The 142,404-nt window shown below is 50.8% G+C and overlaps 3 protein-coding genes across 5 annotated transcripts; all 3 read right to left on the bottom strand.

Annotated features, from left to right (window-relative positions):
- Positions 1 to 16,551: 16,551 nt before the first annotated feature.
- Positions 16,552 to 36,069, bottom strand: STRIP1 (striatin interacting protein 1). The gene is made up of 21 exons (XM_074935997.1): positions 35,936 to 36,069; positions 34,210 to 34,279; positions 32,526 to 32,600; positions 31,715 to 31,849; positions 30,482 to 30,602; positions 29,151 to 29,219; positions 27,929 to 28,035; positions 27,147 to 27,274; positions 24,978 to 25,160; positions 24,531 to 24,748; positions 23,928 to 23,993; positions 23,620 to 23,683; positions 23,030 to 23,101; positions 22,450 to 22,524; positions 21,877 to 21,974; positions 20,835 to 20,961; positions 20,631 to 20,731; positions 19,933 to 19,999; positions 19,385 to 19,489; positions 18,936 to 19,140; positions 16,552 to 18,136 (listed from the first exon to the last, which is right to left on the bottom strand). The coding sequence occupies exons 1-21, from the start codon at positions 36,053 to 36,055 to the stop codon at positions 17,889 to 17,891; spliced, it is 2,454 nt and encodes an 817-aa protein (XP_074792098.1). The 5' UTR covers positions 36,056 to 36,069; the 3' UTR covers positions 16,552 to 17,888.
- Positions 36,070 to 39,993: 3,924 nt separating this feature from the next.
- On the bottom strand, positions 39,994 to 85,727 carry AHCYL1 (adenosylhomocysteinase like 1). 3 transcript variants are annotated; one of them, XM_074936375.1, is made up of 17 exons: positions 85,590 to 85,727; positions 56,986 to 57,097; positions 55,850 to 55,993; positions 54,731 to 54,831; positions 54,218 to 54,320; positions 53,482 to 53,576; positions 52,383 to 52,489; positions 51,736 to 51,852; positions 51,446 to 51,509; positions 49,889 to 49,977; positions 49,239 to 49,309; positions 48,294 to 48,388; positions 48,027 to 48,125; positions 47,126 to 47,194; positions 45,843 to 45,921; positions 42,791 to 42,911; positions 39,994 to 42,403 (listed from the first exon to the last, which is right to left on the bottom strand). In XM_074936375.1, the coding sequence occupies exons 1-17, from the start codon at positions 85,695 to 85,697 to the stop codon at positions 42,397 to 42,399; spliced, it is 1,581 nt and encodes a 526-aa protein (XP_074792476.1). In that variant the 5' UTR covers positions 85,698 to 85,727; the 3' UTR covers positions 39,994 to 42,396. The 3 variants fall into 3 exon arrangements, with proteins under 3 accessions (XP_074792476.1, XP_074792478.1, XP_074792477.1); XM_074936377.1 differs by lacking the exon at positions 85,590 to 85,727 and adding an exon at positions 82,326 to 82,563 and having other exon boundaries at positions 39,995 to 42,403; XM_074936376.1 differs by lacking the exon at positions 39,994 to 42,403 and having other exon boundaries at positions 42,787 to 42,911.
- Positions 85,728 to 117,231: 31,504 nt separating this feature from the next.
- CSF1 (colony stimulating factor 1) lies at positions 117,232 to 138,068 on the bottom strand. The gene is made up of 9 exons (XM_074935878.1): positions 137,941 to 138,068; positions 132,128 to 132,256; positions 127,656 to 127,718; positions 126,886 to 127,065; positions 125,549 to 125,726; positions 122,648 to 123,825; positions 121,884 to 121,939; positions 121,528 to 121,583; positions 117,232 to 120,324 (listed from the first exon to the last, which is right to left on the bottom strand). The coding sequence occupies exons 1-8, from the start codon at positions 138,004 to 138,006 to the stop codon at positions 121,529 to 121,531; spliced, it is 1,905 nt and encodes a 634-aa protein (XP_074791979.1). The 5' UTR covers positions 138,007 to 138,068; the 3' UTR covers positions 117,232 to 120,324; position 121,528.
- Positions 138,069 to 142,404: the final 4,336 nt, after the last annotated feature.

Raw genomic sequence — 142,404 nt, forward strand, 5'->3', positions numbered from 1 at the left:
CCTGGGAGCATCTCATTGCAAGACTGGAGTCTCGGTCTGGGAATCTCCTCAGAGGAGGCATCCTTATGCCATTTTTAGTGCTTCCTCTGCTTCCGGTCAGGTCAGGAATCACAGCACAAACAGCCTTTGTGGCCACAGTCCAGCCCCGCTCTTCCAGGCTGCATGAAACTGACAAAAAGCAGTGGAGGAGATAGTCAGTCAAACTCTTTGGAACTTCTGGAGAGGTTTGGTTTGGATTTGGGGCAAAGGTTCTGGCAGATCTTCGGCGGGAAAGCGCAGACCAGCATTCAGGAATGGGAATCAGGACTCCTGGGTTCTGCCGCTGTCTTGTTGTGTGGCCTGGTCACTGCTCTGTGCCTCGTTTTCCCCACTTGGCCAGGGGGATCGTGACAATGTCCTACCTCCACTGGGGGGCTGGGAGGGTTATTTTGCCAATAAGTGTCTAATATTATCATTGCATCCAAATCAGTTTGCCAGCCCCTCTGTTCCTCAGTGTAACCTGAATCATGCTGAGCTTGGGAACCTTCTGAGCCCATTCTTGCTTTGAAAAAAACCCTTGGTCTTCTGGATTTATTGATTTCCCATTCCCTGCTGGTTCTCTGATCCAGAAATTGAGAAGGATCCAGGCCATGACACATGGCCCTGGATTCCAGCTCCCAATTTCCAACCCCAGAAGTTTGGGCATGCTCAGGCCCAGATGTTTGGTGGGAGTTCACCTCTACCTGGGAGCACCAGGGTACTGACCAAAGAGAGACCCTTCCAGCTCGACAGAGCGGTCTCTGTGAGATTATATCAAATGTGGGCGTGCCATGCCGGAAGTATGTCGACACTAGAAATGCTACAGCAGTGTTGCGGGAGTGCAGACACTACAGGAATGGGAGAGGTCTCCTGCCGCTGTAGTAAATCCACCTCTCTGAGAGGCAGGCGCCGGATTCTTCCATTCACCTAGCGCAGTCTGAGTGGGGGCGTACATTGGCTTAACTGCATCTCTCAGGATGTGTGTGAATTTTTCACACCCCTGAGCAATGTAGTTAGGTCAACTTAAGTTTTAGGTGTAGACCAGGCCTCCGAGGAATCTCAGGAAACAAGCCAGAAGGAGAGCTCTCAACGACACAGAGTCCTCCTATATACTGGTCTATAGAATGCTCCTTACAGAAGGCAGCAAAATTCTCTAAACAGGAGCCCTCTTATAGAGACTGTACATGTCCTATATTGGGGGATAGCTCAGTGGTTTGAGCATTGGCCTGCTAAACCCAAGGTTGTGAGTTCAATCCTTGAGGAGGCCATTTAGGGATGGGGGGAAAAATTGGGGATTGATCCTGCTTTGAGCAGAGGGTGGGACTAGATGACCTCCTGAGGTCCCTTCCAACCCTGATATTCTATGACAGTTCTAGTTTCTATAGGGGAGGCCAATACAGGAGCCCCCCAACTATGGATAGGCATACTGTCTGTGCTGGAAATCCATATAGGAGAGCCCACATAAGAAAGACTATGCTGGAGATGGTCATATTCTGCAAAGAAGACAGCCAAAAATCTCAATACTGGAGATTCAATTTGGTAGATACAACAGATCCCATAAAGGAAACCTCAGATGGGAGCTGCTGGCTTTACTGTCTATACAGGTCTGTGTCTTTTACTCTTCAGACAACAAACATAATACGAAGACAGAGCACAAGCCCAGCTGGGTCCCAAATAACCATGTTTCCTAATTGTACACACATAGGCAAGGCCTGCCTCCGGCCACACCACTGCTCTGGCTGGCTTCTGCAGGCTTCTCAACACAAAACATGGTGAGCACCACTAAACAGGCATACAAATTATTCCGAAACATGCTGCCCTATTCCTGCGCCCTACAAGAGGAGACCTCCCCCATAGGGCACCCCAGCGTGGCTACAGACACGCTTTGTATGAGGGAGACTGCCATGCACTCTAGACACTCTCCCATATCGGAGACCCAAACTGGAGATGGCTGTGTTCTCCTTACAGGAGATCCCCTACTTTGCAAACTGGAAGTCTCTCACCATGGAAACAGGCCTAGCAGCACCAAAGCAAGCAGAGAAATCCCCTCTCCCCACAGCAAGGGTATTAAAACCCTCTGGTAACCTCAAGGCTGGTGCATCCTAGCACTTGCCCAAAGTTTTAGACAATAGATGGCAGCAACCCCACCCCCCCAGAGGTGGGGCCTGGAATCCAAATCCCCCCCCGGCACTGGCTCGTCCGCTGCACGCCCGTTTTGGACTGATACATCTGCAAAGATTTTGCGATTCATTTGTAAACGATAAAACACATTTCCAATGAGATCTTTATGGCTCCTGCGGTGCTATAAAGGCAGCCAGCAGCGCTCGATCGCCCCACAGCTGGGGAACGTTTCTGAGCGAGACGGAGATCAGGGCGCAGGGTTTCCAGGGCGTGATGAAGTGCTCGGCTTCTCCTGACACCTCATCTAGAGGAGGCCTCTGCGTTCACACTCAGCCGCTCCCGGCGCCCGGCTCCCTTTGCGGGCGCACGCTCAGCCAGGCCGGCCTTGTCGTCGCCGGTGAAAAACGGGCCCCGCGAGTCTCCAGCCGTGCAGCTCCGCAGACGGCGGCGGAGGTGTCGACGGGGCAGGCGTTTGTAGAGGACGTGGGGTTTCTGCCACAGCCCTGTCTGCCTAGACGCAGCTTGAGAGTGTCTGTCCCACTGCGTCTAGCCCTTCGCGGATCACCCCGTCATAGCGTTGAAGGCCAAAGGGCCCACCAGATCTCCTAGTCTGATCGCCTGTAAATCGCAGCCGCCACCACCGCCCAGTGCCCACACACTAACCCCAACGGCCGAAACTAGACCAGAAAGCATCACAGCCCTCAGGAGACTAACCTCTTCCGTGCCGCAGGGAGAGCATAGGAGGGACCGAGGTGCACCAGTGGCCCCCCCTCCCCCACAATGGCAGGGAATTGATGAAGTGAGAGAGACCCAGATAATCCCGGCGTGTGACACACGCTGCAGAGGAAGGCGAGACCTCGCCCCAACCCAAGGTCACCGCCAATCTGAAAATTCCTTCCCCGCCCTGCATACGGCTCCAATTTATGTCGCCCGCCCCCCAGCGTCTCCTGGGTCCACCCTGCACTCTGAGCACAATGAGGAAGAGGCATGTCCTGGCTTGGCTTGGGGCGGGGTCACACTGCGGAGGGATGGTGCCGGGGCCTCATACCGCGGGAGCCCGTTACCGACACGGCATGAAGGTGGAGGGGAAAACACAGCCTCAGAGAGGGCGTCCCAACTAGAGTGGGATGAACCCCTCCTTTGGGGCTGGTGAATTGCCCGGCCTGCTGATGCTGATCTCTGCAATGTGCTTGCTGTTCCCTGGATCAGGCAAGTAACACTCCTCCTGCCACAGGGGTTTGGAAGCCGTGCTGTACAGCGGGGCACCCGCATTCCCTGCTGGTGTGTCTGTTCCCTGATCGCACGGCGCCTGAAGAGCTGTCAAGCTGCCGGTGGAAATACTCCTGCTGGTACGTCCCTCGTGAATTCTAGTGCCAACGCTTCCTTTGTGGAAACCGGCAGGCGCATGCCTGCCAGCTCTCACAAGCACTTTCCATGCACTTTCTCAGAGGGCCTGGGACAGCCATCTGTGGACACACGCACGGAAAATAAAGCAAAGGAACTGACGCAAACAAGGCTGTTTTATCTGAGGGAATGTTCCTGGGGGCTGCTCTGCGCCACTCACCCAGCTCTGATCCTGGCTGACTTGTTTCACAGCATTGTGTGTTCCACACAAATGCTGGATCCGCTTTGGATCTAGAAGAGACTGTGGAGCAGAGATGGGGAGAGGGGCACTGTCTCATGAAACCCACGGGGCTACAGTGGGGCTCCACTGAGTCCCACCAGCTGAGGGTCTGGCCTTCAGTCCCTTTCCCTGCTTTAGGGTCCCTATCTATGGCAGCCCAGCTCGTCAGGGGTCCTCTGACCACATCCCACAGGGCAGCCTGACCCTTAGCTAGAGAGAGGAGCGCAGGTTGTGTTGAATGGAGTCACCACGCAAAGCACCAGGGGGATCAGTTACAGCGGAGAGGAACTGGTGAACTCTGATCTAGCTCCCAGAATATTATTTGGAAGGCGGATAACACCTCACGCTGCACCAGGCTCCCCCATCACCCTGCCCCCCAGGACACACACCAGAGGAGCCTTTCCCTTTAAACTTCATGCTTGCTAGAGTGTCCCTGTTCCCATCCAGCACCTCTTCACAGAACCAAATCCCACCGTAAAACAGCTCCGCCCCGTCCCTGCCCAGTGGGGCACATCAAACCCTTTCAATCCATGGCAACCCCGATAAAATACAGCTCCATCCCCTGCTGCTTTTTACCCAGCCATTACCTGTATTACGGTAGCACCTAGAGTACTCGGCTGCAATCAGGGCTCCATTGCGCTAGGCGCTGTACATACATATGCTCTCATAGCACACACAGTGACAGTCCCTGTCCCTGCTTGCAATCTAAACAGATAAAGGCACTGCTGCTATCCACATACAGATGAGGAATTGAGGCTCTCAAAGCACTTAGCAAATATTAATTAATGACTCACAGCCCCTTAGGAGGTAGGATAGTATCATTGTCCCCATTTTATTGACAGGGAAACTGACTCAGAGAGGGGGAACGTGACTTGCTCAGCGTCACACACCAAAATCTGCAACCACCTTAGGAATAGACTGGAATAGCTGCCAGGAGTCCTGACTGTGGTCCAGGGGTCAGCGCTGGGTTGAGGACTGCTGGCTTCTGTGGAGTCCAGGAATCTGAGCTCCCAGCCCCCTGCTCTAACCCTAGGACTCCTGGGAGCTATTTCAGGACCTGGAAAGCAGTGGACAGAACAGAGGCCTGGGAGCCAGGCCAGCGAGGCGAGAGGCATACAGGCACCGCTTCCATTTTGCTCGCCTCTCCAAAGGACCTCGGGGTCCAGAGTCAGCAGAGCCAGGCCAGGAGTTCGACTGACAAAGGAAATTTGGCGGGAGCCGGACGGGAAAGGGGAGGAGACGGGGAAGGACCCGGCCCACTGACTGAAATGCTGCAAGGAGGTGCAGTGGGCCCGGGCTGGGGTTGGCCGTCTGCAGCTGCAGTTCCCAAGCACATAGCCCCCTGACGGATGTGGGTGTCAGAAATGCTCCCAGTAGCCTGTCTGCTTCCCTTTGCCGCTACCTGAGCCTCTGGGCTGAGATGAAAGCCAGAGCTCTTTCTTGTGGTTTCTGCAGCATTAACTACTCAATCCTACCTTATCTCGCCAGGACCCCGGCAAGCTTTACAAGGGGAATAAATTCAAGCTGCACAGGGCTCCGGTTCCCAATAAACACAACCACATTTCTCCAAGACCAGCAGCCCCCCCACCCCGCAAACTCTCCCTTTTGGGGGAAATACAAGATCACTAAAGAAACTGAAACTCTTCCGGCACCACTAGCCAAGGCCTGGCCAATCACTTTGTGTGGCAAGGAGAAACACAGGCCGTAAATCCCTAACCTCTGCCCATCTGTAGCACGGAGATGGGGGAAACTGAGGCACAAAGAGAAGGCAGCAACACACCCGAAACAACAACAACTTTATCAGTGGGGACCGAGGCCCAGAGAGATTCAGTGATTTGCCCATGGTCACACAGTGAGTCTGTGGCTGAACTGGGAATTATACTCAGATCCCCTGAGTCCCAGGCCAGACCCTTAACCCCAAATCCACCCTCCTACCCCAAAATGTTCTGCTTCACTCTGTAGACTGGTCTGGGCTTCCAGGCCAGGAGAACAGAGCCCAGGTCAAGAAGATTCTGTTCCACACCTTGGCTTGGTGAGAGGGCCGTCATTTCAGAGCAGGGACCTTGGCTGGATTAGGAGAGATTAAAAGCTAAAGATAAATTCAGAAAGAAAAACGGCACCCAGAGACAGAAGCACCCACTCGTGGGGAACTCCAGTCCTGCGGAGCCCAGAGTACCATGAAGTCAAGTGAAAGTCCTTGCATTTCAATGGGACTGTCACTCCACTTCTGGACTGTTTTTCTGAGACGACCATCCCCTTGCACAGCAGAGGGATTAAACTGGGGCCTTTTAAGAAATTAAGGACCAGAGCCTCTCCAGCTGGAGCTAACGGACCAGAAGCTGTTGATGGCAGCAGTAAACCGACTCACTTCCTTTATGGATCAGGTAATACACACTATCATACATCTGCACTAGGGAAATTCAGATGCGTAATTCACTCCTGGTGCAGCTCCATGGGTGGCAGCGTAATCCACATCCACTCAGTGCGGCGCTCTGTCCCCGGCAGAGGCGGCTGGGGCCACACAGGTTACGTCTACACTGCACACTAAGTCCAGACTCGGGTTTGAGCCCAAGCCTCCAGCTTCCCTCCACACAGCAATCAGTCTGACTTGGGTCAGCAAGCACTCAAGACGAGGGCTTGAGGACCCTGCTAGTGGGGTGGGTCAGATCTCGAGTCCAGCTGTGCCTTGGGTCCAAGCCCTGTCCTTTTGCAATGTGGGCACAGGCCAAGCCATAGACCCAAGTCAGACGGTCTGTGTAACACAGTACGGACACATTAGCATGGCTGCGAGACCTGGGTGCACAACGGTACACCCAGGTTTACAATGCAGTGTGGATGCTCAAGGGCCGACTTGGAAACACAGAGTCCACAAGCCCAGGTCCCACACACCCAGGTTTACAATGCAGTGTGAACATGCCCACCTAGACCCCATGAATAGGGCTGGGCAATATTTTTCAGCTAAAATGTTTTTCATAAAAAAAAAAAATCCAGATTGAGGTCGACTGAAATGTTCCGTGAATTTGTGCTGGTTTTTCCTGGTTGAAAACACACAAACACACACACACACACACTCACACACTTTTTGGTTCAAAACGCCCCGTCATTTCAAATTTTCCTTCAGCTTTATTCGATTATTTTAAAAGGTTTAAAATAACCATTAAATGCAGCAAGACATTTGTTCCTCCAAACATGGTTTCAACATTTGCTGTTCAGCTAGTGAAGAGAGAAACCAGCTCTTCTCCCAGCTTGGCTGCCACAGCATTGGTTGACGGAGGGGAGCGTTTTCGTGCCGGCAGTAGGCGCTCGTAGCTTTAGATCCGGAGGGCGCAGGTTCAATCCCCTCTGCCAACAACTCAGCCAGCGGCCTGGCATATTAGCCATGGTGCAAATGCTGGTGTCGAGGGGCCTTTTAAGCTCCAGGGACAGACAAGATGGTGGTAAAACCCCAGGTGACAATCTATGAGGGGGCTTTGGATGAGGCCTTTGATGCACACGGTGGTCACAGGTGGAGCCTCTCCAGTGTGCTAACCCTGGCACTTGGTGTCACGTATGGGCAGCGCTGGTTCTCAAACTTTATTGCACCGTGACCCTCTTCTGACAACAAAAGTAACTACACAACCCCAGGAGGAGGGACTGAAGCCTGAGCCTGGCCGAGCCCTGCTGCCAGGGCTGGAGGGGCCAAAGCCCAAGGATTACAGCCCCGGGCTGGGGCCCTGTAACCTGGGCTCTGTGGCCCGGGGCTGAAGCCGAAGCCCGAGCCCCGCTGCCCAGAGCTGAAGCCCTCAGGCTTTGATTTCAGCCCCAGGAAGTGTAACGCCAGCCCTGGCGACCCCATTAAAATATCGTGACCCACTCTGAGGTCCCGACCCACAGTTTGAGAACCGCTGGGTTAAACACTCCCTGGGATCCCGGTTGCACATCCCGCGGAAGACAAAGGGGCCCTCTCCCTCCCCATTACCGGAGGCCCGGATGGATTCATGATCTGTACCAGATGGACAGCACCTAACCTTCCCTGACCAGCCGAGAGCTGGATAATTTGGAGAGCGGGGCTATTTCATCTCGGCCGGGCTAGGGAATTCAGCAGGGAGAAGCGGGCCGAGTGCCTTAGGCCCGACTCCAAGAATTAATAACTGGCTGAATCATCTCCAATCTCCCTGAAAGCCGTTTATACATCCCAGCCGCCAGCACACACAAGCTCTGACTGGAACGCTGCAGAAACTCAAAGCAGCTGTGGACAGGCGGCACCAACAGCTTAGCTCCAACCCGGGGGGGCGGATGGGGGGGGAAGAGAAGCCGCAGCTTCCAGGCCCATGGGCTAAGCCAGCCCTCGGGGTGGGGGTGTCTCTAACAGAGTTGGGGGACTCTCACTCCAAGGAGAAAATCTCCTTCTGCACTTCAGCTTAACACATCTCATCACAAGCTCGTGGTGGGAGATCAGACCCCGTCCGGAGCCACGCAAGAGCTGGCAGCCCCTTTGGGCAGAGCTGCTTGTGGAGTTTGGCCTCCTGTTTTAGGCAGAGCAGCGACCCATCGGCCCCTAGCCATCGTTGGAGGGGAGTTTTTCCCCTCGCACGCGCGCCCATCCTGACCCAGCCACGCACAGGGCGTAGAAGAGCGGCCCCCTCAGGGCTCCCCCCCGCCGGGCAGCAGCACAGAACCGGGCGAGCCCACCTACGTGCAAATGCTATCGGGCCCGGTGGGAATCGCACGCGGCCGCCCCGTCGGGAAGGTGCGAGCGCAGCGAACAGGAGTGCAAATGTCCGTGAAAAGTCATCCACCTCCTCCCCTCCCCCTCTCATCAGGCAGCCGGGTGCCACCCTGGGCCCATCGGTGACCGCAGCCTCAGCACAGGGAATCGTCCGGGAGCTGCCGGAAAGCGAGGGTGTCATTGTGTTGGGCGGGCAGCAGAGATGAACTCAGGCCACGGATCTAGGCGGAGAAGGAGGGTAGCCTCATGGTTAAGGCAAGGGCTCAGGAAACCGGGGTTCAGTTCCCAGCTCTCCCAGACTCCCTCTGGGACCTCGGGCAACTCACCGAATCACTCTGTGCCTCGGTTTCCCCCTTTGGAAGAGGGGGATGACGACGCAGCCTGGTCTATTTCGACTAAGCTCTTGGGAGCAGGGGTGCGCTCTCACTGCGTGCACGTACAGTAGCCGAGACGTGACGGCTGTTAACCTGGACCAGCACACCGTGGGGGCGGTGGGGTGACTCTGGAGGCCGGGCCCTGTCTCTAGTGAGCAGAGATGACAAGACAGCGAAGAAGAAATCGAGGCAGCTCGCGTGTCTCCAGCTAAGCAGAATCTCCATGGCACCGGCTCCTTGATGGAAGGGAGGAGAGGGGCCAGGCCTTGCTCCTGGCCAAGCTCCAGCCAGGCTCTGGAACAGCTCATATTTCTCTGCGCAGTGACAGCTAAATGAACAGAGAGCTCACTTTACAACCGCCCGGTTCACACTTAATGAATATTAATGGTAATCTCAGAACCTGCTTCTCGGCCTTATCTGGAACCTGACAGGACGCCCCCGCGTCAGGGCATCCCCATCACTTGGAACTGTCCCCCACTGACCAGCCTAGGAGGGGCTGGCTAGCTGCACAGACTCCACCTGCTTCCCATTAGCCTTCCTCCCAGCCCGCCCCCCGCACAGCTCACCCCAAGACTGCAGCACTCCACCCAGACTGAAAGGAGAGGGGCTGTGTACCCCCAAACTCCAGAGACCCCCATCCCACACAAAGGGGACAGGCTGTGTACCCCCAAACTCTAGAGACCCCCAACCCACACAAAGGTGTCTCCTACCCACGGCACTGTGCGTCCTGGAGGCAGACATCCCTCAGTACTTCACAGACCGCATTGTCTTTCATGGCGCCCCTGGAAGCGGCAGGATACCTGCCGAAGCAGCTGTGAAGCTGAAGATGGGGATGGAATTGGGCGCACTTGCTTTTCCCTCCAAGGCCCAGGGGAGGGGAAAGGGAGGGTGTGGGGTCTGTGGCTGGGGAGGTTCATCTGTGCAGACCCTTTCGGAGGCAGCTCAAAATCCTACTCCCAGATCAGCTGCTGAACCTGACCGGTCCTCAAACCTTCAGCTAGGCCATCCTACAGTCGGGGGGCTGGAAACAGCTCCAGGAAGGCATTGCCCCAGGGGATTTGCCTGGAGCCAGGGAATCAGGCTGCTCAGGTTTCAAGAGACCAACAGAGCTCGCCTGGCTTCCCACAGCTCTGGTTGCTGGGAAACTGGAGTTGGCCCCAAACCCGGAATCCCCAGAGCGTTGATGTAACAAGACCTGGATCCAAAGCACTTCACAACCACAACCCAGCCTCTTTGGGACCCAAATCCATTGGGAACCTGCTTCCGACCCTATCCTGAGCATCCATGCCTAGTCCTAAGGTCCCTGGCCCAGCTGACCTAGGAGCATCCCTTGGGGAAAACAAAGCAGCCCTGATCTTCCCCTAGGAGCCTCCTCTGACTCCCTGGCCTAGCCCTGCTTAATGCTCAGCTCAGATGTTTCTTCCAGGCATTCTGGGCCCCACTTCCCTCCAGCGCAGGGATAGTCACGTCCCCAGCATCCCAGGAGCCATGGCACGCTCTGGCCAGTCGCATTCGGCGTCACCAGGCAGCCAACTGCTGCTTGTCAGAGAACTGGAGCCCTCGTCGAATTACCATTACAACTCCTCGGCCTCCTCTGGAGCCTGCCCTGGCGCACGCCCGGCCGACGGGCGAGCGTAGCCGGGGATTCACAAGGCTCTGTCATGGCATCTAAGGTGCATACCCCGGGGCTGGCAGCAGCTCCCAGATGGGGGTCTGGGTTGGCACGGCCTGGGGCAGAACCCAGCGAAAGGATCTTTCCTGTCCCGGCAGCTGGAGGAAGACGAGCCAAGCCAGCCAGGAACGTAAACAGAGGAAGCGCGTGGGGCCTATGCCGGCGACAGGGCTTGTTGCACCCACACCCCCGGTCCCCTATCGAGTCTCTCTGAGTGCACTCCTCGTGCTGGGGCTTTCCCTGGGGTGGAACCCCAGAGTCACCCACTCGCAGCCTGGGCCACAGCACCCTGCTTACCCAGCTGCAATAAACCCCCTGACGGCGTCTGTGGCCAGTGGTGAGCAGCGTCCGCACCCCCAGCTTGTGAAAGCAACAGTCTCGGCTATTTTATCACTAGGAACGGGACATTTAGAGAAAACGACAGACAGTCCACAAACATCTGTCTTCTCCAAGGCGTAACCATCCCACAGTGGTGTCCTAGGCAGGCGTAGCTTCTTCAGACACCCCCGCAGATACCTGTGTCACAGCCAGATTCCTCCTCCAACAGGTCCTCACCAATTCCACCCCCCTTTATACATGGCTAGCATCCTTCTGAGCTCTGGGTCCCAGGCCTCTCCTGCCCTGGCGTGGTCTCAGAAAAATGCAATGGGGGGCAAAGTTATGTCAGCACACAGAACATTACATGGGATTAGATTATATCCTGCAAAATTGGGTGAAAACCGGGGGAAGGGGCAAACAAGGGGGGCAGTTGCCCTCGGACCTTTGTCCCTTGGCAATCGATGTCCCTGCCTTCAACCTTCAAGCATTTGTTTCGGGGTGGGCCTGTCTTGAGCCGTTCTTTACTCCTCCAGCTAATTTCCTTTACAGGAACTGCTGAACGAAACCAACATTTACAGAGTCCCAATCCCGAGAAACTGGTCACCATCCATCATTGTGCAGCAGCTCCACAGCCAGGGCAGGGCCCTTCACTAGTGCACACGGGACGTGGCACTGATGGGGACACAACGAGCACGGCGTGGGGGTACCATGCCGGGAGCCCCACCTTGCAGCAGACAGCATCACGGTGACGGGTCCGGAGGGAGTGGGTGGAAATGCTGGCCCTGAAGGTGCAGCTCCCTGGGGCGCCGGTGAGGGCTGGGGTGCACCAAGGAGAAGGGGGAGAGCATGATCCTGGCAGCAGGTCCAGACAAGAAGGAGATCAAAGCAAGATGTGGTACAGGCAGGAGTGACAGCCACTGACCAGGCAAGATGCACCTGGGACGGGGATACACTCCTGCAGGGTACTGCAGGCTAGGACAGTGGTAATGCCATGCATGAGACGGACACACCCCATAGGGCATGTGGAGCCTGGAGCAGCTTCCCTCCTGCTGCATCAGATTAAGCTGAATGGAAAGAAGAGAAAAACAAGCATCTCCGGGTATCGCTTTGGCAGGGAGTGAGGGAAATTCCATTCCAGCAGTCCCAAAATGCCAATTTCTCCCCAGCAAGCCTGCCCGTGGCTCCCCGTCCAGCCACTCCCATTTCTTCCATCGCCCGGCTGGATAAGAGCTCGAGCGATCGCAGAGCTGGAAAATACCCAGTCCAGAGAGTTGCAAAGACCATCGATCCTTCTGTTCAGTTTATGAAGTGCCAGTCTCCACGTTCTGCCAGCAGTTTGAAAGAGGCAGCAAGGGGGTGCAGAGATCTTGTTAGACACATGTGGATCTTGGCAACTAACAGAGTGGAGCCAGCTGCTGGAAGAGCGTCAGTGAGAAACAAATCCCAGCCCTGAGAGCCAGACACTGCGCTCATAGCCCTGCCTTGGGCCATGGAGCACGATCCCAAGAGACAAAAGTCCCCCGCTGGGCACTTGCCCAAACCCGAGTTTGGCACCACTGGTGATCTCAGGAGAATAAAGCCGCGGCGGGAATTGCGGAGAGCTGGAGGCCAGGTGTGTAGCCCCTCGCCAGGGTGCTGTGGCGGGCGTGGAATGGGCCCTCAGTGCAGACTTCAGGTGCATTGGCAAAGCACGAGTGGGGCGGGAAGGATCAGCGCAAGGTGCTGCACGTGTGAGTGAGGCATATGAGCAGAGCAAGAGGAGGGAGCAGTCCTGGAACAGAAGTGGAGGAGCTGCAGGTTATGACTGAGGAGCATCCACAGCAGCCTGCGAGGAGCCCGGCACTGGGCCTGCCGCTTGGGCCTGAGGGGCGCTGGCAGAGCTGGGGGTCAGGATTGAGGGGCATTGTGGGAAGAACCTGCTCACACAACCCTTATCCTAGGCACCGCTGCATCCCGCTCTTCTGAGCCCTGAACTCCACAAGAAAAACAGGTGCGTGTCTGCAGCGTGCATGCAGCCGCTCCTGGAAGCCAGCCCCAGAGAGTCAGGCTGGGAGCTGCTGGCCCACGGGGAAAGCTCCCAAACTAACCCCCACGCTGACCCAGCAGCACTGGAGTGTGAGGAGCTCATGCCAGCCTGGCCTAGCCTTGCTTTTAACACAGCCACGAGCTGCAGATTTAAGGGCTCGTTTTCCTAATCCCTCCCTCACCTGCCAAGGCAGGGGTGGCCCATCCGAGCTGGAGAAGGAGCCAGAATTTACCAATGTTCATTGCCAAAGAGCCACAGGAATACGTCAGCAGCCCCCCATCTGCTCCCCCTCCTCCAGCTCCCAGCGCCTCCCACCCACCGGCAGCCCCACCCCCTCCCTCCCTGCACCTCCCGATCGATCAGCTGTTTCGTGGCATGCAGGAGACTCTGGGGGGAGGAGCGAGGGCACGGCAGGCTCAGGGGAGGGGCGGGAAGGGGTGGAGTGGGGGGGCAGTGAGCAGTGAGCCCCCCCGCACATGGGGAAGTTGGTGCCTGTAGCTCCAGCCCCGGAGTCGGTGCCTAGACAAGGAGCCGCATCTTAACTGCTGAAGAACCGTATGTGACTCCGGAGCCACCGGTTGGACACCCCTGTGCTAAGGGGACAGAGTGCATCCCTGCCCCTGCCCGAGCCAGCCCACTGATTTATTCCGGAGAGCCGTTGCCAAGGCCTGGCCATGCCCCTCTGCTCTGCCAGCCTGCGCCATTGAGGTGGGCTGAGGACTGGGAGAGAGAGAGTTAGAGGGGACAGGAGATGCAGGGGCATGGGGAGGGAGAGGCTGGAACTAGAAGTTTGATCAGAGTTGGGGGGCAAAGGGGCGGGGTTGCAAAGGGCCCCAGCTTGGCAGCACCATACCAAGACTGCAAACTATAAGATCGATGGGGTGGAAAAGGAGGGGACCTGATCTGGTTGTTAGATTCCTAGCAGGGGAGCCAGATCTCACTGTGTATCTAATGCACTTAGCATTCACGTGTCTACAACTGGGCTTTCTTCCTAGCTGTGCCAAAGACTGTCACCTGGGGTCACAGCCCCCTGCTGTCTCTGCCCCCCCCCCACTTTGTAATATGGGGATAATGTTTGAGGGCTGCGGCAGGAATCAAGCTTTGCTTGAAGGCCCAGTAGCAGGGCTGAGTGGTAGGTAAAAGATCACTTGGTGAACCAGCATATCCCACGAGAAGGTGTAGCGGGAGGTTATCACACAGCATTGTATGGGACGGGCCAAGAGGACTAGCACCGTCTGTACAGATAGGAAGGGCTAGCAGGGCACAGGAGTCAGAGTCATAGAGTTCAAGGCCCGAAGCGACCATGAGCTCCTCCAATCTGGCCCCCTGTACATCAAAGGCCACCAGCATCCGCACACCAGCCCCACCAACCAGCTGGAGACCACAGGCTGTGTCACAGGGACAGAACAGGAGAAACCGAGATGCACCAGTGCCCCAGTCCCCTGCAATGGCAAGGAATTGAGTGAGACAGACCCAGATGATCTCAGCAAGCGACCCGCACCCCAAGCAGCAGAGCAAGGCAAAAACCTCCACGGTCCCTGCCATTCTGACCTGGGCGATCGGCTAGACACCGAGCCTGTGGACGAGAAGCAGCCAGCCAAGCACCTGGGAGAGTGACCGCTCAGTGCCACCACAGAGCCCTGGCCCACCCCACCCAATGTCCCTTCTCCAGCCGTGGCCAAGGAAGGATTAAAAAAAGCCCTCCCACAATGCATGGGGGGGGGGAAATTCCCTTGCTGGTGGCCAGCTGAAACCCTGAACCATGAGATCTCCTGCTCCCAGGAGATCTGGGTTCAAACTGTACCCGTGTCTGACTCCCCCGGTGACTTTGGGCAAGTCCCTTCATCTTTCTGTTCCCATCTGTCAAGGACAGGAACCTCTCCCTTTGTCTGCACAGACCATCAGCTGCTTGGGGCACGGGCCAGCTCTTGGCACATGTACGTGCATCACTTAGCACACGGGGGGCTCTGATCTCAGGAGGTGCCGCGGTACCACATGGGACATGCAGGCTGAGCATGGGAGGAGCTGTGGGGTCTGCAGTGATTTCTCTGGCCGGGGGGTGTAGAAGATACCCGATATGGTCCATCATGCCGTACAGAGACTACCCACCTGCTTTAAAACCCTACCTTTCCACATCCATTCCTCCCTCCCATCAAGAGGGCTCTGGCCCGAGGGCAAAGCAGAATTCCATTTTCGCTGGCAGCTCAAGCCGGGCTGCGAAACTGATTCTGTCCGTTTCGCCAACAGCAAAACATTCAGGAAGCCTGCGCTGGCCAACACCTCCCCGGCCGCTGCCCGAGCCAGAAACGACGTCTCCCCGCACGGCCCCCAACCGCAGCAGAGATAGTGGGAGCAGGAAGGGGCTGGTCCGTGACTGCAGCAGCCATATGCTGGAAGATCCAGGAAAGGGAGTGGGACTGCATCAGAGGGGCTCTGAAGACAGAGCCTGGTTCAGGTATAACCAAAACCTCAAAGCACCAGCAGCCACATTCACGAGCACCGCGGCTTCCCTCCTCCCCATCTTTTTAACCCCTGTTTAGTTCCTTGCTCTAGCCTGCCTCAGTCATGCGGCTGGTACAGGAAGCAGGCCAAGGAGGCAGAGGCAGGCAATTGGCAGCCCTGCGAGCCCCCATAGCACTGACAGCAGGAGACGAGTTTCACACCGTAAACTGCTGGCTAACAGTGAACTTGCGTCAATGGCAGCCACAGCACCACAGGACTACAAGGGGAGCTAGCCCATGGGTCCTGACAAGGTGGGAGAGTGCCCCGCAGTCTAGCCACTCTCAGGGCCTCATGCCCACAAATGGCCCACACAAGCCTTCCCCTGCTTCCCTTAGGAGGCCCCTCCACGGGCTTATAGGTTTCCCATGTAAGCAGATTTCCCACACTTGCTTTCACCCTATTCCTCTTCGTTGTCAGATGTGGGCGGTCATGCCTACTGGCTGGAGTGAGAGTCACACCTAGTGGTTAGTACAGGAGTTGGGAGCCAGGAATAGGAGCCCAGGGTCAGAACTGGATAAGGCAAAGCAGGAGCAGGGCTGGGTCCAAGGCAGGAGCAGGGCTGGGCACAAGTGCGCCCAGAAGCTATCACAGCTGTGGGCGAATGCTTTGAGAAGCAACCAAACAGCTGCTGGGTTTAAGAGCTGGTCTGCTGACTCTTGCCACCAGTCAGGCAGGGTAGTCAATGAGGCAGCCCACTGCAGGCCAGCTGTGTTCGGCAGGTTCCCCAGAGCTGGCTCTACTGCAGGCCCTGATCCTTGACATTAGCTAAGCACCTTTAAGACACCAGCCCACTGGCCACCTAACCCTCCTCATCACTGGGGATACGTAGTCCCCACCCCAGCTTCAGTGGTCACTTAGCCCAGCGATGCTCCTTGCCTCCCTTGTCTGTCAATCTCTCCAGCCCCCTGATCACCCACGCTGGTCAGAACTACCATTTTATCCAGCCATGGACCCAGCAAGACAGGGCACATCCCACCAGAGCCATGTAGAGAGGGATCAATAACTCATCCCCACCCTTTGTGACCCAAACCGTCTAATGTCTGCCCTTGTCCCCACCTCACCCGCTCTGCTAGTACCTGGCTGTGGCCGTGGCTGGCGTGCATGGGGATCGGCTGTATGAACAGACCCAGTGGCGAGCCGAGTACACTGGAAACTCTGCCTGGCTCAGGGTAATTGGCAAAGGAGAAAAACCTTGTGTGTCTAAGAGGGGCTAAGGGTGGAGCAGCCACAGCTGCAAGCTAGGAAGGAGCAGGTTGGTCCAGCTGGCTGAACAGCCAGACATCCATTGCGGGCACAGCTACCAAGATAGGCTGGCCAACAGAGCCTTGGGCCCAAGGCCCGATGGAAGAAGGGGAGACTGGGCCTCAAGAGAAGAAAAGGCCCAATTGGGGAAGGTGGATCGGGACCTGCTGGATATCTACAGGGAGGAGCCCCAAACCTAGCTCAAGTCAAGTCCAAGCGCGACAGATTGTTTAATGCAGAGTCACAAAGACATTAAAAACCTGGCATTTGGAGTTACACAGGAGGAATGGTTACAGGGCTATTTATAGATATGTACAGCTCCCCTGCGCCACCCAGCGGGGTGAGGCGGGAGAGCAGCCCAGCTCCACTTCCACCATGTCCCCTGCGTCCTAGCATCAGCCGCCTCGCTGCTAGGGGTCTTTTCTGCTATGCCCAGCCCTGGCATTGGCGAGAGCACACGCTGCTGCTACCCCTCTCTCCACCTACCTCTTCCACACACTAGGTGGCGGCACCAAGCCTGCTGCTCCCCACACCCTCTTCCCGAGCCCCTATGCCCCCCACACCTCTGCCTTAACTGGGGCTGCTTTCCCCTCCTCTGTCCAGGGAAGGAGGGTAGGAAATGGCAGTGAGAAAAGGCAGGTGGCTAGAGTGATGCCATGCCCCTGGGTGAATCATCCTCGGTGGGGACTGAACCCGGGACTTGTGGTTCTAAAAGCAGGAGCTTCTGCAGCCAGAGCAGAGACCCCCGGTCAGTTGGCCAAAGCTGTTGCAGGCTCAGCCACCACTAGAGGGGGGATAGAGCACCACACTGCGTGGGCAGGAGTGACTGGTTTGGGACCATAACCGGCAGCCACATCCAACCCCCGGCACTGAGACAGAGCATAGAGCCCAGAGCCCTGTCTGAGCCAAGCAGAGGGGCCAAGGAACATGCTTCCCTCGGATGGGATTGGACTCTAGTGTCTTGGGGATGATGGAGGGGCTCTGTCCTCCCCCCAGACCCCTCACTGAACAGCCTGGAAGCCAAGCGACCCAGGAACGGCAGCGGCTGTCGGGTCCCCGCAAAGGCCCGTGGCTGGTGCTGCTGTGTCCTTGGGCAGGTGGGATGAAGCCAGGTGGCCACCTGGAGGAGGAGGGAGGAACACCTGTTCCAGGCAGCCTAAGCCACACCTGGAACATGCCTTCAGCAGATGAGGAAGAGGAGCTCGGCCATTCCCGGCACCGCCCCTTTGGCAACTTAGCCCCAGCTCTGAGTCTCTGCCGGGCCCCCTAGTGTCACACAGGCATTATTGCAGCAGTTCTTCCCAAGAGATAGGTCTGGAGAAGACTTCCCTTTCTAGCCACAGGTCATAGTTCATCTGGAAATCCTCCGGCAGCTCTACCCTCTGGCCCAGCACGCTCTGTAAACAGTTATCCACGGGCAGGAAGTCGGGGTTGCTGTGCGCCCGGTCGTAGCGCCGGGAGTTGAAGCGCTCGATGCTGGCTCGCAGGGCGCACTCCTCCGCCTGGAAGTCCCAGGGGCGTGCATCCAGATCTAGGGCAGAAGGGAGAGGACATTAGGCCTAGATAGCCAGGGAAAGGTGGCCTCCTGGTCTGACCTTGCCTACCCTCTCCTCCCTTGGACAGGCAGATGCCCCTGCCCAGTCCATACCCGTGAGTCAGGAGTGTCAAAAGAGGAAAAGCCCCTTTCATTGGGAACCCCACGATCAGGGCTCCCAATGCCCAGGCTTCAGCCGTCACCAGTGGGAGTCAGGGAGGGAACTGGGCAGTTAGGTGTTTTATGGCTTTTGCCAAGAGGGGATACTGGGCTAAGCGCACCACTGAGCTGCTCCCATATTGCAGTTGGGATGGCACCTCCCCATAAGGGGCGGTTGGTACAGCTGCCCTGGGGAGCGAGTTCCTACAGCTGCCGGTTCCTGATAGCTGCCGGATAGAAACAGCAGCGGCTCAACCACAGCTGCTAGGTCCAATGCCCCTGCCCACATCTTCAGGGTGGAGATGAAGCCTGCAGTGCTCCACCTTCACCCACCCATGCCATTCTCCCAGCATACAATGCTCCATCTTTGTCCAGGCAGCTGCCCTCATCTGTAATATGGAGGGACAGCCGCCTGGAGACTGCAGGTCCCAGCATGCAATGTTTCGCCTCCCCCTGGAGTATTAAAGACCTGTTCTGTTTTATGCCAATTAGCGATGCCCTTTGGGCTCCTGGCCAGGTGCCAGCCTGGCCTGCTATTGGGCAAAGTGAGCAGATGCCCCCTGGGATAAGCACTCCCACTGGGCTCGACCCAACCCTGAGGCAGCAGGCACATGAGAGGCCCCGGGGCGGGAGGTACCATTTCCATAGGCCCAGTCATCGTTGAGCCGGTGCCGCACTTTCTGGTAGATCGCGGACATGGTCTTCATGTTGCTTTTCCTCCACTGCCGTCCCAGGTACTTGGTCTGCACCTTGAGCAGCTTTAGGACGTAGAGCTGCATCATGGCTTGCTTCACCTTCAGGGCTCGTTTCAGGATGGGAGCCGACTTGAACACCACCAGCATCTAGGAGGCACACCGGTCACACCACGCCGGGGGGCACCTGCTCCCTCAGCACGCACGTGGCTAACGCTGTGCCAGGCACATGTCCACTGAGCCCATCCACACACATCCCTGGCACCGGGACAAGGCCTGGATCAAAGACTCACCCCACACTCCACTTATAGAGATTTTTAAGAGCCTTACACAGCCCCCACCCACACAGGTCTCTGCACCTTGTGGTCCCCACACCCAGTGGACTCCCACTCACCATGGTCCTGGAGTGCTTCCACTTTGTCAGCTTGTTCAATATCCTCAGGAGGTTTATACAGGAGAACAGGTTCCGCCAGCAAAACTGATTGTTGTCCCCGGCTTCCTACAGGGAGAGGAGAGCCGGGTGGGAGGGTGAGCAGCCAGCTTGGGGGTGTGCCACGCAGGGATGGGCAGGGCTCCCTGTGGGAGGAGGCTCATGCTGAACAGGGCCAACCTGAAGGACAGGATTCCCTTCCCACCCAACGCTCCCCTAGCGCTAACTGGAGCCCAGTCACATGTGCAGGGAGCTGATCTCCAGAAAGCCTGGGTTGTCACAGCAAGGCAAGGAGCCCAGCACTGCCCCAGTCCTCTGAGCAGCAGCCTGCCCTGGGGGAGGAGCGGATCCTGCTGGGTGCTTACAGGCCTGCTCCCATCTGCTAGGCCTCCCAGTGCTGCAGAGAACTCTCCTGGTTTGCCCTACAGCCCCCCTCTGCTCTGGCCCCAGCAAGGAAAGGACTTGACAACCAGGAGGGAGGCAGGCCCATGGGTATCCTGCAGGGCACTCACCAGACTCTCTGCCGTCAGCTCCGGCAGCTCGTGCACCACGCAGTAAGGGTAATCCAAGACCGAGATGCTAGAAGGAGAAGAGAGGGCCTCAGCCTCTCCTACTTGCTGATGCACAGCCCCAGCCTTGCGTGGGGAGATATCTGTCGAGACCCCTGCAACGCTTGGGGCAGCTTCCTGAAGGATCCCATGCTGGGGACAGCTGACAACATCCATTTACTGAGAATGGGTCCCGCTGCCTGGGCCACAACCGAGGGGGGATGTTGCTGGGGATTCAGGCAGCATGGAAGGGAGCCTGACAGGAGAGATTAGAGAACAGCTCCCTTCCTGTGGGCCCCACGGCAGGAGCAGCGCTTGGGGAGGGAGAGCAGGTGCTGGGTACCCCATTGTGGGTGCAGTGTTGGGAGTCCGCAAAGCACCCCACAACCCACTCAGTACCTCATGCTGGGCTGCTGATTGGGGGGGACGGGACACCAGGTACCGCATGGCAGTAATGGTGAGGGACCCCATCAGGTACCCCACAAGGTACTTGGGTACCCCACTGCAGGGCCAGGGATGGGGGCCCTCAAGGTGCCCCACAACCCACTCGAGTAGCTCGCTGCAGGGTTAGTGATGCTAGGGGGCACCCCACTGTGCAGCGATCCCACCCCATGACAGCTGCAGGGTCAGCGAAGGGCCCTGGGCCCCGGGCCCCCCGTTACCTGTTCTTGGCAGTGATGTAGGACATGATGTTCTGATTGAAGAATTTCAGGATGAGTGGGATGCAGTTGGCAAACACCAGGTGCTGGGCCATGTACTCAAACTAAGAGCAAAGATAAGGGAGGCAGGTAAGTGAGCAGATCTGAGCTCCCCTCCCCCCCGGTGCTGCATGCTCCCCCAGTGTGCGGGGGGTCCCCCAGGTTTACCTGATAAACGTGATTCAGCTTGAAGTGTTTGAGCAGCAGGAGCAGCACAGCAGAAATGGCTTTGACGATGATCTCTTTGTGCCGGTTCACGTCCACGCCCAGCTTCATGCTCTGCAGCACCGTGGTCCTGGAGGACAAAGCCCCAACCTCAGCCCCCTGTCTCAGGGAGGGGGTAACCGATCCCCAGGAGAGGGGATGGCCAGAGACAGCCAGACCATAACCCCGCCAAGGGAATACAGCCCACAGCCAATTCCCCCTGCTCTCCCTCTCCACAGCCACCACTCCGTTGTCCCCTGAAGGCCTTTCCTGCATCTCCAACTCTCATGCTACCTTTAATTAATGAATAAGGTTTCCATGGTACGTTTTACCCCAAAGATCCCAAGGTGCCCAGCCAACAAACTCATTTCTGTGCCTAGTTTGGAGCCACTCCAGCCCACCGCTGAAATGCAGCCATCTCCGGGGCGGATGGCAGCAGCGGCTAACAGAACATGGGAATGTTCCACAACAGTTCAGGTGAGGACAAATCCCGTCTCGGATTGAAACCACAATTCAGACTGACACACCAGTTGGAATCAGGCCAGGACGCTGGGCTAACCCGCCCTGGAATCTGTACCAACATCTCAGCAGAAAGACAGCACCTCTGCGAGCACAATGCGCCCAGTGCTGCAAGTCATGACTCAGAGGGAAGGTGCCTCCTACAGTCACCAGCACCGCAACCTACACCATCTTGGGCATGAGCCAAAGATCTCCCCCTCCAAGCAAGGGTCAGGCCTAACCCTGCTTAGCGTGAGAGATCTGACAGGATCTAGGGAGTCTAGCTCCAGGCCATGACTTGCCCTCAGCACAGGAAACTGAGTCACCAGCCACAGTTCAGGTGCTGGCTTAGACTCCCCAGCTCCAGTACAACCAGCCAGGCCTTAAAGCGCTGCCATGCAAAGCCAGGAGGCGCCTTCTACCTACCGGAGACCTAGTCACCCCCATTATCTCACCCCCCATTCACCCCGTTGTGGGCTTCTCCAGGCCACCAGAGAAGGACACTCACGGCATCTCCTCCGGCAAGACGTCTGCGAGGATGTTAATGGAATCCGTCTTGGCTTTGGAAGTGGGGGCTGCGGCCAGCAGGATCTTCAGCAAGGCAATCTGTGGAGGGCATCCAAGAGCTGGGTGAGGGCAGGAAGGGCCTCTGAGGGCAGAGAACAGGGCTGGGGGTGCTGATGCAAAGGTGCTTAATGGCCCTCAATTCAGCACGTGGTGGGGAAAGGCGAGAAGATGCCACCAGGCGTCTGCCAATGAACACAGAGGGGGCACATACCAACGGGCAGGGGTGGGCTGAAGTCATGTGACTGGGGACATACGCACAAGCAGGGGCAATCAGGCACTTGTCAGGAGACAGTTCTAAAGCAGCAGAGGGCACAATCAAGCACACGCCAACGGACAGGGAAAGGAAGAGTGATCCGGTATGACTTGGCACCTACCAGTGGAAAGGGGATGAGATCATGGGATCGGGCCCACCCCAGTGTAAGTTTGGTGAGGAGAGCCCAGCTGTACTGGTCAAGGCGGGAGAGCGGGAAGGGATGGGGCTCGGCCTAGGATCAGTAGTGTGGCCACAACTCACCATGTACTGGGGCAGGCTGGGAAGGAGGCCCTGGTACAGGGTTTCCGTAGGAACTTGCTCCACTTCCTCTTCCCCCTAGTACAGAGATATGAGAACCTCACCCTGAGAACGTCTCCAGCCCTCGGCAGGTGGCCGATTTGGACTGGGGTGCAGGGGCCTGCCTGGCTCGTGGCTCTGCAGAACCAGACATGAGCACAACACGGCCTCCCAGGACAAGGGCCCAGCCCTCCCCTCCCCAAAGGACAGCCTAGCAGTCACACAGCAGGCTGCCACAAAGGGATCAGAGCTCGTGAGGGGGGAGGAACCTCCCCCCGGAGGTTACCCTTGAGCAAACCTCTCTGGCTAACTGAAGATGCAGCAGTGACAGGCTCCTGCATGCAGTCACCTCCTCAGGGGATACAGGATTGGCAGGGTCCCCGAGGACATCCACCCACCCAAAGGAACCCCAATCAGCAGCTCTGCAGGCCCCACAAGCAGCCCCCTGGCCTACTCCTCACCCTCCCCAAAGAGCCACTTTACGGATCTGCCTCCCTGCAACATGCGGACTCTCCAGAGAGGGGAGCACCCCTCTGGCACTCACCCCGGAGAGCGGGGAGCGCAGGTACTCCTCTTCCATCTGAACCTGAACCTCCGCAATCGACGTGTACTTGTGCTGTGCAGAGACAGAGCAGGGGAGGTTAATGCCACCGGCGCGGGGAGACTCCCGCAGTCCCTTCACTGACAGCACACACGCCACCAGCTGCAGCCCGCCCAGAAGGGAAGCCACAGACATGCTTGTGAAGGCAGGTGCCTGTAACATTTTATGACTATTACATGTTCTGTCCACCTGACTGTTATGTTGTTTGCTACCTGCTCTCAAGGGGTTCATTCCAACAGGAAAGCGAATGGACCTTTCTGGTAACCCTCCACTGACCACCACTGGATGGTCGTCACAGCAGGGGAAGGGGCTGACCTGGCTCAGGAGACCCAGGGCGGACAAGGGAACTTTGCAGGGGAGAAGAGAGCAGTCCTGGGAGAACAGGAGAGAGGGCAGGCTGGAGGCCTGGCACCTGGACGGGTTGCACAGTCTGGGAGGATCAAAGGTACAGCTGGCCCTCAACTGGCAGGAGGGGTTAGAGGCACCCGCACACACAGGCAGCGTCGAGGGGAGCCCGTGAGGGGGGCACTCACCAGTTTCAGGGTTCGGATGCTCTCGTGAATGGGCCTGGGCAGCCCCACCACCGTGTTCGTGTCACTAGAGAGAGGAAAGAGCCAGACTGACACGGAGGCTGAAAACACCCCCTCCTCCTGGTCAGAAAGGAGAGGATCCATTTCTCCTAGAGGGCAGAGAGCAGCCACCGAGCTGGGGAAAGAGCTTGTCCATCAAGCTGTCGCCTTGCCAGCGCATCATCACGAGGCCAAAGTCGGACGACCCACAAACTGGCTCTGCCCAGGACCCAGAGTTTGTACCTCCACGGCCTGGCTCTACTTTAACTCACCTCCCCAGCGTGTAGCCGATGAACTTGCTGCGGCTGGATTCCAGGAACATCTCGATGTCCTTCTCTCTGCGGGAAGGAGGAGACCACTTACCATGCAGTAAGGCCCAGGCCTTCCACCACTACCGTGGTGGAGAGCTCCCATGTAATTACAACTAGGAAGAACGAATCAGCCCAACAGAGCTCTCCTGGGTCAAGTGAGATTCAGAGACAGCAGACCTCCCGCCTCCACTCCAAAGTCCCACCCCAGGAGGGTCCCCACCCCTAGGTGAGCTCCAGAGAACAGCACTGCAGCCCATCTTGTCTCTAAGAAAACAGCCAGGCTGGGCTCCGTGTGGAACACGATAACCCATTGTTGCTCCAAGACAATGCCACCACCCTGGAGGCTCATAACACTGGGGTGGTTGATCTCAACAGCCTCACTGCTGGACAGTTCTGCGAGGGTCCTGTCTGTATCCTGAAGGATAGTGGTCTCCATCTGGGGAGCGGAAACCTGTCTCGCACTTTAACCATCACCCCTCAATGTTCATTAGACAAGCCGATGGCAGAACACTGCCAGGGGCCTGACACAAGGTCAGTCCTAGTGGTCCTGAGGTGACAACTCACCTGACCTTGGGAGCCCAGGGCAGCCCCTTTGGGCAGGCAAATCGGTCAGTGGGAGGGTGCTGGATGGGTGGAGGCATCACCTCGTCTCGTTCCAGGGGGAATGTCTCCCCCTCGAGGCTGCTGTCATCATCATTCTCCTCCTCTTCCTCACGGGAGTCATCAGCTTTGTAAGGGTCCCGCTCGTTGAAGGCATCGAGGTTGTCTTGCTTAATCAGAGCCTGGAACCAAGGGAGAAGGCAGCTGAGTGAGGAGCGGGTGAACGTCAGATCGAGAGACATGGGGAGACAATAACTCTGGGGTGCAAGTCACCCCAAGATCACACCTGACTCCCCAGCATGCCAAGGGCAAGAAGCTGGCTGCCCTGTGTTACCCTTGTTAATTTCACTGTCCCCTTGAGGGCAAGGTGACATTCCCTCCACGACTGATCTCGCCCAGATTCAGCCTCACCTTGTGTTCCCGCCGGCCCCGTTTCTGCTGCTGTTCGATCAGGTCGGAGGCGGACGCCGGTGGGGACGCAGCCCTCATGTTGCGGATCACTTTGATGCTGTCCTCTGGAAGCGACGGTAGGCCCAGTATCTCCCGTTTCTCGGCTTTCATGGCTTGGAGCTCCTCGAAGCCTCCCAGAGTGCACTGCAACACAGACGCCCCCCACACACCCGGGATTGTGACTGAGGCGACCGCATGGACAAGCACCCGCCGGACACACAGCATACAGGGTTCGCTCACTCGTCAGAGGTCCAAGCACCCAACGCCGCCTGGCAGAAAGTCCACGTGAACAGATCCCCGAGACAAAGAGCTCTGCCCATAAACCTTACGTATGGGGTCTGTTATTTAGGGTCTATCTAGGCTAGATCCTAGAACATCAGACACTGGACTGCTCAGTCTGAAGACAGCCGAAAAGCCAATGGACAGAAGGCACCGCTGGGGTTCTAGCTACAGGACAGCACAGATCTAGTGAAGTGAAGGGCGCACTTTCCTTTGGTCAAGAGGCCATTCAGGAAAGAGGAGTATGGTCTAGAGGTGGGAGCACAGCGCTGATAATCAGAAGCTCTAATCCCACTTCTCACACCATCTTCCCTCTATGACCATGAGCATCCAAAACACTTGGCACCTCAGGTCTCCCATCTGTAACGTGGGGATAACACTGGCGACAGGCCTCACCACACCGTGAGAGGATCTCTATGGTGCGCTCTGACTGTGAAAAGCGCAATGGGATTCTGCCCCAGGGGCCCTACCATTCTACCTTCTCTGAAGGAATGGAGGATCTGCTACAGGAACCCAGCAGTATTCAGCACAAGGGCAGCTGGGAGTTAAAGGCTCCAGGAAGTCAGCATAACCCTTGTTATTCATACACGGAAGGAGCTTTCAGCTTTGACAGCTGGCAATGTGTTTAGCAACACAGGGAGGGGGAATTTAACAGAAAATCGACCCTGTCAATAGCTCCCTGTAAACAGATTATGGAATTTCACCTGCTCCAAGCCACAACTTACACTGGGGACTGTCTACATTACAGACTGACACTGTGTTGATCTCACATACTGTTTGTGTCTAGCCAGTTATCAAGCAGTTACTCATTGCCAGGATGGTACAGGGACATGACCCTGACTGTGAGCAGAGCTGTCACACACTTGTTCCAATGGTTAATTACTCTCACTGTTAAAAATGTATGCCTTATTTTCAGTCTGAATTTGTCTAGCTTCAATTTCCAGCCATTGGATCCTATTAGACCTTTCTCTGGTAGATCAAAGACCCCATTATTAAATATTTGTTCCCCGGGGTTCTTACGGACTGTCATTAGGTCACCAATTAACCCTCTCTTTGTTAAGCTAAATAGATTGAGGTCCTTGAGTCTATCACTAGAAGACAGGTTTTCTAATGCTTTCATCATTCTCGTGGTTCTTCTCTGCACCCTCTGCAATTTATCCACATCCTGACTGAATTATGGGCACCACAACTGGACGCAGTATTTCAGCAGCGGTCGCTGAAATACCCAGATCCCAGAGATCATAAAGAGAGGTAAAATAACTTCTCTGCTCCCAGTCTGTTTATGCATCCAATGCTGCGTTAGCCCTTTGGGCCACAGCATTGCATGTTTACCTCATTGTCTATCTCAACCCCCAATCTTTCTCAGGGTCATTGCTTCCCGGGTCAGAGTCCCCCATACTGTCAGTATAACCTACGTTCTTTGTTTCTAGAGGAATACAGTTACATTTAACTGTATTAAAACACATATCTAGATCGCTCTGAATCAGGTGACCCGTTCTCTTCACTCTTTACCACTCCCCCAATTTGTGTGTCACTTGCAAACTTTATCAGTGATGATTTTATGTTTGCTTCCTGGCCAGGGATAGAAGTGTGAAATAGTATAGGGCCAGAACCAACCCCTGCAGGACCCCACTGGAAACACATCCACTCCACAACGATCCCCTGTTTACAATTACTCAGCTGCATCTCAGGGCGGATGTACCAAGTTTATCACAGGACAAGACAGTCAGGGCCCCTATCACTTGCTTCCAGCCAAGTCGGCCCCAGATGAGATGCCAAGGAACGAATCACTTGGATGATGGCTTTAGAAACCTTGTCCCAACTCCCCGGCTTAGGCCAGGGGATTCTTACCAGCGCCGTTTTCCAGAGCAGTAACAGCACCTTCTTCATAGGGAAGTGCGGGGCATGGCCGCTGCAGAATTTGGTCACCATTCCGAAGAGCATGACGGAAAACGGCTCGTTGTTATACAGCGGGGCCCCTGGAAGCAAACACACCCATGACAGCCCGGCTCGCCTGAAGAGCGCCCACCCTCCCATCACCACCTCACTCTCAGGGCAGAGCTCCAGCATGTTCCTAACCTCACCATTAAATCCCCTACATGCTCACCCCCGCCCTCATCCTCTCTCCAGCCAGCTCGTCTCCTCCCTTCTGAAGCCCAGGACCTACCCTATCTGCTTATAAATAATTCTGATGTTGGGCAAGGATGGCCCCAGAGACCAGACTCCACAGCAGAGGTACAGCACGGGCAATGAGAATGCTGGCTTCCTTTGCTTTGCCACCTCCGGTGTGGCTTAGCCGTGCCCCAGAGGAATCCTCCAATAACAGCAAAAGAATCCTGTCTCCATGGCCCATTCAGGCTTTGGCTGATTTGCCAAGACAGACAAGAAGAGCATTGGGATTGGATTCTGCAGAGTGGGCCCATGTTGCCTGGGAATTGGAATGGGACCCAGTAATTTGCTTCACACAGGCCACTGAACTGCTGTAAGAGGAGGACTGCTGGTCACTACCAAACGGGCCAGATTCGAACCACTACAGAGATTCCAGGCCCTGGCTCATCACCTTGCAGGGAACATTGCTGTAGTCTACCCACCCCACCATTACACACCCGGGACATTGCAGGGGAGGATCCTACCTAGCTCTGCTCGGAAAGTCTGCCTAATGGTCTTCCACTCAACCTTGTCTCCCTCAGCCTCCTGCCGGACAGTCTCTACGATCAGGTACATGATGTTCAGCAACACCCTGCAAACCACAGAGAGTCAGACAGTACCATGGGATGACTAAGGGGGGAGCAGGTCTCAGAGGAGCTGCCTATGACCTGCTGGCTCCAACAACACTTAGAAAGGCAGTCATGTTCTGCTCCCATTTGTCAACATCCCGCAGGAGGAACAGATCAGACTCAAGGGGACTAGAGCTAGATATCGGAGTTGGGGGTAAGAAACCCTCTGGAGGAGTGTTACCCAACTCGGGAGGTGGGGGTGGGGGGGGAGGGGGAAATCACGAGATGTTGAACATCTTATTACAATCTAAAGCAAAGAAACCCTCCCCCCCACCTCCCCCAACCCAGGTCCTTCAAGGTCATAGAGTTTAAGGCCAGAAGGGTCGCCATGATGATCAGTCTGACCAACTGTATATTACAGGCCACGGAACATCCCCCAGTCAGCCCCGCATCAAGCCAACAACCAGATTTAGACCAAAGCGTTACAGCCCTCAGAAGGCGAAACTATCGTGTGGCACGGGCAGAGAACAGGTCAAGGATCCCCTCTCTGGTGACACACAAACTAACCAATTATCTAGGCTCCACATCGGCATCACTGATACACTTTTTACTCTTCGTAAATAAAAGTGGGTCGTGAACATTTTTAACTTCAGATAACGGGTCACCAACCTGAAAAGACTGAGAAAGTGTGCTCCACTCCTCACCCCTTTGCCCCCCGTCTTTTGACCCCGTAGTAGTAATTCACTGTGTACATGGATTAGGAGATAGTCTGACCCTGTATGGCAAGCCCTACTGGTCCATCAGTCCAGTATCCAGCCTCCAGCAGCAGCCTGTGCTTGATCCTGCAGAGATGCTAACGAGCTTAGCATGTCTACAGTGCTTTTCGAGCCCAGAGCTCAACACACTTTAACAAAGGTGGGTGTCATTAGACCCATTTTATAGGTGGGGTAAATGAGGCACAAAGAGACCACAGGGAGTCAACACTCTGGAAATTGCGCCCGATCTCTAGCCCTCTCTGCGGGACTGCACACCTCTCAAAGAAGGAAACAAATCCCATAATGCACCTGCCAAAGCTCCTTTCTGAACCTCCAGGCCTTCAGCTTAGACCCTCACCAGCCTGTCCCCATCATTTACTCACCTCAAATCTGTGCTGTCGGCCAGGGAGATGGCGGGCTTCCTCACGGCACTGCTGCAGGCGGCGCTGTTACTGAGGGAGGAAAGAGACTCAGACCCTCAGATCAGGCTGCCCACATCTTCCCCTGGGAAAACGCAGCTTGGATGGTTTAACACCACCGTAAACAACCCATTAAACCACACAGGATCGCTGCTGCTGGACTCTCACACATGACTAGCATCTACGGATGCCAAACACTGGAAGCCTCCAAATCAAACTGGCGACGCAGGGAGCAAGCTCAGAGTCCCTGGGAAAGAATACGACTCTCTCCTAGGGGAAAACTAAATCACATTTAGTACTTGCTGCAGCTGCGTTTCTTAAACATCTCACTAAACCTCCCCCAGAACTTAGCCCCATTTCTCAGATGGGAAAACAGACACAGCAATGCAGTGATTTGCCCTAGGCCTCAAAGGGAGTCAGCATCAGAGCCAGGACTGGCATTCAGGAATTCCTGGCTCCCAGGCCTGCTCTCAGAAACCCCTCCCTCAAGTGCAAAGCTCTCCACTCCAGAGCCTGCTGCTGACGTGAAAGGGCTTCGTCCTTAGCGGATTCTCCCCCACAGGTGCCCATCAACAGTGGACTCGCAGTCTATGCTCAGGGCAGACCTAAGGCTGCACCAAACCTAACATGCTCGCTGGGTAAATGGACTAACCCCCGGGAAGAACCCTTCTCTCCAGAACGGGTGTCTGACCATGCATATACCTCCCTGCCCCTCTTCCCATTGCAGAATAAAAGTGTTCTGGAGAGCATGCAGGAAGAGATGACTCTTTGCAAACATAACTTTCATCATTGCGTGAGCACGCTTCCTTAGGATGGCAAGGGAAGTACAGCTCAAGGGACTGGAAATGGGACAAAGAGCCTTTCCACTACAGATCTCCAGTTCAAATCCAGCCCAGCTGCCACCAACTAACCACTGGTTGGAAGCGGGCGGGAATTCAGTTCCTAGTAGCCAAAACCCACCCCCACCGTTGGCAGCCTGAATACAGAGACCGAGGATTGACCGGACTGAGCTAGAGGCAGTATCTTCAGGACACGCGTGAAGCACCCTGGAACTTGCAAAACTCACTACTGCCTACATCGCCCCGGTCCTTGGAGCCAGAGCGCAATCCGACTCCCGCTGACGTCAACAGGAGCCTTCCCGCTGACTCCGACAGAAACTGGATTGGGAACAGAGAGCTGCTGGGAAGTGCACATCTTTCATACACTGGAAAAAGATCCAGGTGGAGCAGTTCACGCTCATGTTATCAAAACTCCTTTGGCAGAGCTTTTCATATCCCCGGCCCCATGGTACTTACTCAATCTCCATGTTCAGAAGCTCCACCAAAGCGTTGAAGGTCCCAACTTCCAGTAGCAAGAAAATGTTATATCGCATCCAGGCTTGAACTTCAGCCTCGGAGCCGCACTCTCCAAAGGTGCCTGTAAGAACGGTATTATTGGGTCACCTTTCCACCAAGAATCTCAGCGCACTTCACAGACATCGAAGCAAGCCTCAGAGAGCCCAGGTGAATCTGATCCACGGATTACAGACAGGAAGACAGGCACTGAGAGGGGAAGAGACTTGCTCCAGGTCTCAGGATAAAAAAAAAAATTAGTGGCTGAGCTGGGCGAAGAATCTAGATCACCCAACTCCCGTTCCAGTGCCCCATCTGCTGGGTTAGAAGTTGGACAAAAGCATTTAAGAGAAATATTTTTCCGTTGAAATGATCCACTTGGATTTAAAGATTTCCCCTGAAGCATTTGCAACCCAAACGTTGCCACACTGAGCTACTGCAGGGGAAGCAGGGGCCAGATTCTGGCCCCGGCCCATACGCGCTGATCTGATATAGGGACTGTAAAATGGACACAACCGCCAGAGGGAGGATTCCCCTTGCTGTGGCAGCTCTGTAAGGCTCAGGTGCATGGCCCCATGCTGCCCACAGCATAGGGGACAGGCCTGGGGGTAGGAGAGGGAGTAGGGATAGTGCTCAGCACCATGGCCATTCTGGCCTGTGGAGCATTCCACTGGCAGACAAAGGGAGACTGCTCCAGGCCCCCTAGCTGCTGTTAATTTGACTGGGGCCACATCAGCCCTTAGTGCAGGAAGAACGTGGGTATTGCAAAGGCGGTTTAAACAACATAATAATAATAATAATAAATAATAATAATAAATAAAAAATTATTAAGGCACCTTTGGAAAATACAACTCCGCAGCTTAAATCAACCTTCGCCCCAGACCCTCCTGGGCTACCCCTTATGTGCTGTACTTAAGAATCGAGCCCCTAAACAGGAACCCAACTAGAAATAAAGGTGAAAATGACTCATCGATTTCGCTGCCTGAGCCGAGTGAAACGCACAACAGGTAAGATGGCAGCAATCGTACCAAGTTAATTCAGATCTAACAGCTGCAGGTGTGACCAAGGACATGAGGAGGGAAGCTGGTATTAAACAGATGGTTTCTAACCTGCGTGCCCATGTAATAAAAATTCTACATAGAAAAGTTAACAGGGATTTCAGAACAGGACCAATTTTCTGCCGACATTGCAACGTACCTTGTGCAACGTAGAGGATGGCTCGGGCCACCTTGAGCCTCTTCTCCCTGGCAGTGACCTCCAGCCCATCGAGGAGCCGCATGGCATGGGTTCGATGCTGGTTGCTGTCCAGCTCGGTCCATTTTTTATCCAGCACTGAAAAGCCAAACACAGCTAGTTTTGTCAGAGATTGCTCCCCACAGCTGGAAGGGGATGTATATTTCTTCCCCTCTCCAAAAGCCAGGAAACTATGAACCAGTTACAGCTGCAATTCTTTCATAGGATGTAAAACAAATAGAGGAAAATTCAGAGCATTCAGCCTAAATGGAGCATCAATTTGGACGGGGTGTTCATCACAGCTGTGGGACAAGGCATAGGTATGTCTGATCATCAAGGGGCTAGGCGGAGGGAACTGTCTGCCTTCTAGTACAGCACAGAATTAATCAGACTCATCGGTCTGATTCCACATCAGCCGTGATCAGAAGCCAGTACTGTCAACGACCTTCATAAAACGAGATGGTTGTTCTTAATGGACAGACTTCCACATCTTACAGCACAGCAACATCTAGCACCAATTAACCACCTAGCACATTTTGATAGACTAAGTGCTGATTGGGCCATGGACACTAATCTACTCTTTCCCCTTCAGTTCACAGTGAGACACATTAGAAGGTGTCCTGTGAACACTGACAACATCTGTTAGCAAACACTACCTAAGGTAAACAAGGAATCAATGTACATGGCTGGTTCCTTCCTTCTGACACAGGGATAGGCGCACATCAATACTTCTGTCTCCTATTGTCTATGTTCTAAAGGTGACAACATCTCTTACCGTGGACCCTAAAATCTTCCTCAAAGCATTTTCGATTCAGCTGGAACTCCGGACCCTCCGTGTAGCTGTATAGTTCTGCCAAGAGAGCATCACTGGTGTCTGCTGGTTGCCAATTTCATTTCTGCATCCAACCAGAAAACACCTACCAAAAACTAAACAGTTCTCAGCTGTGAAACCAAGGAGCCCACGGACTTCATTTCAGTCATATCACACTTAATGTTTATTGGAATCTGTGGTCATTAGAATCTGTATGGTTTTACTTGTCACCTGGGAATTGCTACTATGGGTTATTTCTACACATACTAATTATATTAATTTTTAATTTTTTTAAAAAAGATTTCTCATCACTGAAGTTTTCTACACTTAGGGCCCATTGTTTTCAGTTTTTATTTTATTTAATTTTTCCAGGCAATTTATCAGTGTTTATTACCACAGCAACAAAAACAGGTGAAAAATCAGTGCAAAAAATATTAGTAATTTTTCTGGGTAAATATCAGGGTTTATTTTGGCGGACAGAAAGACGGGGGGAAAACTATTCAGTAGATTAATGCTTTGAATTCCGTTCATCAATGTGGTTTGCTGTAAAACTAAAACAGAACTCAAAACACAGTGCCACCGCTGAGGAAAAAAACAATACACCTCTAATCCCGAAATAAAACTTTTCATTTGAATAAACAGTTTACTGTTGTAGACTTAGAACTATTCGCCTATAAATATTTACATTTAATAATTGGGCCACACTATTTGCAGCGCATACACTCAACTCCATCCTTTCTCCTGTTTTTTTTCTTTTTTTTTTTAAACTTTCGAATTCTTCCTTCTGTCCTGAAACGTATTCTGATACAGATTTTCGTTTTCTTCCTATTTTAGTGTGTCAAAACTTTAAACTGCTATCTGCTAACAACTTGAAATGTGTACGTGGTGGGCGTGAGATTCAACAGTACATACCGATGCGCATACACTTCAGAGTTTGCATGCGTGCCTGCCTGTTTGTTTATTGTGTGCATCTTCTAGACTAATACATAGTCTTACTTCAACAGGCAGCTTTGCATATACACACAAATTATTATATTATCATAATACATACATCTCACGCAATGTATTGTATTTGCCTAATAAAACAAGTTATTTTTTATATATGTGAATGATACAAAAGTAGGGTGAAAATCAGAAAAAAAATGAATACTTTTTGTAAAAACTGGACATTTTTCAGTAAAAATCGGTTTAAACTGAAAACAAAGTGGCTTATGTATTCTCAAACGCTCAAAACATAAAAGATCTCAGAACAATGTTTTATATAAGTGAAATTAAATAGAAATTATTTTTGGTATTTAAAATATTATTTCTAGTGAAAAAAGTTTATCTGGATGTAAATTTCTCAAGTATTTGGGATCCAAACACTACATCCACTAGCATGAGAACTGAAGTCTGAAACTGACAAGCAAGTCAAGTGAAACTGATTAGCCTGGTTGTCCAACATGGGAAATACAAAAAAAAAAAAAAAAAAAAGCAGGGTATATGGCAAAAATTAGTTAATTAAAACTAACAGAATTGTAACAAAGCGTTATTAAGCTAAAAACAGGCATATGAAAAATACATTATTTTTGAGTTGATAGTGTTCTTTTACTGACCAGTGAGCAAAAAAACAATACGTTTAAACCTAATGGTTAAATTATTTCCTTACCCGACAGCTCTGCAGACCATCTATCTGTGTCTGCATATTCAAACTCCAAGTCTGGGGATTCGGAATAGCCCTGATGGCAGAAGGAAAACAGTTTTAATGAGTCACTATTCAGTAATAAGAAAAGGAGTACTTGTGGCACCTTAGAGACTAACAAATTTATTTGAGCATAAGCTTTCGTGAACTACAGCTCACTTCATCGGATGCATCCGATGAAGTGAGCTGTAGTTCACGAAAGCTTACGCTCAAATAAATTGGTTAGTCTCTAAGGTGCCACAAGTACTCCTTTTCTTTTTGCGAATACAGACTAACATGGCTGCTACTCTGAAACCTATTCAGAAAAACAAATTCACTCTCCACAGCTTTCAAAATTCATCCAGTTGCAAGTTTGGTACAGTATTTTCAGTCTAACAGATATGAAATTTACCAGCACATCAACAGTATCAAGGTAACCCACTAAAATGCCTTCTGTATTTTGAATGGGTGTAATATTCAACATTTCTTATTCCTACCCAATTGTGTAATGTTGCTCTGTGCTGTTGAAAAATCATGTTCCATTGAGTTGTATTTCAGCGGTGAGTGACCCCTGTTTGTATACAGCCTATAAAGCATTCTGGGATCCTTTGAAGGGAAAGGCACTATGTAAAATTTTATATATCCACATGCTTATTTAATCCTAAAATTGGAGCAGACTAGTCTGGACCAGGGAGCTCTCAGATCTAGTCAATTTAGAATAAATGTGAACCACTCTGAAGTCTGGGATGCTACCACAGTCCAAATCCTCACCCTCACCTTTAAGTACTCACAGAATACAAAAAATAACTAAGTAAGTAAGTAAATACAGAGTAGAAGCAATATTACTGACGCTGGAAAAAGATCAAGACTGCAACAAGATGCAGTAGCTTTAAAAGAAATGAACATAAGTCATCAACATGCTCTCTTCGCTAAGCTTTATATGAATCTTGTGCCATCTGCTATCAGAGGATAGGATGCACCACCTTTGGAAAAGCAACAAGGAGTCCGGTGGCACCTTAGAGACGAACAGATGTATTTGGGCATAAGCTTTCGGGGCGGGGGGGGACACACTTCTTCAGATTCACCTTTGGGACTGGGATCAAATGAAACAGCAGCACCCATGTCCTCATCTTAAGGCAGAGAGCCTCACCCCGTTTATCACGGTGGGCTCTCCGGGTCACCTGGGCCGCATCCACGCAATGTGCCTCCGACCTGTCGGCCCCGAGGACGTGACCTGGGGGGCCGGTGTGCTGACGGGGCCGCCCGCGGGCGGGGGAGCGGCTCTGGCCGGGGAGCAGGGGCGCCAAGGCGCGGGCCGACACGGAACCCCCCGCCCCGCTTCGACACCGGTCAGCCCCCGCCGGCCTGGCGCCCAGACACCGCGCCGAGGGGCGCTTTGCCTGTATGTCCACAGCCAGACCCGCCGAGTGGCCGGGCCCCAGGCAGGACCCGACTCCCCCCCCCCCCGCAGGACCGGGGCCCCAGGGACCCACATACCAGGGGAAGGGGGCTGGACCCGGTTCCGGGACCCCCCGCCCCATAGGGGTGGGTCAGACCCCCCGACACCCAGAAGGGGGAGGGGTCTGCTCCATTTGGACCCGGTACCCAACCGCCCCGCCCACAAGACCCCGCCCATTCGGAGCCGGAACCGGAGCCGGAACCGGAGCGACCCCGGCGGACCGAGGAGGGAGCAGGGCCGCGGCCGCGCTCTCACCTCCGAGTCCTTGCGCTGGTTGCGGTTGAACTCGCGGCCCTTCCCCGCCGGCAGCAGCCCGCCCCGCTGCTTGTTGTTCACGATCAGCGGCCCCGGCCCGCCGCCGCCGCCCGGCTCCATCGCCGCCCGCCCCGGGCCCCGCCGCTCTCTCGCGAGAGGCGCGCGCGCGCTCCCTTCTCGCGAGATCGGCGGCCCGGGAGGGCGAGGGGTCGAGGCGGCCATGTGCGGTGTGGCGTGCAGTGAGGGGGCGGCCCGGGCGGCCATGGCGGGTGTGTCATTCAGCTAAGAGGCGGCCGACGCGTGGGTCGCTTGAGGCAGCCATGTTAGGAGTGGCGGGAGCTGCACCAATCTGCCTTTTCAGTGCCTGCGCTGGCTGCTGGGGGGGGGGGGGGGCTGCTGGCTTGTCCCCCCATGGTCTTGCCCTAGGGCACCTCTGGGGCTAGAGCTGCCATCACATCAGCATCCAGCAGAGCCAACCCCTCCCCCTTCAAAAGCCGCAAATCAACCCCGGACGCCTGGGTCCTGCTCCCAGGCCGAGGGGGGAGGCCCACGGGGGAGAGGGCCCTACAGCCCAGCACCCTTCCGGCTGGGGTGCCCTCCGCCCTCAGGCAAGAGGCGCCCGCCGCTGGATCTTCAAACCAGAGCTGTGCCAACCCCGCACTTCCGCGCGCCACACCACAGCCTCCTGGGCGTCTCACCAAGCCGCAGGGCACGCCGGCCCCGCCCTGGCCCCGAGCAAACGCGAGGCAGCCTCAAGCCAGTTCCTGGATAAATGCCGCAACCCCCAGCCAGGCCAGGCCCAGCATCGTACTTCTCGAGCTCCAAAAATCACACGCCCTTAGCTGGTGCGAGAAATACATCTTTTATCCTCTGGGATGGCCACCCACCTACTCAGTCCTGCAGCCGGCTCGTATCTTTCACCAGGCCCCTGCAGACTCGAACAACGGTGCTTTCACGTGAGGGACCTGGAGTCCACTCAAGAGAGCAACAGCTACCCCAGGTACGCAAGGGGAGAATCAAACCCACTGACTTCAGACCACGGCCTCCTCTTGGTCAGTGCTGACACCCCTTGCCTTTGAGGGACCTCACAGACACAGCTTAAGGTTGGAGGTGGCTGCGGGTGGCATTTGTTTTCCTTGACACCAGTTCTACCCTTCCCTCCTAGCTTTTAAACAGCTTTGATCACCCTCCAAAAGGTTGACATGACCACGATTTTCTCTCCCTCTCCCTTTTCCCAGGCATCAGCTGCATTTGTTCATGCTAGCGAAGTTGGAGGTGGCTTTCATACCAAACAGCTTCCCAAGAGCCTTGGGGAGGGAATCATTACAATGACATTAAGACCAGACTGCACACCAGTCATTGCATCACCTGCTCACTTCCCCTCACACTCACTGCCCTGTCGGGTGGTTTATCGTTACCTTTTGGTTAGATCGGTGCTTCCCACACGATGATCCGCACGGGTAAAGCGTCCATCCCTCTGGAAACTTGATGCTAGTTGCAGCTCGGTCCAGAATTCTTTCAGGCTGTCCGGAGGCCTATTTTGAACCAAGCTCACAGACCCCTCTCCCCATGCTGTGTGGCAGCTGCTGCATTGCCTGTGCATGGGGGATGCTGCTTTAGTTCAAATTCAATACTAGGTGTGCATATCACCCCCAAATTCCCAGTGCCCCTCTCTAGAGCCGCTGCAGTGTCTATGGGATACAGTGGCTATTTACACCTCTGCACATGTATTTGTTCCCCCTCCCTGTTTATGCAGCACTGGATCATTTACCGGGACTGAACCAGGAGCACGTCTGTTACCTCAGTGCCAGGAGCACTCAAACCTAGTATAGCCACTGGAAAGGTACAAAGCCACTGTGTTAGCCTGCATTATACTTAGACTGACACTAGCCTGCACAAGTCCTCAGTCTCCAGGCAGTCAGGTGCTCTGTTGCCTGCTTGGCTGAGACTCTGCTATGAGGAGTGGTGGGTTGGGAACTCAAGGGAAGGGAGTTTTTTTCCCTTTATTTATTCAATCATTTCTACAAGCTCCATTTCATTTAATGGACTGTAGTTGAATTAAGTGCCCCTCTGGCTCGAGATCACTCTAGGCTCCTGCAAGGGGCCTGAGCCAGGCTCAGAGTAAGGATGTTCCTCTGGGCCTCTCCATATAGCCCAGCTACTTCACTCCTACCCGTCCGTATCATTATTCCTGTTTTACAGATGGGGCAACTGAGACACAGAAAGAAGTGACTTGCCCTGGGTCACCAGCAGGCCAGTGGCAGAGCTGAGATTAAAAAGAAGGTCTCCCGAGTCCCATCCTATGGAAGTAATTTCCTGTGTAACCTTTAACTCCTGCCAACCATCTGTCTGATTAACCCAGTGACTTAGTCCTAGGAGAGGGGAACTCCAATTGCACCGCATTGGTTTGGAGCAGTGGCCGTGGGAGTAGGAATGTCTACTCACCACAGGAAGCAGCTTTGCACACGAATGCAAGGCAGCTTCCAAGAACAACAAGCAGTTGCAACAGCAAAAGGTTCAGGTGCAGACAGGGCTTTAAGTTGCCGTAAGTGATCCATCTATAAGCAGCCTTGGTTTGGTTCAATATAGTTTTAGAGGACACATGCATTGCTGAAGTTAACATTTTAAAGCCTAAACTCCTACCCTTTTTAAAAGGTTGCATTAGGATGCCCATATTTTCATCATGGAAAATGAGCTATTAGTACCAGCAGGCCAGACTAACGCAGGGCCCTGTGGTTCTCAGCATCCCACTCTGACCCCACACAGCAAAATTCATTGCAGTAGGCATGATGGTGAAACTGACAAAACTGTTATTCTCTGAAATCACCAGAACAGGATTCTTGTCAGTTTCAATACCCTACAACCTCACAAGAACAGAGCAGACAGAGAGGAGGCCTGGCAGTGCAGACATGTGACTGCAACAGAGGTTCATGAAGGGCTCCTTAGATTTCAAACAGGACTGCAGTGAATTATCTCATTAGAGATTGAGAGATATATACTTTGAGACAGTACAGTCTTAACCTGTTAACACTTTAGCATTGTCTATGCACAGATCTCAGTGCTTTACAGAGGGTAAAAGTTATCCCTGCTGTACAGCAGGTAAACTGAGGCACGTTAAGTACCAGACCTAAGAATACAAACCAGATCACCCATCCCACTTTTTCTCCCCTAGCACATTGCCCCTCTGTACATTGCTCTTAGGCAAAAGAGGTCCAGGGAGTTGGTTAGATTTGTAGATTAATTTGAACTGTTCTATGTAAGACAAGACCAGGGAGAAAGGAAGTTTTGAGATTTTGAACCCATTGTCTTCAGGGAGCACCAAAATGAGGGACTGATTAGCACTTCGGCATCTCAAATCCATACAGCACCCACTGAAAGCAGCCGAGCAGAAAGGACCCCAGGGAAGTTCAGGGAGGCTGGTCATCAGCGATGGGTTCATAGAAAGTGACAGCTCAGTCCTCACCCATGTGACAGTACTGCAAAGCACGGGGCTTTTAGGCATCTCAAGAAAGATCTTAAAGGGACACTCAGGTTAAATACAAAACTAGATGGCAGTGGGTCAAAGGCAGAGCTAAACAGCAGATTCCCTTGGGGGCCGGGGGGAGAAGGAGAAGATGATAACCTCAAAAGGAGGCCGGTTTTAATTTGCTGGCCATGGTAATGAGCCCAATATACAGGATGTTAAAAATTCTTATGTGGTATTATAACAAAGCCCAATGACAGATCCTCTCTCACTGGTGCTAATCTACATACACAGAAGAGTTCCACGGTGTTTTCATGAATCTAGCAACTGTAGAGGGAGAGATTTTTAGGTCTATGGGTGACGAGCTGACATCTACAAGGACATGACCAGTTAATTACTGCAGTCACATGCCACCATCTAAGGTGTCATAAGTGAGGTGCACCACAATTTGTTTGTGTGGTCTGTGATTTTAAGTGGACAAGTAGCTCTGTTCTTGTGCCTTCAGTAATAGCAACTGATTCACGGATCTGAAGGCCACCATGTTAGACCTTGAAACAAAACCTCACAAGGAAAGAAGTGTTTTTCTGATCATTTTTAAATTAGACTTTAATGATTTATTGCTCATCTGCAAGGATTAATATTGCATCCATTAAAAATCATTCATATACAAAATAAACCTATCTCACCCGGATTGGTGCTAACATGCTCCCTCTGACAGAATCAAGGCTTCTCTAGGCATAAGACCAATTGTTCCCCTGTGTCTTTTTCTTTACATGGCTTATACAGAGATGGAGCCCTTAAGCTATGATTCCTATTGACACTCTAACACTGAGACAGACAAATGGAACAGAGGGGCCCCTCCCAACAGTCATGACAGAGAACATTTAGGATGGTACATAAACTCTGTTTGGCTTAGAGTGGGAGAACCAAGCCTGCTCTGGGACACTAGAACTTCTATGTGAGCAGGAAGTGCAGAGGGAGAAAGAAAGCCGGGAGTTGTGGCATGGGGGCAAACCCCCTGGACTGGAGCAATGATTGAGCGGGAGCTTCCCTGTGCTCCTGGCCATGTCCTCTTCCCTGAGCAAGGAAAGGAGAGCAGGGCCCCCAAAGGATCCTGGGCTCAACACTCCAAACCCAGCTGCATCTTGCTGGAAATTCAGGTTATGGGGGGCAGGGGGGGGGAGTACATGGGCAGACTCGGTAAGGTCATTGGGAACCAGCCCTGGCAGTCTGAGTCAGCCCAATGCAGCAGTGAGTCAATGAGAAACCAAGAATCTATCAAGGAGGGGGGCAAGAAAGAAGAAGATGATCAAGGAGCTGGGCAAGCTTGTGAAGAAGAGTCTGGAGGAATAAGGGGGAATTATTGGAAGTTCTGGAAGGTTTTGGAGGATGAAATCTTAATCCCGCCCCTGTTATCAGAAGGGAGCTATTTGCTCCCAGAGAGGGAAAGCAGCCGGGGTCGCCCATAAACACACACAGGGAGGTTCCTCAGAGGTGGTGCTAGGAATGGATCTTGTGTACTTGGGCGAGGGTGACAAGGGAGCACAGGGCAGGTCAAGGGTGTTTGCTACACCCAGCTGCAGCGTCTCGATTGTCTTTGTACCTGTACATTCGTGAAGTGCTGGACTGACGCCATATACTCAGCAGAAACACCCTTGTTAGCTGGAGCTGAGCCTTTAGGCCACTGCAGCTGAAACTCCTTCCCTTTTACATGCCACTGAGCAATGAATTGGAATCTGGATTGTTGTGCTGTGCTCTTTGTTGAGCTAAGCCTGGAACACAGGCCTGAAAACCATGGGGCATCAGGCCCTTCCATAGTGGGACCGTAACGTGGTGAACCAGATGAAATAAGACAACCTGCCACCTTCTGGGCTGGGGAAGGAAGAGGTGATTGGCTGACCGCTTTAGAAGACAGCAGTGCAGCTAGCTAGGGATTCCACCTCCCACAGTCATTGGCTCTGAGTGGAGCCAAGTGCTTTACAGAATGGTCCACTGACTGGAGGATTTTGATTTCAACATGACAGCTCGCCGGTAAAGCTGATGGAAAAGTTGCTATGTCATCAGAACATCCCCTGCACTCTGCACGTTAAGGGGACAGGAGCAGAAAGGGTCATCTGTGTTCAACACATGGAGGAGTTCACGGGAGGTGTCATATGCTGGCCCCTCTCTGGCCAGGCCTGCCCTGCCCATGGCTGAACGGGCTGCTGCATGCTCTCAGCTGCCCGACTATTCCACAGAGTTCCCACTTGGAAACACTTTCTCCTTTGAAACAACATTTTAGACTCGGAAAAGAAAAGAAAAATGGTCTGAAGTCAAATAAGATGCAGTTTAAAACCTAGGAAGGACAAGGAGTCTGATGGGTAGGTGATCCCCATTCAGATTCAGACTAGCACCCTGAAATAGACTAGTTAACACTCACCTGGGCTTATCCGTACCAGGCACCATACCATCTTCCTAAGTTCACATAGGAAACCCGGTCTGGGGTCACACACCTTTACCCTAACTGGCCACTAGGTGCCACTCTGCTCCAACACAGGGATAGGAGCATTGCTCTAGCAGCTAAAAACTGGGCTCATTAAGGCAATTTAGAAGTTGCAGATAATTCCACACAGAAAAAAACAAACAAACAGTACAGTATCTCAGTGTTTGCAAATATCCTGACTAAGGTACACTGGAAAGATAAAAACCCACTGTGGGAATGAATTGCCCTTCATACTCAGGAAAGGAAACCCTTCCCATGAGTGAAAGTCTGAAACCACCGGCCAGGTTTCAGTCATAAAGCAGTAAGCAAATCCCAGGTTGTCTGCCAAGATCAGACATACAGAGAGACGCGATCATGTGAAAATGTAAAACAAAGTGACATTAAAATCAGACAGATAAAAGAAAAAAAACCAACAGCTTTTAAAAAAAGAAAAGAGTAAAACAAAATAAAATGATCTTTAAAAATAATTTCTCTAAAGTTGTCTTGTGTGGTCTGGTCCTTAGATGTTATGGTCCATCAGTATCTGAAACACAAGGAAAGGAGACCAGAGTCAGGCAACAGGTACCATACTAGAAGCCACACCATCGGTGCGACATCTGGCACCTTCAGAGAGCAGCCATCACCTCCATGTATCCGGAAGTACTTGTCCCTCTCCAGTGCAGTTCTTCCCCAACCCTGCCAAACACCAGCTGTACTCACAGTCTGGGTGACTATCATCCAACCCAGAACTAGCTAAGCAGACAGCTGGTCCATATCCCAACCCCCAGATGGCATTACCCTGCCCCAACAAGCAGCAGGATATCTCCACACCCCACTGCAATAAAGAGGCACAATCCATGCCGCTACTGCTGGAAGAGGCCTCAGAAGGTACCAGAGGATAGATTCTTTATCCCCCTCACACAGGTCTTACCTGTAATAGTTGGGTTTGAAAGGCCCATTTTTGTTGAGTCCCAGGTATTTCGCTTGATCATCTGTTAGTTCTGTCAGATGGGCATCAAATGAAGGCAGGTGCAAGCTGGCAACGTATTCATCTGAGAAGAGCAAATATGAAGCCATGGGCAATTGAGTTTGATGGCCGGGAACACATTCAACAGTACCAACAAACACACGACAGATGTTAAGGCACGTCACTTAATGCACGACTGGAAGGCACTCAAATACTACAATGATGGGCAAGGTATTAGACTCTAGAGACTTCAGGATAAGGCCAATGTAAAATCTCATGAGGAGTTCAGAGGTGCGATCAAATTTCAGGCCAAGGTGCATCTTAGCAGGGCACATCTTAGGCTAGGAGAAAACTGCACAGATTTTAACAACTTGTTCACTGATTCCCAGTGTAACGAGTTCAGTAAAAATAAGCATATTCAAGTGTTTGTGTCCAGAACTCAAGTCATTTTAGAATCTAACTTTTCAGGCTCTTCAATGTTAGCATGGAGCAAACTCTACCCCACCTGCAAAAAATATCTAATATTAACGCAATGGGGTAAACAGCGCAGACTTGAATTGAAAAAAGGATTGCACATGTCATACGGAAAGCATCTGCAACTATATTATTATTAACCATGTTCATTATGGTAGTACTTGTCCAATGTATTAGACACTAAACAGAGTAATAGACAATCCATCCCTGCCTGCTATCTAGACATGATAGATGGAGGGGCAGGGGAGAGGGATAGAAGCAGACAAGCAGAATGAGCTCTGAAAACTACAAGGGCTCTCAAGCCTCATCTTTCAGAATAAAAGCATCACCACTGTAAGGTCAGGAAGTAACTGCTCCATGGAGTGGTGCTTCAACTATAGGAGTTTTATGCCTTCCTCTGACAGGGCTGGCACTGGACACTGCCAGATTAGATTGATCAATCCAGCATGGCAGACCCTGTGCTCTAAGTAACAATAAACTAAGAGCCCTGGAAAGCCGAATCACCACTCAGAGAGTTAATATGCATGTGATGGGGTGGACTAGGCCCAAAGGCCCCTGCTGGAGGTCTCAGGTTCCTGCCACACTCATCCCAGAAAAGGAGCAGTGGACAGGTCCTCCAAGCAGCCTAGAGTGGTTGCAAGGAAGCAATCAATCAGAGGGGCTGCTGGAATGGCCTGTCAGCGGCCAGGAGGACCATATAAAAAGGAGCTACAGAGGCCAGAACCAAACCCAGGGCAGTTCGTCACTAGAGCTGGAAGAGCGTAGATGATGTCGCTGGCTGAAGGAACTGCAACACGACAGACAGCCCAGTGCTAGTTGGGACGGGGGAGCACGGGAGAGCTCCTGGCTGGCTACTGGGCCTGAGCTTAGAAGAGCCCTGAGCTAAGGCTAAGACGCTGGTGAAGGCCAGGGCCCAGAGTAGTGGGCGGGCCCAGGTCCCCCCATAGGCCACTGGAGAAGGGCCTACAATTGGACAGCACTAAACCCCCAGAAGGGGACTGAACTTCAGCTGGGCCTCCTGACAGACTGGGGCCAAAACAGACTAAGGGGCAAAACCATTGCCTCCAACGAGGAAGCCCGGGGAGGGGTGGGGGGGACAGCCCGAAGGCAGGGCTAGGACTGGTTTAAAGACCACGGACAAACCCAACCAGAGGGGGGCGCTCACGAGAGGTGGGTGCCGACCCCATTACAATGCATTAGAGGAATAAGTGGGTATTTAAATGACTGATCAGGGCAGTTACAGGCCACTGGGGAAATTATGTATTTAGCCAAGCCTCAAGCGTGCCAAGAAAGGCCACTTACTGGCAAATGTTTCTTCAGTAGTCCTCTCTTGCACTTCCCACTTGTGCAGCTCACTCACTTCCACCACCACACCTTGAGCTGATGTGAAAGACAGCCTGACCTTGAAATCGCCTACAGCAGTGGTCCCCAACCTTTCTCTTGCTATAGCATATTCATGTTTCCAGAAGAGTGTGGCGGGCGCTGGACAACCAGCCGCTGAGAAGCGACGTCATCAGGAAGCGTCGCTGCTGAAATGCCGCCAAGAAGCCGCTTCTTGGCGTTGCCGCTTCTGGGCAGCATTTCGGCGGCTGGTTGTCCGGCAGCTGCGGGTTGTCCGGCGAAAGCGCTCCCTTGTCAGTAGGCGGGCGCCATGGCATCTGCAGGCACCGCGTTGGGGACCTCTGGCCTACAGTTTCCTGCTAAGTTTCTCGGCCCCAATATTTAAAAGCATCTTGTTGACTCTCACATTCAGTCAGAAAAACAATCAGACAGGGCATCTAGCTTAAAACACTGCTGGGTAGGACAAGCAGTCACTAGCTCCTGGGGTTTCAGGAAAAGGTTTGGGAGTGAATGGCAACAGGTCCAATCCAGCCTGTTGCACAAAACAGCCAATTTGCTTACAGTACATACGCATCACCCCAAACTTCTTGCCTCCTGCAATCTCTGCCGAACAATCGTGCACAGTTAGCTTACATAAGTTGCTCCTTATAGGAGCAGGAAACATAGATCAGAGATCTCGGCAGAGTCTGGTGAGACTGTGGCTTCTCTAACACAGTGGCTCTCAGCCTTTCCAGACTACTGTACCCCTTTCAGGAGTCTGATTTGTCTTGTGTACCCACAAGTTACACCTCACTTAAAATCTACTTGCTTACAAAAATCAGACAAAAAAAACAAAAGTGTCACAACACGCGATTACTGAAAAATTGCTTCCTTTCTTATTTACACCATATGATTATAAAATAAATCAGTTGGAATCTAAATATTGTACTTACATTTCAGTGTACAGTATACAGAGCAGTATAAACAAGTCACTGTCTGTATGAAATTTTAGTTTGTACTGACTTTGCCAGTGCTTGTTATGTAGCCTGTTATAAAACTAAGCAAATATCTAGATGAGTTGATGTATCCGCTAGAAGACCTCTGTGTACCCCGGTTGAGAAACACTGCTCTAACAGCTTTGCTGCGCCCTGATCAGATCCCTCACAGCCCTGTTGGCTGGGGACAACTTCAACTCGGGACTCAAGTAGCTTCCTTTACTCACCCATCTTTTTAGGCAGCAGGTACACGTCTTGCTTGTAACGTCCCTCGGGAGCATTGTAGAGCTCAATCAGAGCTAGAGCCTGCAGAGATCAGAAAGGACAAGTCAGTCACCAGTACAGAGCTCACCAACAGCACGGGGCCAGAGAAGAGCTGACCAGAGGCCAGACCATGACACGTGCGGATGTTGTGATATTGACGACATGTAGGCACACAAAAACAGCATGCAATGTCATGCAATGCAGGAGAGTGGGGTCCAAGGTCTCGCTTTTGTAAAAACCCTTTACAATCCCATTCCTGATAAATGTTTCCCTTTGGAAGATAACCTCACCTCCTTGCCAGGTGACTCAAATACTGCAGGGTCCCTGGTGCTGGAGAACCAGAGAGAAAGTGACCAGCAAGTCCCAGTTTGCAGTGCCCCCACCTGAATGCTAGGTAAAAGCACAGCCCTTGGACGTGGTGGAAAAGTAAATCAGTGATAAAATTATCTTTTGTAAAAATCTAAGGCTGTCAGTAACAGGCAAGGAAATTCGTTTTAAATGGACATTCATTTTAACCTGATAGTGTCCCTTTGAAAGACAAATGACCAGCTCTCCAGCTGGTAGAAGCTCCTTTGAAGCCACTGAAACTCCACCAATTTACAGCAGCTAGTCCAAAATGCTGGCATTGTACGTGTTCCAACTGGCATGAAAATAACTCAGCATCAAGGGAAAGGAGTGCAGCTAATGGTCTGTAACAATCCCCCCAAAACTCCCTTCTGCAATGCCCATAGGTAGAGAGTTTCCTTTAAAACAAGTTTAACCATGCGCCACTTCTGGATTTCCCAGTGTATTGCATTCCCTTCATTTCTCTTAGATCGGGGCAGGGACTGCCTTGATTTTGTGTATGGCAAAGAGCTGAACACACAGCTGTATTTATTTATAATCCTGTTTACAGAGACAGCCTCGTGCCAAGAAACGCAATGGGTGGTGGTGATGGCTGTCCATTCGAGGCAATATTGCAACCGAGGATGATTTAAATCATTTTAACCTCAGAGCCAAAAAACAGATTTGAGAATTTATTTTATCCAAAGAGAAGTTCAAAGAGAAGTTCAAAGAAATAAATGCTCTAACAACTTAAAATGCAAACCCAAATGGTTGAAATGTTGTATGTTACAGAAAGCGTCTCCTGCCGCTTAGTGGTTATGTCGAATCCCAAGACCGCATGAGGCCCTGAAACACTAACCCCCACACCTCGAAATACAGCATTAGGCAAGGTGGGCAGGTGTTGATGGTTCCAGTTACATACCTGAGTGGTGGCTGTGATGGACAGAACAAAGGTGGGAACTGTTGAACAGCTCAGATTGAGAAGACGACCCTAAAATGTCAACAGGATGAAGACATGTTAAGGACAGTGAACTCATTATACTGGGGCAGTTTAGAGTTATGAAAATGGGGGGAATTTTTTCACCCCGATGCTTCAGATTCACCCATTTAGTCAGGTCACTAGTTGATGGAGCCAAAGAGCCCAGCCTCATTACTGCCTCACCTCCAGGGGTCCACGCTCCATATCTAGTCTCACTTCCTGGGGCAGAGGTAGGTCATGCTCTCAGACCAGCTATTTGAGAAGGTGCAGTATCTTGCTATCCTGGAGACCCTAACCTTCCACCCAAATGGGTGAGAGCAGTTCCTGTCCTTAGCTAAAGGTCAGAGAAGCTGTGTGGTCCTGACAAAGGGAGAGAGAGAATCACTCCAACTGCAAGGCCTGTGGGGTGCCCAGGAAGGTTGGAGTGACCAGCTGGAAAGGGAAGAGAAATGCAGTGTTTTGTAGCCATTGGGTCCTTCCCAAATCAAGACAGATATTGGGTCTGGCTTGCACGGATGGGCAAGAGCAAGCCAGCTAGTAACTGTGTTGCTGAGAGACCCGTGTGTATGATAGGTAACCCTGCACCCCTTTGAGAAAAATCAAACCAAGAAAGTTCTGGCTGCAATAGTCCATGGTTACACGTTCCCCCCCAGGCTCAAAGACCTTCCCAGCCACACAGGTTACTCTGTAGTCTTTGTATTGAGCTACATCCCAATCTCAAACCAGTGCCCACAATATCTCCTGCATGCAGAAACTCTAGGAACAGTCACAGGACCCCCTGCAATGTGATGCTTTAGCCCAGATGCTCTGCTGCAGCTTCTCTGGCCTGACTTCCAGGACGTACCTCAGCCAGCAGGACCACCCGTTTGCCATCTGGCCAGATGACATGGTCCACCTGTGAGCGGACGCGCTCCCAGGTCAGCTCCGGGGTACGGAGACTGGTCTGCGAGGAGAGAAACAAGCAGGAGTCAGTTACCTGTGATCCAAGGCAAGTGGGTCCCAGTGGGAAGGAGGTAACCCAGGAGCATGGGACTGTCAGGAGCAGATTGATAGGCACTCATGGGCTCGCTGCTGGAAAGGTTGATGGGGCAGGTAAGCAGCAGAGACTCACCACATCAATTTCAGTGTTGGAATGGCCCATGTTACACACAATGCAGCTGTTCTTCATTCGGTCCAAGTGTTCCCTGGTCACCACGTTCTTATTTCCTATAGAGAAAGGGGAGGACGCTAATATGAGCCCAAACAACTGTAACTTGTGCCTCCCGATCCCTCTCTCTATGGCTGGTGCTGAAGATTTCTGCCCCAAAGCCAGGCGCAAGGTTCAGTCTCTGCCAGAACACGACTGGCTGGTGTACTGGAGCGCTTGTACTTTCTGCTGATCAGAGGGCCATGGGTGTGGTCTCTGCACATGAGCTGGCTGTGGTCTTGGGAAGATCAGTTCCTAGTGCCTCTCCTCAGGGTGAGCTCCCATTGGTGGCTGTGGAGGGGGAGGTCACCGAGGCAGCAATGAGAGCCCAAAATGGCAAGAAAAAAAGTGCACTCCCTACGTCACAATCTCACCCTTCCCAAGGTAAGGGGGAGTCCCTTTGACTCATCTGGACGCACTGAGGACAGCAGGTGGAGCTCACATTTTGACACCAGCACAGAAGTGGATTGGGTTTTCCCCTCACCCTGCCCTCCAGTGTCTTCCCTTGTACGCTCACTACTCCCCTAGCTATGTGAAGTGCCAGAGGGGACCTGCTCGGGCATGGTCAGCTCCCTCCACAGGCTAAACTAGTAGAGCAGCTGCTCTAGCTCCCTCCACACAATTTTGGGAGCCCAAGGTCACAGTTCTACCCCCCACGCTGCGTGTGCAATATGTTGACTGAGATGTCTAAGCACAGGAATCAGTACATCCTCCATGCACACAGTCACTGGAGCCCGTCACCTACTTTCAGATGTGCGTGGAGCAGGGAAGTCCTATAGAGATTCCTGTTCCAAGTACACGGGCCCCGGAACGGTTCCACGGAGCTTGAAGCAAGCATCACCCACCACCTTTCCCCCCAAATCTCCGTACCTGTGCAGGTTATGACCACATCCACCTGGCGGATCACTTCATTGAGTTTCACCACCCGGAAGCCATCCATGCTGGCGAAAGGAAAAGGGCAGAGTGAGAAGATGAACCGTAACACCCCCGCCTGCCTGCACAGCACAACCAGGAAAGGTGAAGCCAGGAGGGAATGCAACAGAATAGCTAAAAATCTACTCTGATCAGTAACATCAGAGGAGCAGGCTTCCCACCCACACCCTGAGTGCAGTAAGTGCAAGGTAGACCATGTGCAAAGGAACCAGTGTGAGCTTGTGGTTGTGAATGCCATGGCTAGTGAGAGAGACCTGGGAGTGTGCACCCAACACGGCATGGAGAGCATTATGGAGTCCCACACCTTTCTTCTATTTTAGCTAATTTTCAGGCACCTAGGTTTCTAAGTCCAGTTGGCTGTCCTGGGCCAAGGATACAGGAGCTCAAATGGGCGCACAAATGATGGAAGGTCCCCAAGAGACGTATACTTTCTCATGAGACTAGCCATGGGTTATGAGGTTCTGGGTGGATGAAGGCTCTTCCCGAGCAGCCTGACTTCAAGTCAGCCCTCTGATGAAGCTCAAAGACCAGACAGACAGTAAAGGAACAGGTGCTCACTCAGCAGCATTTAACTCTTCATCTCTTACCAGGCTTGGAGAGCACAGATGGGGTCAATCTCGGTGATGTTGACTATGGCTCCAAGGGCTTTCAGAGCTGCGCAACATCCCTTCCCAACCTGCAATGCAATGAAGAGCCTCCAGACACAGGACCCAGGACAAGCTGCACCCGTTTGTTTATACAGGTGGCAGCGCTAGGAGCGAGATTCTCATCGCAGACATCTGCCTAATGCCAACGTTCAGTTCAAAGCCTGGCTCGGGAACAGGAATGTGCTGCATCAGCTTTACAGTAGGCATGGCTACAGGCACTTGGCCCCTCTCAGCCCAGTCTTCCCCTCCCAGAAGTGTCATTCCAAGATCACCTGCTGGCATTCACGGCCTGGGCATAGCATCCAGCAGGTACAAGGGTTCTAAGACGAATGTCCTAAGCTGTCGAAACAGCCATCAACGCCGCACAGAGGAGAGATCACAGCTGAACTTTTCTTTTTAAAACAAATAAATGCAGATCTGGGCCAGGACTAACCTCCAACTGCCTTTTTTTTAAAAAAGAGAACATGGGTATGTTTATAGCTTTGTAACAGACCCCCTATTTTATTTAGCACATGTATGGGGTAGTCAGTATGGCCCCATAGTTCAGCTTCTGGCATCTCATATTTAATATGGCAAAGCAGCCCTGAGGGACTACAGCCCCCAGCATGCAATGCTGCAGCTTGCTCCGAGCAGACAGGCAAATTACATGCAACTCTCGAGTCCCCGGCAGATTGCCAACACAGCCTTTCGGTTGGGCAAAGTTTGGGCTCCTTTGGTGTATAAACAAATTAGTACGCATATTCCTGGGGAGAAGAGCATTTACTGCTACCGCCAGGCCCTCCACTGCAGTGGACACAGCTTGTAAGGTAAACACACATACAGACAGCATGCGAACGGGGCTAGGTGTCAGATCCCTGCTTTGCGCCGCCTCTTCCAGAAGGATTTACAAGCACGACCCCCCGCCCCATAAACGTAAATCCAGGAGTTCTGTAGACCCCAGGGAGTTTCAAACCACTCAACAAGAGGATCATTTCATTATTACAGGCCTGCTTTATAAAGCCAAGGATACAGCAGTGCGGGATGCAGTCAGTCCAGAGCTCCATTCCACACCAATCCAATCACCATTACCCCTATGGCTCTGACACTGTGGCAGGCACGGTATGGCAATTCAGAGTGTTACCAGCAACAACTGCATTGAAATATGGCAATTTAGACAAATCTCCAAGCAAGCTGGGAAACAGAGACTTTGTATATAATGTCTCAGCAGCTTCTAGCAAGGCTTTCCTGCACAAGCATGACAGAGTGGGCGTCCATCTTCCCATGATTTGAAAAGAATTCTCTCCAGGATCAGCAGTCAGCCATGCACTGACATTGGGAAAACTGTCTAGAGAGACACTGTTTCCTTCTATTATGTATGAACTCTTCGTAACGCTCCTACTCTTAGCAAGGGTAAGAGGTCATTGCTCATCAAAGGCAGATAAGGAACACTGGGGAAAGGATGGATCTTGACTATGCATCAGGGAGAGATGCTGCCTCACGTTCGTTCATGGAACTCACCTCACCATAGCCACACACCACCACTTGTTTCCCTCCGAACATCACATCTGTGGTCCTCTTTAGGCTACAAGACAGAAACAGACCTGTGTTGGGATTAGTCAGTTCCAGACAGAGCAGTCTGCATGGGGTGATACTCCAAAGCGACAGCTGATCATGTGACCAGACACTGCACCATTCAACTAGGACACGACGGAGTCTGATTGAAATGCCACAGAAGCCAGAGAAAGACCAATCTATCGGCATGAGTTAAAGGAAGGGAATGGCTGTGTATCCTGAAGGATCAGACTCACCCGTCCAAGATGGACTCTCTGCAACAGTACAGGTTATCGAATTTCTGTTTGGTGACAGAGTCATTGACATTCATGGCTGGGACACACAGTTTCCCAGCCTTGGACAGCTGGTACAGCCTGCGGGGAGAAAGGACACTTCAGATACCGTTCCACTAGACACACTAGAGCTCTGCACACAGCAAAGCAAACGGAATCCAAATTAACACCATGCCCCAGAGAAAGACAGGACCACTGTAACCTCCTAGCCTAGCACTAGCGATGGGGAGCTGGCAGTCCCGGATGCAAACTGCCACAAAACACGTAGATCCACAGCTGCTCAGGCTCTCAGGACAGATGCAATCCAAGGCCAAACATTTTCAGCAGAGGAAGTGAATGCAGAGCTAAAGCATGCACCTTGACACTCAGAGCCTAAGGCCCTTTACGATTTTCTGTCACTTCCTGGAGGCAATCATAGTGCATGTGTAAACAGCAAGGATCAGGGAAACCTGCAGACCTTACCTCACATGACCAGAAAAAGTACATTGACTGCTAGTCTCTTCTAGCTACCATGCAAGAGCAGATACCATGGAGAACAGAAACAGCAGCTGCCTGCCATGAGCAAAAGAGTGGTGAAAGGGCTAAATTCTGGCTGCCCCTGGGTCCAATACCTGTGCACACCAGTCACGCTCTCCTCTACGATGCCACGGATCTTCTTAAAAACATTGGGATATTTCTTATAAACCCAGTGGGTCAGATCTCCACCATCATCCAGGATCTAGGGAACATGCAGAGAAACACAAAGGACATTCAGTCCTTCCACTGCCAGCAAGCCAGGTCACTGTCAGCTACAGAAAAGCCCCATTAAAACAGGAGGTGATAGGAGGATTTCTGCTCCTGGGTTCTATTCCCAGGTGAGAGACTTGTCGTGTGGTTCTGGGCATATAACTTGACTCAGTTTCCCCTCTGTAAAATGGGATAACTACTGACTCACAGGGGGACTGGAAGGGTTGCTTGTATACCACTTCCAATCTTTAGGTTGAGAGGCATTACTAATATCTAAACATTGCACATGCTCACAAAGGAGCCAAGAAATCTATGCCCCACTCAAAAGGTAACTGTCCCGGGGACAGGCTTAGACACAGCTTTGCTAAAGGGCTTGTTTCCTAGGTGAGGGAGGAAGACTGATACCAGTCAGGGAGCAGATCCCAAGAAACTGGACTGGGGGGGGGGAACAAGCCACCCCATGAACTGCATGCGAGTTTTATAGGACCCACAAGCATGGCTCTGCCAGGACATACTGCTGAGCCGGGGAGCACAGGGACTGCTTTGTACTCCAGTCACTGAGTTCAGTCAGACTATTTTGGGCATGGCTTAGACCCCAATACATACAATATCTATAGGCCTCTTGAGACCTGCAGGATATATGACTAGGCAAAAGTCTCCTCTCCTCCCCACAGCCAGTTCACCTTGGCTATCTAGTCACAGGCTCTAAAACACAGCATGAGAAGCACACAATCTCTGGGAACTCCCCTTTCTGACCAGCATTCAGCCCTGTTCAATGCAGAGGGAGAAAAACGCTCCACCGATATACCCAGGGACTTGTCGTACAAGAGGACGACTGGACAGTGAAAACCACCAGGTAATCTAATATATTTTCCATTAACAGCAGCTCTTGGAAAGCAAAGTAGTGCTCTGGGGGAGGAGGACAGGACGTGGAATACTCTGCGGGGGAGGAGTAGAGAAAAGGCTGTGAAATGCTCCCATTACCATGTTGGCCTGCCAACCATCCATGTTAACACAACGGTCAATGCACCACCAGAAATCATCCTCCGACTCCCCCTTCCAGGCAAACACAGCAACACCTAGGGAGGAGACACAGTCATTTGCTGCTGCTCTGTTGGGAGGCAACAGACACCACGGCCAGGGCCTAACACATGCGAGATTGTCCCTGTGGTGCTGAACTTCCCCCAGCTCCCCCAGTCTACACTAACATTGCTGAGAACAGGTGCAGCTGAACTGAGGTGAACAGCAAGCTCAGTCAAGGGCAAGCCAGTGTTATAAACTTGCCCTGAGCTCTTGGACCATGTTGCAGTGCGCTGCTGAATAACTGTTGTATCCCACCCCAGAAACGACTGCACTGACGTGGTGGAAGAAGAAATTCCTACACACAGTCTGTAAAGTGGCTTGGGATTCCTTGAAAGGCACCGGAGAAATGTATGATGAAGTAAAAGCAAGCGCCTCCGGCTTGCCAACTGATCTGGAATATGCAGGAGCAGAAATGGCACTGGCTAAGATGTCCAGAGTATCCAAACTCTCCCTTTGTTTAGGGGTAATCTAGTCCTGGAGCTCTGTGGACTCCCTGGAATGTTTCTCCAGACATGGGGGCAAAGTGGGAGTCAGGAGTCTGGGTAAGCATGGTATTTCCAAAACACCGCAGTGCAATTCAAAACCGGGGAAAGTTGCATTTACATCTCTCCCCTCCTGCTGCTCACACACTACTCACCAGCCTCCGCTAAGGCAGCAGCCACCTCGTTCTGAGTGGAATAGATGTTGCAAGCAGACCAGCGGCACTGAGCTCCCAGCGCGCACAGAGTCTCAATTAACACCTGGAGACAGAAGCAAACCGACAGTCAGCCCAAGAGGAAGCTGTAATGCCCGTCTGGATTCAGGGAACTCCAGCACAGAGCAGGAAGGGGACAGTGTTACTCAACCATAGACTATTTGCAGAGTGGAAACATCTGCTGATTGGGATCCTGGAGCAGCCATATTGGAAAATGCAGCTGCAGAGCACTTACACACACACATCCACACACCCACATCCACCCACCCACCCCTAGGAAGTGTGAAAATGGGGACAATTTGCTCATGTGTGTTTATGAAATATTGAAGCACTTCCTCCCCAGGGCTGCGAAAGTTCCCAAGATTATCCGCACAGATAACAGAGCACAGGAAAAGCCAGTCTCTGTTCTTCCTCCTCCCCTCCACCCACAAAGCCGTGAGCCCAAGGAGTACTCACTGCAGTCTGTGCTGTAATGTGTGTACAGCCCACTATTTTAGCTCCAGCCAAAGGTTTCTCTCCCTGGGCCCGTTTCCTGAGTGAAATCAGAGCAGACATGTCTGTGAAAGGAACAGAGGGTTTTTAACGAGGTCTCTGTCCACCACACAGGCATCTTTGCCAGGACGCCCGGCCAGCTCCTGCACCCTACCTCTCCATCTAGTCAGACTAGACTCATAGATATTAAGGTCAGAAGGGCCCATTATGATCATCTAGTCTGACCTCCTGCACAATGCAGGCCACAGAATCTCACCCACCCACTCCTGCGATAAACCTCTCACCTATGTCTGAGCTATTGAAGTCCTCAAATCATGGTTTAAAGACTTCAAGGTGCAGAGAATCCTCCAGCAAGTGACCCGTGCCCCATGCTACAGAGGAGGGCGAAAAACCCCCAGGGCCTCTTCCAATCTGCCCTGGAGGAAAATTCCTTCCCGACCCCAAATATGGCGATCAGCTGAACCCTGTGCATGTGGGCAAGATTCACCAGCCAGATACCCAGGAAAGAATTCTCTGTAGTAACTCAGATCCCAGGAACAGAGCAGGGTATTTTAAAGGAAGCATTCAAGGTAAGAGATTATAACGCATTCCTTCCTCCCAAGACGGTCATCCTGCAAGCACCTTTACAATGCAAATTTTTCCACCTTCCATGGCTTGGACAATGTGTGGGTGGATGGAGTTTGAAGGCACGTCCAGCATTCCCTGAACCAGCCAAGCTCCATCAAATCCCAGTTGAAAATACGAGTCACCACTTTTCATGAGATCTAAAGAAATGGGCCTCCTGGTGCCACCAGTTTTACTTTCTGGAAAGTGCTTTGAGCTCTTCACATGTCGAACTTCCCCATCCAAGTCTATCAACATTCCTGCTGCTCACAAGACTGGGTACTTAAAACCCTGCATGTCTTGTCATTAATGCACCACCTGTCGGAGGAGTTCGATTCTTTCCTACATGGCTTGCTGATGCCTCAAGGAGAACATGAAGATATTTGCTGACCATAAATGGAGGTATCAGGATATACCCTGGTTTGATTTATGGTACCAAGGAGGCATACAGCCCAGTTGGCTCAGAAGACATCCCGTTACCTTGTTCAGCGATCTCAATCTCCCGGCGCCCGAACTCTGCCTGCTTGATGTTCTTCACACAGAAGTTGCTGCTGCCCTTGGAGTTGGTTTGCTGTTTCTCTCGTGGGGAGACCTCATCATCAGAACTGTCTGTGTAGGATGCAGCTAAACCAGGAAAGAAACAACATGAGAATCTCAGAGGCTCAACAGCCCAATTACCTTCTACCAGCCGCGTTTCTAATCAGTTTCACTTCCTGTCTGTCATGAGCTAGCACAACGCTGCAATGTCTACGTTGCCAACACTGCAAGGGAAAACAAACGTCTCACAAGAACTTTGCATTTAAATTCTGTAATTTCTTAACGGCATCTCTGTTAAGAAGTTAATCATTCAGCAGTGTAAATGCCAAAGGGGACAAGGTGGTTTTATGATTTAGCAGAACATGAAATGTTCTACAAGGTTTCAGAGTAACATCCGTGTTAGTCTGTATTTGCAAAAAGAAAAGGAGGACTTGTGGCACCTTAGAGACTAACCAATTTATTTGAGCATGAGCTTTCGTGAGCTACATCGTCCGATGAAGTGAGCTGTAGCTCACGAAAGCTCATGCTCAAATAAATTGGTTAGTCTCTAAGGTGCCACAAGTCCTCCTTTTCTTTTTGTTCTACAAGGGGAGCTGCTTTGTTAAGAATTTCAAAACTACTTGAAAATGGTCAAAACAATTGTAAAGGGGTTGTTTTGAGTTGTGAGAAGGAAGCCCATAAAGTCTCTAACCCAGCAACAGATTGGCTTTAATTGCATGTTAGACGAGAGAAATGTTCTTGTTTTCAGGATGTCTGGTTTCATTGCAAAGCCCACTCCAACAGCGAAGGTACGGGCCACTCAAAGTGTTCAGAATGTAACAAAATAAGGACAGACCTGTCAGTTTCAGGCATTAACACAGGCTTTAGAGCACCCAGCAGTCAGCACCTGGGGAAGAGGAGCCTCGGCAAGACAAAAGCCTCTCTGGTTTAGTGAAGAAATGTGACCAGTATGCAAGCTGGAGGCAATCCCCACAATTATTCGCATACTGCACCACATCCCCAGCCCCGCTGAGTGCTTCCAATTCCAGATGGGAGGGACTGTAGCATGGAAACCAGAGTGGGGCTAGGCCCACACTTACCAGAGCTGTAGCTGTCAGTGGAAGATTGCGAGATGGAGCGAGACAAGGACCTGCGGCCAGTCTTGGTTGGGAACTTGCTGAACTCCTGCATGTCATCCGCAAACTGGATTTGCTGAGAAGTGCAAAGGAGTAAGAGTTAACAGCAGAAATTCGCAGGAAACACTCTAGTGACTCATTCTGCTCTGCCCCTGGGCTCCCTTCTCTGTCCCTGCTGCTGCAGTAACAAGCGAGCATTACACAATGTTCCCTTACCAGAGCTAACAGCTCTGCCTCCCAAGGAACCAAACTTACACTTTGCTCAATAATGGCTATTCTCTCTTCAGTCATCTCTGTCAGCAGCAGGTTAATGCAGATTAGTCACCCCAAGTTACACCCAATGAAGTGAGCTGTAGCTCACGAAAGCTGATGCTAAAATAAATTGGTTAGTCTCTAAGGTGCCACAAGTCCTCCTGTTCTTTTTGCGGATACAGACTAACACGGCTGCCACTCTGAAACAGGTTAAGCAAGGATCCAGCATACTTCCCTGCAAACCTTGAAACATCTGCTTTAACCCTTCCCAGGCTCCCTGAGACACAAGCCGAGAATGGTTAGAGTAACCCTTAAACCACAGAACACTGGGTGATCATCCCTTATCGGCAAACCTGCCGGCAACAAAAGCACAGGTGTCACTCTTACAGCAGATTACGCACTGAAACTGAAGCTTCACACTGCGCACCGATTTGGTTAGACTGAGTAGCAAGTGAAGATGCAATGGCAAAAAAGTCAGGGTAGTAGGGAGATACTAGCTGGATCTGCGTGAACAGGGCCTCAAAAGACATTGACCCCAGAAGGGAAGAAGCATCCTGTGGACTAGAAACACTGCAAACCCAAAAATGACATTGAAGGAGGACTTGGCACACTAGGGTAAAAGCTGAAAAGTAAGAACATTTCAACAAAAAGCAGTTGACATCCTATTAATGTTCAGTTTCCTCTGCTATTATTACAGATGTTTCAATTGTAATCAGAGCTCTTAGCTTGCCTCTCCTTCCACTTCATCCAGCAGCGAGATTCAGTTCAGGACTCTATCGCCTGCTAGCTCATAAAATCCTAGTATGTAGGGCCTGAGAGGAGAACGAAAGTGCCAGCGTTAGTCCCAAACTGCTTCAGAATTCAGTTTTTTGAACATACTGTATGATCAGAGTGAGAAAATCTTTATCACCTCAAGGTACAGAGCAAGAAAGATGTGAAAGGGAAACAAGTGCAAGTTTTGGGCACAGTATTTGAAAACCTCTTCCTCAGAACCTCTTTAAACGGGAAATAAAACTGGCTTTGAAAAGCCAGTAAATATGGTTTATGCTCCACTTTTATAGGGTGCAAAAGCAGAATCCCATCTATGATGATAAACCCCCCAAAGCATCCTCTGGTCCTGTTTGACCCCGTCATTGCTTATGAGGCATGTGACTTAATTGTACCTCTTAGCAGGGATGAAATATCATCCTGAGGAGTGCAGATTAACAGAGCCCCCCACTGAGCCAGGGCGCAGCACAGTTAGAAGACAGTCCTGAAGAGACAATTAAGAAGTCGAGACAGATAGTAATAGGGGGGTTCTACACAGCAAACTAGACCTGCAAAACCATTAAAACCAAAAGCTTCCTTGGATGCTTTCAGAACAGGGAGGTACAAATTGCGATGGACCTCAGGGGAGGGGAGGAGCAAATGCTTCATCCAAGGTGACCCACCCCATGGAGAACTTGTCCACCCACTGAGCCCAAATACAGTAACACTATCTCAGTCATTCAGGCCAGTGAGCAGCTGTACTGCTGCAACCAGAGAAGTCCTGCAGGAAGCACAGCTAAAAACAGAGCAACAATCTTGGCCTGTTCGCAGCCAGATTCCAAGGGGATGAGCATCTTAGGTGCTCAGAAACCCCGGTGATGGGCATGGTATAAGAATCTGAACAGAACAGCATTAGCTAAGATAAATAGTAGCAAGGGTGCATGTTGTTGCAAGGTTGTGTGGAGAGGAGTTGCAGCTGAAGTGTTTGTACCAGGGCCAACACGAAGGGACTTCCCCTGGGGAGGGCTGGTTGGAAAGGGTTTTAATCTGACTCAATATATCTGAACATCCCACTCTCAGTAAGTGGGAATACAAGAAGAGCATAACAAGGACAAACACCTGCAAGGCTTTTGTTTTCCCGGCTTAAGAGATGTGATCAGAACAATCAAATGACCTTATAGATCATTTGTAACGAACACTGTCTCAATCCCCTAATAGCAGCTAGAACGCAGACTGAAACCCATCAGCCAAGAGAGGGAGGATGATCCAGTGGGAAAGATGCTACCCTGGAACTTGGGAGATGTGCGTTCAATTCCCTGCTCTGCCACATATTTCCTGGGTGCGCTTAGGCAAGTCACTCAGTCTACGTATGCCTCAGATCCCCCATCTGTACAAAATGGGATAACCGCACAGCCATACCTCAGAGGGGTGTTGTAAGGATAAATATCTAATATGTATTTCAGAGTAACAGCCGTGTTAGTCTGTATTTGCAAAAAGAAAAGGAGGACTTGTGGCACCTTAGAGACTAACAAATTTATTTGAGCATAAGCTTTCGTGAGCTACAGCTCACTTCATCGGATGCATTCAGTGGAAAATACAGTGTGTATGGTAACACTCATTGTTTCATGTTCTCTATGTATATAAATCTCCCCACTGTATTTTCCACTGAATGCATCCGATGAAGTGAGCTGTAGCTCACGAAAGCTTATGCTCAAATAAATTGGTTAGTCTCTAAGGTGCCACAAGTCCTCCTTTTCTTAATACGTATTTATCTGCCCCCATCACAGTACTACCTAAATGCCTCTCAGTCATTAATGTATTTACCCTCCCAACCCTCTGTGCAGCACAGCGCTGCTATCATCACTACTTTACAGATGGGGAACTGAGGCAGAGAGGTTAAGTGATATAAAATAAATAAAAGAGTGTGAGGCAGTACAGTAACGGGGGACAGATACGTACCTCAGATTGATCAATCTGCACTGTCACAGTCATACAGGAGACACTTGAGCAATTTATGTGCCACCATGAAACAATGGGCGTTACCATACACAGTTACGAGAGTGATTATCACTATAAAAGGTGTTCCTCCCCCCCCCCCCCCCGCTCTCCTGCTGGGAATAGCTCACCTTAAGTGATCACTCTTGTTACAGTGTGTATGGTAACACCCATTGTTTCATGTTCTCTATGTATATAAATCTCCCCACTGTATTTTCCACTGAATGCATCCAATGAAGTGAGCTGTAGCTCACGAAAGCTTATGCTCAAATAAATTGGTTAGTCTCTAAGGTGCTACAAGTCCTCCTGTTCTTTTTGCGAATACAGACTAACACGGCTGCTCCTCTGAAACACATTCAGCATGGTGGTTTTTCTCACAGCCAGGGCTTTCAGGCTAGTAGACAGGGCTTACATTTACCACATGAAGTCTGTGCCACCTCCATTTGTTCATAACGGACAAGGGCTCAAGGCAAAGTAATAGCTCGAGCCCTGCAAATCCGTGGACCACTTTTGCAGATCATGGATGGATGAGGAACCAAATTTTATATCTAAAGCCCTGCAAATCTGCGGATATCTGCGGATCAGATGCAGAAACAAATTTTGTATCCATACAGGGCTCTAATAATAGCCATTTCAAACTTCTGTGCCATGTTCTTGTAAGCTACCTTGACACTGCTCTTCATAATGAGTGCTAACTTTTAAGGAACCCTCGGGCTAGTGAAACAGTCGTACTGGCATCCAGAAACCAGAGCACAACCACTTGCACTAGAAGCAGATTAAAACAATCTTAGACGCAACCAAGAAGGCTGTATGTTTTAAAGCTGTGATTGCAGAAAGTAACTCTTTTTAGCTTGCTCTTCCTTATCAGGATTGTTGCAGTTTGGTATGTCCTCGAGTCTGGATTTCCCAGCAGACATCATGTGACTTGCATGCAGTAGGATGAATTTGGTTTACTGGAGTGGTTAAATATAGTTTACACAGTTTGCTATTGCAGTTATTTTACACTGATTTATTTTAGGTGGAAAATAATAAAGAGGCCATCACAACAACAATGTCCTAGAATATTTGGTTACTGACAGATAAAGAACAAACAGGTAGAATGAGTGTACTCTGTGTGCAGATCAGGAGTTGGCAGGCTGACAATCAGATGTTAAAGAATGCACTAAATTTTCAATCCAGGAACAGTTTGTTGGCCTCTGTTCATGGCCTGTTGCCTGCAACAATCTTCCTCAAAGAAGGTGTGGGGTTTTTCAAGCTGATTGGAGGCGGAACTCATACACAACATTACTGACATATCTTTACGGAGAAAGATTAGCAGCTTTAAAAATGCAAGCTCCCACTTCCTCCAAGAATTTAAAACCAAGATGGGAGGGGAGTGCCCCCCAAAGCAGCTGCAGACATTAAAACAGCTTAAAATGTTAGTTTGAGAATTTTCTTAGACAGAGTTAAAGGCAGGAGAGGCTTTCAGGGCTGGGAACATGGGAGGAGAAAACCATACACATGCACTTTGTGAAAAGAGCAGGTAACTGCTAAATTTTGTCAGTCAGTGCCTGGTATATGCTTGGACCATTGCTTCTAAAGCTCTTATCCCCAGAATCATCCAAGTTCACTGTAACTATGGCATGGTCATCAAGAGAGTCATGGGAAAAGCCTCTTTCTCATTCAAGGGTGATTTCAAATTAAACCCTCCTCTGCAGGAATATTCTCTTGAAAAAAGCTTGTTCAGGATTTGACCAGAAGCAGGAGAGGTTACATCAGGGGTCAGCAACCTTTCAGAAGTGGTGTGCCGAGTCTTCATTTATTCACTTTAATTTAAGGTTTCGCGTGCCAGTCATACATTTTAACGTTTTTTAGAAGGTCTCTCTCTGTAAGTCTATACATTATATAACTAAACTATTGTCGTATGTAAACAAGGTTTTCAAAATGTTTAAGAAGCTTCATTTAAAATTAAATTAGAATGCTGATCTTACGCCGCCAGCCCACTCAGCCCACTGCCGGCCTGGGGTTCCATTCACCTAGGCCGGCAGCGGGCTGAGCGGGGCCTGCGGCTGGGACCCCGGCTGACAAGGGGCAGGCAGCCAGAACCCCAGACCAGCAGTGAGCTGAGATGAGGATGGGAGTGTGCTAAGAACAGGGCTGGGGGTGAAGGAGCAGGCTGGGGGTTGGGGTGCAGGGTCTGGCCAGGAGCTAGAATGAGGGAGAGGGCTCAGGGTTGGGGCAGGAGGTTTGAGTGTGGAGGGCTTACCTGGGCAGCTCCCATTTGGTGCGAGGAGTGCAGGTGGGAATGGGTGGGGCTGTGTGAGTGTGTGTGTGCAGGAGCTCCCTTTTGGTGCTCAGGGTGGGGGTGTGGAGGGTGTAAGAGTCAAGGCATGAGGTGTGGGGCAGCTGGGTATGTGTGGGGGGTGCAGGAGTCAGGGCTGGGGTTGTGGGGGGGGGTGCAGGGGTCAGGGCAGGGGGTGTGGGCTGGGGTCGTGGGGGTCTCCCAGCCCCCTGACCTGAGCGGCTCATGGCAGGGGGCTGGAGGGGATATGCCCTGATTCCAGCCCCTTCCCCAAGGTCCCTGGAGCAGAGAGCCTGCTGCAGCTCCACTTTTACCTCTCCCCCTCTGTTGCAAGGGCCATCAGCTGATCAGCTGCAGGGAGGGAGAGAAGGAGGGGCAGGAACCCAGCACGCTGGGGGAACAGGCAGGGGGAGGGGGAAGCTTGCCTGCCCTGCAAGGAGAGAGCAGTGGGCGGAAAAGAGTGGGCCGGGCAGGATTTTTAGTGGCACGCTGCTGTCTGCCCAGGTCTGGCAGACAGTAGCGTGCCATTAAAAATTGGCTCGCGTGCCATAGGTTGCCGACCCCTGGGTTACATGATGGTCTATCACTAACCCACACAGCCCCTTTGCAGTCACCAATGCTGCATGGATAATCCCCACCAGTACCCCCAACCTCCTTTTCCCAGTCCTAATGCTGCTCCCACTGGCAGTTCCTTTGCATCATGTTGTAGGCCAGGAGTAGGCAACCTGTGGCACGCAAGCTGATTTTCCGTGGCACTCACATTGCCCGGGTCCCGGCCACCGGTCCGGGGGGCTCTGCATTTTAATTTAATTTTAAATGAAGTTTCTTAAACATTTTTAAAACCTTATTTACTTTGCATACAACAATAGTTTAGTTATATATTATATACTTATAGAAAGAGACCTTCTAACAACGTTAAAATGTATTACTGGCACGCGAAACCTTACATTAGAGTGAATAAATGAAGACTCGGCATACCACTTCTGAAACGCTGCCAACCCCTGTTGTAGGCAAATGCCATTTTCATTCTCAAAAGGGTTCCTGTCTTGGCATTTGCACCAAGATTTTTCAGTTCTAAAAAGGCGAGTTTGGATCCAGAGAAATCGGTTGCTAAAGAAACCAAGTGCTGAATTAACCACAGTAATCCCTGGGCCGGCTTTAACGGAGCTCATCTGAACTCCGCAGCTTAGCAAAATCTGCCCTGTCTAAAAATATTATCAAACATTGCAAGCAGCTTACTAATCAAATGAATGATTCCAGCCTTAAACCCTCTTCAAACCCCATCTGCAACAAACTAACAGGGTGTTTCCTGACTGGCTGAGAAGAGGGCTGGGGAGGCGAGTTTACCCAAGCCAGGGTAAGAGCCAGGTCTGACTGCACACTCAGTGATGTCCTCCAGTTAATTCCAGCCATCCTACTTGTTCGTGTGCCGGGATCTCTAGCTGGCATTAAGGGGAAAATCCTCTTTGTAATCTCTCAAACTCCAATTACATACTGACTGTGCAGAGTATCTCCTGCGCTGCACTGCTGTGGCATGCAGCCACCCAAGCCGTCTCCTTTGGATGGGCTAGGTTTGCTGGTAAGGCTCACAAGCCAGCTAGTCCGGTTCTTCCCAGAGAGGGCTGGAAAGTACGGCTGCCCACCTTTTCATTGTGAATACAGGCAGCTCTGGGCTCCCAAGGCCAAAAGCAATCTTTAAAATGTCTTTTATTGGAACCCAAACTTCTCACTCTGCTGGAAGTGGCTTTTCCGACTGGGTGGAGCACAGCATTTAATAGCAAGGAAAATATTTTTAATCCCAGCACATCAATACTAAGTAGGCAGAACAACGCAATACTTAGCTTTTACACAGAGCTTTCTGTGACTACAGCTCAAAGGACTTTACAAAGGAAGGTCAGCAAGGCCTTCTTTTTACAAATTGAGAAACTGAGGCACAGAGAGGGGAAGCAACTTGTCCAAGGTCACCCAGCAAGACAGTGTCCAAGTCAGGATTAGAACCCAGGTTCACTCCAGTGATCGATCCACTGGACCGCACCAAGCTCAGTTCTTTCAGGGAGGTGCTTCTAACAAGAAAGATTCTCATCTGTCAACCTTTAAATCTGCCACAATATATTTAGAAGTCTAGTATCAAGCACTGAGCAAAGTGTATCGGCCCCGACCTGCACAGGCACACCTCAAGTGCACGATTGGGGCCTTGGTTTTAATTACACTTGTCAATAACTGAAAGGTACAATTCCTCGCAATCAGTGAGACGTAGTGCAGTTCCACTGTATTTCAAGCAGTTCCAATACTTTCCAGCTATGTCTAAGTGCAACAATGCAAACAGTATTTAATTTTGTTCAGTCTATGGCAGAAGGACAGAAGACAAAGACATTCTGACCTCTCCAGATATAGTGCTGTGTCTTGAGAAAGACTGAAAGGTCAAAATGACCCCCGTTCTCACCTAGCCATTTGAAACCAATGCTGGAAACGCAGGTCAGCTATGCTATTAGATACTTCCATTCTCGGTCATTGTGCAGCTGTGTTACAGACCAACCTCAATGGCACACTACAGTCTTACTACAATGTTAACTGCTTCTTCACTGATGGATAGCCCACAGTCTTCACAGGTAGGCCACAGCCTAATCTAGTGCTGTATTCACTCATGGCAAATCTTGATCAGACAGATATGTAAAAACGTCCTTAGTTTTTCATGAGCATGGCAAAAGGCAGGCAAGTAGGTTCTATACCTGGCTGGTAAGTTTCTTTGGCAGTTTTACCTGGCTGCTCAAATCAACCAGCAACTCATCAGACCTATACCTGCCAATTCTTCCAGCAACATAGTCACTCTGCATGGGATGACAAGCCATCTGGATTTTGTCCCTGATACATAGTGGGGGTTCTACAGTTCTCTGAGATTATGAATGCATTTAGGCAATTAAATGACCTTTCCTGGAACAGTGGGCTACATTTGAGCTGCTGCATGTAACTTCTGTACAAATCTAATTTTATACATATGGTTCTTATAAATGCCCCCAGAAACCAGACCCAGTGCCCGGTCTCCCACAATGAACTGGAGCTTAAGGGAAAATACAAACCGATCCCAAAGCACCAATTGCAGAGAAAGGTACCTTCAATTACTAGTATCTAGCAAGTTTGAGTGAGTTCCATACTGGGGGAAAAGTGCATCTACAGCAATTTCAATGACTGGAATAGGGGAAAATATCCGGCAAGTGTCCAATGACAATTTAACAAGAGGGGAATTCAGTGTTTGGACTAGGGTTTTTAGTTTTTACATCTGTTGGCTGGCTGAGGTAAACTCTAGAGAGGCCCCAGGGCAAACCTCGACTTGCTAACATAGGAAAACTAAATACTGCTTTGGCTACATTAGGATGTTACCATGTGATAAAAAGCGCATTTGCCTGGTAAAGCCAACGCCTATGGGAGAAATTTGGCTATCAGTAGGTTTATTACTGGTGATAATATGCTAACCAGAAAGAACCCTGCTCGTCTGTCAGATCCCAGGCTGCTTTAGTGTGGCTGGGAGATTTAAAAAAAGGGTGTTTTTTCTATTTGTCAACTGAGAAAATGCCATCAATCTCAAAATCTCAAAAACTTCCTCTGTAATCGTTTGTCAGACTAATCACACCAAGAGTACACACACACAGACTTGCAACATACAGCAGCAGATTGACATCGCCACCCAGGAGAAAATGGGTGTGCATGTCCTTCCAGGACTCTGGCATTGCCAGTGAATTAGGCACCTTCGCCACTTGCTTGAGAGAACAATGCAACTGCTGCCCCAGGGGGCTGCAGAAACCCAGCAACAGAGAGATCAGGACACAATTGTGAGCACTGTGTTCCTTGATTTAATCCACTTGCCCTAGCAATAGCTCGGTGGATCTGGGGACTATTGGTTGCACGCTTTGCTCTGCAGGTCACGTCCATGATGCCCTGATGCTACCTGTTCTTTTACGGGTTATTTTTTCATTCCGAGACTAGGATTGTAAACTTATCAGAATAAAAAGCTCAGTATCAACCTGCATCCAGCCTCTTTATGGCCCAAAGCCCAGCAGCAAGGTTAGAAAACTGCAGCTTTGATTCTGTAATTCGTATTTACAGTTACTGATTTTAAGAGGCCTGGAAAACTGTCTTGAAATGCTACTGCTACCATCAGTGATGAATTATTCTACAGAAAGATTATTTATTTCCTCCTGGGAGGTTGGAATTGTTTTCTCGTAAGCAGGAGGCTCTCGCTGTGCTTGTGAGTTCAGAAGCTTTTAAATGGTGATGGTTTTAATTCACGTATTTTCAGAAGAAAATCATCATGTTTATTAACTCTAGCCACAAAGAGGAAGCGAAGGAAGAACGTTACTATTCATGTCAGGCATACAAGCGCCTGGTGAATCCTCAGACAGGCAGAAATTTGGCTGCCATGCAGCTTCTTTTTCTAGGTCAAGAACAGGAGTGGACTAGCAGGTTAATTTGTGGCCATCCACCATCCTCCAACGACACCGTTACGCATACCAGAGTAACCAATTCTCAGGATGCAGATCTGAGATCATCCTAACTCCACTTCGAATGAGAGTCCAGTTAAAATACTATGTGTCAGGCACTCTGTACATAGTCACCTACTGTCCTTTTCTACTTATGTAATGTTCACGACCCACACCTACCACTGATCCATCTTGCCCAGGTGAGTCTAGTCCTTCAGGTAATTCCTGCCTATGGCATGTCCTAATACCCCTTACATGTCCTAATGGGGACTCTCTCTCTCCAAAAGCAGTTCATTAAAAACCATCCGAGTAGGGCCAGCTGTGAAGTATCTATTGCTAGGTTAAACCAATGAAAATTTAGCAACTGCTTTCTTCCCCAATCCTGAAAACACAGAGCTATAACTTGTCACAGAGTCCTCAGAGTTGCTGTTCTCTGAATAGAGGGGACTGGCAGCTTCACCTGGCTCGAGCACCCTGAGAAGCCTCAACAGCAACCCGTCATGGCACAGATATTTAGTAAGTTTCCTATTCCAGACTCTTCTGGGGCCTTGGGAACAGGAACTGCAGCTGACCCTCCTTTGTCAGTCTCAGCGGGAGCCCTGAATGGATGACACTGCCATCCAACTACCACAAAGCTGGTTAAGTTAAGGGACAAATACATGAAAGATTGCTTGTGCTGTGCCAGGGCAGCGTTCCCGATGGTTCGCACTGAGCCATACCCACTCTCCCTCCCCCGCCAGAAGACTGAGCTGCTTGCCGGTGTCCTTAGGCCCACTCTGCCCTAGTTGTGGAGCTGGGGTTACCCAGTTCTGTTTTCCCACAACCTCCTGAAGGGCTCATCTGGATAGTCCTTAAAAGTATCTGAGAATGCCCTGCTCAGACAAATCACAGCCAAAGCTAGGACAACTCTGCCTAGCAGTTTTGCAGTCTGGGGCCTTCTACTGATCCACTCCTAGCAGGGCTAATTCTAAGGCACACTTGCCATTTCAGACACTGGTAGGTCTAGGTGTTTAACATCAAGGCCTCCTTGCTCTGATTTTGTGTCACTGCAGCTAAAAACTGCTCAGAGACCTTCTTACTTTTTGTAGCACACATGGCATTGATTAAGGAGCACGAATCATGAGGGGGAAAGGAGTCCAGGAGAGCTGGCTGTATTTTAAAGAATCTTTATTGAGGTTACAGGGACAAACCATCCCGATGTGTAGAAAGAATAGTAAATATGGCAGGCGACCAGCTTGGCTTCACAGTGAAATCCTTGCTGATCTTAAATATAAAAAAGAAGCTTACAAGAAGTGGAAGATTGGACAAATGACCAGGGATGAGTATAAAAATATTGCTCGGGCATGCAGGAGTGATATCAGGAAGGCCAAATCACACCTGGAGTTGCAGCTAGCAAGAGATGTTAAGAGTAACAAGAAGGGTTTCTACAGGTATGTTAGCAACAAGAAGAAAGTCAAGGAAAGTGTGGGCCCCTTACTGAATGAGGGAGGCAACCTAGTGACAGAGGATGTGGAAAAAGCTAATGTACTCAATGCTTTTTTTGCCTCTGTCTTCATGAACCAAGGTCAGCTCCCAGACTGCTGCACTGGGCAGCACAGCATGGGGAGGAGGTGACCAGCCCTCTGTGGAGAAAGAAGTGGTTCGGGACTATTTAGAAAAGCTGGACATGCACAAGTCCATGGGGCCGGATGCGTTGCATCCGAGAGTGCTAAAGGAGTTGGCGGATGTGATTGCAGAGCCATTGGCCATTATCTTTGAAAACTCATGGCGATCAGGGGAAGTCCCGGACGACTGGAAAAAGGCTAATGTAGTGCCCGTCTTTAAAAAAGGGAAGAAGGAGGATCTGGGGAACTACAGGCCAGTCAGCCTCACCTCAGTCCCTGGAAAAATTATGGAGCAGGTCCCCAAGGAATCAATCTTGAAGCACTTTGAGGAGAGGAAAGTGATCAGGAACAGTCAGCATGGATTCATCAAGGGCAAGTCATGCCTGACTAATCTAATTGCCTTCTATGACAAGATAACTGGTTCTGTGGATGAGGGGAAAGCAGTGGACGTGTTGTTCCTTGACTTTAGCAAAGTTTTTGACACTGTCTCCCACAGTATTCTTGTCAGCAAGTTAAGGAAGTATGGGCTGGATGAATGCACTATAAGGTGGATAGAATACTGGCTAGTTTGTCGGGCTCAACGGGTAGTGATCAATGGCTCCATGTCTAGTTGGCAGCCGGTATCAAGCGGAGTGCCCCAAGGGTCGGTCCTGGGGCCGGTTTTGTTCAATATGTTCTTTAATGATCTGGAGGATGGCGTGGACTGCACCCTCAGCAAGTTTGCAGATGACACTAAACTGGGAGGAGAGGTAGATATGCTGGAGGGTAGGGATAGGATACAGAGGGACCTAGACAAATTGGAGGATTGGGCCAAAAGAAATCTGATGAGGTTCAACAAGGACAAGTGCAGAGTCCTGCACTTAGGACGGAAGAATCCCATGCACCACTACAGACTAGGGACCGAATGGCTCGGCAGCAGTTCTGCAGAAAAGGACCTAGGGGTTACAGTGGACAAGAAGCTGGATAGGAGTCAACAGTGTGCCCTTGTTGCCAAGAAGGCCAATGGCATTTTGGGATGTATAAGTAGGGGCATTGCCAGCAGATCGAGGGACGTGATCGTTCCCCTCTATTCTACACTGGTGAGGCCTCATCTGGAGTACTGTGTCCAGTTTTGGGCCCCACTCTACAAGAAGGATGTGGAAAAATTGGAAAGCATCCAGCGAAGGGCAACAAAAATGATTAGGGGACTGGAACACATGACTTATGAGGAGAGGCTGAGGGAACTGGGGATGTTTAGTCTACGGAAGAGAAGAATGAGAGGGATTTGATAGCTGCTTTCAACTACCTGAAAGGGAGTTCCAAAGAGGATGGATCTAGACTGTTCTCAGTGGTAGCAGATGACAGAACAAGGAGTAATGGTCTCAAGTTGCAGTGGGGGAGATTTAGGTTGGATATTAGGAAAAACTTTTTCACTAGGAGGGTGGTGAAACACTGGAATGCATTACCTAGGGAGGTGGTGGAATCTCCTTCCTTAGAAGTTTTTAAGGTCAGGCTTGACAAAGCCCTGGCTGGGATGATTTAATTAGGGATCAGTCCTGCTTTGAGCAGGGGGTGGGACTAGATGACCTCCTGAGGTCCCTTCCAACCCTGATATTCTATGATTCTATGGCCAGCTGCCAGACTCTAGTTTGGGAATCCAAGCCACACCCAACCAGGAACTAAAGGGTACTAAGCTCCTGATAATGCAAATAAAACCCTAAAGTCTATCTGGGTTCCTCATTGAAAGGAAGGGCTTCTGTGCTAGTGAGCATTAAAGAGAAGTCTCCATCTGCTTCAAGACGAGGGTTAAAGGCTTTCACAAGAATCTGAAGCCCAACAGAGATTAAGACGCTCTTGAAAGAAGCAGGCAAGTTACAAAGGTTAATGGGGTGAAAAACAGCTTCTGGTTTTCAATCATCATATAATGATACGTGTGAAAAGGTGGTTAAGGGAATAATAAATGGAACACAACATTAAATAAAATACATGTGATCTTAAGGGTCTGATGGTTAAATAGTAACTGGGAACAATAACAATTACTGCTTTATAAAAACCTCAGGGTCAAAGTAACTCATTTCTCAAGGAGCATAGGCAAAGTTTTGCCACCAAAAGGAGAGATAAAGTATACAGCCCTTGGACTCTGGGAAGGATTTCAGAGCAGGAGATTGCACAGATTATACATATAGGGATCAATTTTTAAAAGTGTGCCTGAAGGTTAAACGCCCAGGCTGGGATTGTGAAAGGAGACTGAGACCTCGCCTATATTCAAAGACAAGCTGTAACTGCAGGTGAGAGTTTAAAGCAATTTAGGGTTTGGCTACACTTACAAGTTAGAGTGTATTAAAGCAGCCCCAGGCGCCCTAACTCCTGAGGTGTCCACACTGGCAAGGCACAGAGAGCGCTCGGACTCTGTAGTTGGAGCGTTCCTGATAATCCACCTCCACGAGAAGCATAAAGTTTGCTGCGCCCCGACTGAAACGCCCGGGCATCAGTGTGGACCAGGTGTTGCATTACTGTGCTGATCAGACTCCGGAAACGCCCCATAATCCCCTGAAGTCCGGTGGCCACTCTTTTCATTGTTTTAAAATCGGCTGCATGCATGCGGATATCCCCTTTCAAAGCTCCAATTCTGATAGCCAGCTATTTATCTGCTCCGGGACAAAGCAAACCATGATTGTGGAATGCTGCTGTTGGGGGGGGAGGAGAAGAGGAAAGAAGGGAGGGGGGTCTGCTGCTGTCCGAACTTACAAGAGAGCATGCTGACACACTCTCAACCCCCCAAAACACACAGTCTCTCCCCCAACATATACACAACACACTCCCTGTCACACTCCACCCCCCCGCCCATTTGAAAAGCACATTGCAGCCACTTGCACACTGGGATAGCTACCACAATGCACTGCTCTTTGTGGCGTTGCAAGAGCTGCTAATGTGGCCACGCCAGTGCGCTTGCAGCTGACAGTGTAAACACACGGCAGCGTTTTCCCTGCTGTGGTCTCCAAAGGCTGGTTTAACTCCCAGCACTCTACATCTGCAAGTGTAGCCTTGCCCTTAGTTAAATTAGTGCAACTGTGTAGGCCAACTCCTAATCTGACTTAAACTCGGCCTATAGAGCATCCACTTCGAACCAAATCCATTTTAAAACGAATTTAAAGTTAATCCAGTGCAAATTTTGAATGTCAACAAGACCCAAGAGAGTGAAGTGTGCATTTTGTGAGTTGGGCACTTACCTCCCTCTGGATCTTTGGAAGAGCCCAACCCTAAATAAAGCGTCCGTTTTTCAGAAGTAGAGACCACCACCCACCAAAGTCAGTGGGTGAGGAGAGCTCAGTATCCTGAAGCTCCTTAGATGTCTACCTTTACACAGTCACACTTGGAACTGTTACCCATTATGCCACACACTAAAAGCAAAGTGACTTTCAATAAATAATGGTACTTGGATACTACGCGCACAGCCAGGAGGACTGCAGAATTGGGAATTTTACTCAATTCTTACATTAGTGTCGTACTCCAGTAGGAACTCCCTTGTCAGAGAGGTCCAGGGAAGCGCTGACACTAAGCTCCAGCTGTCAGGGGCTAAGAGCTTTTTATAAAAGCTGCCTTTTGAACTGAAGATTTCACACTTGCTCTCCAACCACAGTGTTAGTTTCCCCCAAAGCATTTACACAATACTGCACACATGCATACAACCGCATCAGGACACACTTCACAAGTGGGCATACTGAGTCAGCACAAGGTTAAGCTAGGAGCCCAAAGTCACACCGCTGGTGAGCAGCAGTCTGGTCTCCTGACGCTCAGCCCCCAGGGTTCAATACAGAGCCCTGCAATTACCCCAGGGGGTTGGGCTGAGTTTTCTGTAGCAATCATAGTTGAATCTTTACCTTGAGGCAGTAAAGTCTTATCAGTGTTGCATTAATGCAATTTTAAGTATTTAATTTAGAACTGTTTGGGGGTCATTTACTTCAGGCTGCCAAACCAGCTGCACACCAAGGTTGCTATATTTCTTATACAGGCTGAATGGTGACAGCAGCATGGAAGGTACCTGCAATGTAATGCTGATCAGCAGCAGAGCAGGAAGTGTGTTTAAAGGTGACCTGCAAAGAGAAAAAAATACGAGAGTCTGGGCCCTTTTTGGTTATGAGGCTGAAAAGCCACCTTGAATTTGCAAAGAGATCTTTTCCACTTGATTATTTTTTATTACTCTTTAGAGATTTCAAGCATATCAAGTCTGGGTCTTCCTCGTTCTGCTGGAGGTCTCTCTTTTGAAGACCCAGGGATGGGCTAGAAAGTTAGATGATGGGAGGAGATGTGCTGAATCTTTAGCAAAATAACTTTTCTCCCAGCTGGGTTCGGTGTTTGAGTTATATACACAGAACCATACACAAAAAAAGTTTTAAACAGTGCAATTAAGTCACGTCCTTTCCCAAGTAATGGGACTGGACTTCCCTGGTATCCATGATGTTATAAGCTTATTAGTTCTCCAGTTCTTCAGAGAGTCTTACAGGGTAAACACAAGTACAAGTTATTTACCATAACCTTTCAGGCCTTATATGTATTGTGATAAGATCATGGACCAGGACCCTATGGTACCTGGGGTATATAAACAGAACAAAAAGCTGTATGAGCTTCAATACCAAGCAGACTTCAATGGCCCTCATATGACTATTTAGCCTATAGGATATAAAGGACATTGAGTATTACGATATCCTTGTACTTTTTCCTGTCTCAGGAAAACTGTAAAAATTGTAAAACAAACGTAAAAACGGAGAACAAAGCTCTGCAACATCAACAGCCTGAAATGGGACCAAGACGAAGAAGAACATACAACTGACATGATTTTGGCCAATTTGCTGTGATTGGTACCAGCAGAAAGACAAGTTCATTGACAAGCAAAGTGCCAGTTTAGAAGCAAGCGGCTCTTCCACAGCAGCCTGTCAGCATCGGGATAAGCAGCGTAACCTCAATGTGTGTGTTACACTGAGATTAAAATCCAGACAGGCCTAACCATTTGAGCACTGCTCTGGCGAGAGAGCTGAAACTGCATCTTGGCTGGCAGACCATCAGTGCAGAGTTCAGGCAAAGGTGAGGGTATGTTCTAGAGCTGAGGTCTCATTTACACCCAGTGCAATCTGTGTGCAACTCATCGGGACTGGAAAATTACATTTAACTCCAGGAGCATGAGCCTGACTGGTCATAAAACTATTCCAGACAGACTGCAACCCAGGGCCACACTGTGGTAGACACCCGCTCTGAAACACTAGACTTACCCTTCATTCAGCTATTCCTCACTCAGGAGGGCTAGAGTCTCTAGCTAGTTCCATCATTGGGATCCAACGTGCAGGTTTCCCCACCATTCACTGCTGTCTATGGGACGAAGAATAGATCTTCCATCTCTTAAGGCCGCATCCACTCTTTACAGGAACAAACCAGCATCTTTACCTACTTAATTCAGCAGATCAAATCGCCTCTGGTTTGTGACTCTCATGCCCAGAACCAGCTCTTGTACCTGTTTAGGTCAGTGGAATTCCACACACAAGACAGAATTTCAGCAACAAAGCTCCTTGCTGCAGCCGACCTAAGTGATCTAAATAAACCACTTAAGCAGACGACTGAGAAGGACCCGAGTGGTGGTGGATCCATGCTTCCTTATATGCAGAGTCCTGCACTTAGGAAGAAAGAATCCCATGCACTGCTACAGGCTGGGGACTGACTGGCTAAGCAGCAGTTCTGCAGAAAAGGACCTGGGGATTACAGTGGATGAGAAGCTGGATAGGAGTCAACAGTGTGTTCTCGGCATATTAATAGGAGCATTGCCAGAAGATAGAGGGAAGTGATTATTCCCCTCTATTCAACACTGGTGAGGCCACACCTAGAGTACTGCGTCCAGTTTTGGTCCCCCCATTACAGAAGGGACATGGACAAATTGGAAAGAGTCCAGCGAAGGGCAACGGAAATTATTAGAGGGCTGGGGCACATGACTTACAAGGAGAGGCTGAGGGAACTGGGGTTATTTAGTCTGCAGAAGTGAAGAGTGGGGGGGATTTGATAGAAGCCTTCCAAAGAGGATGGAGCTCGGCTGTTCTCAGTGGTGGCAGATGACAGAACAAGGAGCAATGGTCTCTAGTTGCAGTGGGGGAGATCTAGGTTGGATATTAGGAAACACTACTTCACTAGGAGGGTGGTGAAGCACTGGAATGGGTTCCCTAGGGAGGTGGTGGAATCTCCATCCTTAGAGGTTTTTAAGACCCAGCTTGACAAAGCCTTGGCTGGGATGATTTAGTTGGTGTTGGTCCTGCTTTGAGCAGGGGGTGGGACTAGATGGCCTCCTGAGGTCTCTTCCAACCCTAATCTTCTATGATTCCATGATTCATTTGGGAGCACAAGATGCTGCTCTGGGAAGGCCCATGGCCACTGCTTTGTATTCTCCAGTCAAGAGCTCACAGGCGCACGTACATGCTACAAGGGAGCACCCATAGGGACATATACTTGAAGAACCACCAACCATGCACTGCAATTCCTCCACCAGCTGGGGAATGAATCCGCCCACTTTCCTGTCAGTTAAGTAAAAGGGGTCATTAGGAGTCAATTTTTATCTTGCCTCCACCTGATGACAGAATGAAATACAATAGCCCATGGAACTGCATCTAGGAGATTATTGGCAAATAGGTTGTTTTACATGGGAAGACTGCGGCCACACTATATGTATACAGTCTCTTGATCCAAGTTCAATAGGAATTGGCAAAATGCTCTCATTCCAAACATGCCCAGCTTGGAATTAATCTTCTCCCTGTGGTACTAGGGAAAAATGTGCAATATTCTGATTCTGACTTTTGATGAAGGACGGGGAGGGGGAGAACATCAACATCCTGAAAACAGCAGGCACAAATGGCAGAGTTTCCACAGCACCAAGGCCCACGTCACTCAATGAAAGGAAAGCAAAGAGAATCTTTGCAGGAGGAAGCTGCTCTTAGGCAGGCTCCAGCCACCGCCCCCACCCTGAGAAGCCTGATCCCCCATTGGTTCAGGCACCTGCTGCCTCACTCTGGTATTTATGAACTCAGCCACCCCCTTGTGAGAGCCAGGATGGCACCGGGATCTGATGGTTCTCTCAGGATAACAGTAGGCAGCACTGAAGCAATACACACTTCCCCTACAGCAGCAGGCTTCCCACCCTGCATTACAATGCTGCCTGTTCGACTAATCGGAACATCATGTCTCTGGCCAGCGAAGTCCTTTCTCTGCTACAAACCTGAAGTAAACAGATTCTACAGCAGCAATGAGCCCGTTACCAAGGTCACGGTATTGATCAGACAGTGTAATTAAAATTCACAGTTCAACTGGCCCCATGTGACAGGGCAGCTGGGTAGCCCCACGAGCGGCATGAATAGCTGCAACATCCATGTCGTGCCTTCTCAAAGGCACAATTCCCACAAGACTCCGGGTGCAGCAGAAGCTATTTTCCTAGTGCAGAGGCAGCCTCGATTTCAAGAACAAATTTGCCACGACTGCTGCTCAGAATTCACTCTATATGCTCTGCAAGGCCGAAAACCACCTCTCTGCCTGGAGCCTCCACATTCTGCCTTAGACATTTGCCCCACAATGTCTGCTGCCACGTTGCCAGCATCCCATGGGGTCCAGGTCAACAACTGTTCTTGGCTTGGGTGGAGAACATTGAGCTACATTTAGCCTTCGGAAAAAGGGGCATATTTCAAATAATTTTTAATGACAAATAGACACAGTCGGACCATAAATAACCATTCATAAAGGGCTGCTTAGCTTTATGGCTGATGGACTGATAAAGCCATTAAGTCTACACTGATGGCATTGTTCAAACCTGCTAAGTTCCAGTCCACTGCTGGTCTCAAATGAGGGAAGTACCTTTTCAATGTCCTATTTACATATGGTTGCCCCCTCACTTTGGAGCACATTTTGCATTAGGGTTTGATTCTCTCCGTTACAAAACACCTCAACTGATCAGAGAGCTTAACAGGAAATTCAAGAACCTTACCACAAAATGTAACATCTCCTGCACTGGAGACCATATAAATATATTATAACGCACTGAAACCCGTACAAGAAAGGGACCTCCTTTATTAGACAACATCCTGTTCTTAAAACCAGGCAAACATACTAAGCATAGTTCTATTTGCACAATTCTGTTCCCCCCTTTACTAATCCCTTCCATTAAACAACCGATTTGCCACTCCACTGGGTAGCCACTGAAAACAGGATCCTCTGTATGTAAAAACAGATGAATATACAATGCGCTGCTAAAAATGTCAAATGTTTATCTCCAACAGTCAGCTCAAACCTGGCTCTGGAGAACAGATTCACGTAGCAAGATTGAGAAACCCTTAGCAATTGGGAACAAATGGACGCAAACACTGTCCAAGCTGGAATCCAACTGTGGAAAGAATTGTCCAGATCCCAAAGAAAGTATTTCAGAGTAACAGCCGTGTTAGTCTGTATTCGCAAAAAGAAAAGGAGTACTTGTGGCACCTTAGAGACTAACCAATTTATTTGAGCATGAGCTTTCGTGAGCTACAGCTCACTTCATCGGATGCATGTTATAGCCTGTTCCATACTGCAAAACAACCTTCCATTTCAGGAAGAGTTTTAAAAAACTATCACCACTAGATCTCCTATACTCGAGAACGGGCACTGCTTGTACCAGAACCAGGTTCCCATCAGGAAAAGCCTCAGGGCCTCTTAACAGGACTAGATAACAGTTTGATGGAGCAGACAGGGAAACTTGCACTATTCAAAAAGGGTTGTACCTGCATGATCTGTGATCCCTAATCATCTAGAACTGGCATTTTTATAATGAGACTCTTGAGAAGCCTGCCAGAGCAGCTGTACAGGAGGACAGGGAATACAGGGAGGATTTTAATCACCCTTCTAATGTCCGAAGTGTCATAAAGTTGGAAACTCAGCCTATTTCCAATGGCCACAGCAGCAAATATATGGAGAATGAATGGACTTGATCCCTGGAATGTCAGTCCAAAGGACAACGCAGAAAGGATGCATGTGCCATTCAAGTGGACCCCAAAGGTCACCCCATCTTGGTGTGCAAGAATGGGCCCCCTTCCGGTTCTCCACATCAGCTATGGTCCTCCTCCCCTAAACTTATGCAGAATTATTTTAAAATCTATGTTGGTGAATCGAAAGAGTCAGATCACTTCCCCCTCGTATCATTGGAGAGACGCAAGGAGAATTCCCCTTGGAAAGAATCACAGGTTGTTGCTATGTGCACACTCCTCACCCCAGTCCAACTGCAGCAAAGATGCACAGAAGGATCTGCTCAGCCCCCCTGTGGGAACCTACAGTAGGGTCCTATGGCGATCAAAGCAAGGTCCAGTTCAATTTTAATTCTTCATTACAGATTTGGAAAGGAGGTAAAGAGTGTGCTAATGGAATGTACGGACAATACTACACCAGCAGGAGAAGCGAATGCCAGTGCTGGCAGAAATATAAAGGGTTCTAGCAATATCAGAAATACGGAAGGTAACAGAATGAGATTCAATTTGGAAGAGTGCCGTTAATACTTATAGAAAAATTATACACAAAATACAGCTGCGCAGTAACGGGAATAACCTAGAAAGCAGTAATGCTGAGAGCAACTTACAGCAGACAGCAATTAGAAGAAAGGCCACTAACGCCGGGCTGTGCATACGGAAGCATCTCAGTACAGAACTGGGGAGGTGACAACCCCTCTCTCTGTGGCTCTGATGGAAGAGCGCCTGAAATACTGCATCCAGGCTTGGGCGCCTTGGCACCAGACAAACAAAAAACCAAACAAACAAACTTCAGGAAGATCAGAAAGAAAGTCAGGAGGCAGCAGAGAATTACTTAAGGAAGAGTGACAAGGTGAGTGAGGTAATATCTTTTATGGGACCAAAAGTAGTTGGTCTGGTAAAAGATATTACCTCACCCATCTTGCGAGTCTTGTATCCTGGGACCAACAGCTACAACAGAGCCACACACAGTTAAGAAAGACTGACAGTTAAACGTGCGGGGTCTGGCTAATCAGTGTCTAACGGTACGTCTCCACTGCAGAGTTAATCCTGGGCTCTTACCTGGGTTTTAGCCTTAACTCTCCTACCATCCAAAGAAAAACCTCTGACCCAGGTCTGGAAGTACTTTAAACCCAGGCTTGCTTACTCAGCTGGGAACGTGGGGTAGAAGGCAAGCTCTGCTTTAAGTCAGGCTGAAACTTGCCCACTTTGCATTGAGAAAACGGGCTAAATCACTCAAGTGCTGATAGTCCTCCAATGGCTTCCCACAGTTCCCCCAGAAGGACAGAAACTCTCCCGCAATTGACACAACTGACCAGGAAAGAATCCTAGAGCATCTCAGCACAAAGAACCAGTCACACACAAGCAAGTGTGCAACCAGTGGACAGATAGGGCTTTGCAGTGGGGATGCTCACATCCGGGCTAGGCTAACCCAGCTCCTCAGACTGGAGGCCAATAACCCGGGTTAACTGTACACTGTAGACATAGCCTGTGGAAGTGACATGGTGGAGATATAACCATCGCCTAGTATCTGAAGGGTGGGGAAGGATTTATGGGTGATAATTTAATCCCAGCAAATCTATGTCAGAAAGAAATTCAGAATGACTAAGAAAAGCTTTGATAAGGAAATCTATTGGATAGATTGTGACAGCCTCTGGGGATTAACAGAGGAAGCCCCAAAGTGTACTGATCCTAGAGGGAAACATCTTATTGTTAGCAGGGGACAGGAGAGCTAAGTGGTCTTTTCCATCTCTAATTTCTGGCTCACTCGAGAGACGCTGAGAAATGCAGTCCAGAACACATTTCCTTCACAGACTGTCAGAGCAGCTTCATTCACTGGTATCCTGCAGACAGCCAGCAATCCAGCAGGGGCTTAATGGAGTACAACATACCTCTTGGGAGTAATCTTGTATTTACGGAAAGAGGCCGTGAAGCATGTGGCAATTCTGCCCTGGGAAGGACACAACTAGCCATCCTCTGCTAGGTATGCTCTGTTGGGGGGAGGGATAGCTCAGTGGTTTGAGCATTGGCCTGCTAAACCCAAGGTTATGAGTTCAATCCTTGAGGGGGCCATTTAGGGCTCTGGGGCAAAAACTGGGGATTGGTCCTGCTTTGAGCAGGGGGTTGGACTAGATGATCTCCTGAGGTCCCTTCCACCCCTGATATTCTATGGTTCTATGAACCTCATCCACAGAAGGACTGATGTGCCAGGAGCAAACAGGCCCCATTTATTAAGGCTAGCCAGCAGCTTGTGCAAGTGACCTCAAAAAATTAGCAACAGACACAAAAACTCTAGGGAATTCACTGAGAGATTTAAATCATATCTCTAATTGATGGATCCCATATGCACCTATACCCCCCGCCACCCCAAATTCAGTCCTCCCAGTGTCTCACTTCCCCCCAGTCCTCCCTGGCTCTGTCCTTCCCCCACCACGCACAGAGTAGCTCTGAATCCGTACCACTGCAAAGCTGCAGCAGTACATCAGCATTCTCCTTGGCACTCTAGAACACAGCCTCCGCGGGATTCCACTGACGCCATCATACACAGGTTCAGAAGCAAAAAAAGCACAGAGCCAGGGCAGCTGGTTTCATGCGGCGGGAGGGGCAGGAATACACCACACTTACCTGGTTCTCAGGCCAAGGAGGACAGAGCCTTGGGCAGGTGCTGCGAGCTCCAGTCTGCCCGACAGAGCAGGAGACAGCTTTTGGCCCTTGTGAAATGTGAAAACATTTCAGTTCTGTTGCATGAATAAGCATAATTGACTACAGGTCAACCTGATGAAAAGTAGCTCACACCTGGCAAGTAGATCAAGGTGCGAGCTGGGCTGTTGAGCTTCATAGGTAGAGCCCTACTAAATTCATGGACCGTGAAAGCTGGTCTTGTGTGTCTACTCTCTACTATCTAGATTTCATGGGGAGACCAGCGTTTCTCAAACTGGGGGTCCTGACCCAAAAGGGAGTTGCGGGGGGAGGTGTCACAAGGTTATTTGGGGGGGGGCGGGGGGAGTCGCAGTATTACCACTCTTACTTCTGCACTGCCACCTTCAGAGCTTGGCAGGTGAAGAGCGGCAGCCGCTGACTGAGGGCCCAGCTCTGCAGGCAGCCGCGCAGAAGTAAGGGTGGCAATACCATACCAGGCCGTCCTTACGTCTGCACCGCTGCTGGCAGTGGCTCTGCCTTCAGAGCTGGGCTCCCAGCCAGCAGCCGCCGCGCTCCGGCTCTGAAGGCAGCACCGCCGGCAGCAACAGCACAGAAGTAAGGGTAGCAGTATTGCAACCCCCGCCCTACAGTAACCTTGCGATCCCCTCCCCACCCCCCCCCCACACTCCTTTTTGGGTCAGGATTCCTACAAACGCTGTGAAATTTCAGATTTAAATAGCTGAAATCATGAAATTTATTATTTTTAAAATCCTATGACTGAAATTGACCAAAATGGTCCATGAATTTGGTAGAGCCCTATTCATCGGTGGTGTGACAAGAGGATGCTGCAGAGATATGTCACTAAGCTGATGCTGTTTCAGTCCATGATAGAAACCCTGGGTAGATACTATGCTTTGTAGTCAGCCCTTAGTTAGGGTCAGGGCTCCCTGATCCTGAGGTTCTACCATTCGCTACTATCTCAGCGCATTTTCCCTACTTAGAATTCGTCCCACCATAGATCAAACAGCAGATATCACTCCCGCCTGAATATACAATCATTTGTCAGTGAAATATGAGCCAAAGCCTCAGAAAGCCCTGCTCACTGAACAGGAGGGACTTGAGGAAACTGGTATTCCTAATGAAAACAGCTCAAACCATTACGCACCCTATACTGAACAGCCCCTGATTTGACAGTGAACTGTGGGGAAGAGATTATTTTGGTTCTTTGCTAACAGGGTAAGATTCCTGAGCCATTACAAGAATACGATTCTGGGTGTAGCTCTGCCCCCCTGGCCGACACCCTGAGAGCGAAGAGCTACGAGGTGCAGATGGACGCCCTGATCGTGGGAGCCCTGGGTGCCTGGGATCCCTGCAACAAGCATGTGCTGCGGACCTGTGGGATCGGTCGACACTATGCACGGCTCATGCGGTGCCTCACGGTCTCGGACACCATCCGATGATCCGGGGACATCTACATTGAACACATCACCGGCCACCGACAGTACCAGGAGATGGGAGCTGGAACGACATTGTGCATCAACTACGAGAAAGGGACCAAGAGACTTTTTCCATTGGACCATATGAACTGGAACCATAAACTCACTGAACATTAAATCAAACATTAAATTAAATTTACCAAATGATGGTAAATCCATCCTTATATCCACTCATACTTCACACCTGAACATAGCCATTACAAGAACAACATACCCTCATATCTCAATGTCTGTACTTTGACCTGTCAGCCTTTTACCCCTAATTGGGGATATTGCAGATTGTATTCCTTATGCCATCCGATCCTAAACCAAACTTCGCACCCCTTAATAATCTGTACCTTATTCCCAGATAACCAGAAACTTCTACGCTTAAACTCTGTATCTTATTTTTATTTTAACATCTTAATAAAATTCTTAAATCTATAAAACCCTCAACACAATTCACCACTGGAGGGAAACCTGTTGGTGGCAATCCATCTTTTTCTAACGTTCCTACTACCATTTAGGCCCTACAGTACAGAACACACTGGTTAACGTCCTAGACTAAGTATACATCTCTGCCTTTCTTCAACTGCCCACTGCACTGTGGAGTGTCACTGGAGAACAAAGCTGGAATTATTTTGCTAACAGAAAAGCAAAGCAAGAGGAGTTCCATTAAGTAGACTGCAGTCAAGAGGGAGCCTCAGCTAAACTAGCTTCCCCAATCTACTCAGGGAAAAAGACCACATGTTTCTATGCAGGGTCGAATGCCAGTTCACCTCGCCTTCTTTGGCCTTGTATTTAAACCCAGAGTTGATACATTTAATCTCTTAATCACTTACCTCCTGCTGCTTCACTTTTTAACCTTTACCAACTCAATGACAAGAGAAGAAACAGGAGCTCCTCAAGGCCAGGATATGTAGCTAACCGGGATCTCACCATCCAGCTCTTTCATGCTGATCAAACATGAGGAACACATCTGCTTCTGCAGAAAATCCACTGATGGGGATCTTCCCACAGCCCAGTTCCTATCAGAGTCGCTTCTCGCTAACGATCCCTCCAGCTTCTCAAGTGCGGCACTTAGCCTGGGAAACTGAACACATTTGCCACCTATCCAAATGAACGCTGAGAGATGCTTATTCCTGTCAGCACTTTCACTGCACTTCTCAGCAAGTGACAAGACTGCTCTTGGAAAAGCTATTCTAGAATGGTTAGTACAAAGGAGACGGAGCCAGTACCAGCACTCTCAAATCCTGGAGATGTTCCCATCCTTCCCCTACGTCTGATCTTCATGCCCACCAGCCTTTAGAGAATGGTATGTTCAAAGCAAACCTGCTGTTGGACTCTCTCTCCTGGCGAATACAGGGAGTCACTCTCAGCTGTTTGCCTGAGATGTGGAGCTAAGGTTGGGGGGCCTGTGTGAAAGGAGGGAGTTTCAAAGCTCAAAAAAGGGACATAGAAGTCACATCAACTTTGCATTAATAGAAAAAAATACAAGTCTCAAGAAGGAAAGAGGCCTGTTAATGGTTATGAATTTGTTATGAGGCAATTTGAAAATATGCCTTGAGCTCTGAGATAAGCTGCAGGCACTTAGCACTGTATACTTTGGAGTTTTTGCCAACGCCTCTGCTATCAGTGCTATTCACAATCACCGGGTGGGCTGGGAAAGTGGTGGCCTGAAGCATTCATTCTTACTGATGGCAATGCCACCCAAGATTTCACTGGCTACGGAAGTTATCCGCCCCAAAGGCCATTCATTGCATGTCCTGAAGTGCTCCCGGCAAGGCCTTGGCAGCATTGCAACCTGGTGACTGCACATCAAGCTATGAAAGAGGCCTAGAACTACAGCAGTAGTTTCAAGGGGCGACCATTACCTCACATATACCCAAGTATATCAGCCCTCCCAGAGCCTCTCCCACAAGAACACTGGATTGAGCTAAACCCTAGGTACCCTCATCCGCACTTTAAAGGGGTTTCCCACACCACCACCACAGCAGCTCCCCCCGCCCCATGGGCTGCTTAAGTGTTACAGTACATGTGTCTGTCAGATCACTGCCACAGTCTGGCTTATGTGGTCACAAGCCTCAGACTGTTACTTTCATATCCATCCTGCATGATTGGAAGGAGGTAACAACAATCAGAAGGAAATAGTTTGCTTTAGCTCTCTCTAAAGCCGGGCTACAGCTGCAGAACCACCTCTAGAAAGAAGCAGCTCTTAGCCTCTGCATTCTTCTGCTTCTTCCTCCGGGCTGTATCCACAGTCTGCATAAACAGACAGATCTATTGAGTTTCTCTGTCACTGGCCGCTGAATGCTACTTATTTGAGGAGATTAAGCAAGAGGGGATATCTCAAATGCAAATGATTTTAAGTGGCATGTAGATGAAACCAGTTACCCCCACCCTCTAAAATTCCAGCACCTATGTCAACAATCAAAAAATTCCCAGCAGGAAGGCTCTGCATTTCCAGGGTCTCTGGTGTTTTTCCCATTTACTCTGTTCAAGTCCTAACACTGAGGCATGTGGCAGCCGCAGCAGCTTAGGGGAGAACATGATATTCAACACAGCAGGGACCGCCCACAGCAAGTCTAAATCCTGGAGTCTCAGCTGCATCTACACACGCAAAGTTAAGTCACCATTAGTGCAACCCTACCAACGGTGGCTGTAGTTGACCACCCCCTTGTCTAATCCTACTCAGACAGAATTTAGAGGACGGAGCGGTAAAAGCACAGTGACCAGTTTCAATTAGGGCTCTCACCTTTGCTAGCACTGAGGAGCCGATGGGAGAATTTCACTCACTTTAAGGGTGAAGGGACAAGAGGGGAATGCTGAGCGCAGCAAGCACTCCAGGCAGCTTGAGTTACATTCCCACAAACCTGCCTTCAGATTGGTCTTTCCCTCGAAGCTGTCATCAAATCCCTCCTCTCATTGGCTGCCCAAACGTGTCCACTGCACCCACAAATGTACATACCACCCCTGCTCCCCAAAATGCCTGGCTTGCTGTAGTCTTTTAAATACCCCTTGAATATTCCATCACATCTCTTGGGCCACCCAGCACCTTGCTATCATGCCCTAGTTCATAAGCTACTTTCTCCTCAGCCTCCACCCTTCCAAGCCACTGCACTGACCCTGAGTTCAGGGTCACAGCCTAACCTACCCAGTTCGAACCAACCCCCAAATCTGCCCACCTGCCTCCTGACAGATATCTGTATCAGGCCAGCACAACTCCCCCACAAAGCCTTGTGCATTGTACCTGGCATCCTCCCGACAACACCGGGGCACCCCATCCCGCAAACGGCTCCCCCATCCACATCCAGCGGGCTCCCACTCTCCCCCCACCCCCTAGTGCAACCCCTGGGAGGCACAGCAGGTGGCCAGCTCCCCCAAGATCTGGAGTCTCGACTCCTAGGGCACACGCTGCCCCTTCCCAGGCCTTGACAGTTACCCACTCCCATCTCCGGGCCCTCCCAAACCAAGCCTTGGATCAGCTGCCAACAGGGTCTCTTGCAGAGCAGAACTGCGTGCTCACCACAATCCGCACCCCACCCCCAAACCAGACCCCCCTCTGCCCCGGGACCCGCCTCCCCCCAACCAGAGCTTCCTACCCGGGACAGGCCTCTCCCCCCCCTCCACTCCCAGACCCCTCTCTGCCCTGGGACCGGCCTCCCCCCCAACCAAAGCCTCCCCCCCCTCCACTCCCAGACCCCCCCCCTGCCCCGAGACCAGCCTCCCCCCCCCACTCCCAGACCCCTCTCTGCCCTGGGACCGGCCTCCCCCCCAACCAGAGCCTCCCCCCCCACTCCCAGACCCCCCCCTGCCCCGAGACCAGCCTCCCCCCCCCACTCCCAGACCCCCCCCTGCCCCGAGACCAGCCTCCCCCCCCCCCACTCCCAGACCCCCCCCTGCCCCGAGACCAGCCTCCCCCCCCCCCACTCCCAGACCCCCACCCCACCCCGAGACCGGCCTCCCCTCCCGCAACCAGAGCCTCCTACCCGGGCCCGGCCTCTCTCCCCCCACCCCCACTCCCAGACCCCCCCCACTCTGCCCCGGGACCGGCCCTCCCCAGCCAGACCCCCCTGGGACCGGACCGGACCCCGCCCCGCCGGTACCTTCTTGGGCGCCTTGGTGACCGTGGCCTTGAAGGAATACTTCTCGGCGTCCTCGATCTCCTTGGCCTGCTTCATCTCGTCCCCGACGGCGGACTCCGGCACCGACATCCTGGAGCGGGGGGCGGCGGGGCGGGGGCGCGAACCGGGGGCTCCGGGCGGGCCCGGCGCGGGGGCGCTCAGCGGGGAGGCTCCGGCTCCGAGCGCTCTGCAGCGGGGGGACTGCGGCCGCCGCGCGCACCGGCAGGGAGGCGGGGCTCGCCACCGGCCGACGTCACACGCACGGGGCGGTGCCGAGCGTCGCTCCGTGCGCAGGGACCGGGCAGGCGACTCCGTGCGCACAGAGCGGGCAGGCCGAGCGGCGCCCCCTGGCGGAAAGGAACGGAAGCGAGCGAGTTCGGGACAGGCTGTGGGTCTGGCATGGGCGGGCTCCCATTGTCCACACCTGACGCTGCAGGGGCCCCTCGTTTGAGCCTGGGGTGTGTGACTGGGGGCCGGGGAGCAGCTGGGGGGGCTGAGCTCAGCACTGGGCTTCCCACTGCTAGGGGGCGCTGCTGGGTTTGGGGTGCTGCGTATGGGGGGGCACTGCATAGTTTGGGGGGGTTGCAAGGTTGGGGTGGTGCTACTCAGCTTGGGGGAACTGCTGCTGGTTGGGGGGGGGTTGCAGGGTTGGGGGGGACACACTGGGTAAACTTGGCACCCAGAAAAATCTGGGCCAGCCCAAAGGGTGGGTGGGATCTCAGTGCCGGGGCAGTGGCAGGGTGGCCCCTGCTCAGCTGGTCCTGGCTTCCTGCTCTGGGTGTCGGGGACTGTCCATAAATTGCATAACAATTTTTTGAGTGATTTTTCAAGCCTCCCCCCATCATTGTAACAGTGAAACAAAGGTGCAAAAGGAAGGATACACCACCCCCATAGTGTGTTATGTAATTTATGGACAGCCCCCCGCCAATCTGGCACACAGGGTTACAGCATCACTCTGGTTTGGTCATGACGGACGGGTGGCTAGGCCAAATCTACCTGAGTGACATCCTGACCTGCAACACGGGGTCGCAGCATCACACAACCCTGTGTGCCGTGTCACAGAGCCAGGACAGGAGCCGCCACTGCTGAGTGAGTGCAGGGTGGGCTTACTCTCCAGCCCCATGCGAAAAGTCGTGGCATACACCTCCTTTTGTCAGTTGCAGAGTATGATGTATAACGTACTACCCATACACTGAAAGGCCACAAGGGTGGCAGTCACCCTCCTTTCCCCCTATTAGTTCTGCCACTGGGCTGGGGGAGATATCTGGGAACAGGTCTGAATCCCTCAGCCCTTGGGGAGAATCAGGAAGCACCCACATGGCTCAGGATTTGGAGTTTGTCTCTTACCTAGGGTCTTTTGGTTGCTTTATGGAGTATGAACAATTGAGATGCTAAAACAGCACTCAAGGAAGATAAGACCATTGTGGAGAAACTAAATGAATTCTTTGTGTCCGTCTTCATGGCTGAGGATGTGAGGGAGATTCCCAAACCTGAGTCATTCTTTTTAGTGACAAATCTGAGGCACTGTCTCAGATTGAGATGGCATTAGAGGAGGTTTTGGAACAAATTGATAAATTAAACACTAATAAGTCCCCAGGACCAGAGGGTATTCACCCAAGGGTTCTGAAGGAACTCAAATGTGAAATTGCAGAATAACTGTGATATGTAACCTATTATTTAAATGAGCTTCTGGACCAGATGACTGGAGGACAGCTAATGTGATGCCAATTTTTGTAAAAGGCTCCAGAGGCAATCCTGGCAATTACAGGCCGGTAAGCTTAACTTCAGTACCAGGCAAATTGGTTGAACCTGTAGGAAAGAAAAGAATGATCAGACACATAGATGAACATGATTTGTTGGAGAAGAGTCAACATGGTTTTTATAAAGGGAAATCGTGCCTCACCAATCTACTAGAATTCTTTGAGTTGGTCAATAAACATGTGAACAAGAGTGATCCAGTGGATATAATGTACTTAGATTTTCAGAAAACCGTTGACAAGTTCCCTCACCAAAGACTCTTAAGCAAAGTAAGGAGTCATGGGATAACAGGGAAGGTCCTCTCACGGATCAGTAACTGGTTAAAAGACAGGGAACAAAGGACAGGAATAAATGGTCAGTTTTCAGAATGGAGAGAAGTAAATAGACGTGTCTCACAGGGGTCTGTATTGGGACCTGTACTGTTCAACATATTCATAAATGATCTGGAAAAAGGGGTAAACAGTGAGGTGGCAAAATTTGCAGATAATACAAAACTACACAAGATAGTTAAGTCCAAAGCAGACTGCGAAGAGCTACGAAGGGATCTCACAAACCCGGGTGACTAGGCAACAAAATGGCAGATGAAGTTCAATGTTGATCAATGCAAAGCAATGCACATTGGAAAACATCATCGCAACTATACACATAAAATGATGGGGTCCAAATTAGCTGTTACCGTGCAAGAAAGATCTTGGAGTCATTGTGGAGAGTTCTCTGAAAACATCTGCTCAACGGGCAGTGGCCGTCAAAAAGGTAACAGAATGCTGGGAATCATTAGGAAAGGGATAGATAATAAGACAAAAAATATCATACTACCTCTATACAAATCCATAGTACGCCCACATCTTGAATACTAAAAAGAAAAGGAGTACTTGTGGCACCTTAGAGACTAACCAAATTATTTGAGCATAAGCTTTCATGAGCTACAGCTCACTTCATCGGATGCATACTGTGGAAAATACAGAAGATGTTTTTATACACACAAACCATGAAAAAATGGGTGTTTATCACTACAAAAGGTTTTCTCTCCCCCTACCCCACTCTCCTGCTGATAATAGCTTATCTAAAGTGATCACTCTCCTTACAATGTGTATGATAATCAAGGTGGGCCATTTCCAGCACAAATCCGGGGTTTAACAAGAACGTCTGAGGAACGGGCGGGGGGGGCGAGGAAAAAACAAGGGGAAATAGGTTACCTTGCATAATGACTTAGCCACTCCCAGTCTCTATTCAAGCCTAAGTTAATTGTATCCAATTTGCAAATGAATTCCAATTCAGCAGTCTCTCGCTGGAGTCTGGTTTTGAAGTTTTTCTGTTGTAATATCGCAACTTTCATGTCTGTAATCGCGTGACCAGAGAGATTGAAGTGTTCTCTGACTGGTTTATGAATGTTATAATTCTTGACATCTGATTTGTGTCCATTTATTCTTTTACGTAGAGACTGTCCAGTTTGACCAATGTACATGGCAGAGGGGCATTGCTGGCACATGATGGCATATATCACATTGGTAGATGTGCAGGTGAACGAGCCTCTGATAGCGTGGCTGATGTTATTAGGCCCTGTGATGGTGTCCCCTGAATAGATACGTGGACACAGTTGGCAACAGGCTTTGTTGCAAGGATAGGTTCCTGGGTTAGTGGTTCTGTTGTGTGGTATGTGGTTGCTGGTGAGTATTCGCTTCAGGTTGGGGGGCTGTCTGTAGGCAAGGACTGGCCTGTCTCCCAAGATTTGTGAGAGTGTTGGGTCATCCTTCAGGATAGGTTGTAGATCCTTGATAATGCGTTGGAGGGGTTTTAGTTGGGGGCTGAAGGTGACGGCTAGTGGCGTTCTGTTATTTTCTTTGTTAGGCCTGTCCTGTAGTAGGTGACTTCTGGGAACTCTTCTGGCTCTATCAATCTGTTTCTTCACTTCCGCAGGTGGGTATTGTAGTTGTAAGAATGTACTCTTAGCCCTGCAGAAGCAGCTGTCCTATCTCGGGGCCTCTCCTTCTGCCCCTCCACCCCCATGAACATGATACAGTTCTGTGGTGACCTAGAATCCTATTTTCGACGTCTCCGACTCAAGGAGTATTTCCAACACACCAAGAATTATAACATTCATAAACCAGTTGGAGAACACTTCAATCTCTCTGGTCACGCGATTACAGACATGAAAGTTGCGATATTACAACAGGAAAACTTCAAAACCAGACTCCAGCGAGAGACTGCTGAATAGGAATTCATTTGCAAATTGGATACAATTAACTTAGGCTTGAATAGAGACTGGGAGTGGCTAAGTCATTATGCAAGGTAACCTATTTCCCCTTGTTTTTTCCTCCCCCACCGCCTGTTCCTCAGATGTTCTTGTTAAACCCTGGATTTGTGCTGGAAATGGCCCACCTTGATTATCATACACATTGTAAGGAGAGTGATCACTTTAGATAAGCTATTACCAGCAGGAGAGTGGGGTAGGGGGAGAGAAAACCTTTTGTAGTGATAAACACCCATTTTTTCATGGTTTGTGTGTATAAAAACATCTTCTGTATTTTCCACAGCATGCATCCGATGAAGTGAGCTGTAGCTCACGAAAGCTTATGCTCAAATAATTTGGTTAGTCTCTAAGGTGCCACAAGTACTCCTTTTCTTTTTGCGAATACAGACTAACACGGCTGTTACTCTGAAACCTATCTTGAATACTGCGTGCAGATGTGGTCGCCCATCTCAAAAAAGATATGTTGGAATTGGAAAAGATACAGCAAAGGGCAACGACAATGATTAGGGGTATGGACCAGCTTCCATATGAGGACGGATTAGTAAGACTGTGCCTTTAGCTTGGAAAAGAGATGACTAAGGGGGATATGATAGAGGTCTATAAAGTCATGACTGGTCTGGAGAAAGTAAATAAGGAAGTGTTATTTTCTCCTCGTAACACAAGAACTAGGGGTCACCCAATGAAATTAATAGGCAGCAGGTTTAAAACAAACAAAAGGAAGTATTTCTTTACACAACGCACGGTCAACCTGTGGAACTCTTTGCCAGAGGATGTTGTGAAGGCCAAGACTATAACAGGGTTCAAAAAAGAACTAGATAAGTTCCTGGAGGATAGGCCCATCAATGGCTATTAGCCAGGATGGACAGGGATGGTGTCCCTAGCCTCTGTTTGCCAGAAGCTGGAAGTGGGCGACAAGGGATGGATCACTTGATCATTACCTGTTCTGTTCATTCCGTCTGGGGCACCTGGCACTGGCCACTGTCGGAAGACAGGATACTGGGCTAGATGGGCCATGGGTCTGACCCAATATGGCCTTTCTTATGTAGAAATAAGCAACATCTAAGGGCAAGGAAAGGATTTCCCAGATTCACAGACAGTCCAGCAACTGAAATAGCCTGAGAAGACCAGATTGCTGCCCGGACAGTTCCCTGCGGCATAAAAAACCCTGTGAAACATGCAACTGCAGATAAACACCAAGGCACCCAAATGCCCAGCCCCCCGCAGGCACCCAGCTATGGGGACGGGCGCTATCAGCCCGCAGCAAGCTGGCACTGTGTGTGGTCACACACACTGCAGGCTTAGGGCTCACTTGCTGGGCAAGGCCCCCAGGTGGCGCAGTTGCACCTCTCTGCACAGCTGCTACTAGGTGATTTTCATAGGCCTATCGGGACCGTAATATCTTCCACTACCCCTCCACTCTGGAATTATAGTCACATATGTTCCATATGCTGACACAATGCTCTCTCCTCTCCACCCCCCCCGATTTTTCTGAAATAACGTCTCTGCTTGGCTGGCAGGTTGGATGTGGCCTCTGTGCCTGTGGACTTTGGGGTGTAGGCAGGTCCTAGCAGATGTTTTCCTTTGCAAGCATTTGGGCCTGGTTTCCCGGGAGTGCGGCTGTAGCATGCTATGGTTTGTGCCAGGAAAAGCTGCCAACAGAAAAGTAAAGTTTGCATAAAGAAAGATGTCTCTTTACTTCCCTGTGACTTCTTACGCTTGGTATAATGCTGCCCTCTAAACTACCCAGCGGAAGACACAGAGAACAAGACAAGCTAGTGCCACAAGAGATCAAAATCAGGACAGGAATTTGGACTCCAGTGATTCTGATAGCGAGAGCGAAGATGAACTACACTGTGTGATGGAGCAGATACTACCCCTGAAACAGAGACTCTGCCTGCATCCAGAGGCAGAAACGTTCAATCCATGTCTGAGGATGTCGTGGATCCTGTAAACATGGAAACTGCTGATCAGGTTGATGTGACGTTCACACCCGCTAGTGAAAGACGTGAATGCCAAAACAAGCCCGTGGAACCTGAAACCAGGAGCACGCAATAGGACAGATCGTGAGAGCTTTCCACTGATTCGTAGACTTTAAGGCCAGAAGGGACAATCATGATCATCTAATAGTCTGACCTCTCGCACATCGCGCAACACAGGACCTCACTCACCACTGCTGTAGTAGACCCATAACCTCTGGCTGAGTTACTGAAATCCTCAAATCTTCATTTAAAGACTTATGGAGAATCCACCAATTACTCTCGTTTAAACTAGCGAGGGACCCAACATGCATGGTCATCTGACTCGGAAGAGAAGACATTGACATATGAACATTAGAGACATGTACTTATCTGTGTCTAAATCCAACTCCTGGACTGGTGAATGAACCCTGGGGTTATCCTCATGTTTGTCATAGGCCGGGCAAAATACCTATTCCGGCACCTTATTCTGCATTCTATCCAAGCCTGATGGAATATTGGCAAACGAAGTGATATTGTTTTAAAGTATGGATGTTGCTCTAAATAACATGCTTTATAGTTCTGAACAGTTTATGATGTTAATTTAGTAGATTTTTTTTTTTTCTAAATAGCTTGCCATTTGCCCAGTGACTTGGAGAGACATGGTTATACCCCAGGGATCACATAGGAGCTGTTAGGGCCTAATCACATCAGCCACACTATCAGAGGCTCGTTCACCTGCACATCTACCAATGTGATATATGCCATCACGTGCCAGCAATGCCCCTCTGCCATGTACCTTGGCCAAACTGGACTGTCTCTATGTAAAAGAATAAATGGACACAAATCAGATGTCAAGAATTATAACATTCAAAAACCAGTTGGAGAACACTTCAATCTCTCTGGTCACTCGATTACAGACCTAAAAGTCGCAATATTACAACAAAAAGACTTCAAAAACAGACTCCAATGAGAGACTGCTGAATTGGAATTAATTTGCAAACTGGATACAATTAACTTAGGCTTGAATAGAGACTGGGAGTGGATGGGTCATTACACAAAGTAAAACTATTTCCCCATGTTTATTTCCCCCCCCCCCCCCCACTGTTCCTCAGACGTTCTTGTTAACTGCTGGAAATGGCCCACCTTGATTATCACTACAAAAGGTTTTCTTCCCTGCCCTCCGCTCTCCTGCTGGTATTAGCTCATCTTAAGTGATCACTCTCCTTACAGTGTGTATGATAACACCCATTTTTTCATGTTCTGTGTGTATATAAATCTTCTCACTGTATTTTCCACTGAATGCATCCGATGAAGTGAGCTGTAGCTCACGAAAGCTTATGCTCAAATAAATTGGTTAGTCTCTAAGGTGCCACAAGTCCTCCTTTTCTTTTTGCGAATACAGACTAACATGGCTGCTACTCTGAAACCTTCGTAAGAGATGAGTATCTTTAGGGAATTTACACTTATCATAGAAATTTCCTGTTTAATGTGGAGAGGTGCAGAAGTTTCCATCCTAGGTACCAGAACTGGTGACTCAGCTGAGGACAACTGCTTAAGAGCTGGAACTTGGGGACAACTGTTAATAAGTCAAATGGATAGACTGAATGTTTTATATTTTAACAGAAACATTGGGAGGACATTACATTTATGAGTGGGGAGCGTAGCACTCTTGAGAAAAGTCAGGGTTATATTTACTCTCTGCGTGATATTTATCTGCATCTTCTGCTTTAGGAAGTTGAGGTTCTGCAGAAAAGGTCAGAGAGAACATAGCAGGGAAGTGGGAAGAGGACCCAGTAGAATGGGTAGGGTGTTGTGGTCAGACTGAGTTGCTGGGTGGGGGTTATGGAAGCTGGGTTTGCTGTTGGATATTAACTTTAATAAAACCCCAGTTTTACTACCACCCCTGGTTTGGGAGTTTAATATGGCCGCCGCCCAGGAGCTGAAATACCACCCACGGTATTTATTTCAGCCCCTGGAGGCATCAGATTAACCCCTGGAGAGTGAAATGCAAATCCAGCCAGTAGGCTGGGGCCCACCTTAGGGCCCAGATAAAGAGGCCCAGAACCTGACTTGGGGAGAGCGCTTTGAAACTGCCTAGGGGTGACCCCATTACATCCCATCCTGCTGATACCACAGAACAAGGGGCTGTCCACCAGTCCTGCAGCACGTCCCATCTCTTTGGAGAAGCCCCTGGAGAATTCAAAGGCTGCGTCCAGAGTTCGTCCAAAGCTTTAGGCTCTGAGGAATCGGGCTGGACATTTCTTCCGCATCCCTCCACCCTGACCCAGAGCGGACAGTTCAGGATCCCTCAGCCTGTTCAGTCCTCAGCTTCTCTCTTGACACTGGCAGCTTCCCAGTGGCTCTTGAAGGAGCTGGGTGAGAGCTTGGTTTTGTTCACATCCGCTCAGCTTTGATTCTGCAAAAAGCCAGAGCCAGAGCCAGGCTCCGTTTCAGGCAACCCCCGGATTTTGCAGGATCAATCTCAAGTAACCTGTGTGTCTCTTGAACAGCTTCCATTCAAAAGCACTTGTATTTTCTCCTCTATGCAAATAAGTCCGCGTAAAGCCGCTGGAGCGCTTTGGAGGAAGGTGGCCGAGCTCTGTTCTTAGAACCACAGCAGCAGCCCGCAAGCCGCGGAGATTGTTATCACAGAAGCATCAGCACAAAGACAAACTGCAAGACTCTCTGTCTGGCTCTGTACCTGGCCTGATCTGGTTCCCTGGGCTTGCAATCTCCAGGGCCTCGTATGGTCCCAGAGCCCGGTGCTATCAGCATCGCCAGCTTTGGTGTTGTCATCAAGAGTTGTATGCTCTCTGGTGTTTTCCTTAAAGCCCCAGCTCCTGAAGTCAGGTGATTCGGTGAGAATCTGAGCTTGCTTTTTTCTTTTTAAAATCGCCTGTTTTCCCTTGTGATTGCAGGGAAGTGCTAGAAAAACCAGACCCCGAAAGGCTCAGAAGCCAGAAGAGTCTCACATCTATTCTTTGAAGAAAAAAAATGTCGGGAGTTTTCAAGCAGTGAGGCTTGCAGGCCTGACTCATCCTTTGTGAATGTCTGTGGTTGGCAGGGCTGCACACTGGAAAGTCCCTTTGCAGATGAAGCAACGACATCCTTCCTGGAGTCCCTTAGGGGAAGAGAGCAGCACACATCAAAACATGAGAGCACAGGGATCACCGTAGCACATCGGAAAGGTTCCATTTGACCTTGACAAGGATCAGTGCCAGCTACTTCAGAGGATGATGCGAGATACCCCTGAGTGGACAATTATAGAATAACCAGCAATTGGGGACGTTTCTTCCTCTCCCCGGTCCGCTAGTGGCTGGCTTATGCCCTGAAGCATGAGGATTTATAACCCCTTATCATTTTTATCTGATCTTTATTAACTGTGCATGTTTCCATTACCAATTTAGGGAGAGATCTGACACCCGCACTTCTTAATCCTGTACACACTTTTTGAAAATCTCTCCCATACATGGGTATCTCCTTGAGTGAGCCGCACCAAGCCCTTGAATTCAATGGGCCAGACCCTCAGCTGGCATACATCATTGTTGCTGTGTGGATGTCAATGGCGCTACACCAATTTACACTGGCTGAGGATCTGGCCTGATATCTTGTAGCAGGGAGGTCTAGAGGATAAATTATGGGTAGCATAAAAACAAAGTGCGACCTAGTTCTAAACCTGTTGCCTTCTCTAGATGCCCCCCTGTCTCCACTGTGACTTCTTTGAGAGTGAAAGGAAGACACAGTGAGGTTGGGACAGGGAGGTGGAAAGCAGAGAGGAGCTGGGATGCATGTGGAGGAGCTGTGGATGTAAGGGCGGACAGGGGGGAGTGGATTCCGGAGCAGTAGCCACCAGATTCAGGACATCCAACATACTGACCCCTGCCATGACACATGAGTATTGACCTTGTCATGATAAGCAAGGGTTAAAGGTAGGCCAGTTTGTGCTACACCCTTATGAAGTATCAGAAGAAAAGCGGAGCAAATGAAGCTGCCTGAATCCCTCCCCTTGGAAGGGAACCAGGCAGAGAGCTGGGGGAGGCAGCTGCCAATATTCCTAGCACCCAATTGCATGGCAGAGAATTCGGAGGGAGTGGAATCCTGCCTGGGGCACCAGAAATACAGCCTCTGGGCCAGATCCTCAGCTGGTGTAAATTGGTGCGGTGTAGATTGGTGCAAGCCCCACTGAGCATCTGCTGGTTTACACCACCTGAGGCCTTGGCCCAGGCAGCCAGCTGCCTCCTGGTTTTTGTTTAGATCCTCTTATGGCTGGGGCAGAGGGAGAGTGGGAATGAATGGGTGGGAGGGAGCCCGAGTAGGCAGAAAAGAGAGGCTGAATGGGGGTGATAGCCTCTACCCTGCTAACCAATGGGATGCCCTGGTGCTTCCCACCCTTGCCCCAAACACTGGTACCCTCCGGGGGCACCTTGCCAGCTAAACACCTCAGTCCAGCAATGGGCCTTCTACTTCCCCCTGGCTAGAGCATTGGGTAGGCAATGTATCTCCTTCCACCCAGGCACAGCTAAGCAGGAAACCGGAATGCCTTGGGGCTGGCTGGCAGGAGGCCATGGGGACTGGATGAGTTTCAGAGGGAGACGCCAAAGTCCTTTTTCCCTGTGATCGGTTGCACCAGGGAGGGGCATGTGGCAAGCCCTCCTCCCCCAGCTCTAAGCTTTGGATCCCAGCGTGGGCCTGGCCTCGGGCCCTGGTGCCAAGTGGGTTGCTGAGCTGATCCCTCTCCATGCAAGGCAGTTCACGGAGCAGAATTATGTAACTTCCAGATTACTAGCTGGAGCACAAACCACAGAAGCTTTGCCCTCTGCCCAGAGCGGTTGCAAGATCCCTTAGATATTCCCTGGCTTCCACTAAACATTAACAGGCTGAGCAAGAGCTTGGTTGCGAGAGCTCATAGATATCCCAGGAGCCCAGGCTAGCCTCCTGCAACATGAGGTGCTTAGAGGAAATGGGGCGCCAGAGTTGACACTGGGGGAATTTGCAGATGCTCCAAGTCCTGGCCTCTCCCAGCAGGGGTGTTGCGGGTAGCATTACAGGAACACAGCCCACTGTCAGAGACAGGCTAAGATGGGCCCCTACTGCACGATGCTTGTGTTCCTCTGGAGAGCAAGTGCAGGTCAGATTCTCACCCATCCATACCCTTCTTGGCCCCTTCACTGAGGATAAGACTCCCTGTCATTCCCCGCTCCAGCAACATCCCTCTCCAACATCATCCCATTCCCTCAAGAGCATGCTCCACCCCACTGCCATCCCTCCCCAGAGCACAGCCCACTGCCCCTCCCCAGACCGCCCCCCCATCACACCCCTCAGGGGTGAACTCTGGCCTCCGAGCAGAGCTGCCTACAGTCCACGTCCTGCCACCCTTGGCCAAGCTGGGCGAACGGAGCATCTGGGCCAGAAGAGAGCAGCAGTGAGCCGGTGCGGTGTCTGCTTGGGAACAGCAAGAGGAAGTGAAGGCTGAGCAAAGGATCCAGTCTGGTCCGGAGCCTGCAGTCAAAGTCCAGCAGAGAGGCAGAGCTCAGCATCAGATGATGATCCTAACCCTCAGCGTGTGGACATTTTTAACCCTGGCAGAGCCCACGTAATGCTAGAGGAGCAGAAAGGAAGTCAGTTTAAAGGAGGAAACCTCTTCCTTTCAGGACAGGGTGACTCCACCCCCCCGCCCCCATTTCTCTCTAGGTAGGAGAGGGGTCTTTAGCAGCAAGTCCCATGACCCTGTTTAATCGTGAGGAGACCTTCTGTTCATGGGACCTTTTCTCATAAGCCTGGATTCCAGGGCTCCTCATGGAGTAAGGTGCTACTTCGCATGAGTAACAGGGAGAAACGCAGGCACAGAGGGTCAGATTTCCATCCAGCCCTGCGTTGTGATCATCAGCCCTGACCACCTGCATGACAGGTCCAGCAAGCTCAGGGTCAGGTTTTTGAGGGCTTAGCACCTACCACTGGAGCTGGATTTTCAAGAGCTCAGCACCCCTTTAGGCCCTGTCTACACTAATTAACCATACAGGGTCTGTCCCCCTGCCTCCCCTGGTGTGGATACAGTTATAACAGCATAAATAGGCAGTGTGGCTTAGTGCATAAAGCACTGGACTAGGATTCAGGAGACCTGCTCTGTTATGGGCCGGCTGGGATGGCTTGGGCAATTCACACCTCCCTCGACCTCAGTTTCCCCACATGTAAAACAGGGAAAACGATACGGACCTCCTTTGTAAAGTGCTTTGAGGCCTACTGATGAAAAGTGCCGGAGAAGAAGCTATTGTTATCATAGGTGCTCATTTAGCTCCAGGACGGGGAATAAGCTGTACTGGTAGGGGCAGGCCAGTGTGGCACAGGATGGCTCTGCAGGCCCACTGGGCTCCTCTCCCGGTCTTGCAATGATTTACTCCCAGAACAAAGTATTTAAATCAAGATCCTTCCCAAGGGGGGGGGGGAATATTGATTAGCTCTTTTTTTAAGGAGCCCCTTAAATCCACCTTTCTCCTGGGAGCCTGGGCACTAATTCTGACAGGCCTCCTCGCCTAAAACCAGGAGTCCCACAGATCTACCCCTGGGCAGGCAGCCTTACCCTCCTTGCATGCAGGAGTCCACAGCTCTCCTCCTGGGGCTGGGGAGTGACTCGGGGCTGGCGGCCGGGCTCAGCCAGCTTCTCCCCAGCTGATCCCTTTCTCCTGCTCAGGTCTTTCCCTCTCGGCTTGGAAAGCTAAGTAGGTCGTGGTGGCAACAACAGCTGTGGCCGCCTGCTGTTTGGGAGCATCATCTCCTTAGGTGCCCCCCCAGCACTGGGCTCTGGTAGCCTTTTCTCAGGCCCAAGTGCCCCCCCAGCCAATTAGCTGCCCAGCGGCCACCTGAGCAGTTAGCCCCCGCTGAGTTAGGAGCTGAAGTACCGTTGTGGATCTGGGCTTTAATGACAACAGGTGGGCCGAGCTGGGCTAATTCTCCTTAAAGGAGCCCATCACAGACAGACTGGGCCACTTCTGTACTGGTATAAGTACAGCCGCACTAGGGGGCCGATCGGCATAACCATTTCGGGGTAAAAATCATCTCTCACTGCCCTGGCTCTGCCTGTACAAACATGGTGGATTAGGTGTGAGGCCCCTCAATGAGGGCCAGCTTTTCCAAGCTGCTCAGCACCTTCCGCACTGAGCCCTATTGAAGATCCAGCCCCCTGTGCTCAACTGAGAACCGACCCTTTCGGTACACTGTGTTGTGACAACCACCGGCCTTCTTTTACCGTACACAAGGGAGGAAGTAACACCTAGTCACTGCGTCCTGCTTGGTGACGCACAAGGCTGCTTGTGGGTGCTGGGTTGCATCACCGACATCTGGGTGCCATAAGCGATTAGATACACAGCCCTGGGTGTTGGTTTATTGCTCTGTAGACACTATTCAGTCTGGTCTTCACTTCAGTGTTCGATATAGACACCTTTGTGGCCCCCCCCCATACTATATTAGCTAAGTGGCCCCGCTCAGGTGTTTTCAGAAATCACAGTAACAATCATGGAATTTCTTGAGTCGTCCGTAGGGGGGGTCCTTTCAGTAGGGATTTTAAAGTTTATTTATGGTATGTATGGGCCATTTGCATCCTGCAGCATGCTGGCCCTAGGCTGTGGTGCCCCGTGACACCGCTGCCCTGTGACGTGGCTCCGGCGTGACACGAGGGCACCATCTCGTGACCCGACGATGTCGTGTCCTGCGTCGTGGCGAGGACACACCGCAGTGGCGCTTCAGGATAAAGTAATGGCCTTCCACATTGTGACAGGCTGATGCCGTGGTCTGAGCCGTTGGCTCCAGCTGCAAAGGTGGCAGGCGGAGCCCGGCTGAGCAGAACAGCCCTGTCGGGTTTTCAGATCATTCGCCCTGTGTCTGTCTAGGCGTGTGACTGTTTGTGAGGGTGGTTGTGTGGTGCGCACACACACACGCTGTGCTTGCAGCCTGGAATTCCAGTTAATAATCGCCCAGGGAGCATGAATGCGGCTGCTTTCCAAGCAGCCAATAAGGCGTGAGCGTGTCTTAATGCTGTTTAGCAACACGGCGAAGGGAGGTAACGGGCTGGGTTTGCACAGACTGAAGGCATAGAAGGGAGTGGCCATTGGGCCTGGAAATAGCTTTGATTAGGAAACTGTCTGGCTAGGCAACAGAGCCGTACGGACAGCCAGGAGAAAGCTCCTTGACCGTTGTGTTGGGCCTGGCCCCTCGGTCCTGTCCACCCATTACTGCTAGATCCAAGCAACACTTCATCTGGATCAGTGGGGCGACCCAGCAAAATCCCAGCCTCTGTGGGGGGGCCTGGCCTCCTCGGAGCTGAGGGATGTATATCTGCCAGGGATCTGGGAGGAGCAGGTGGAAGGAAGCAGTGCTTAACTTGTAAGCAATTAGGCGCCAGGGCTCAAGCAATTTTTTTACTTTCATAATTGACGTGGCGAACCCAGAGGTGCCGGCCCTGGCACAGATGAAGCACTGGGATTAAGGTGGCAAGGAGTAGAGTGGTGGGGGGCAGGGGGGAGGGGGAAGGGGCTGGATGCAGGGATGGGCTGTAGGTAGGAGGCCTGGTCCTCCCTAGGAGTAGTGTGACCACCTTTTCAAAATGCAAAAATGGGACATTCAGGAGTCCCGCTCCCTCTGTGGCCCCACCTCCTGCTCCTCCTCTTTCCCCTGAGGCCCCTCCCCCTGGCCAGGCCAGAAACTGGAGTCGGGTAATGGTAAGAGACGCCCGGGGACCCCAGGCTGCTGTGGGGAGCCAGAGAACCCTCCACCTGCCCTGGGCAGGGGGTCGGGGGGCCCAAGAGCAGCTCCCAGCCTGTGTCCCCACTGTCCAGAGCACGCCACCCAGGGCAGGTGGAGGGTCCAGGACTCTGGGGCTCCCCACAGCAGCCCGGGCCCTCTGGTCGGCTGCTTACCACCTCAGTGCCCCCTACCCCCATCAGGAAGAGGCTGGTGCCACCCGTGAGTGTCGGGCGGGTATGGTGTGGAGCAGCAGGGAATCTGGGACAAATGTGGCCCCACAGTCATTCAGCCCAGGAGCAGGACTTGAAATGTACATTTTGGGACTGTCCCACCCAATTAGCGACAGGTGGTCATCCTACCTAGGAGTGGAGTAAGCAGGACAGATCTCAGGCCTCAGACCTGGGATCAGGGTGAGAGGACAGTTGCTGCATTGTAGGTTTGCCCCTGATCAGGCTGGGGGCCACGACACAGTGTCTGCAGGGCTGTCTCCTCCCACCCCACACTGCAGGATTCCAGTTCCAGTTCCGGCTCTGACAATGCACCGGAAGGTGACAACCAGGTCACAACTAAGATGCTGTGTGACTGGGCACGAGCCGGGAAATCATGCTGAGACTCTCCCCAGTCTCCTCTGCTGACACGGCCACATTGCCACCTCTGGGAGCTTTCTAGCCAGGCTGCGTTCTGCATGCCAAGGTCTGCACTGCTGGCATCTCTCCAGCTGCTTTATGGCCCCCAGCACTTCAGCATCTAAGCACCATCCAAGTATTCAAATAGAAACAACAACACTAATCTCACTCTCCCCCTTCCTTCCTTCCCAGCCTGGAGGCAAAGCAGCTGGCTTGGTTGGAGGAGGGGGGCGTTAATTTGTGCGTGTTTGTGAGAGAGAGTGAATGTGTGAGACAGCGAATGTGTGAGACAGCGTGTGTTGTCTAGATGTGTGTGTGTGAAAACTGGACTGAGGGAAATCTAAGCAGCGAGCTTTGCATTTAGTTCTGATGGCAACGACGCTTGTGGGCTCTGATCTCTTGTGGCAGTGAGTTCCACAGTCTCTAGATTCAGCTGCTAGGACAGTTCTGTCTCCCACCCCCACAAGCCTTCCCCTCTTGGTCAGTGTCATCCCATTGATGGTGCCAGTGGAACATAGCTGTCCTGGTAAGGCAGGGAGAGGTATCTCTTGAGTAGCAAGGGTTGATCTCACAGAGGTCATTGGGCAGAGACCTTGCACTGTTCATAAGGGAGCGAATGCAGAGCCCTGAGTTGATGCATGCATGCTTACCTGGGTTGCTAAGCAGAATTGCTGCTGCATTTTGCTTTTTCAGGGTGTGTAGCTTCATTGCAAGGTGTTATGAGTTGTAATAATCAGGTGCAGAGCTCACCAATGCCTGGATCAAAGGCTGCTCAAAGGTGCAATCTTCTGGGGAGTCTCAGATGGAAGTGGCTGGGGCTTACGGCCAGCTCACGAAAGCTTATGCTCAAATAAATTTGTTAGTCTCTAAGGTGCCACAAGTCCTCCTTTTCTTTTTGCAAATACAGACTAACACGGCTGCTACTCTGAAACAATGTCTGTGTTTGGAAGAAAAAAAAAACCCTGTAAAAATAAAAAATCATTTTTCACAAACAGAAAAATTCTCCCTCCCCCCAAAAATGTGGTTTCCTTTTTTAAAATTTTTTTTGCCCCAAATTAAAACATCCAGCTTGCTCAAAAAGCCATTTCCCACCCCCCCACACACACCCCATTAACGCTGCTCTCTAGAAACTGGAGTTAAAGGGCCAGATCATCAGCTGGGCTAAAGCAAGGTAGCATCATAGACTTCAATAGGATTATTGGGCCAGTTTGCACCAGCTCAAGACCTGGCCCCAAACCACCAAATCATTTCACACGGGCCTCCCAAAAGCCCCTGCTGATCTTGGCCAGTTTCGAACCAGCGATGTTGGCACAGTTGTGAGAAAGTGAAAGCGTCTGGCTAAGGGAAATCCTGTCTCCAGCTCCTTTCCGGGAGGATTCTGCCCCGTCAGCCTTCTTGGTGGGCTTGTGGTGTGTTTGTGGGAGAGCGCGGAGCAAAGGTTTCCCAGGATGGGCTGAGTCTATCTGATCTGGGCTCTTTTTCCCATGCCCACGGTATTCAGTATCTGTCTGGAGTCAGCCAGAGCAGCGTTCTTTATCAGGAGCTGGGTGTAGAATTCGAGCATCTCTCACCATCCTAAGGCAGCAGGCAGGTGCTTTTGCCCTGGGAAGTCTGGGCCCTATTAGATGCAGCATTGTACGGCTCATCGTAAAACACGCCCAACAGCCACTGGTCAATATCAGCCAAGCAAATGGCCCCGTTTCTAAGCTCCTCCCCTTCGTTGCATATTCAAGTACCCAACCTGCTTCTGCGACGGCTACAACTGGACACCATTCTCTGTGTCATCGATGGTCCTTCAATTGCATCTGCCGCTATAGTGCCAGGTCCCCTCCCCCTTAGCTAGCCCCGTACCGCAGCCAAGGCTCCCCCACCCCGTCTCATCCAGGCCTCCCGCAGCAGTTCCCCGGTGCTGCTCTTCCTATTGTCCAGGAAAGCCACAAGCCTGCTAGAGCGCCCCCTACATACCAGAAGAAGCAGCCAGGGACCACTTAGCTGCCTCCCACACTGTGTGACCTTGGGCAGGTCACTTAATGTCTCTGCTCCCCATCTGTAAAATTGGGCTAGAAATACTCCCTTCGCCTCTGGCACAAAGGGGCGGGAAGATCAGCCCCCAGGCTTGGTGTGAGGTCGATACATCCCCTGGGCATTACACAAAGACATCAACTCATTGCCTGTAAGGCAGAAGAGGTGACAGTTCCCAGTCACTACTGTGCTGCACTTGAACCCACAACAGACTCCACAGCCCTGTTCCCAGTGGGTTTCAAGCATCCTTGTGTTTGCAGGCTGGCGAGTCGGTGGGGGTCCTGTTTGCACTGCCCTGGGCCCCCATCCCGGCAGGTTTAGGTTTGATGCTCCATCAGCAATAAGGCCCAGCTGCCCTGAGGGCTTTGCATAGCGGTGGGTGCCTGGCTTACTCACAGCCAGAGCAAGCCTCCGGAGGAGCCCTCCCAGACACTGACCCAGTGCGCCCAGCGAGGGAGGCATCTGCATGCGCCTGTCCCTGGCTGATCCATATGGCTGCCGAGAACAGCTCCACCAGTGAGTCACAGGTCAGCATAAACAAAGGCAGATGAGGCAGCTCTGTGGGTGTGCTGAGAGGGGACAGAGAGCGAGGAGAACCCTCCTTAAAGGAGGGATGGAGTTAGGTCCACTGCAACTGAATTGCACTGGCCTCAGGGCCTCCCCACCTTCCTGCTGTGCAATCCCCTCACCTTCCTTCTCCAACCCCGCTCCATTTCCAGGTCTCCTCCATTCCCCTCTCCTCCTCTATGTTTCCTTTCTTCCTCCAGTCTCTTTCATCCTCGCCTCCTCATCTTAGCTCTTTCCTCCTCCTCTCCTCCCTTCTCTTCCCCTCCATTCCTACCTCCTCCTGACCCATTCTCTCTTCTCCAGTTTCCTCCCTCCGCTTTTTTTAAAAACTTTTTTTTTAACTCCAAAGCATTAAAATAAAACACACATGTCACAGAGTCCCCGGGCGATGCTCTGGAACTGCTCCCTACGAAGCCAGTCAGGACTCTGCGGAAGTCTCCTTTCTGTGAGCAGACTGTCTGCAGGACACACAGCTCACACAACTTCCACCTTCCTGGGTCTGACCTCGGAGCATTCAGCATCATCTGCCCCTCCGTGCGCTTCCCCCAGCGAGTCCGCTCAGGCGGGGTCCTGGGGAAGCCAGAGGGTCCTGCCCCCCAACTCCATGGTCAGACGTGACTCTCAGCCAGCCAGTAAAAGAGAGGTTTATTACACGACAGGAACATGGTCTAACACAGAGCTTGCAGGTGCAGAGAACAGGACCCCTCAGCCGGGTCCATTTTGGGGGGCAGTGAGCCAGACAACCACATCTGCCCTTCACTCTATGTCCCCAGCCAGCCCAAACTGACTCACTCTCCAGCCCCTCCTCCTCTGGGCTTTGTCCCTTTCCCGAGCCAGGAGGTCACCGGATTCCTTTGTTCTCCAACCCTTTAGCTCTCACCTTGCAGGGAGGAAGGGCCAGGCCATCAGTTGCCAGGAAACAGGGTGTTGGCCATTCTCTGTGTCCAGACCCCTGCACACACCTGCCCTCTAGGGCTCTGCAATGATCATACACCCTTACCCCACCACCTAGATACTTAAGAACTGCATAGGGGAAACTGAGGCACCCCCACACTATTCAGAGGAAACATTAAGAACAGTCCCAATTCAATACAACACACCACAGCCGAGATGGAGACAGGAATGAAATACCCGTGATAAGAGGGACCACAGATGGCTCCTTCCCTGATCTGACTGTGCATTAGGCTCAGGCCCTGATTCAGCTAGCATACCAGTTGTATAGCATTATAAATCCATTGACTTCAATGGAGTTACTCCTGATTTACACCCCGAGGGAGTGAGGGGGCACTTAGCCCTCCCGAGGGCAGCAGACCCCTTGATTTCACAACTGTACCATTGGGGAAGGGACATGCAGTCTTGCCAACCCCAAATGTTCAAATATCATGAGTCAGGGTCACCAAAACCCACAAGATTGGCTTTAGATCCATGAGATCATATAAAACCAATAGATTTCGTGTTCTTTGGATTTGCCTTCTGCTTTTTGAGCCTTTAGGGTGCACGGGGGGGGGTCACATTGTGATGCTTTCTCTGCAGCCACAAGGGCTAGAAACTGACCTTTTCTTTAAGAATGAAGGCCGCAATCATCACATATTCACTTGTTCCTCCAGGAGCTGGGGCTTTAAGGAGACAATAATTATCCTGAGACTCACGACAGAATCATGCCAGTTGGCAACACACAGGGAAAGAGATCTTGAGTGACAACTAAGTGTTTTATTGGGACAATAGCCTGGGGCTACTGACTTCCCTCCATGCTCAGGAATCCCCAGTACTGATGGGCAGGAAGATTAAAGCAATTAGCAATGTACCACACAGAGCAAATTCCAGTTAGTCAGTTTCAGATAAGTGTTCTCCGGGCTGGCGAGGGTGTCAGAATGCCAGCATCACGAGCGCTGATCTGCCCTCGCCTTCAGAGACATCTCACATCAAAGATCTCCAGATCGCTGGAGACTAGTCCCATCTGCCTCTGAAACAGGGGGCCACCCTTGAGAACACCCCTTCACAGTCCTGTTGATGCACTGCCCTCAGCACCCGCTTGGGCTCTCCATTCAATTACCCAGACCAGATTGCTTCAAACAAAATGCCCCCTTCACAGAGTCTGGTGTATTAACCCTTTTTTTTACAGAGTGCACACCACTTCTTCTCATCTCTCCAGCTCATCCCTGCTCTAGGTCCACAGAAGAATCCTGATGGCTTGCCTTCCCCCAGCTCAGGAGCCCCCAGCCCTCCTCCTGGCACTGGGTTGCACTTCAGGCCAGCTGCAGGGTCCGCAGTCAGCTCCTCCAGCTAGCTTCTTTTCCCTCAACCAGTTCCTTTAACTTTGGGCTTGGCAGGGCCTACCAGCACCTTCCCCAGCTGGTGTCTTTCCTCATATGTGAGGAGGAGGTAGTATATATACTGGTCCTCTTCCCAAAGCTCATCCCAATTGGCTGGGATAGAGGGGAAGTTTGTCCCGCCCACTCTGAAGTCTCCTGGTTCTGGGCCCTTAAAGAAACAGTAATGGGCTTCCCCCCACTACTTATTCCCAGGACTGCTTCCTCTCTTCCCATATCTTTTATTTCCTAGATCTTTGCATTCACAAGACCTCCCAAAATCTTAAAGGGCCGCACCCCAGGACAGGGTAGGGTTGACCCCTAGGCCCAACTAGCCTTAAGGGGACATTCTTTATCAAGTCTCTCAGCACTCCTCGCGTGATGTCTCTACCTTGCTTGCTCTCAGAGTGAAATTCACGGCCGAGCAGAGGTCTGGCACCAGTCCCACATGCAAGTCCCTCCTGAGCCCTCAAAGTAAGTCCTAAACCGGGGTTTAAATGGTTCCCAAGCCCTTGGCACAGGAGTGAATTTCCCCCAGCTTTCGTCTGAGTGTGGGGGCCACTGCAACAAGCTGGTGTCTCATGGGGGCCGCAGCACCAGCCCATGTGGTCTCTGCTGGCACTGCTGAGCTATGTAGTAGCAACCGGACCTCCTAACATCCCCCATCATGAGTCTAAGAAAGATTTGGGGGTCGTGGTGGCCAAAAGAGCTAATGTGACCCTGGGATGCATAACCAGGAATCTCCAGTAGGAACAGCAAGGTTATTTTACCTCTCCATTTGGCACTGGTGTGACCACTGCTGGAATCCTGTGTCCAGTTCTGGTGTCTACAGTTCAAGATGGATGTTGATTGTTGACAACAGGGGGTGCAACTACCCCTGAAATGGATCTTTATTGGCTCCTGGTGAAGCAGATTACTGTCATACCAGTGAAAAAGGTCCACAGTACTTATCTTCAATACACAGCAGTTTATTGAGAAAGAATTACACAAGCCTTAAGGGGTTATATTTAGCACATAGCTCCTATGTTGAACATTAAGAGCTATACATTCCTCTTAACGAGTCTCTGTGTCACAAACAGGCCCTGCGCTAGCCTCACACAGTTCCTGCTTGGCAAACAGAGAAGGTGGTTACCAATTTTATAGACGGCTTCTTTCCTCCTGGTCTGTTCTTCTCAGCCCTCTGGTCTGTCTTGGATTCCCTCGAGGCAAGGTCTTGCGCCTTGAGACCCCTCTGGGTCACAGTCCTACTCAAGCCCACGGAGCAGAGTTTTGGCTACTGTGTCTAGCGGCATTGCTTCTTCAAGCATCAATTAAGGAATGCCAACCACAGTAATGTACTTTGCTTGATTTTTATACTTTTTTTCCCGCAAAGGAGTCACATGTCTTAAAAGCATGCCCAGTGGGCGCGTGTTACTAATTTCACCTAATTAGTGTTTTAGAAGGGGCTGGGGTGGGGGGGTGGCACCAAATGAAGATCACCCCATGTTTACTCACTCATCAGTTATTCACTCTGGCTCTTTGCATGGTGACTCACTACAACCAGGACGACCTGTGCTCCATGCTGGAGCTTTATACATGTGATATTTACTTTTGCATCGGCCCATATTTGCTGACCAATGGGTTCAATATCGATTGTATGCGCAGACTTTGCCAATTCTTTATCAAATTTGCTTCTGCTTAAAGGGAACCTGCTCCCCCAATCCTCTGCAGCCCGTCAGCCATGTTTAAGTCATGTCAAGTGATGTTCACCCCATTCATTGAGTACGGCCACAGCAATTTGGCACCATCCCAACAGTCTCCCATTCAATATTTAATTACCAAAGATAATTGTAATATTGCATCAATCATACCCACAATTTGTACGCTAATTATTAGCTCTTGTGTCTCCTTTTCTGGTTTCTATAAAATGTCAAGCAGTCTTTTACGATTATTAGTAACATAATTCGACAACTCCATTTGATAAGTTTTTCGCAAAGCTTGGGGTTTTTTTTATATTACTTACACGTCTGATATCCACAACAGAAACATCCACAGAATAATACAGCAGTTCCAGAAATCCAAACTAACATTGCCCATTCAACCCCTTTCCATGTTGTTACTTGACATACAACATTGTACCAAGCACAGGCTTGAGACCTTATTTTTTCTACAGCTTTTTTCACAATTTTATACTTTCAGGCAAGCAGAGCTTTTTACAGATACGATTAGTTTAGTTGACCGTTCTATTTGGTCTAGTGTGCCTTGATTCGTCTGTATCTTCATATTCCAATCTGTATCATTCCACGCTATTGCCCTTAAATTTGGCGATGTTAATCTAGGGTGAGCCATAAAGGTTTTAGTCATCTGAGGGTGCCATTGATATTTCCACGAGTACACCACACCCCGTGGTCCAGGAACCAGGTTTGGTTGTTTATTGTTACATTACCCTTTTCCTTTTGATGCCAACATATATTTTGGTTTAATTTATATAATCCCCACCAACCATTTTTTCACTGTAAATTTATGGTGAGTTTACCTCCTTTTCATTCTAAATTTCAATTTCCTTTTTTAACCAAGGTAACCTGGTTTTATTGGGCTTTTATTATTTGCTTCTGTCATAAATATATAGGGAAGGGTAACCACCTTTCTGTATACAGTGCTATAAAATCCCTCCTGGCCAGAGGCAAAACCTTTTCACCTGTAAAGGGTTAAGAAGCTAAGGTAACCTCACTGGCACCTGACCAAAATGACCAATGAGGAGACAAGATACTTTCAAATAGGGAGGGTGTGGGTGAAACAAAGGGTTTGTCTGTCTGTGTGATGCTTTTGCCGGGAACAGATCAGGAATGCAATCTCAGAACTTCTGTTAGTCAGAAGTGAGCTGTAGCTCACGAAAGCTTATGCTCAAATAAATTTGTTAGTCTCTAAGGTGCCACAAGTCCTCCTTTTCTTTTTTTGTTAGTTAGTAAGTAATCTAGCTAGAAATGCGTTAGATTTCCTTTTGTTTAATGGCTGGTAAAATAAGCTGTGCTGGATGGAATGTATATTCCTGTTTTTGTGTCTTTTTGTAACTTAAGGTTTTGCCTAGAGGGATTCGCTATGTTTTGAATCTGATTACCCTGTAAGGTATTTACCATCCTGATTTTACAGAGGTGATTCTTTTACCTTTTCTTTAATTAAAATTCTTCTTTTAAGAACCTGATTGATTTTTCATTGTTCTTAAGATCCAAAGATTTGGGTCTGTGTTCACCTATGCAAATTGGTGAGGATTTTTCTCAAGCCTTCCCCAGGAAAGGGGGCGTAGGGCTTGGGGGGATATTTTGGGGGCAGACGTCTCCAAGTGGGCTCTTTCCCTGTTCTTTGTTTAACACACTTGGTGATGGCAGCATACGGTTCAAGGCCAAGGCAAAGTTTGTACCTTGGGGAAGTTTTTAACCTAAGCTGGTAAGAATAAGCTTAGGGGGTCTTTCATGCAGGTCCCCACATCTGTACCCTAGAGTTCAGAGTGGGGAAGGAACCTTGACAGCTTCCATCCTAATTCAGGTATTTACCATCATTCATTTTTTTCTGGTACTATTTTATAGTACCTGGTTTTATTTCTCCAGGCTCTGGCATATGTTACCGAATACACTTCCTGTGCCTTTCCATTGGCTATACCGGAAAGGACAAGAGTGCCCTGGTGTATGGTACATGATTGCACTTGCACTTTTCAGGTATCTTGGAATGATTGATTAATATAAGAGTAGTAACATAATGCCCAGTTAAGAGTTTGGGGCCACGTTCCTTTTTGGCTCTGTTTCAAGATATCTTTTAATTGTTCTCCCAAGATTTCCTGGGCTTTTATACACACTTTTCCCCAGGATAATTCTTCATGAATTTTCCTTATTTCTTTAACAATATTCAGAATACTTTTTTCCAACAATTTACTTAATTTCATCACAGATTATCCCATCTTTTGGTTTATTATTTTCCCTTGTTCCCCAGTTGTGTGCTGACTGCGTCCGTTGCTTTAAAGTCTTTTTTATTTTTTCCCTTAGGGTAGAGGGGCTCCATGTGTTTTTCAGTTTTGTTCCAGTGTTTAGTGTTTTCCATATGGATTTTTTTCAAAACCATTTCTCTTTTTTTCACATCCCAGACCCAATATATTTTATATTGTACAATTCATTTAGAACAGTTAGGGTAATGAGCGTTAATTATCCAATCTTCAGGGAATAAGTTTGCAAAAACTTTAAATCTGTACCCATTATATATGTATCTGCGTTCATGGTTACGGTCCAGAATTAGCGATTTTATACATTCAGGGAAACCGTTGGTTAAGATGTTCCTGGGTTACTTTGGTTAATATCTTGTATATACATATGGATATGTTGTATATTCCCTGTATATGAGGTCTGGCATTTTAAAGCACATTGATGTTCTTCAGGACATTTTTGTCTAGATACTTCCCATTTTTTAAATTGGATGTGTAGGAGATCGCTGACTCACCGCCACAGTGCCTCCTGCTGGTCGTGCTGGGAATTAGCTCCTCAACCTCAGAGTGCCCCCTGCAGGCTGGTGTCTCGCATGCCGCAGGCCCCGTGTTCCTCCCGGACCCTGGTACCCCTTACGTTGGGGTGCTCCCCGCAGCAGCACCCCCATGCTCTGGGTCTCCCCTCCTCAAGGGAACCCCCTCCCTCTATGCCCACCTTGCCTCAATGGCTATTGCCAGTCATCATCTAGCCCCCTTTTCCTGGGGCACTCTGCAGTCTGTGATGGCCACTCATCACTGGCAAGGGGGTTGGACCAGCTGCCTCTGCCTATCCCCGGGCTGCACCTCTGCAGCCCCAGTACCTCCTTAGGCCTTAACAAGGCCTCAGCCTGGGAGGTTGCCAGGCTGGAGTGCCCCAGTTCCTCTTGCCGTGCCCCAGCACAGCTCTGCCCCAGGTACCCTGTACTCCCAGGCCACCAGGTCCTTCCCACTCCCAGGCTGGAGTGAGCCCTTATATCAGGGCCAGCTGTGGCCTGATTGGGTGTGGCCCCAACTGTGGCCGTTTCCCCAATCAGCCTCCCTTTTCCCCAGGAGCGGGGTAACTGCCCCGCTAGAGGGTGGTATGGTGATGTTCCTTACCATTATCCATTTATTTTTGAATTCCCATTTGAACATAGATTCACCGCCATACCCTAATGAACACATGGTCTGGGTACACCCATTACATTCCCATTGCCATGTGTTCATATTTTCAGGGCTGTGATACAATTTTACAGTTGCTCCTCTATTTATGGCAGGAACCTCAGACCCATTTTTAAACCAAGCTCAAGTTGTACATTTTTGGGGTGCTTTGGTTTGAAGGACTTTTTCTTGGGGTACATTTGGTTTTCGGAGTTCCCCAGTTCTAGTATTAATAATTTGGGACTTGTGAATTCCTGACTTATGTATACATAACCTTTGGACAATACTACAGAGGACGGCTCTGACCCATTATTCACAGTAAGGTTGGAACTGTGCCTAAAATCTATATTATTCTCAGCAGCTAGGGACCGTTTCCGAATTTCCCCTCCTGCTTTTTTTAGTTGGCAGAGATGCTGTTATTGGTCTGTGTCCTATACGAGGTGGAAGTAAGGTGACTGGGTGCTCATAGCGGAAATCCCACTGTATCCTCCGACACAGCTACTTCCCTTGTTCTGCAAATACTGCTTCAAATTTAAACTGGAGAGGGTTCAGAAAAAAGGCACAAGAATGATGAAAGGATTAGAAAACCTGCCTTCTAGTGAGAAACTCCAGGAGCTTAATCTACTTAGCTTAACAAAGAGAAGGTTTAGGGGTGACTTGGATTCTGGTCAATAGGTATCTACAATGGGAACAAATATTTAATAACGGGCTCTTCAGTCTAGCAGAGAGCGGCAAAACATGATCCAATGGCTGGAAGTTAAAGCGAGACAAATTCAGACTGGAAATAAGGTGTAAATTTTTAACAGGGAGGGTAGTTAGCCACTGGAACAATTACCAACAGTTGTGGTGGATTCTCCACCACTGGCAAAGTTTAAATCAAGATTGGATGTTATTCCAAAAGATCGGCTCTAGGAATTATTTGAGGACGTTCTCTGGCCGGTGCTATACAGCCGGTCACACTAGGTGATGACCGTGGTCCCATCTGGCCTTAGAACCTATGACTCGCCACAGCAGTCAGGAGATGGAAAGCACCTCTTCCCATTCCTGGACAAGACCAGAGCTCCCCCTAGACCTGTATGCCTCTTCACAGCTGGTGCTTCATAGCAGGTGAAACCTCCTGTAAACCTACCGTGCTTTAGCTCAGAGAGGCAACTATTCCTTCCCCAGCAAATCACACACAGGCGTCCATGCTGATGACGGGTTCTGCTCGATAAAGATCCAAAGCAGAGCGGATCGACGCATGTTCATTTTCAGCATCTGAGTCAGATGCCACCAACAGAAGGTTGATTTTCTTTTTTGGCGGTTCGGGTTCTGTCGTTTCCGCATCGGCGTGTTGCTTTTTTAAGACTTCTGCAAGCATGCTCCACACCTCGTCCCTCTCAGATTTTGGAAGGCACTTCAGATTCTTAAACCTCGGGTCGAGTGCTGTAGCTATCCTTAGAAATCTCACACTGGTGCCTTCTTTGCGTTTTGTCAAATCTGCAGTGAGAGCGTTCTTAACACGGACATGTGCTGGGTCATCATCGGAGACTGCTAGCACATGAAATACATGGCTGAATGCAGGTAAAACAGAGCAGGAGACGTACAATTCTCCCCCAAGGAGTTCAGTCACAAATGTAATTAACACATTATTTTTTTAACAAGCATCATCAGCATGGAAGCGTGTCCTCTGGAATGGTGGCAGAAGCATGAAGGGGCATATGAATGTTTAGCATATCCTGCACGTAAATACCTTGCAACGCCAGCTACAAAAGTGCCATGCGAACACCTGTTCTCAGGTGACATTGTAAATAAGAAGCAGGCAGCATTATCTCCCGTCAATGTAAACAAACTTGTTTGTCTTAGCAATTGGCTGAACAAGAAGTAGGACTGAGTGAACTTGTAGGCTCTAAAGTTTTACATTGTTTTGTTTTTGAGGGCAGTTATGTAACAAAAAAATAATCTACATTTGTAAGTTGCACTTTCACAATAAAGAGATTGCACCACAGTACTTGGATGAGGTGAATTGAAAACTACTATTTCTTTTCTTTTTCACAGTGGAAATATTTGTCATCAAAAATAATAATAGAAAGTGAGCCGTGTACACTTTGTATTCTGTGTTGTAATTGAAATCAATATATTTGAAAATGTAGAAAAAACATCCACAAATATTTAATTAATTTTGGTTGGTATTCTATTGTTTAACAGTGTGATTAATCACGATTAATTTTAATTTAATCAGTTAATTTTTTTGAGTTAATCGCGTGAGTTAACTGCGATTAATCAACAGCCCTAAACTTTTTTTATTGCAAAACTAGCTGTATCATAGGAGTTGTCGCGGGGGAGGGGGCGGAAGCTGTAGGTTTCGGCAGCTGCTCAGGGGACAGTTGAGTCTTTTGCAACCAAAGACCGTGTGGGAGGTGATTTCAGTAGCTAGGAGGCAGTTGAAGTTTCTGGTATTCTGAAGGAGGCATTATCTCCAGTTCCAATACTGAGGATAGGTGTCGGGGGCTGACTATGAATTTGGAGGGGACAAAGGTTTGGATTCCTCACATGCCTAAGCTGCCATGAACAGGAGCTGGCTGGCCCATAGCACGCCACTGCAATATCTGTTACTACCCTGACAGCACATTCGCTTGTTCTGTCTGCTAAAGAGCTCATTAGACATTATCATTAGACTTCAGGGTTAACACTCCATTGAGGTGGACAGGAACAAGACACACTCCTGTCACAGACAGCTATCATCTCAGGCTGCCTGCAGACTCAGGCAGTCATCACCGCTTCTGTTATACTAAGGTCCCGTTTTGAAGAACAGCATCCCAACCGAAAGGGCCAGAGCCCTTCGTGGTCAGTTTAGATTCCAGTTACAATTCTGCTGCAATTTGTTTAAAGAAAGCCCAGCTCATAATGCACAGGAGAGTCTTCACTTTTCATTAAACCTGGGAACAGTGGGTGGAATGACTCAGCAGGAAACAAAAATACAACCAGTGTAAGAGGGGGGCAGTCCCAAATCATTACCACTGCTGGCACCGTGTGGTTCTGCAAGAACCCCACCCTCAGCTCCCTCAGGGTTCAGAAATAAGACACTTGCACCCAGAGTCTTTCAACACTGTTCCCCTTCTCAGGGCTGAGGGGATTTCTGGTCAGGCTTCTCCATCCTGGGTACAGGAGGTGCATAGTCCTCCTAGCTGGAGGTGGATTGTAATTCACAGCCTCGGTCTCTTGAACCAGGGGTCCTCAGCCCTCCTCCCAGAGCTAGGTCATCAGCTAAATCAACTCATGCTCCTCAGATAAGGAGTCCCCAGCTCTCCTCCAGGAGTTGGATTACTCAGCTTCTCCCCAGCTAGATCCAGCTACTGAAGGCTTTGACCTGTCCACTTGCAGAGCTTAACAGGCACTGGCAGCAAGGACAACAGCAGCTGCCTTCCCTTAGGGGGTGCTCCTGCTAAGCGCCTCTATGCAAATTAGCCCTGATGGCTTTGTAACAGGCCCAGGTGCTTCTTAGTCAGTTAGCTGCCTACTTTAGCTTGTTCCCTTTAAATTGGGTCCTCATGCATAGGGTGGGCCCTGACTCCCTTTGAAGGGGCCAGCAACCCCATGGCTGTCAGCAAGGTCTTTTCCTCAAGGGATCCTGTGCAATCAGCAGAACAAATCAACCTAAGCAGGGAAGGAAACGGAAAGCTCCCCAGTTTGGGGGGCAGCACAGCCACCTGGCTCCAGGGTGTGGAGCCTCACTGTTAGGCCTAGTGTTTTTCACACACCAGAACAATCTGAGAAAAACCACAGGGGCATGGCTGGGTCTCAAATAGCCATGGTCACCAAGGACTTATTTACACAGGGAAATTGACCACAACAGCTATTGCACAAAAACTACTCTAGGAGCTAATCCAGAATAGCTTCCTGTGTGGACAAACCTTAACTATTCACACACAGAGACACCCCCCCCCCCCCCCCCGAGTCTCCTCCACACCCACAGTCAGCACCACTAAAGGGATCCCAAACTTTAAAGGGATACTGCCCTATTCCTCCACGTTACACCACCCTTCCCAAAGCCATTCATTCTGGTCCCCGACACAGCCAGTTTCTAGCGCTATCCTATAGCCCCTGTGCAAGTGGAGGAAGTGCTCAAGGTCCCTGGGTCCTGCTCTGTCACACCGGGCTCCAAACCCAAACGCCCAGCGCGAAACACCCCGGCATGGTGGGAACGTTCTGATCGATGTGCAAACTCTGTGGAATTCGCAGGATAAAACGTCCCTCTCCCTAACCCGGTCAGCAAGAGCGGAAACTTGATTCTTAGTATGAAAACTGCTGGAGGTTGAATGAAATTTTTTTTTTTGCTTCGTACCATAGCAACAGAACGAGCACGGAGTTGGTAGAATTCAGTCCTATCAGACTTAGCACTGGCAAACGGAAACAGCTCTTCGTGCTGCTCATGCGAGGCATAGTGAAACTGACCTCCTTGTCACAGGAAATCATTGAGTCACTTACGGGTGAGTGGCCTTTTCTTCATGTCCCTTCAGAGCATAGCTACTAAGGCTCCATGCTATGATAACAAGGGAAATGGAACCTCATGCTCCAGGGCACAAGCTGGTCACCTATACAGGTCGAGGCGAGTTTTCTCCCCATCCCCTCCCGGTGATCATCATGGCCCAGTTGCTCTAAAAGGCCGATCCAGCTCCCTTTGAGTTCAGTGGGAGCAGGATTGGGCTCTAAATGCAGGATGGGGGCTGGCGAAGTTTACCTTCCAGTGAAACATCAAGTACAGGCTATGGTCCGAGCTAGGATATCAGATTTGATAGGCAAGTGGCCCAGATCGGGAAGGCTAATCCCGGGCTCCTATGCTCAGTTTGTCGAGCTCCTGAGGCATGTAAACAGGAAGAGAGCAAAGTCAGGGGCGAACCTCTGCTCTCTCTCTTAACGGTCCATCAAAGCACTTAATCAAAGACATAACCTTTGAAGCCCCATAAAACTACCAGAGGGAAGCGCTATCAGCCCCAGCATCTGACTGGTTCTCACTCTGCTCCAGCCAGTGGCTCATGTGCACTGAATTTATCCTTCCTCTCCCCTTGGGGCTGCATCACTAGGAAGACTGATTTCTGGAGCTCACACCGGTTGAACAAATTCGTAATGTATGCCCATCCTCTGAATAGGCCGATGAGGCGCTGCAGGTTCTGGCTGGAGAAAGGTTGCGGATCCTCCCAGAACTATGGTATTGGAGGCCCAGGTGTACCATCATTATTGTATATGGTCTCCATCTCTCTCCAGACACCACATCTACCTATCTGTCAGCTCCTAGTACGATCTATCTATGTACCTATCCATCTAGCTATCTAGATATCCTCCTAGATCTTAATATAGTGATTTGTCTGTCTATGTAGGATTCTTTGAAGGCACCCATCATTGGGGTATCTAAGCTCTTATAAGAACACAGAAATTGCCAGAGTGGATCAGACCCAAGATGCAGCTAGCCCAGTATTCTGTCTCCATGAATATGGATAGCATCGGCTGCTTCAGGGGAAGGTGTCAGAACCCTCCTGCAGCAGATATGGGGTAATCTGCCCTGACATTGTCTCCCCAGCTCTCAAATAGTTAGCCAGGTTGTCTTAAATCCTGACTCCTGAATGTTCTTCAGTCTTGAAGATTTCCATTGTTATTACAATTATTTAGATTGTGTTACTATTTGGGAGCCTCAGGCATGGAGTTACCCCACTGCACTGGGGGGTGCAGAAACACAGAGCGTCCCTTTGGGAGCTGGAGGTAGGTCTTTCCTAAATCTAGTCATCATGGGGATCCAAAGCCTCCCCCATTGCTGAAGGCCGCTTAAAGGATGGTTTTCTCCATCAACCCCTCCAGCCCCAGCTCCCTACCCCAAAGAGCTGGCCACAAACACAAACCTAAGTTGCTCGGCTGACCTGGTAACAACATGAGCTGAATGCTTCACTCCTGAGCCTGACATACAGCTGCCCTTCATAGAAGATCAGGGTTAGAAGAGACCTCAGGAGGTCATCTAGTCCAACCCCCTGCTCAAAGCAGGACCAATCCCCAACTAAATCCAAGGCTGAGAGCAGGGTGAGCGCTTCACAATGACCAGCAAGCACAAGTCCACTACCCAAGTGTTACAAAGTGCCACACATCCGTGTTTATTATTATTATTATTGTTAAATACACAAGCTGGTTTCTATTTGTTTTTTTAAATAGACATTATTTATTAAATGACTTTGTATAAAATAATTCACAATTTCAAAGTATAAAAAAAAACAAAAAACAGACACACAAACAACACAGTTGGGACCAAAACAATAACTCCCTTTGTTGGGAGCTACTCTCTCATCGGCTAATATATGTGGAATAACATGACATGGCAGGTGCATAGCTCTAGTAGACAGAGTCAGACCGTGGATTGTTAGCCCTAGAGTAAATCGCCGGAGCGCCACAGCTTGCCATAGAAATACGCTGGCTGACGCCAACCCAAGATCTGGCAGGCTGACGAGCAGATGGACTTTACAGGCATGATTCTGATCCTATTTACATCTGTCTGACTCCACTGAACTCAGTGGAATTACTCCTGGTTTACACAGGGGTACGCGAGATCCGAATCAGACCCTCTGTGCCCTTGACACCTGAGCTGTGTGTATATCTCACCACAATCGCACACCGTACTGGAAGTGCCTTTGGACTTAATAAATATACTTTAAGAAACATATTAATAATTTAAAAATACGGGGTTTAAATAGGTTTTTCTCCTGCCATTTAAAAAAAATAAACCATTTATCACTGAAAGCAGAGACGTCCCCATCTTCAAGTTGGGGGCCAAACAGCAGAGTTCCATGGTTAGACTGATTTACACCCGCTGAGCATCTGGCCCTAGAATCAGATCAGATGCTGAGTGTCAGCAAAGTTTGATGTCATGGGCCAGATCCTCAGCTGGCGTAAACTGCTGAAGGCAATGGGGAACTCTGCCGAATTACTCCAGCGGGGGATCCGGCCCAATGTGGGCTCTTCTGCCATATGATGCAGAGCAGGCCCCTAGCAGGCGCAAGACAACGGTGAGGAGGTCTGATGGAGAGAGGGGAGGGCGCAGCTCAGTTGGAAGAGTAACGCCTTCTCCCCAGTGATGGAGGGTCCTGGAGGGGGGAGCCAACATCCGAGAGAGGCTGGAGGCAATTGTGAGGCCTGAGTGGTCCAATGGGGTTCATTTCTGAACGGGATGGGCCCCCAGTGCAGGTGATGGCAGAGGGGGCTGGCACAGCCCTCCTCCCGGGGAGTGGAGGTGACTTGGAGCCCCCTGCAGACTGGGCTGCCAAGATTTAGGAAGGGGGCATGTCAACAGCGCAACGGGAGCTCCGGTGGCCCATTGGACCCCGGTCGAGCAGTTGGGGGACCCGCTCCGGGCCCTGACACTGATTCGCTGTGTGATCTGTCCTAAGCTCAGAATGGGCCTGAACCTCCGAGCCTCAGCGGTACCCTGGGGACAGCACAGAAGGCTGGCAAAGCTCCCCAGCGTTTTAACAGCCGAGCCAGGAGGTGACTAAAGACAGGGATGAGCCGAGCTGTGATCAGCTTGAAATCTGCCCATGTCCCACTTCCTGACCAGAGCTACGTAGACGGACCGCGCCAGCTAGCACAGGGCTGTCACTTCCAGGGGGCATTAATGATCTCCACGCAACGTAATTCAGTAAATGAGTTCCATCCCACATGACCCTACTGAGATATACACACAGGATCAAAGGCCCGTTGGTCTGTTGCACCCATGTTACTGGATAAAAAGTCCTTGACAGAACGAGACATATTCAGTCTCTTAAAGCACAGTCATAAACATCCAGTCCGGAACACAAGGCCAGCTTGCGTTAGAAAGCCACCCACCGGCTGTGACCCACCGCCTGCAGTTCCCACCGCCGGGCACGCCCGCTCCCTCCAATAAAATACTTTACAGGAGAAGGAGATTTCTCCAATACATTAACGCATAAAGGCAGTTCTCCCAACCTGAGGCCGGCTCAGGGTCATCAGCTACATCACGACAAGCAGGATGCCTGGACAGGGGATGGGGGGAGGACGACGGAATGAAAGGGTAGAAGGCACAAGAAGGATGGACGGCCCGCTGAGTGTACGGGAAAGGAGGGGTAGGTACGAACCCAAACACCAGCCAGCCCCTGTTGCTCAGGGGGAAGCAGGAGAGAGTTAAAATTCACAGTGTAGAGGTTTTCTTTCCCTTTGGGGGCTGGGATCCAGGACCCCAATTTGTACCCCTATTACCCACTCCGCAGCATGTCCTGGGTATGGGAAGGAGCAGGCTCCCCTAAAATGAGGGTGCCCCTTCCTCTTTGCAGGGCCTCTACCTCTCACTGGAGCGCAGGGGGATGGGAGAGGGGACATGGCCATACTTTGCAGGGGTGGGAACCCCAAAGGTCAGAGACCGATCCCAGAGTCCAATATGCTGAGCCAATAGGCGTCTAGCAAAGGGCATGGGGAGAGGAGAGAGGGCAAGCATTGCATAGTACGCTATCAGGGCTCCGGGGCCAGACAGCCAGACACAGCAGCCTCGAGGCATGGAGGGGACCGGCGCTGGCTCGTGCAGGTCGTTAAAAACGACTCCTGAAAGGGGCCATCTGATGATCATTCCAAAGGCTACCGTGCTGGGGCAGACAGGGGAAAGAGAGAGGCAGACTCCGCTCGTGGCCAGGTGGCAGCCTCTCCGAAAAGCAGCAGATTCCCTCTGCCATGTCACGAGATGGAGCTGGTCTAAGAAGCGGGAAGAAAGAGACCCCAGATCGCAGTCCCCACCCCTCCTGCATCCAACTCCGTCCCAGAGCATGCAGGGAGCAATGACAACCTGGCTGGCTCAGCAGAGTCCTCTCATTCCTGCCCAGGCATGCCCCTTCTCGCTGAGCCCTCCACGGCAGGCACAGCCAGTCCCCTGAAGGAGCCAGTGCCACGCTATCCTAACTCTCTGTGGAGTCCACCTAACCCTTTCCAGGCTGGAGAGGATCAGACAACGCGAGTCCCAGGACTGTTTATCTCCCTTCATCAGAGCCAAACTTTGTCCATCCTGGTGCCAGGTCTGCTGGGGTAGTCCTGCAGGCTGCTCTGGCTTGCCAGTAGCTAGAGAGCAAGGGGTGGGATTGGCCGGGGCGTGGGGCAGTGCGGAACCCAGGCGCCAGTGCCAAGAATAAACAGCATCCATTTCCAGATCTTTCAGTCTCTCCCGACCTTGCAGAGAGGAGCAGAGAGCGAGAGCAAGTGACAATCGTTGGCACTGGCGACGACGGAGGAGGGGTCCAGCTGCTGCAGATTCTCCTCCAGATGGGGCTGAGATCCCACACAAAAGGGAGGGTTCGGAATCCAAGCCTCAAGCTGTTGCTCTTCCTGGCACAGGAAAGGCCCAGCTGGAAACGAGAGCGAAATCAGGGCGGTGACATCGGCTGCTGCAGGGAGACTTCCAAGGGATGGGGCACGCGTGGCTGATTCGGGGCTGAGATTCTGCTGAACGCAGGAAGCAGGAGCATGCCCAGCCAAGCTTAAATGTTTACCCAGGAGGGAGCGGTCGGGCTCACCGACATTCACTGTTTATGCCAGAGGCTCCCAGCTTCCTCCAGTTGCAGGAGTGGAGCCTTTTGGCAGGTGGGGTGGTTTACCTGGCTCACAGACACTTCATGCTGGGTTGCACTAAACTGAAACTAGAATAGCTAAAAGTATACAGCTGGGTAGGAAGAAACCAGCCTGCAGAACAAGGTGCTCAGGGGGTCAGCATCTATCAGAAGGTTACGGGCTGCTGGGTTTGTCTAAGGGGGGCGATGTCAAGGGCAGTTGGCTTCGCAAAACCGGCATCGCGTGGCCCTGTGTTTAGAGTCAGTCAGGCCCAAACAAACCTGCCCAGTTGACAAGGAAAGAGGTGATTCCCCTCCCCTGGGATCCAAGAGTCCTGCTGGGCTCTTCCCTCCTTGCACAGCACTGGTCAGAAAGGTTCTATAGGCCAAATTAGGTCACCCTCGTGCAGCCCCATTTCCAGCAGCGGGGTCATGGAATGGCATTGGCACTTAATAACCAATTCTGCCAATGTACAGCAAGGGACAGACTCCAGACCTTTCTCCCCTAGCCGGGCTGGCCCTGTCAGGGCTCCCAGGAGCGACCCGAGCTGGAACTCAGCACTGACTCAGATGCCCCCAGAAGCACTTTTGCAGAGTAGGGAGAGGACAATTTCAGAGCCACTTTTCAGAGCAGAACTGCCCTTTCCAGCTGAACAGATCCCTGGCTGGCAGAAGCCTGATCTACCCCTGCCAGGCCTGATCCAGGTTAATGGCCTTATGCCCAGTTCTGCCAGTGCTGAATGTGGGTCCCAGACAGGAACCAGACGGTGACAATTAAATTCCCCGTTGCTAAGGGCCCTGTACAACAGCTAGGAAACCTGGAATCAATTTCCAGGTGCTTAAGCTGCCAAGCAATAAGCTGGCAGCCTTGTGCTCAGTGCCTGGCTGAATATTAACCCCAGGGTCTGCGTGAGCCATTCCGAACCCCCCGCTGTGCCAGGCTGCAGGAGTGGGGCCTGATTTAAAGGGGGGCTGTCGTCCGGATAAAGTGGGGCACCTTACCTCATAGCTCGCCCTGCACCTGCAGCTCCAGAGGCTCCTCCACTCCATTCAGCGGACTGCAAAGAGAAGCAACATCCAAGGGTTCAAACCAACACCAGGGGCTGAATGTGAGAAGAAGGTTCAGCTGGTGATGCCCACCCGTGCCCCACAGGGGGGATGCCTAGTGCCCCTTGCTGCCAGGCAGCCACTCATTGGCCATGCAGGGGCTGGGTCTGCAGCAGGCTCTTGGGCCAAGCGCTCCAAGTTGGGAGGCCAGAGGGATAGGACACTGCATGCCAGAGAAGAGGCCACAAAGCCCACTGAGACCCAGAGGAGGAGAAGCCCCAGTTTTGCAGCCCTAGGTCGCAGCCGCTCACCTTCCCTCCTGCTCTTCTAGGTCATTCCCTCTCCGCTGCAGCCGTCCCTCCTGGGTCTGTGTGAGGGAAGTAGAAGGATCAGTCTTGGACTGGTCGGGAGCCTAGGTAGGGGTCTGTGCTGTCCATGAGGGGGGAAGCTCCTGGGCCCTTTCTATCCCCTTCTCCCTGCAGTGGGCAGTGCCTTGGGGGGGAGGGGTGAACAGACAGGCTCTCCTGTGGGAGGAGGCAGCCAGGGTGAATAGCTGGAACTGGAGTCTTTCCCACCCCAGACATCCCCCCCGGGCCCCATCCCCCACTGCAGACATAGCCCCAAACACACTCCCATGGGGCAGGGGGATGGGACGTTCCCAGTTACGAGAACTGCTCTCCCCACACCCTACCCTTCCACCTGAGCCCCTCCAGTGCTTTTCAGTCCCTGATGAGTGTGCCCTGCAAGGTATTTTACAGCGAGGGAAACTAAGGCAGAGAACGATTTGGGGCGGGCGGGGGAGTGACTTGTCCAAAGCCACCTCACAGAGCTGGGAACAGAACCCAGGCCTCCTGACTCCCAGCCTCCAGCTCTAACCACTCGAGACGCTGTCTCAGCGCTTGGGTGGGGTCTTCCCCAGGTGCGCACACCTTCTTGGTTGACAGGAAGGGGCTGAGAGAGGATGTGTCTTTAACCCACTAGTCAGCACTGCCCACAAGACACCCCTCTGCCCGCCCTGGGAGCCGCTGGGACCAGCCAGCGTGCCCCGGTGCGGGTGGCTTGGTGAGGCGCCTACCCTGGATCGATGCTTGTAGAAGAGCAGGCCTCCGACAGCCAGCAGAATCGCCACGGTCGCCAGGACTGCCACCAGCACATAGGACATGACCTCCCGCTGGGTCGCCTTGGGCTGCGCCTCCTTCCTGCGCTGGTCTGTGTTCGGAGGAAGGATGTTAAGGTCAGGGATGGGCCCCGCCAGGCTGTCGTCGAGCTCTCTGAACCTGGGCAGCCCCCCTGTTCTCTTTCCTCGGAGCTCCGTGGTGCGCTGCCCGTCTGGGGCTTTGCCCTGCCCTGCTGGGTGCCGAGGACTCCCCCCGGGGGGCGTCTCTGGGGCAGTAGGGCGGTCAGTGGTAGCAGAGATCCTGGAGAACTGGTGCTGCACTACAGAGATGGGCTCCTCGGAGCCCAGAGAGGGGATCGGCCACAGCTCACTGTGCAGGGGGGTCACTAATCGGCCACCGGGGTCTGCTCCCGAGGCCTCCGCTGCTTCGGATGTCAGGGCTGGGCTGGACCCGGCATCGGCACTGCTGGGATCTATCAGGTGGGTGCTCGGCTCTGCTGCTGAGAATGCCCAGACGGCTTGGGTGACGTCTTCTCCTGCCCATGGCTGGGTCTGCTTGGCGCTGGGGGAGGAGTCCGGTGAACCAGGCGTGCGGAGGAACAATCTGAGCCCAGTTGGCCATGCCTGGACTTGCTCAGCCTCTGTCCTGGTGCGATGGATCTCTTCCCTCTGTAGCGTCTCTCCACCAGAGGCCGGGAGGCTGGAAGGGGAGGTGAAGACATCCTTGGTGCTAGGGGGCTCCCGGCTGGGAGGTTCGGTTAGGTCCAGGAGCGGTTCAGTGCGGACGGACGCGCTGCCAGGTCCCTGTGATGCTGATGCTAGCTCCAGGTCTGCTGGTGGTGAGGACACCCTGGCAGAGATGCCAGCCCAGACCCCCTGGATCTCCAGAGCAACCAGGGCTTGGTGCGTGCTCCTGGATACCCTGGGCTTGGCGCTGCTGTCTGACTTGACTGGGCTCTGCATGGCACCAGGCTGGCTGTGGGCCAGGCGGGTGCTGGCAGCCGCCTCCTTGCTGCCCAGGCCGGGTACAGTGGAAGGGAAGGGCTTGGTGGCCAAGGCTGGGTGGGGAGAGGCTTGGGGTCCCTCACGAGGGGAGCTTGGGGATGGACAGTTGCAGTCACGGTCAGTCACCACACCTGAAAGAACCAGAGAGAGAGAGAGAGAAAGGCCATAGAGTAACCAGCCTCCAGGAAGAGCAGGGAACAGCCTTTAGGGTCGGCTCAATCCTTTTCCCCGCCCCAGGACCCAGCTTTAGCTTGGGTGGGCTGGTGCCAGAGCCACTGAAACGAGGCCGAAGTGAAACAGGAGGCAGGGGAGAGAGAGTCCGGAATGGGCGGGGGGCAGGGGGGGGGGACAGCAGCGGGCAGAGCAAAAAGAGGGAGCGGGGAGGTGAACTGAGCTGCCCAGAGAGACTGCGAGATGCAGACCTGCGAGCAGCGCAGAGAGCAGCCCATGCCCTGGGGAGTGGAAGCGATTAGCGAGAAAGAAGGGGTCAAGAAGGCGCGCAGCCAGCAGGCCAGGGGACAGAGGGAGAGGTGGTGGGGCAGGGCCGGTGCACGGAGATCGGGGCTGTGATTGTTAGTGTGCCCAAGCAAGGCAGCGTCCACATTGCGGCAGGCCCTTGTCCAGAGGCTGTGGAGGGTCTGAGGCTCGTGTCATCACCAGCAGCAGCTGCCCAAGCAACAGGATCAGTGGGAGGGGAGTGTTAGTTTCACCGAGTCCCCTCGTCTCAGTCACAAGACACAGGACAGATCCTACTGGTGGGGAGGACGGATGGGAGCTTCTTCTTGGTGTGCATGCAAACATATGACATGTAACATGGACCCGGACACAGGCAGGCCGCAGGGACAGATAAGAGCACTGCATCTTCCACTCTGCCTTGACAAAGTGCCGCCCCCCTGATCGGAGCCAGGTAGCCGGAGGCCAGGAAAATTTTCTCCACTGTACAGATGGGGAAACCAAGGCACAAGGAGGGAACGTGACTTGGCCCGTGTGTCGGTGGCAGAGAGCAGCCAGGAGTCCTGCCTCCCAGAGCTGGGCCTGAGCCACGAGTCCGTCCTTACTCCCAGACGAGCCGCTGCAGATAAAACGACTAGGCCCCAAGCCTGCAGCCCTGGCTGAGTCAGGTTTGAGGTTTTCTTGGAGCTTTTTTCACATTGCTAATTTCTGCTCCTGCCTGTGAACTTCCTGGTTTCGGCAGAAATACCGCAAACGAGGTTTCTGTATTTGCAGTACTACAGCCAAACTCACCGCCCTAGAGAGCCATCCAGCCCGCTTCTCAGAGCGAAGAGTGAGAAAACCACTTCCCAAACAACTTCCCAATCTGGGGGCCTGTCTCTGACCCAGGGGCGCTGGAACAATTTGCACAGTGGGGGGTGCTGAGAACCATTGAACCAAACTGTAAACCCTGGATAGGATGGAAACCACTTCAAGCCACGGGGTGCAACAGCACCCCTAGTTCCAGCACCTATGCTCTGACCCAAAACTTTGGAGCTTTCTCCCTCATCAGCAGTCACACAAATGGACACACACACACAAATACATGCATGCACAGAGAAATGCAGAAAAACACACAGGTAAGCACAGTCATAAAGACAGGCACATGGGTGCAATCCAGTGCAGACGCATGTTTGTATGCTCACATGTATACACGCCCTTGTGATGCCACAAACATGCACACTCATTCACAGGGACAAACGCTTGCATGCACACAAGCATGCTCCTGTGTAAAAGCTGCAGTCTTGTAATGGTATAAATCTTCACAACGATCAGGCATGTGAATCCACTGCCCTGGCTGGTGCTAGAGGATGCAGCTCAAGAGGAGGTGGTGCAGGGAGATCAGCTGTCCTAGTTTCTTACCTGGAGATGGCAGTTCCTTTTTCGGGGCGTCAGAGCACTTCTGGTAGGTTTTGCTGCAATCGCGTTTGAAATCCACATCTTTGTCTAAGAGGACCATAACTCGGTGAAAGAAATCCTTCACCAGCTGTAGCATCTTCTCGGGAGGCATGGAGAACTCCTTGGAGCAGGCCTGGGAGAGCTAAGCAGAGAGCAGGGATCAGCAGCCAGGAGACAACCCAGAGAGCAGAAACTGGGTCAAACTCCCCCTCGTCCTGCAATTGCCAAATCGCTAGAAGCACCAGGCACCACACACGGGCTGACTCTCCCCTCGCAGCTCTACGGCACTCAGTGAAACTACTCGGTGTAAACACGGTCTGAGGGAAAGATCAGGACCGCTGAGTCTGATCCCCATCTCATTGAAATCAATGGGAGTCTTCCCATGTCCCCCACAATGAGATCAGAATCGGGCCCATTCAGCGTGATCCTACTCCCGTTGAAATCAGTGGGAGATTGGTCACTTCTACCAGCGAGAGCTGGCTCAGGCCCATTTACACCCGGGCTGGGATTCCAGGGGCTCTTGGCAGGAGCCAACGCAGGTAGAAAAGGATCAGGGAAAAGACTGAGCTCGGATGGTGACCCGGCTGGTGCTTGGGCCCTTTGGGTGGCTCTGGCCTAGAGCAGTCTACAGCCAAAGTCCCAGCCTCCTGCTGGGAGCAGAGTCTGACACATCTGAGGCTGCATAGCAGAGTCCTGTAAGTCCTTGTGCTTGAGCATGCAGAGAATCCCGCTCAGGATCCCACCCCCCACCCCCACCCGTGTGGCTCTGGGAGTCTCTCGAGAGCCCCTGAGGCTGCTGTCTTCACAGGGGAGGCTCCAGCTGACAGCCAGGGAGGCTGAGAATATTCCCAGCTTTGCACTTCCTGCTCTGCTCTTTCATCTGCCAGGCCGGGGACCCTCTGACCCCAGCTCCAGCTTTAATTAGCCCAGTGTGTGGTTAATGATTATTCCCAGCCAACAGCAACCACCGGTCACATATTCGGACACAGCCTGGAACGCCTTCACAGAATCAGAGAAGATCAGGGTTGGAAGGGACCTCAGGAGGTCACCTAGTCCCACCCCCTGCTCAAAGCAGGACCAACCCCAACTACATCATCCTCAGGGGCCACCCTCCAGAGTCCACGTGGTCACCCTCAGTGCTCTGGGAGTTAGTCTTTTCCCAATATGGACATCCACCCAGCTTCCTAGCGCAGCAGGGACCAGCCTGAACCAAACCGCTCCATTCCACTGAGGGCTGCGAGCCCTCCTCTCGTCCCTGTGCCCATTAACCTGCGGATCCGCAGCTGGTTCTCAGAACGTACCTCGCGCTCATGATCATCCTGGTCGTCAATGCACGGAACTTCATTCTCGTCGATTTTCTTGTACATGTTTTGCACGTCTTTTGTCTTGTTAAAATTATCGGAGTTCTTCTTGAATTTCATTTTATCAAGGATGTCCTCCAGCCGAGGGAAAGCCGCTTTGACAAAGCAGATGGGGTCACCCTGGGACGCAAACATGGACAGATTATTGGGTGCAATACAGAACTGCTGCACGGCCCACTGCATCTTACCACCCGGGGTACATGTATCCAGAGAGACTGTTCAGCCCCGGGCCCAGAGAGACCCCTTCCCCCCAGTCCCTGCCACGTTCAAAGATAGCTCTAAGATGATGCAAACATTCTGAGCACTCCTGAAAATCTGGCCCTTTGTGTGTAAGTTATACTGGCTTTCCTCCCTCCTCCCAAGGCCCCAATTCAGAGGTGATGTGTAAGGGAAGTCAGTTACACTTCAGCAAGTGGGCCAAAGAGCTTCCTTCCTTAAGGAAGGATTACCACCGCCATTTTGCAAAAGGGAAACTGAGGCATGGAGTGATTAAATGAGTTTCCAAAAATCACATAGCGAGTCTGTGACCAAGGTGGAAATCAAGCCCAGCTCTCTGAAGGCTTAGGCTACAGGCCCCTCCTTTCTCTCCAGGCTGCTGAGACTCCCCTCTGGATTTACAGCTCCTCCCATCCCCGGGGCTAATGCACAAGCTGCCATCCTGAGGAACTGCTAGGCTCAGGCTAGCAGCTGGTCAGACAAAGTCCACTCACCAATTGAAGCTCATCAATGAACTCAAAGGAGACGTGGCAGGACATCAGCATCTGGGAGTCAATCTGCGAAAGAGAAGCACAAAGTCACAGTGCAGCCCCTTAACAGGAATCCAGCCAGACTGCCGCTCCCCTTTAAGCAGGCACCTGATAATTGCACCAGCCCCTAGGGCCTGCAGAGAGGAGAATCTGCAGAGCAGGATGAACCCAGCTGCTCTGGATAGGATCAGTGCAGGGAACCATACAAGGGCTGCAGCCAGGGGGCTGTTAGCACCACAGGATGGGACTCCGTGCACTATGGACAGGGCTGCCGAGCATTATAGGTTCACTTCCTGGGACTAGAGATCCAGCTCAGCATCTATCAATCATTTGAACACATACTAAATACACTCTTCCACTCAATCTATCATTTTTTAAAACCAGATCCCCGCCTCTGCTCTGCAGACACGCTCATGATTACAGAGTATCTCTCGTCACAGAGGAATTTGCCCTAATGTCCTGGCCAAAATTTTCCCCCTGTGTCACTCAGCTGCAGCTCATCACCCCATACACAGCTGCATTTTAGGAGTGGATGCAGGGGTTTTTTTTGGTAACATTCTTTGGATCCTTGTTGCTGGAAGGCACAATATAACTGAGATGTTGTTATTCCATGCAGTTCACTGGAGGTCCAGAGGGTAAACAGATATAATGAAGGAACAGGCAGTTCTGTGAAGAGGCGTAGCCCTGATGAGGCTATGAGCATTCCCAATCCTCGTCCAAACAAACAAGAGGCAGTCGCCCTTCTTCATCAGGGGGGCCAGGATCTGCCTTGTCAGAGGAAAGCAAGAGGCCACAAAAATCAACCCCGCTGCCCCCCGGCTCTTCCCATGCTGACTCAGCACTTTGCAGAATAACTCTGCAGGGAAGCCGAGTGCAACAGCGCCCACATCTGACAAAGGCCTTGAGTGACAGAGGTTTTCAATTTCAGGATGAAAAGCTCTCCTCTGGGGAGTACTCGGAGTCTGCGTTCCAGGCTGGGAAAAAACAGAGCTGCCAGGAGAGCATGTATGATTGGGAACAATTGTTTCATTATCCACTGGGCCTGTGGTGAGGCGGTTGCTAGCAAACGCTTATTAGATACAAAGTAGAGCTGGCTGAGACGGGCCAGGGATGGGGTGCGCGGCTGTGATCGCTGCAGAAGGCCGGAGAACACAGGAGGGAAATCCTTTGACCAGCCCTGCTATCTTCGAGTTGGTTTCACGCGCCTGACTCTGACCTTTGTGCCCGAAGTAATGAGGATGGTGGCAGCCATCCAACTGAGGGAACATTCGACTTTGGACTGTCAGAGCCGGGACAGCAGCAACAACTGGATTAGTGACTGAATGCTGGGTTGGTGGCACAACATCTGGACTCACAGCCTGGCTCCTGGCCCAGTATCTAAGTGCTTAAAGTGGTAGGGCCACATCTGGATCATTAGCGCAGTATTTACAGGGCGGTGGCCTGGTTGCCCGGTCACTCACCCCCGTGTCAACTCCGTGGGGCCTGATTCTCCTCTCACTCCCCCTGGTGTGACTCAGGACTAACCCCATGAATGATGACAGTGTAAGTGAGATCTGAATGGGGCCCTGGCTAATTAATAAGGATATAGACTCATAGGACCAGAAGGGACCTCGAGAGGTCATGTAGTCCAGTCCCCTGCACTCATGGCAGGACTAAGTATTATCTAGACCATCCCTGACAGGTGTTTGTCCAACATGCTCTTAAAAATCTCCAATGATGGAGATTCTACAACTTCCCTGGGCAATTTATTCCGGTGCTTAACCACCCTGACAGGTAGGAAGTTTTTCCTAATGTCCAATCTAAACCGCCCTTGCTGTAATTTAAGCCCATTGCTTCTTGTCCTAGCCTTAGGGATTAAGAAGAACAATTTTTCTCCTTCCTTGTAACAAGCTTTTATGTACTTGAAAACTGTTCTCATGTCCCCTCTCAGTCTTCTCTTTGCCAGACTAAACAAACCCAATTTTTTCGATCTTCCCTCACAGGCCATGTTTTCTAGACCTTTAATAATTTTTGTTTCTCTTCTCTGAACTTTCTCTAATTTGTCCACATCTTTCCTGAAATGTGTCCAGTTCTGGGTGCCACAATACTCCAGTTGAGGCCTAATCAGCACAGAGTAGAGCGGAAGAATTACTTCTCTTGCTTACAACACTCCTGCTAATACATCCCAGAATGAGGTTTGCTTTTTTTGCAACAGTGTCACACTGTTGACTCATATTTAGCTGGTGATCCACTATGACCCCCAGATCCCTTTCCACAGTACTCCTTCCTAGGCAGTCAGTTCCCATTTTGTATGTGTGCAACTGATTGTTCCTTCCTAAGTAGAGTTCTTTGCATTTGTCCTTATTGAATTTCATCCTATTTACTTCAGACCATTTCTCCAGTTTGTCCAGATCATTTTGAATTTTAATCCTATCCTCCAAAGCACTTGCAACCCCCCCCAGCTTGGTATCGTCCACAAACTTTATAAGTGTACTCTGTATGCCATTATCTAAATCATTGATGAAGATATTGAACAGAACCGGACCCAGAACCGATCCCTGCGGGACCCCACTCGTTATGCCCTTCCAGCATGACTGTGAACCACTGATAACAGCTCTCTGGGAACGGTTTTCCAACCAGTTATGCACCCACTTTATAGTAGCTCCATCTAGGTTGTATTTCCCTAGTTTGTTTATGAGAAGGTCATGCAAGACAGTATCAAAAGCTTTACTAAAGTCGAGATATTCCACATCTACCGCTCCCCCCATCCACAAGGCTTGTTACCCTGTCAAAGAAAGCTACCCGGTTGGTTTGACACAATTTGTTCTTGACAAAGCCATGCTGACTGTTAGCATTTCCTCCATTTCCTCCCCGGTACAGAAGTTAAGCTGACTGGTCTGTAATTCCCCGGGTTGTCCTTATTTCCCTTTTTATAGATGGGCACTACGTTTGCCCTTTTCCAGTCTTCTGGAATGTTTCCCATCTTCCATGACTTTTCAAAGATAATCGCTAATGGCTCAGATATCTCCTTAGTCAGCTCCTTGAGTATTCTAGGATGCATTTCATCAGGCTCTGGTGATTGAAGACATCTAATTTGTCTAAATAATTTTTAACTTAATTTAAAGGACATCCACTGCTGCAGCCAGTGAGAATCAGGAGGGAGAGCTGGAGACATCGCAGGAATTTCCTTTGATTTCTGACCCCAAATCAGCTGGATCCGCCCACAAATCATTTGTGATCCAGGGAGAAAAAAAAAAAACCAGGTCTGCCAAACCCCGACTGGCCCTGTGTGCCCTCTTTGTACTTGCCTTCTGCCACTGATGCCCTGGCAGCATCCACCAGTATTCAGCCTTGTTAGGCTGTGCAGCAGCTGTGCAAGAAACAAGGCTGGGGAACTCCTCCCAGTACTGGAAGACCAGGAAGGTTCCTGGGTCAATCCCCTTGCAACTAATCCTGTCGGGGAACTGCCAGATTCCCAAGGTTAACCCTTCGGCAGCTGCAGATCTCGAGGGCTCCATCCTCTTCCTAAATGCTCACGAGGTTTACAATCCAGACTGAGTTCATTCCAAGGAAGGGCTAGGAAGTGCCTTCCCCATAAGTCTCCCTCTCCCTTCTGATGCAGAAGAAAGGAATGTGGGGCTGGGGCTTCAGGAGATCCCACACCTAAAAGACCAGCCTGCGATCAGCACAGCCTGGAATGCACCTCTGCACAACTCGTCACCCTGCGAACTGTGTCGGCAGGGTTTTGTCCGGGTAGAAAGGCATTCCTACCCCACTCCAGCATCTTATCTATCTGCCAGATATGACAGATGGCTAGATATCGATCTGTCTCCTGTCTATCCTTCTCTTTCCTTACTTCTGCGATCTCTCCCACATTCGCCTTCCCTTTCTCTTCCATCCTCACTCCTTCCCTGCCAGTGCCTGCGGGTTCACATCCCCATCCCAGTGATCCAGCCCATCCTCTATGCTGGAGCCAATGCTCATTTACAGCAAAGCCCAATCTAGGCCGGTGAGCAGAGAGGCTGTCCAGGGGACGTCTCTGCTTCCCACAGCTATCACCACTGCTCACCTCCCTCTTGTTTAGATAGGTCTCTCCCCTGGATTTTTTGCTCCATGTGGGAGCTTTGCTTCTGGATTGCCTATCATCGGTCTAATTCATGTGGGGCACAAAGACTGATCTCACCTGGGGCAGGCGCTGGTCGAACCTGCCGCCCCAGCTAATCTGGCCCCCTAGAGTCACTCTCCCACGGCATGAGTGCCCGTCTCCCCTGGCTCAGGCATCAAACTCAGCAGGTACAATTCTCACCTGGCGGAGGCGTTGGTCTTGTCGAGCATGGACCTGGAGGCCACCATGCACTCACCTAGCATGGACACCTGGCTAGCACCAGGCCCCAGCCTCACCCCCTAATGTTCCAGATCCCATCCCACCAGCCATGCTGGATGGGCAGGATACTCACCAGCTCCTGCAGCTTATCCAGGTGCTTTTTGGTGATGATATTCTCACAGTAGCCTTTCTGCTCGGTTTCATGGATGCTGCAGGCGGCGAGGAGGAAGAAAGTCAGCAGGGTGCAGGAGACCGGGCATACCTGAGGAAGGGAGAAGTTGTCAGGAACCCCTGCCATCAGAGAATCCATGTCCCTGGGCTACCTGCTGCCCCCATGGCTAGCAGGCTCCAGGGCAGCATCCTAATGCTGTTTCCTGTGGCTACCCCCTTGTCGCCCCCTGGAAACAGCCTTTGCGGTGGATCTCTTTGTGCCAGTCAGTGGATGTAGCACAATGCTGCCAGCCCCCATGGAGAGCCCTATGGATTCCCCCTATCTCTGGCACGTCTGGTTTGTCTGTCTCTCTGCCATACAAATCCTTCTCTCCCTCTGGAGTCAGCGCCCTTCGCAATGCAGAGATGGTTAAGAGACATGTGGTGCTGGGGGGGCATGGCACGGTAGGTGGGCATCGTATGGCACTCCACTGGAAGGGTACAAGCTGCACTGATCTGCCCGAGTTGCTGTGCCAGGAGCTCGGGCCACGAATCCTTTTTAGTGGCACCCAAGCGTTCAGTCTGTGAACGCTTCTCCCCTCCCCGCTGGCCGTCCTGTCCCCCGCTCCCTCTCCAGGTCTGCTATTCTTAGAGGAGCAGGTCAGCTGAGCAGCCCCTGCTGGGAATTCCCCAGCCCTGCTGTCCCGGGGCCAGCTGAGCTGCTCTCTCAGAGCCAGGCTGCTGACAGACGCACGTGTGTATAAGCCCCTCCGTGCAGAGCAGGAAACCACAGCTCCTGCCACCAGCGCACCACCAGTCGCTGTCTCGTCCTGTCTTCGCCACCCCATCACTCAGCCATTCATTGCCTTTCGCACCCCCTCCGTTGCTCTTCGCATCCTCTTCTCACGCGCCACCTCCCAACGCTTGCACCCCTTCTTCCTCCCTCCTCCAACCCCTCTTCTGCTCCCCCATCTGTCTCTTTCCCACCGCCCCTCCAGCTCTCACTCGTCCCTGCAATCTCTCCCTTCCCTTTCTCGTCTCCTGAGAAGAATCTTAATTCACGGACCTCCTCAAATCCATCCATCTCAGAGCCAGCTGCAAGTGTGTCCTCCCTTTCCAGGACCCCTCACTGCCCCTCCATGTCGCAGCACTCCAGCCCTGAGCGTCTCTTTGCACCTCCTTTCACATTGCCCCATCACTGAGTCACGTCTCTCCGTATAAGTAGTGGCGAGGTGTTAGCTCCATGAACTCTTTTACACACAATGCAGTTAGTCTGTGGAACTCATTGCCACAATGTATCAGAGAGGCCAGAATCTTAGCAGGATTCCAAAAGGGACTGGACATTTATGTGGATAATGAAACCACCCAGAGTCACAAAAGCAAATGCTAAAGAAATAACCAAGAGGCTGGGAAGGGCTATAAACCTGCCTGCTTCATGGCACAACCACCCTCAAACTGACTGGGGTCAGGAGGAAACATTCCCAGGGGAAGGTTAACCCAGGACTGGAGGGTTTCTGGCTCCTTCCTCAGAAGCAGCTGATGCTTGTCACAGTTGGACACAGGATCCTGGGCTAGAGGGCCGTTCTTATGTTCCTATGGCATTAGCTTAGAATTAGAATAGAATATCAGGGTTGGAAGGGACCTCAGGAGGTCATCTAGTCCAACCCCCTGCTCAAAGCAGGACCAATCCCCAATTTTTGCCCCAGATCCCTAAATGGCCCGTTCAAGGATTGAACTCACAACCCTGGGTTTAGCAGGCCAATGCTCAAACCACTGAGCTATCCCTCCCCCTGTAACTTCCCACCCTGGAATTCAAATGCTTTCAGGGAGCTGGATCCATGGACCCTTCCATTAAGTCCAGTGGGGTTTGGAACAGGTGCAGAAGGGTAAAGCAATGCCTTCTCTGAGCAGGGCACTCATGGGACCTCCTGCACTGTGATCCACATGCTGTCAGGCACGATCCTGGCAGACATAGATTCATAGATACTAAGGTCAGAAGGGACCATTATGATCATCTAGTCTGACCTCCTACACAATGCAGGCCACAGAATCTCACCCATCCACTCCTGCGATAAACCTCTCACCTATGTCTGAGCTATTGAAGTTCTCAAATCATGGTTTAAAGACTTCACGGTGCAGAGAATCCTCCAGCAAGTGACCCGTGCCCCATGCTACAGAGGAAGGTGAAAAACCCCCAGGGCTTCTTCCAATCTGCCCTGGAGGAAAATTACTTCCCGACCCCAAATATGGCAATCAGCTGAACCCTGAGCATATGGGCAAGATTCACCAGCTAGATACCCAGGAAAGAATTCTCTGTAGTAACTCAGATCCCACCCCATCTAACATCCCATCACAGGCCATTGGGCCCATTTACCATGAATAGTTAAAGATCAATTAATTGCCAAAATCATGTTATCCCATCATACCTTCTCCTCCATAAACATATTGAGTTTAATCTTGAAGCCAGATAGATCTTTTGCCCCCACTGCTTCCCTTGGAAGGCTATTCCAGAACTTCACTCCTCTGATGGTTAAAAACCTTCGTCTAATTTCAAATCTAAACTTCCCGATGGCCAGTTTATATCCATTTGTTCTCGTATCCACATTGGTACACAGCTTAAATAATTCCTCTCCGGTATTTATCCCTCTGATATATTTATAGAGAGCAATCATATCTCCCCTCAGCCTTCTTTTGGTTAGGCTAAACAAGCCAAGCTCCTTGAGTCTCCTTTCATAAGACAGGTTTTCCATTCCTTGGATCATCCTAGTAGCCCTTCTCTGTACCTGTTCCAGTTTGAATTCATCCTTCTTAAACAGGGGAGACCAGAACTGCACACAGTGTTCCAAGTGAGGTCTCACCAGTGCCTTGTATAACGGTACTAAAACCTCCTTATCTCGACTGGAAATACCTCTCCTGATGCATCCCAAGACCACATTAGTTTTTTTCACGGCCATGTCACATTGGCGGCTCATAGTCATCCTGTGGTCAACCAATATTCCAAGGTTCTTCTCCTCCTGCGTTACTTCTAATTGATGCATCCCCAGTTTATAACTAAAATTCTTGTTATTAATCCCTAAATGCATGACCTTACACTTCTCACTATTAAATTTCATCCTATTACTATTACTCCAGTTTACAAGGTCATCCAGGTCCTCCTGTATGATTTCCCAGTCCTTCTCTAAATTGGCAATACCTCCCAGCTTTGTATCCTCCGCAAACTTTATTAGCACACTCCCACTTTTTGTGCCGAGGTCAGTAATAAAAAGATTAAATAAGATTGGTCCCAAAACCAATCCTTGAGGAACTCCACTGGTAACCTCCCTCCAGCCTGACAGTTCACCTTTCAGTAGGACCCGCTGTAGTCTCCCTTTTAACCAATTCCTTATCCACCTTTCAATTTTCATATTGATCCCCATCTTATCCAATTTAACTAATAATTCCCCATGTGGCACCGTATCAAACGCCTTACTGAAATCTAGGTAAATTAAATCCACCACGTTTCTTTTGCTTAAAAAAATCTGTTACTTTCTCAAAGAAGGAGATCAGGTTGGTTTGGCACGATCTACCTTTTGTAAAACCATATTGTGTTTTGTCCCATTTACCATTGACCTCAATGTCCTTAACTATTTTCTCCTTCAAATTTTTTTCCCAAGACCTTGCATACTACAGATGTCAAACTAACAGGCCTGTAGTTACCCAGATCACTTTTTCCCCCCCTTTCTTAAAAATAGGAACTATGTTAGCAATTCTCCAGTCATACGGTACAACCCCTGAGTTTACAGATTCATTAAAAATTCTTGCTAATGGGCTTGCAATTTCATGTGCCAATTCCTTTAATATTCTTGGATGAAGATTATCTGGGCCCCCTGATTTAGTCCCATTAAGCTTTGAGACATGGCAGAGGATCCCCAACCAGGGCACTCCAACCTCCAAGGGCTACAGGGAAAACACAGGGCAACCCTGGTGTGACTCTCTTGAAACCAATGGGATATAAATGGATGGGTAAATGAGATAAGTAGAAAATAGATTAGATAGCTATGTACTGTATTATAATAATAATAATGAGAGAGAGAGAGAGAGAGAGAGATGCACTGTATGGGGATAGATAGAGAGATAGACCATAGTATACGGATTGATCCAAGATCGAGGTAGACAGATCAGAATACTAAGATCTATTTGTCTAGCTAACTATCCTCCTAGATCTTAGTATACCGATTAATCAATCTAGCTAGTTAGCTAGCTAGATCAATATACTAAGATCTAGGAGGATGGATTGGGTAGCTAGCTAGCTAAATATATTAAGATCTAGGAAGAGTGTTATCTAGATAGACCAATTGATCAATCAATATACTATCTTGCTAACTCTCCTACTAGATCTTAATACACTGATCTAGCTAGCTAACCGCTTATCCATTCTTATCTTAATATACTGGTCTAGCTAGCTAGATTGATCAGAATACGAAGACCTAAGAGAATGAATATATAGATAGACAGACATTTAGTATACTGTTCTAGTTAGCTACCTATCACAGAATCATAGAATATCAGGGTTGGAAGGGACCTCAGGAGGTCATCTTCTAGTCCAACCCCCTGCTCAAAGCAGGACCAATCCCCAACTAAATCATCCCAGCCAGGGCTTTGTCAAGCCTGACCTTAAAAATACCTAAGGAAGGAGATTCCACCACCTCCCTAGGTAACGCATTCCATTCCAGGGGCTATCAATCCTCCTAGATCTTAGTATTCTGATCTATCTAGGTCATTTGATGAATCAGTATGCTAGGACAAAAAGAAAAGGAGGACTTGTGGCACCTTAGAGACTAACCAATTTATTTGAGCATAAGCTTCCGTGAGCTACAGAGCTCACGGAAGCTTATGCTCAAATAAATTGGTTAGTCTCTAAGGAGCCACAAGTCCTCCTTTTCTTTTTGCGAATACAGACTAACACGGCTGCTACTCTGAAACCTATCCTAGGACAGTTAGTTAGCTAGATGGAGTATGGCACTTAAAGGACAAGTCTAACAGGCTGAGGGGATCCCAGGCAAGCAGCCCACTCAAAAGGGTCAGAGTCCTCTGGGAGGAGTTCTCCCCAAACCATTCCCAAGCTCCTTGTCAGGCCCAGGCTGCGACAAGCTTTCCAGCCAGGTGACAAGGCTTCCCAGCCCTGTGCATGCCCCTGCGTGCACCCGTTCCCTCTCCCCGGTATGAAGATCTCTCTCTTGGCTTAGCCCCCATTGCATTTTACAAAACAACGCACAGAGGAAAGTTTGCCCCAACTTAGCTTTAAGCCCCTGCCCTGCCAGCGCACAGCGCGATCAGAAGAGCGAGGGCCTGCGGGGAAAGGACCTGTTGTCTCCATCCAAAGGCACAGCCCAGCAGAGCGAAGGAGCAAGCAAAAGGAGGAGTGGCAGGCGAAGGCAGAGAGAGCCGCTCGGAGTTTGCTCCTGCAGGATTGCGCTCAGCCAGGACCGTCCTTCCAACACCCGATAACCCCGGGCCCGCCAATAACGACAATCGCTCCTAACGACAGCGCACGGTGAAGGGGCGCCCCAAAGGGACTTAGGCGCCTCCAGCCCTTGGCGGGCGGGAGCGAGGCGCCTGACGCCCTTGGTGCGCCCCGGGGCTTTCAGCCAAGCGCGGGCGCCGGCCGAGGCGCGCAGCCGGGGCTGGCCGAGGGGCGCAGCCGGGGAAGCAGCGGGAGCGAAGGCAGGGCAGGGAGCGCAGCGGAGCCACACGTGCCGCCGCCGGCAGAGGCAGCCGCCGCCCGGATCTGCCGGCGCGCACCGGCAGCGCCCCTACCTTGGGGCCGAGCCGGGCCGCCGCCCGCGGGCCTTCCACCTCCTGGGCGCGGAGCTGCGCAGCCATCGCGGCTGCCCCGGGGAGCGGGGAAGGAAGCGGCACTGGGCGCGGAGAAGCGGCGGCCGTCTCCTGCCTCCCTTCTCCTGGGCTCGGCCCTTTTATTGCCTCTCCGGAGCATGTGGTTTGTGGGAAATCACCTTGGCCGCCGGCCAGCGCTGGCAGCGAGTTCGCCCGGGCCTGGGCTTTTGTTTCCGCTGGCGGGGGCCGAACTGGGAAGGGGAGGGCGAGCTGCTGCCTTTACCTTGCAGCTCTCCCCCCCGACACACTGGGGAGGGGGGTTTCCCCGCATGGCAGGAGCTCCCTGCTCCTCCCCAAAAGTTCCAAGCCTCGGAAAGGGGTTGGGGGGCCTGAAGTCAACTGAGCCAGGCTGGATCCTGGAGTGAAATGTGCCCCAGGCGGGGCCGGCCTTAGGGGGTGGGCGACCGCCCAGGGGGGCACCGGTGCAGAGTCGGAAACTGCGCCCGGCTGGCAGGGGAGCGCTGCATGGGTGGGGAGGGGGCAGATTTCTCCCTGCCCCCTCCTGGCAGAGGAATATGGGGCGAGGGGTGATGCACAGCTCCTGCTCCCCTCCCCCCCCGCCTTCAATGACCCTCTGTGCCCCCAGAGTGGGCTGTGATGGGGGGAGCGATGAAGTGGGCTGTAGCTCACGAAAGCTTATGCTCGAATAAATTGGTTAGTCTCTCAGGTGCCACAAGTCCTCCTGTTCTTTTTGCGGATACAGACTAACATGGCTGCTCCTCTGAAACCAAGCGCTCTGGGCATCCAGGGCACTTTCCCCACCTGGGCACAGGAAGGGGCGGGGGGGGGGTGCAGGGGTTAGGGGCAAAGGGGGCACGGTGCAGAGCCTCCCAGTGGAGATGGCGTTTGTAGCAAGTGCGGGATCAGTATAGCCTGCACCACTTCCCCAAATGAAATAAGCTATCCCACACCTGGGGGATGGAGGTGGTTCCTAACTCTGAAATGTTCGCAGCTCTGAACAAAACTTTCTGGTGGTTCCTTCGAAAGTTCACAACTGAGCATTGACTTAATGCAGCTTTGAAACGTCACCGTGCAAAAGCAAAAAGCTGCTGCCCCTTAATTTTTTTCGTAGTTTACATTTAACACAGGACTGTACTATATCCCCGCCCCACCTACACTGTTTATCTCTGCTGCTGCATACTGATCGCATACTTCCGGTTCCAACTGAGGGGTTGACTGGTCAGTTCGTAACTCTGGTGTTCCTAACTCTGAGGTTCTCCTGTACGGGGAAAGCCCTTTTATGCTGTTACAGCGGTGTCTATATAAAAATGGCATCAAAACATCACACCGCTGGCCAACGTTACTCTGCCAGCCAATGTTTTAAGTATAGGCCTGGTTTTAGGGTGCATCTACCCACTGCAAATATAAAACAAGTGCGGTTAGAGAACCTCAGCACTCAGGTCAGCTGATTTGGGGGCTAAAAACCAGCGTGTAGATGTTCCCACACGGGCTGCAGCCTCGACTCTGAGACCCCTCACCCCTTGCTGGGTTTCAGAGCTTGGGCTTCAGCCTGCAGGAACATCTACATGGCTGTCGTTAGCACCCTAGTGTGAGCCCAATACAGTTGACCCGGGCCTCTGAGACTCACTGCTGGGTTTTGGATTTTTTTGCCATGTAGCCGTACCCTTAGTGAGCACGGGCCAGTTTCAGTCCAAAAACACTGCATTGTCATGAGCGTGGGTATATGTCTATGAGTTTGCATGTGTCTGTCTGTGAGAGACGTGTGCATATATATATGTGTGTGTGTGTGTACATGGGTGTGCAATGTGCATGTGAATGATCATGTCTGTGTGTGTGTGTGGGGGGGTGAGAGCATGTGTCTGGATTGGAATGTGCCTAGGATATGTGTGAAATATGTTTGTCAGTGAGCATGGATCTATGACAAAATGCACAAATATCGCAGAAACCCACTGTTACAGTCCTAGGGCAGAGAATTGCTCACACAGTACAGGAACACTGTCACTTGTCCGATCAAATCTGGTTTAACACACAGGTGGTTTTTAAGAACAATAGAAACCATCTTTCTATTACTTTGTTCTTTAAAAAGCTTCTCGGAAACAGCTGTTTGTAAGGAAGGAAACGTTTTCGCTGACCTGCAACTCAAAGAGTCACATGTGCCACAAAACGGAATGGACCATAAGAATTAATGAAACTGACTTCATTGACTCTCGCTCTCCGAGGTGGGAGAAATTAACTGCATTGTCCAAGATTTCCCATAAACCACATGCTTTGAGGAGACTGTATTAGGTCGAGAACAGAGGCAGGAGTTAGTCTCAAATTGGATCTTGAAAATGACTGGAGACTTAAATAATTTAAGGTCTGATGAGTAACTTAGGTAAATTAACGTGTCTGTTTATAATATTCCCTTGTCATACCCATAATACATAAGAACGGCCATACTGGGTCAGACCGAAGGTCCATCTAGCCCAGCATCCTCTCTTCCGACAGCGGCCAGTGCCAGGTGCCCCAGAGGGAATGAACAGAGCAGGGAATCATCAAGTGATCCATCCCCTGTCACCCACTCCCAGCTCCTGGCAAATTTGTTCAAATGCGTTCATATTTGTTCAAGTGTGTGTATATCTGATCACGGGCATCTATGTATGTGGGTGTGCAAGCCGATGCGTTTGTGTATCTACGTGCAGGTATGTCGACGGGTATGCTGATGCCTGTCTGTTAACGTCTGTACACAAGGAATGTCTGTGTATCGCCATATCTGTGCGTGTGCCAGGGCATCTGCATGTGCATTGTTCATCTGTATTCATTTGCCTCTGTGTGCAATAGGTTTGGGACCGTGCTTGTGTGTCTGTATTTTGTGTGCAAGCATGGATAAGGCATGCAAAGGTGTGAGTGTGTCAGTGTGATAATGTATATGCCTGTGCTTCTGTGTGTACAATGTGTGTGTATCTGCATTAGTGTGCATGCATCCACATACATATACATTATACGTGCATGTCTTATTCCAATGTGTCATTTAGGGCTAGAATTGGAAGGCAGAACTGTGGGAGACTTGGGGTGTGTTGGGTTGGTTCCATGACCCCCCAACACTTGGCATAAGCACTGGTTTTAACAACTGCCCCAGGTTGAGTCAGAGAGATTTTGGATAAATTCATCTTCGGGGCTCAGTGTCATTATATTAAAAATAGGAACTATGAGGGGGGGAAAAAACCCAAACCAGAAGGTCAAGATTTTCCATTCAGTAATCTGATCACATCTGTTTTCTTTGATTCACAGGGTAACATCACAGAGGCAGAACTCAGCTGACACCAAGGGAGTGGCAGAGTGGTAGTGGGAGGGATAGAGTCCAAAGGCGAGAGAAAGGGAACCATGTGTATAGCCTAGGGACCAGATCCTCAGCTGGGGTCATGCAGTATAGCCCCACTGAAGTCAATGACTCATAGAATCACAGAAATATTGTGCTGAGGGCTGGAAGGGCCTCGAGAGGTCACTTACTCCAACCCCCTGTGCTGAGGCAGCACCAAGCAAACCTAGAACGGCCCTGATAGGTATTTGTCAAACCTGTTCTTCGAAACCTCCAATGACCCGGACTCTCCAACCTTGAGTGGCAGCCTATTCCAGTGCTGAACTATCCTTATAGTTAGAAAGGTTTCCCTCCCATCTAATTTAACTCTCCCTTGCTGCAGATTAAGCCCATTACTTCTTGTCCTACCTTCAGGAGAACAATTGATCTCTGTCCTCTTTACAACAGCCCTTAGTCCCCCTTCAGACTTCTTTTCTCAGTGCGGAACATGCCCAGGTTATTTTTAGCCCTTCCTCATAAGTCAGGTTTTCTAACATGTTTATCTTGTTGCTCTCCTCTGGTCTCTCTCCTGTGTGGCTACATCTTTCTTAAAGTCTGGTGCCCGGAACTACACACGACACTCCAGCTGAGACCTCACTATTGCCAAGTAGAGCTGGACAATAATCTCCTGTGTTTTACATACAACACTCCTGTTAACACACACTGGGATAGCAGCCTTTCTTGCAACTGCATCACATTGTTGATTCTTTCAATTAGTGACCTACAGTAACCCCCAGATCCTTTTCTGCAGTACTGCTGCCTAGCCCATTATTCCCCGTTTTACATTTGTGCATTTGATTTTTTTTCATCCTGAGTGCAGTACATTTCACTTGTTTTTATTGACTTTCATCTTGTCGATTTCAGATCAATTCTCAAATTTGTCAAGGTTTTGTTTCGAATTCTAACCCTCTCCTCCAAAGTGCTAATAAACCTCCTCATCTGCAAATTTTATAAGCATGCTCTTCTCTCCAGTACTGGAATCATTAATGAAAATATTAAATAATACCAGACCCAGGGCAGACTCCTGAGAAACTCTTCAGGATACATCCTCCCAGTTTGACAGCAAACCCATTGATAACTACTCTTTG

The sequence above is a fragment of the Natator depressus genome, chromosome 21 (assembly GCF_965152275.1).
Source record: "Natator depressus isolate rNatDep1 chromosome 21, rNatDep2.hap1, whole genome shotgun sequence".
NCBI classification, from domain to species: Eukaryota; Metazoa; Chordata; order Testudines; family Cheloniidae; genus Natator; species Natator depressus.

Excerpts from the sequence above, each read along its gene's own strand:
- STRIP1 (XM_074935997.1), bottom strand. The coding sequence starts at position 36,055 with ATGGAGCCGGGCGGCGGCGGCGGGCCGGGGCCGCTGATCGTGAACAAC. Across the intron at positions 19,141-19,384 it reads GGAAGCACTCCAGGACCATG|ATGCTGGTGGTGTTCAAGTC; the intron begins GTGAGTGGGAGT and ends TGTGCCTCCTAG. Across the intron at positions 18,137-18,935 it reads TGACTGGGCCTATGGAAATG|ATCTGGATGCACGCCCCTGG; the intron begins GTACCTCCCGCC and ends CTTCTGCCCTAG.
- AHCYL1 (XM_074936375.1), bottom strand. The coding sequence starts at position 85,697 with ATGTCGGTGCCGGAGTCCGCCGTCGGGGACGAGATGAAGCAGGCCAAG. Across the intron at positions 52,490-53,481 it reads ATGGTTGGCAGGCCAACATG|ATCCTGGATGATGGTGGAGA; the intron begins GTAATGGGAGCA and ends CATGTTCCCTAG. Across the intron at positions 48,126-48,293 it reads CCAACACTGAAATTGATGTG|ACCAGTCTCCGTACCCCGGA; the intron begins GTGAGTCTCTGC and ends CTCTCCTCGCAG.
- CSF1 (XM_074935878.1), bottom strand. The coding sequence starts at position 138,006 with ATGGCTGCGCAGCTCCGCGCCCAGGAGGTGGAAGGCCCGCGGGCGGCG. Across the intron at positions 125,727-126,885 it reads AGGATGATCATGAGCGCGAG|CTCTCCCAGGCCTGCTCCAA; the intron begins GTACGTTCTGAG and ends CTCTCTGCTTAG. Across the intron at positions 123,826-125,548 it reads AAAGGAACTGCCATCTCCAG|GTGTGGTGACTGACCGTGAC; the intron begins GTAAGAAACTAG and ends TGGTTCTTTCAG.